Source organism: Dermacentor variabilis, chromosome 5 (assembly GCF_050947875.1).
Source record: "Dermacentor variabilis isolate Ectoservices chromosome 5, ASM5094787v1, whole genome shotgun sequence".
Lineage (NCBI taxonomy): Eukaryota > Metazoa > Arthropoda > Arachnida > Ixodida > Ixodidae > Dermacentor > Dermacentor variabilis.
Genome location: NC_134572.1, coordinates 164295149 through 164439327, shown reverse-complemented (window position 1 = coordinate 164439327; position 144179 = coordinate 164295149). Strand labels below are relative to the sequence as shown.

Genomic DNA, 144179 nt, shown 5'->3' with positions numbered 1-144179 from the left:
GGACCGGCAATGGCGACTCGCTCGGTCGCCGGACATTTTGGAATGTGCTTCGTTGTGTTTTCTGCTTTTGGGGTCCTCGTCTCGTTTCCATTATTATCTACGTTATCTGTAGATGCCGAACGTTTCTTCGTAGCGTCTTCAGTCATTTCTTTCACCAGGGGTTGGAGGCCCATCTTGAAGAGACAGCGCTTTGCCAATGCGTGATGGAGCTCATTCTTCGAGCCACGTGCAACTGCCTGTCCTGGTGGTACGGACTGACTGGCATTGTCTAATAGAAGATCATTGCCTCTCATTCATATACTTCTCTCGTGCTAACACGAAATTGCTCTTTCAGACTATCGCCATGTGTTGATTATGGTGATCATTTCTATGCTGTGGCAGATACCCAACGCGGGTAATTGTCCAAGAAGCTGGGCGGTACATATCGTGCCAATGCGACTAGTTCTTCAGGTTGATCACCGCGGGTGGTTGAGCATGATTTCCATACTAATACGCATACCCACCACAGAAGGTCAGCCATGTGTTGATTATGATGATGAGTTTCATGCTATGGAACATACCTACAACGGATGATAGGCACATAGCGGGCGGTACACTTCGTGCCCACGCCTGCTAGACTGTCATTTCCACACAATGACAGATACCCACAAAGCAATCGGCCAAGATGCGTGGCGACGTATTGATTGTGATGATTATTTCTATTCTAAGGTACATAGCCTCAACGGTGGATCGGCTATGAAGTGTGTTCGCATGCTGATAATCGCGGTGATACAAAACTTTATTCCGAAGTTTTACGAGCGAGAACCACCATCTGATTATGAGGCACGTACTGTGGGGCTCACGAATAATTTCGACCATGTGCGGCGGGCTCTCTAACGTGCGCCCAATGCAAGGTAGGCGGGGGTTTTTCCATTTCTCCCCCATGGAGATGCCGCCGAGGCCAAGCTTTGATCTCGCGTACTCAAGCTTAGCAGCACAACGTCAAAGATACTACGCAACCACGACGGGTAATGGTGATTTCTATGCTGTGGCAGACGACCAAGAAGTGGGTGGTGCATGTCGTGCCACCAATTAGCTGTCTGAGGTGATCGCTGCATGTTAATGGTGGTTATTATTTCCATAATATAGCACATATCCACAACGGCGGAACGGCGAAGAAGCGCTTTGCTTGTTGATTACGATGCTGATGCTTTTCATACAATGGCGCACACGCATAAGGGGGCGTTGGCCAAGAAGCTGACGGCACATATCACGTCTATACCAGCTAGGTGATAGAGATGATCACCACGTGTGGATCATAATTGCAATTTGGATACTAGGGCACATACCCAAAGCAGGGGATTGGCCAAGTAGCACATTTATAATTAATAAGAAGAAATTGGGAAAATGCAAGTCACAATATAACCTTTGTCACATTACGTAGCACGGGTGCGCACGAGTGCAGGCGCGTCCCTATTTCTTTTATTTGAAATGCGCAAGAATGAAGCGGCCAATTTTATAGAATTTTATTCACAGCTCCACGAAAGCCTCGCTTCAAGAGATCCGAACATATACATTTAATCTGCATATTTTTTTTCTTTTCGGGATGCTGTTGTTGGGGGTGCAGCTTGTATCCGCAAAAATACGTATATTCGTTTGTTTCGAACACAAAGAAAACGTCGCGTAATGAAACACAAACCGAAGCAAATGTAGAATGACATAAAATTTGATCAAATAATCAAAAATATGAATACTCGCACAAGCTCAGGAGAAGTATTTCTCTCGGAAACGAAAAAAATGTATTGAGGGGAATGTGGGGAGCCAATATTCAAGCAACAACATTTTGAAGATATCTTGGCGCAAGGCATGATGCAATTCCGTACAAAGCAAACATTCCCAGGGTAATCAAAGGATCTGAAAACAAACAGCATAACCTATTATCGCAAAGATTGTGTGGTAATGGCCAGAGTTTGCCAGTATAGGGTGTTTCAGCTGTCCCTGGTTTTTCTAGGCAGATCATTACAATTCTGTAAACATTTGAAAATAAGGAAAAATAACGTGAGAAATGTTAAATAGACAGGCTCTCAGCATGTGGTGCCTTTCTTTTGTTTTACCGCTTAGAAATTATATACCTATGTGCAGCATACTTCCCCTTCAGTGTCACGCTTCGACTAGTTTCTGGGCGCACCGGGTAGCTGTTAAAGGCTACCACTACCTTGATCCCTTGCTCAGTTTTCTTACGACATGGGGCCTTCGATCACAATCAAGTCATACTGCGTTTAAATTTCTCGACGCTGATTCGCTTCTTTGAGCATCATGCGCAAGGGAGTCCATTGCTATTGGGAGTTTCGATCTCGCGTGACGCATAACAATACTATAGAGCGATGCATTCAATTATCGACGCAGTGAAAATTAATTGCGATTTTCGTCCGAAGGGAGTAGCATTGTCACTAATGTCAAGGTTGAGCATTGCTCTCAAATTCCTCCGATGGTGTTCCAACTATATGGCATGTTGGTACGACGCCTCACGCAAGCAACTACTGACTGGCAGAAGTAACAGTATCCCGACAGCGACCACGTCTCCCACAAAGCTGGGGTAGTGCATGTCCTATTGACCGCTAATAAAGTCGAAGAAAGGGGAACAGAACACAGAACGAAGACATGGGCGATAACTTTTAAGTGATTTATTCAAGGCAGCACGTAGCAATATATAGACAAATATGACATGCGCAGGACGCAGCAACAAGACCCGAGGTAACCACTTATCAACAAAATTTATTTCCGACTGAAACAGCCTAATGGAGGTATCACTAGCACGGTCTTGGCCTTTGTTTTTCATACCATATGCTCAATCTTTTCGCATGCAGTCTGGTTCTGGCTTCTCGCCAGAATCTTCATCTCCTGAAACGCGGTAGGCGAATTGCTCGGAGCTTCTGGCACCCTCACAAGACTACTTCAAGTTACAATATTCTGATCAATGGCCTGACTAAGTGGTTTCATCATACGCTCTCTGACATGATGGACGCCTACATTCAACCAGATTACAGAAATCAGAACGCAATTTCGCCTTTCGTCCCCTTCGCGTATAACACCGCCTTTGAATGCACAACCGGTTACTCGCAATTCTACCTTGGTTATGGTCGTTTGCCTAGTTCCTTTCCCGACTTTTCTTTCTTCTCTGCCCCTGCCGGTTCATCTCCATCTTCCTGCGAAGAATATGGCCACCTCGTCCATTGTGGCCAGCGTGCCCGTGTCAACACCGAAGCCAGACAGCAGGACCGCAAGGATCATTATGACGCATCTCGTCGCGTAGTTTTCTACCACCGTGAAGATAAAGTGCTGCTCTGGACACCAGTTCACGTTCCCGAGTTGTGTTAGAAGTTTTAATTCTGGTTTATTGGCCTATACACAGTCTTGGAAACTACTTCTCCCGCTAATCATCGTGTGAGCCTTGTTGTTTCCTCAACTGACCACCGCTTCCGCTCTACCGAAGTGGTCCACGTTGCTCGTATGAAGCCCTACACGCGGCGTTCCAGGTACCTTTAGGCTGCACCCAGCATGGCCGCTCTCGCGCGGGGAAATTAGTTTGGTTTAGTGCCTACGAATATGGTTCAACCCACTACGGGGGATCGGCTATGAATGTGGCAGCAGTAGGTAAGAAGGGAACAATACTTAAATAGAGTTTTGTAATTTAGAAATGATATTAAACGAATACTACTCGTTATTCTCAATTTTCAGGCTGTAATATTTCAAATTTGTGTTCATTTTAGGGAAAGCAAAACAATGAAATTAACATGACAGTCTCTTCGTGATGGCATTTATTGTGCACTGCATCATCTGTATATTATCATCACCATGTGTGTGCCCTTCTTCATCATGCCTGTGGATGCGTAATCAGCGTGTACTGTGCCGAAGGTCCATTGCCGTGTCTGTCGGTCTCAATAACGGTCAGCCCTTACTGTGACTTCACACGTAGCTAAAACAATATTTTAAGTTGCACTCGTGCTGATGCTTAACGTCACCATGAATTCATTCTATCTTTTTCCAATGAAAGCTTATTCTTTATATACGAAGCCTGAAGTCATAATCACAAAAAAACTCATACTGTAGAATTGTTCCTGAGAGCAAATTCCAGCCACTCCTTAAGCTGGTCATCAACGACAAATGACACTTACAAACTAAAGGAGTTGTGAATTATGACTCAGGATACTATATCAATCTGCCCATTAAGCTCTTCGTGCAACTTTTGATTTCATCCGAAAGACGTGGATGCCTCATGTAGCGCTAGGAAATTTCTCTGCTTCTTTTTCTTCACACGCATACCAAATGAGCGTGCACTTATGCCAGAGTAGCTGAATTCACAAACTTTTCGCTAGTAACTGCTGGTTACATTATTTGGCTGTCATCGTTAATAACGTGTCCATTATAAGGAATCGGCTGGCGTTACATCCTACAAGGGCAGAGGGGTAATTTTAATCTAAGAACGATTTTGAACACAGGTCAGGTTCCGGAGGCACGAACCACCAAAAACTTCAAGAGCCGTGCCAGAGCGTGTCATCAATAGCCATCTAACGGCGCGTGGCGGCGAGCAGGAGCGCAGCGGAATAATCAGAGCAGGTCTTCTTACAACGGCAAGCGAATGATATTACCTAAGGAAATGCGTTACTCCTTCACAACAAGATGCCAAACTGTGTCAAAGCGCCGTCTTATTACCTCCCGCTCTCTCGCTATCCACCGCAAATTGAGCGCTGCAGAACCATTGTGTGCCAGCGCACGCTCTCTCCCCGACCACACGATGCCTCCTTTCCTCTTCACCGGAAGTTGAAGTTACGTATCTGATTTGATTAGGCCGAGCTCATCCGAGCGCGTAAACGGGCACACCTCTCTGCCTCCACGTGCACTCTCACAATCAACTCAATGATACTCGTGCGTGGAACCGGCACAGAGTGGGTGCCATTCTTCGGTGCCCTTCTCGTTCGGAGTCAGAGCAAGTCGATATCGAGATAAACAAACCTGGCGGTAATATTGTAATGCGACAGCCCGGGGCCGGGCCTTCGCGCGCCAGGTGAAAGGCCGCAGAAGCTGTGAAAATTCCCGTGAAGAGGTGGAGACGGCATTCAACCGATGGCGGCCAATCAATGTTCTCCTTTCGCTCCGGTGCGCGCGACTGTGGACTGCGGCTGACGTCACCGGCACCGGGGCTTTCCTGCTTCTCGCGAAACATGCAACACATTGGGTCGGCCATGCTTGCGCGATCGGTTCCCGCTGCGTGGCAACGTAGGGCTTTAAATGCATGTTTGAGTGCGGGTCCTTTCCGCACCGATGCCGTCGATTGACTGGCCCGTTTCTCCGGAACGGCTATAGTGTGTAACGCATTGCAGAGAACCGTGACGCGCCATTTAATTACGGCTACGTGCTGCGGTGGCGAGAGAGTGCCCGTAGTGGATATCGGTTTTCCGCGTGGTTGGAAAGCAGTCGTTTGGGAAAAATAACAACATGGCGAAGGACTTTGCATTGCTTTTAGGAAGCCAGAAGAAACATAGCCGCTTCTCGTCCCTGTCGAAGGAGGGAACGCTGTGTGTCGGCCGTCAACATGAGACTCTGATTCGGAGCCGTGTCCGATGACACGCCTGGCGCACATATGATTACCATATGGCTAAATGGCCGTTCTCGACGACACATGGTAATTACTAGTTCTGGAGACATACACACGTCAGCATTAGAATACAGAGAAAAAACTTCGCTGACGATTACGATATTCCGTAATGCGAAATTTGAGCGCAGCTCTATAAGTGTTTTGATTTTGCGATATATTGGGTGGCGCGGACAGCCTGTGTCGTGCGACACGTTGCAAACGGAGCGAAGCGTTGCAAAACAAGTAACGCTCAAACACAACTATATCGGCGCGTAGCGATGGCAATTGCCGAAAATCTGATCTGCGGGTCAGGCGCGTCGCCTTTTATTCATGATTCGTCGAAGGTTCCAGTGTAATCGCTGGTGCGCGCGTGACCTCCAGAAAGTACTACACATTTCGTGTCCCAGATACGATCAGCTTGCAGATATGATGGCGTGATCACGGAGTCTGGCATAGCACTCTGGTTTCCTCCCCACTATTTCGCCATACTCCCCTCCTCCACTTTCTACCTCGTGCTGTCACTGTAGCCTCCTACCCCGCTTTACCCCTGGCGCTCTCTTCTTTCATCTCCCTCTGCGATCCGCATTCGCTATCGCCTTTCGCTGTGCCCGTTCGTTTGGTTACGAGAGACGACGCCGACACTCGCCGCAGGAACGGGCGCCTAATGCCCGAACAGGTGGCAGTAGCCATCGCCATGGCCACCACGAACCGTTCCATTATCTTCACAGACTCGCGAGCTGCCGTTAGAGCATTCATGATAGGCTCGGTACGAAAGGAAGCCGCTCGCGGTCTCTCTGCAGCACCTTGGACAGGTAAAAATCACTTAATCTGGTTCCCCGGTCACATGGGCAGCGATGCTCACGAAGCCGTCCCTAACGCCAACGAACTGGCTCACTCCCAGGCGCGAGATCTCACCCGCCGTGCCGGAAGTGGGCAATCGGAGGCTGGGGGATGGCAATGGCACAGGGACCCTCTCCTTACTTTTAACGAGGTCTACAAGCACTATCAACTAGGGCGTCGGAAGTTTCCACTTCCACACCCACACCTAAACAGACCACAGGCAATCACCCTACGAATGTTGCAGACGGAGACGTATTCGTCTCCAGTTATTTGCTCAAAGTTCCTAGGCGGCATCAACCCGGGCTGTCCTCGCTGTGGACATCCCAGATGCACGGTTTTAGGTCGGACTTTGACGGATGAAGACAAAATAGTCCAGCAACAGTGCGCCGCAGAGGAGGAGCGAGCTTCAGCGCGCGTCAGAGCTTCAGTCCAGTGGTTGCGTGCCCTCTTCCGACCATAGTACGACTTGGCAAAGGGCAACGAAAGACCCCTATTAAAACCCTCCAATTCTCAAGCTTGTATTATCTGACGGTATAGCATTTCGTTAATGTAAAGAAAGACAAACTTGACATGTGTAAACCAGTTACAATAGTACATGGCCTTTACACTGTGAAAATGTTTTGTAGCAATACACTCAATGTAAAGGCCTCCGGAGGCGGTGTTGATGCATCAAACAACCTAGAATAATAGAGGTGCTCCACGGGCTAGATTTGACAGAATCAAGAATCTGGGGGAAACAAGCTACAAATTACCTAAATTTTAGCTATTCTAGATGTTTGTGGAGGCACATGCTCCGGCAGTGCCTCGACTTGTGCGGGGGCTCAGGGTCTCCCTCTTCGGAGGAAGACTGGCTCCGGCTTGTCACCAGCTCCGCCAAGGAAGAGCAAATCAGGGCTGTCCAGAGAGCCCGCGATATCGCCGAGAGTCTCAACCTCCCGACTCCGTCGTGGATGCGGTCCGCAGACGCTGCCCCCTAACGGGGACACTCATTGTCTTCTCAGGACCAAAATAAAAGTTCTTTGTCTGTCTGTCTGTCTGTCTGTCTGTCTGTCTGTCTGTCTGTCTGTCTGTCTGTCTGTCTGTCTGTCTGTCTGTCTGTCCCAACCACTGGCACGCGTCGGCAAGCTTCGGCGCGCGCCGACAAGCGAACGCTTGGCTTCGCGTTGGTCGGAAGAGGGCACGCAACCACTGGACAGAAGCTCTGACGCGCGCCGAAGCTCGCTCCTCCTCTGCGGCGCACTGTTGCTGGACTATTTTGTCTTCATTCGTCAAAGTCCGACCTAAAACAGCCTGCTGTAAACTAAGCATGAAACAATAAGTTAGTGATCTGTATGCGCTTTTAGATATAAAAAAACACGTTTGAATAATGAATATACGCCTGCCGCAGCAGTTTGCTTTTACTTTTGAAGTAACAATAGTGCACAAGATATCGACATCAGCGCTCACCTTCGCGCGTCGTCTGTCTGCAAGATTGCTTTGCAAACGCCTGCACGACGATGCCATATCATATCAAAAACTCTTGTACCATTTCATGTTTTGGTAGCTCATTGCATACCCAACTATATAAGAATTAGGCGTGCAAAGTTTCACTGAAAAAATCTGTGTTGGAAATATTTTCACGTAGTAGTGACGGTAAAAGATAGTGCAGACTCAATCGCAGCGATAGCGGCAAGCAATGTCGGCAATCTTCGAAAATCTCATCTGCGGATCAAGCGCGTCTGTTTGCATACATCAGTCGTCGAAAGTTACAGCGTATTCGCTAGTGCCCGCGCGCCTTCCAGAAACTACTACACAATTAGTGACGAGTATGCAGTCAGATTAACAAGGTTCGTCGACAACAGACAGAACCACCCATAACATTCGCGAAACTTCCCATACGTTCAGGTGCATCCTGCACCGAGCGATAACGGTTAACATCTTTCAGCCGGTGAAATACGGTCACCGGATACAGATAAAGCATCCGTGTCAATATAATTATGCTTGTTGGTGCATGAAAGAAACGCGAAAAAGTGCGTTCTGAGAAAATCAGCAAAAAGAATTGAAACACCTGTGGCACTCACAAAAAACATCTAGAATAGCTAAAATATAGGTAATTTGTAGCTTGTATCCCCCAGATTCTTGAGTCTGTCAAATCTAGCCCATGGAGCACCTCTATTATTCTAGGTTGTTTGATGCATGAACACCGCCTCCGGAGGCCTTTACATTGAGCGTATTGCTACAAAACATTTTCACAGTGTAAACGCCATGTACTATTGTAACTGGTTTACACATGTCAAGTTTGTCTTTCTTTACATTAACGAAATGATATACCGTCAGATAATACAAGCTTGAGAATTGGAGGGTTTTAATAGGGGTCTTTCGTTGCCCTTTGCCAAGTCGTACTATTGAAGCGCTTATTCGAATGTATGTGAGCAGCTCATTTGCATAATATAAGAAATACATAAACAGGTTATGTTCACAATTTATACACCTCGCAAACACAAAAAATTCCAGTTTATTGTTTTCAGCCTGCTATGATGTTTTGACTGAGAAAGATATGTTCAATTTGTTCTGCGAGGCACGCAATAATTGCTGTGGCATAATATTTTATTGCACAACACTGGATACAGTAGCCAGCCATTATTAAAACTAAGAAGAAATTAATAGCACAATGCATATGATCAGGCACATAGTATATTATTATTGCACTTTCTTAATTCCTGTAGTTTTTTAATTGCACAAAAGCTACTGCACTGAAATAGTATACTAGTACATACTTAATAAGCACGTTTTTATACTACGCTAATAATCAATCATTCAAATGTTTATTGTAGTGGCCAGGAACAGCTACAGAGCCTTTGTACCGGTGCACTTAACGAGCACTATGTGAGACAAAATTTACAGAAAACATGAATATGGTAGACAATAAAAAAGGAAGATAGAGAAACAAATAGGAAAAAAAGGAAACGAGGAAACGTAAAAGGGAGTTAATCTTACGTGATTATCTACAGATAGACAAAACACAGTAAATGAACTATGAAGTATGTTCTGGGGTCAAGTCTTATATAGCATAATCTTGCAACGAGGCCAGGCAATGACTGTGGAATGCTGCATGGTATACTGTTGCGGCACGAACAAATGCATATGATCAAGAAGCTTTAGAAAATGTATAATGCCATGGACCACCCTATACAGGAACAAAAGGTGTGATTAATTAAGTCTTGAATCTAGAGGTGCGAGTTTAATTATACTTGAGAAGGCTCAACTGTGGTCGCCAGAATGGCAAATGTGTTGCTTTAGCACAGATATCAATTTTTGGTGGATGCGTTCAATGAGGTCAGAATTAGATTTGTTCGTTGTACCCCCTCCTACAGAGGCGCACTGCAGTAGTTGGAGGCACACAGAGCAGAATTTCAGAAACACAACAGGTGAGTGGAAATCATGCAAAATACGGCATATAATTCCAAGAGCGTGAAGGGCATGTTGGGTCATTATTTATGTGAAGTGAAGCTTAGTATTTTATCGAAGTACACGCCAAGATGTTTCATTTTATCGACCCTAAGGAGTGGAGCATCACGTAGGGTGTATCAACATTTCACATGGTACGTTTTCTGCATATGACTTAATGCCATAGTATTGGGAGCATTTAAGAGTACTTATTGTTTCTGCATCAGTTTGAGAGCGAAAAAATGTTTTTTGGAAGTCGATGCACTGGTGAATACTATTGACAGTCGCAAATAGATTTAAGTCGTCGGCACACAAACTCATGTTCTTCATTTATTAAAATACTCTTAGCACTAACAGAAAGCAAGGAATCCAATATCAATCCAAACACATTTGACGCACTGCAGGGGATAGATATAGGTCGGCAGTTAGTAATTGCACAACTAACACCTGATTTGCGCATGCAGTGTCCATGCTACCTGCCGAGTACCAGAAATCATGCTAGACTTTAGAGAACTATTGAAGATGCTTGTGAGAACAGGGAACAAGTATGCTTCCATATGTCTTAACCCTTTCAGACGCTACTTTATCCCGCTGATTGAAGCGTTGCTTTCGCCCCATCACTTGCATCTTCAGAATCATAGAAAGTGTAGAGCTGCAGAAAAGGTTAAAAATTCTCAATTGTTTAGCGAGTTTTGTGATGTTTACAATATTTCGACTCCATGCGAAAACTCACTACAGGAACACAAAATATGAGAACATGTAGCATTTCGTGTTTTGAAAAGCTTGAAAAGCACTTATTCAGCCACTTGAAAATTATGCCTCGTGCATGACATTGTAAAAAACAATGAAAGAAGTGAACCCGATACATACAGCATACCGACACAGAGTAAAAACACCAAGCCGTCTACCTTCCCACTCATTTTGCTAAAACACTCTGCATGTTATTCAATATTGTAGCACAGTTCCAATAATAAGTATTTCAGGATGTATGAAACACATTTTAAATACCATTACTTTCATCAGTGATTTTGCTATTGATGCGCTCTCCTGCTGTGTACAATTGTGTAGACAGCGTCTCAAAGGGTTAAGCTCTGCGGTAGAAATAGCATCAACACCACAAGAAAGGCAACGTTTAGGGCCATTCATACATTTGAAAACAAGGCTTTCATTGGCTGACAGCGTACACTGTGCCAGACGGAGAAGGAAGGTTACTTGAAGCATATTTCACACCATACAGCAAACAGAAATGTTCTGCAAAGGTATCACCAGTGTTTGAGACAACCCCACTATTTTCATCAAGAAGACATACATTTTTGGCACTCTCTTTAGAAGAGTGAGAGCGCACAAAGCTCCAGCAATATTTTGAATTATGTGTCACACTGGCTTCAACACAATCAATGTGGTCGTAGCGATGATTCTCATAATAATAATAATAATAATAATAATAATAATAATAATAATAATAATAATAATAATAATAATAATAATAATAATAATAATAATAATCTTAGAGGTAACTTGGCACTATAGACTAAACAAGGCTGATGCCTTTTTTTTAAAGGCTGAAGCTTATGTTAGAGCGTTCGATAACCAGCCATCTAGAGCAGGAATTTACAGCATGCAGAAGACACCTCCTTCCCCTCCACGTGCACACACACACACGCACACACACACACTTGCTCAGTAACACAGCACGACATACACGCACACATTCGACGGGTGCACAACACACAGCAGTGCAAATTCAGTCTGGTTACAAAGAATGAGAATCAAAATGGCCAGGGAGTTGGAGAGAAAGCTCTGTATGCCAGATATAATCATGGAGTTGTGGTGTCGGGCCATACAGGCGTGATGAGGGCTAAGGCTGTGCTGACCACTTGTTCAGACGAAGTGAAGAAAGATTAGTGCTGTCCAGAGAGCTGTCAAGCAACCTGCAGTGTAGACTAGTGCAATGTTGCGCTGGTATTGCAGGGTGTGCTACTTGAGGGGTTTGAGGCAATCTTCATGGCAATCTTCATGCAATCTTGTCGCAAGCATGAGCTTGCCACAACCGAAAAGACGGGAGTAGAGGGCGCATGTTGTCCGGCGCTCAACAAGCTTAAGTTTGTTAGCGTCGCGAGTTTGGTACGGGAACTATACTGATGAGCAGTACTCAAGTCGTGACAGAATGATAGAAGCGTAGAGTGCTCGGAAAACCTTAGGTAGTCAGGGAAGGGAGACACGGGACACAAAACCAAGAATGGGCCAATGCTTAGATACAATGCTGGTGACATAGGAGGAAAAGTTGAGAGAAGAGCTGAATGTTACACTCAGAATGGGAAGGGCCCGAACAGTCTTTATAGAGGTGCCTCCAAGGAAGTAGGTTGGACGTGCAGCAGTTTTGCTGTGGCTTATACGCATGGCAGCACTTTTTGCAGTGTAGCTACTACAAAGTTCGTAGTTTGTAGTTGTAGGCCCGGTAGTTCACCTTTACGGAATGTATTTATTGCAAGCACATATGCTGTGCACCGGCATATTGTTGTTGTTGATGTGTTAACTTGTTAATCAAACACATTCTGCGCAGATGCATTAGTAACTTGGTTTTGAGTAGATCTTTTTCCTGACTACAATTTTTTAGTATCGCAGCAAGAAACATTTTAGTAGAAGCTGTAGGGATTCCAGCAGTTTAAGCATACCGACTGCACAAAACACTGATGACACCTTTTCGCCTTCCGCAAAATGCACTCACACCATCTACACTTTCCATAAAGAAAAAGTGAGATAAAAATCTATTACAGTTTCATTGACTCCGTACTTCCTGCTTCTGAAGCAGGCATCGAAGCAATTGTGGTATACGCTGCTACATGCATAGGTCTTGCATGAGAGAGGTCCTGCTGTGCACTGCACACGTGGCACACGTTGCAAACAGATAATTTCTTCTTGCAGTGCTCAAGTATAAGGAAACACTGACTCAAACATGGCCGCATTGTCACGTATGCTTCAGTGCGTCAGTGTTCTTGATTGCTACACGAGCGATTTATCCCCAACTAGCCCAAAAGACGGATGCACTTGAAAGAAGTGAGTGAAGGAGTACAGTGAACTTGTACTGAACTGGATTCACATGCCGAATAGAAAAGCGCAGTGTCAGCTGAAATGGGCGGCATGGCTGATTATGTAATTACGTTCCATAGTTCGGCTAGTAGTGCCTTTCGCTTTAGAAAGTTCTCTTTGCCACTGAAAGCAGCGCAGAGCTTGCCCGTTAAACTTTAGTCACGCGACACCACACGAAGCACGCCGTGGTTGGCCACCCAAAGTTCCAGATGGTTCATTCACCACATCACACATCACACGAAGTCAGGAGCGCCATATTTTAAATCACTGCAGCACCAAACGGAACTGAAAATTCCTTTCCTTCGACAGAGTTTCTCAGCTGCGTTCGTTCACTCGCCAGTTACGAACTCTATGGACGCGCTAGGACTACGCGTAACGTAAATAACATCGGCGATAGCCGAGTGCTGATTACCCAGACTTCGGAGCTCGTAAACATGCTTCCATTCGTTTTGAGCACAACAAAGTACACATTCAACAAGCACAGATGTTGCGGCAATCATGATTCGGTTGGCTATGTGGCAACCAGTGGGCAGATTGGACTAGTCGGCGTCGTTCGAAGTCGCTTCAGATCGACGTCGCACAGCCACAACCCACGGTCGTCGGTCGGTCGGTCGTGTCGTTGTCGGGCCGACTGTTGCAACACTGTCTTTCAGGAACACTATCGCGCGCGTCGTGCGTCCAAAGAACTCGGACGATCGTTGGGGCCGGTGCCTTCGCATGGGTGGCCATTATAGGCATAGCAGCCGGACGGTTCGCAGCCTCCGATTGGTTAACGCCTGCGACACATCGCAGCCTCTCATTGGTGCACGCCGGCAAAGCTTCGCCTCGCGTCGGCATACTTCTAGCATCGGCAGTAGACATAATCGCTGTGCGTCGTCACGCTTCGCCATGTTCCCCACGGACGCTTTTAACGCTTTTGAAGCTTCGGCGCGTGCCGAAGCTTTCAGACGCGTGCCAGTGGTTGGGGCATAAGAGCTGTGCTCTAAAGGAGGCCTATTCTACGCCTACATTATCAACTGGAACCCATCTCGAGCTATTTTCTTAAAGAAGCAGCCTAAACTCACCCCCTTTTTACATAGCGACCTGTAGCAGTTGTGAGTCGTTGTCTGGCAACGTAAAGCACGCATTGTTAAAGCAGAATCAAAGCCGTATCCATACGAAAATGTAACTGTTGCGAAGTTTTTTTCTTTTTTTGCTTGCAATGCGTGCGCTCTTGGAATCCCCTTCATGTGTGATTTATTTCTTTTTCTTTTTTTGTCTAGCGGGCTATTATTAGAGGCCCACGGAGACACTTTTCAGCGGTGTTCAAAATACCAGTTGAAGACTTCGCCGAAGCAAACTGCAATATGGCAACTGAGCGCTAATTGAGCTTTTTTGAAATAAAGCGTGCAATATTTTGGGAAACAAAAAGGGAGAACTATTGACTGTAACCCGTGTAAAATGTCATATCGTGGGGTTCGTGTAGAGTTCCCACAGCTTGATGATGCACTTGCAAGGTTTTCGCGAAAGTTATGCGCTCTCTCTACTCAACACAACACAGTTGCAAAATAAGCTCGTTTCGATGATATTTTCATGCGTGTTTTCTCTCTATCTCTCGTTTTGTCTAAGTCAGTATAAGGGATCGATTTACATTCGTATTGGACAAATGATCTGGTTTGCAGGGTTCATAGAAATCGGTAATAAGGGAAGCTTTCCGCAATGTTTCCGCCAATGTGGAACAAACGTTACGCATACGACCAAAATGTTCGCACCATCATCATAACCATCGTCAGCCTATTTTCAATTTCACTGCAGGACGAAGGTCTCTTCCAGCGCTCTCCAATTACCCCTGTCCTGCACTGGCCGATTGCAGATTGCATATGCAATTAATTCATTTTAATTAGCTATCTAATTTTATTTAATTAATTTTAATGGAAGTTGCAACCTAATTTCCTGCCATTCTCGACTGCATTTCCCTTCCCTTGGCAGCACTCTGTAACTGTGATGAAGAACCAGCTATCTACCATACGCTTTACGTGGCCTACCAAGCTCCATTGTTTTCTCAATGTCCCCTAGATTATTCGCTATCTCAGTTTTCTCTCTGATCCACATCGCTTTCTTCTTTAGCTTAACGTTACGCCTAACATTTTTCGTTCCATCGCTATTTGCGCGGCCCTTAAATTGTTATCAAGCTTCTTTGTTAACCTCCAACTTTCTGCCCCATATGTTAGCACTGGTACAATGCAATGAATGCACTTTTCAATGACAGCGGTAAGCTCCCAGTCAGAATTTGGTAATGCTTGCCGTATGCACTCTAACCCATTTTTATTCTTCTCTGTATTTCCTTCTCATAATCAGAGTTCCCTGTGAGTAATTGACATAGGTAAATGTACTCCTGTACAGACTATAGACGCTGAGTGCCAATGCTTAATTCTTGTTGCCTTGCCTGGCTATTGAAGATTATCTTTGTCTTCTGCATATTATTATTCAAAGCCACTCCTACACTTTCTCGGTTAAGATCCTCAGTCATTTGCTTTAATTCATCCCCAGTGTTGCTGTACAGGACGATATCATCTGCAAACCGAAGGTTGCATAGATATTCGCCCTTGATCCTCGCTCCTAAGCTTTCCCATTCTAATCGCTTGAATAATGCTGAGCATGCAGTGAATAAATTGCATTCTATAAAGTGTGTCTCGCTGGTTAACCCCTTTATTGATGAGCAATTCTTTACTTGTAGATAACCAAGGTAGCTGTGGAATCTTTACAGATATTTCCCGAGACATTCACACGTGCCTCCTGTACTCCTCGATTATGCAATGGCTCCATGACTGCTGATGTCGCAACTGAATGAAATTCCTTTCATAATCTTTGAAAGTCATGCAAACAGGTTGATTCTACTTTGCAGATTCTTCAATTACCTGATTGACGACATGAATGTGATCTCTTGTAGAATATGCCTTCCTGAAGCCAACTTGTTCTCTTGGTTGATTGAAGTTAAGGTTTGCTCTGATTCTATTTCAAGTTAGCGAATATTTTATACAATTGTGAAAGCTAGTTAACACGTCCATAATTACTCAATTCTTTAGCGTCTTTCTCATTATGCATTAATATAACGTTGGCGGAAAGGGGGTTTATTCAAGCTCATTCGTGGGATCGCAAGTAGCTCTTAATGACCAGTCCTAGCTCTTGGCCGCAGCAGTTCGAGCTCGGGTCTCCCGCTGCAAAGGTGGCAGTCCGCACAGCGCCACGTGCATATTCCCCACTACAATTGCCCCCGCGGCGAAGAGGAGCCATCCTGGCGACCTAAGGTGATGACACGGTGAGGGCGTCGTGGTACGGTTTCAGGTGGCTTACGTGAACCGTCTTGAGGCCACGGCGGCACTTGTCCAAAGATGACTTCATCGGTTCGACCACCTAGCTCACAGGCGATGTACACTCGACGATCCGATACGAACCCAGATATTTCGGAGCAAGCTTTCGGCTAAGGCCTGGACATTGGAATGGCAGCCGAAGCCAGACGTGAGAGTCCACGGCGAAGGACTGCGTGGGTTGATCATTGTCGTGGCGATATTTTTGGATGCCTTGATTATCAGAAGAGGTTGAGCGAACCAGTTGACGGCCCTCTTCAGCATAACGATCAACTTCGGAGAGAGGAGTGAATTCAGAGGCATCCAGATGGTACGGTAGTATGGTGTCGACGGTAGAGGATGGATCACGTCCATAAAGAAGAAAAAATGGTGAGAAGCCTGTGGTAGCTGAAGCGGCGGTATTATACGGGTACGTCACAAAAGGGAGGACGTCGTCCCGGTGGGAACGATCAGGCATAACATATATTGTGAGCAAGTCACCAAGAATGCGGTTGAATTGTTTCGTTAGATCGTTATTCTGTGGGTGATACGTCGTAGTGGTGGGGTGAATAGTGCTCCACCCGGCTAGTACCTCATTAATAACTTCGGCAAGAAGACACATCCTTGGTCACTGAGCAGTTCTCGTGTTGCGCCCGGCCGTAAGACGAAATTCCGTAAGGTGAATGCGGCAACGTCGCGAGCAGCCGTCGAATCAAGTGCAGCAGTTTCGGCGTATTTTGTTAGATGGTTTACTGCGACACTTCTAACGATTTCTGTTAGCAATGCATGGAAGATGCCCATTAAGGTCAATGCTCACCCGGTTGAAAGGAAGTGCAGGACATGGTAAACGTCGATGAGGGCCTGTCATATAAGATGTCCTGCGTCGCTGACGGGCTGCACAAGACTGAATGTATTTGCGGAAATGAGAATACATGCCGCGCCAGTAGTACCGATGGAGGAGCGGCTCGTAGGTTTTCAGGAAGCCAGCATCAGCTTGTCGTGGGTCGGCGTGGAAATGCGTGCGTATGTCAGAACTGAAATGGCGAGGGATGACGAAAGCAATTTGCGACCGCGCGGCTCATAGTTTCGGCGGTATAGCATGGCATCCCGTAGCACGAAATGAGTGGCTTGGCGACTAAGGGCTCGAGGGCATATAGCCGTTGAAGAACTGGTGGGAATGTCAATGAGAGACGCAACCGACAGATCTTTCCTATATTCAGGCGGCATGTCAGTAACAGCAAGCGTAGCAACCGGGCACCCCATGGATAAGGGTGGCGTTGCGTCGGATGGCACGGTTATCGGGAGAGAGCACCTGCGTCAGAATGTTGACGCGCGGAGCGATAGATGACACGAATGTGAAATTCTTGGAGTCGAAGCGTTCAACGTCCCAGACAACCCGACAGGTCTTTCAGTGACGCAAGCCAGCACAGCGCGTGGTGGTCTGCCACAATGTCGAACGGATGGCCATAAAAGTAAGGGCGAAATTTGTTTAAGGCCCAAGCTATAGCGAAACATTCATGTCCTGTAATTGGTTTCCGCCTTTGTGAGGGCACGACTCACATATATAACATGTAATAACGGTAGTGGCATGTAATGACTGTGTATGTAAGTACATATTCTGGGAAGCCAAACTTGCGTTGCGCAAGTACGGCTCCAAGACAAACGTCGTTGGCGTCCGTATGAACTTCACTCGAAGCAATCCGGTCGTAGTGGCGTAGAACAGGTGGTGAGTTAAGAAGACGACGCAAAGTGGCGAATGCTTGGTCACATGCCGGAGTCCAATTGCGAAGGTCACCAAGGCCACACAGGAGCTTCGTCAGGGGTGCGTTGATAGAAGCAAAATTGCGCACAGAGCAACAAAAATAAGAGCAAGGACCAACAAACCTTCGGAGCTCTTTTACTGTAGTCTGCCGCGGAAATTCTGCGACATCACGAAGTTTGTCAGGATCGGGAAGGACGCCTTCTTTGGAAAGCACGTGGCGAAGTATGGTCAGCTGGCGTGCTCCGAAGCGGGACTTCAAGTTAAGTTGAAGGCCGGTAGGGGCAAAGCAAGTAAGAACTTCACGTAGGCGAGAGAGGTGAGTGGTGAAATCAGGGGAGAAAACTACCAGGTCGTCTAAATAACACAAACACGTCTTCGATTTGAGGCCTCACAGAATATTGTCCATCATCATTTCGAATGTCACGAGCGCATTGAATAGGCCGAATGGCATTAGCGTAAGCTGACACAAGGCGTCAGGCGAAATGAAAGCTGTCTTCGAGTAGTCGGACTCATTCATCCGGCCTTGCCAATAGTCCGATCGGAATTCCAAAAGAATAAAAGAATTGGGCACCATGTCGCTCCTCGCACCCCATACGCATAGGGTGGAGTCCTGACGTCACAGGTGGGTAAAAGCTTGGAACGGCCGGCGTGGCGACACACCTATCGCCTCCTCTACTCCATGCGTACGTGCTGCTGCCATGGAAAGACCGAAAAAAGTCCGGACTCTCGAAGAAGTGGCTTACCAGGAAGAGCACCGTACTGCTATGCGAGTAGCGATGCGTCACCGCGGAGCTGATTCAGAACACCGCGCCGAAGCTGCGGCTGAGAAGAAGCGACGCCGATTCGAAAATCTCGGGTTTCAGTCCAAGAAACACAAGAGTCGGCGCCTGAACGCTCGAAGTCGCCGACAAGGTGATCCCGGCCTGCGACTGCTCGAAAACTTCCAGCGTCAAGCCCGCCGAGACACGGGGGGTGCGAACAACTGATTCCAGCGCGAATTTTTCGGCATAGAGTTTGGCCGCAGCTGCCGCGTCTGTGACCTACAAGGAAGCTCGGCGCACGGCTCAGCGGGACTACGATCGACGGAGAGCCGATCCGGCCCATCGCGCCGATGCCGCCGCCGACAAACGCCGTCGCCGAGCCGAGGATACCGAGTTTCGCGCCAGAGACAACGAACGCTGCCGACCGAATGCTCGGCGCCGCCGGGAATCGGTTTTGGGCCTGCGCGTCAGCGAGAACTTCCAACGCCAAGCCCTCAAATTCATGGGAGGTGCGAACTGCCGCTCTGAGCACGAATTCCTCGGCATAGAGTTTGGGCAAAGCTGTGGCGTTTGTGACTGGCTCTGGTTCGACGGGAATCTCTACACGGTGAGCTCGGTGCGGAACGTTAACACAAGATTCTTGCAAGTGCTTCACGAAGCCTTCAACGACGCCACCGACCACGACGACGGTCAGACGTCGACGACAAGGACCGGATCGAGATGATGATTAATGGTACTGAATCACTACATAATAAAATGTGATGCACGTACTTTGGCTTGTATGCGTGTGACTTGCTGGGGCTTGTGTGGCTTACCAGCCTGGCAGTTTATGACCTCGTAAGAACAAATATTGGCGACACATGGTATAAACCTAGACAAGCCATGCACAACAGCGCAAAACTTAGAAAAACAGCAACTTTTAGTATGAATCTACCCGAGCCAAGTATAACTTCACAAAAGTTAGCAAAACCTAGTAATACCCAGCCTTGCACCACTAGGGCAAACTGCCGACATTTTTTTCTGATTCCTTGAATTAGCTCGCTAAGCAATAACTAAGAAATAGGCTAGCAGCCCTAATATTATACTGGTTCGGCGCTACTCAGTTTCCCGCCCATAAACATTGATTACATCCCTAACGGTGAACACTGCCAAGTCATGACGGGCTCCCTGCCACAATCCTGAAAAAAAAAAGCGTAAAATCATTCGTTTGAGAGCTTTGCGGGACAGAAACTTGGTTTAACAAAGAAGATTGTGAGTAAGACAAAGATCGTACAAGCGATGGAATGAAAAATGATAGACGTAACATTAAGAGACAGGAAGACCGGTGTTGATAAGAGAGCAAACGGACGTGGAAAATATTCTACTTGGCACGAAGAGGAAGAAATTGCGCCATTGCGTAGGATAGATAACCGGTGGTCTGGTAGAGTTACAGAATGGACGCGAAGGGAAGGAATGCACAGTCGAGGGCGGCAGAGAACTCGTTAGTGGGATGAAACGAGAAAATTTGGAGGCAAAATAAGACGACAGCTAGCGTGCAACAAAAATATTGGGAGTTGCTTGGAGATGCCATACTTCAGCGAGTTAACGTAAATATACCAAGATCATGGCGACGATGATCACTGTCTGATCATTAGAACTATAAAAGTTGCACTAAGTCATAGTCGATAGAAAGAACACGCGAGCAGCATGACCCTTGGGCGTCGTGGTCTCGCGCTGCTCAGTTTTTTTTCGGAGGTGCACGAACTCGTTCGTTTATGCTTCCAATTTCTTCTGATCTCAATCCGGAAAATGTGTTCGCCCGCGGAAATAAAATCAATATTTCAATAACACGAATAAATAATGCCAAATCCTAGATAATGCCATTCCATGATGATCAACCAACAAGCCGATATCACTACCCTCGTTAAGTAACGTTTTTTCCATCACATGCCAGCCTTGTTAAAAACAACACACACAGCTTCACTGTCACTTTAAAGTTCTGAAAAGGTAAAAATAACGTCTTTACGAAGAGTCCCTTGTAGGTTTTCGAATAATCTGAATCATACGAGGGATGTCCAAAAGTAACCGTAATTCTTCTTAAAACTGATGTGTTGCCTTATTCTTTACAAAACAACCTTATCACCTTCAAAGTACTCTCCATTGCAAGTAACACATTTGTCCAATCTACGATTCCGTTCTTCGAAACATTTTATCAAAGTTTGCCTGTTTTGATGGCCGGTAGATCCTTTCAGGTTTTTTCCTTCACCTGTTCTTTGTTCTTACGTCGTGAAAGTCGCAGTCGTTTCATGTTCTTCATTCCAGAAAACAAAGAAAGTCTCATGAAGCCAGGTCAGGTGAGTAAGGGGCGTGGGGGCAAAGGAGTCACGCTATTTTTTTACAAGAACTGGCGCACTGAGAGGGCTGCGTGAGCTTCGTGCGTTGTCCTGGTGGAAGAAAAAACCGGGGCCCTATAACGCAACACTATTCCAACATGTTTTTATTCTAATCTCCTGACGTGAAACTTGCGTAACCGCCGACGTAATCATCGAGCGGTGACCCGCAGGATTGTCTGAACAGACCAATCAAATGCTCTCCTGTTTATAGGAGGTTACTTTTGTTTGCTTCGAAAACGAATAACATTGCCTACGCTGAGCGACATTGTCTTACCTAATTGGTTGACAAGAGGCGAGGAGCACGCTCAAGTGGAGAGGAATTCGATGGGCCCGAGCCAGTGCACTGAAAATTGAGAACAGGATGAGGAGGGTGGTGCCGGCGTCTGCAATTGGTCTGCTTTCCCTTACTTGGTTTCAGGTGGCTGGTCGAATATCGCGGCGGCATGCAACGGAAGGTTGAGAATGCCGCTAAAACTGATTCTCAGCTAGGAAGGCTTGGCAGAGCGAGGTCGCAAATGTGCCGAAAGTGCTCGAAAACGTTACACAGCCACGCGAAAAGGTTTATTGTACACAAATAAACCCATGCTCTCCGACAGGTGCGATTAGCCAGTGCCTGAGCGATCGGCAACAGCCATCATTTATTCCTTTCGGAACGAGGAAGCCAGCCGCTATTCAGAAAAAAAAATCACTTTTGTTCGGCATATTATTGCATATTTAACGCGTACCCGTCACTTCGACGCAGTAAGGTTTCGTTGTTTTGTGACGTAGCGTGACACGGAGGTGAAGTGGGTGCAACCCGAAAACTTTTGACCGATAGCCGAAGGTTTATGGCTAAATGGCGTCTAATCAGAAATAACTATTCCTTTTTGGTTTGGTCCAATGATGCATAATTAGTGAGTACGCGTCATATCAGATCGGGTGAAGTGGGGGTGGTGCAAAAAAGTTTCTAACTAATCGAGAGAGGGCTGATTGCAGAATGGGAATAGAAAAGTTTGGAATAGCTTTACATTATAGGCACCCCAGTTCCGCGGCTTCCATAAATCAGGCCTTTCATTTTTGTCGCACACGGTTACGCAATCTCTTCAGTACTTCTAAATAAAAAGCTTGATTAACAGCACCGTCCTTATAAACAGTGTTTAAAACCTCAAGAGCTTGCGTGGCATTCTTTCCCGAGCAAAAAATAAAATTTACAACCGCTAGCTGCTCGCTTAAATCGGCCAAAGACGAGAACCGCGCGAAACTGGTTTCACGACAAAAAAGAAATCACTGCAAAAGGGGAAACCGTTATTGGGAGAAGAGGCCGCGTTGAATAAACTCGAAACGAGGTACGCGATGCTGCCAGCCGGACACATGCGTAATGCGGTATAGCCCCATCCAGCGCCGCACCGTTCCGGTTTCTTTTGGGTACCCCATCGTGCTCTAACCTCATGCTGTATCGAAGTGTCACGTTGTATCCGACTGAACTGTTTCGCATCTACAAGGTTCAGATACTGCCGAAAGGTGAGCATCCTGCTCTAAAAGACCTGCACGCACTATTCATTTCCTTTTCCTCCGAAAGAAAGTGCCAGGAGGAGAATAAGCTGCCGGATCCACATACGTCTGTAATTTAGGCTAGTTGTATTGGGAACAGCGATCACTTCCACAATGAACCTACTAAAATTATGTTGCATCCCGAGCTGTATATGAATTCCGAAGCAGATACGCTCTTTTCAGAATTTCTTTATTACTCTCTTGCTTCCACTGTTATACAGGGTATCCCAACTACCATGTACCGAGATATTAAAATATGAAAATGCCACGTGGATGGACAGAACCAAGTAATGTTGTTTGCCGTAAAAACAAAATATCAAAGCAACATAAAAAACTCCCGATACAGCTTTCTCTTGCTCAATATATGCTATGTAAAAGTGTTTTTAGCCGCACGACTGGCCGCTCGAGACACTTTGAATGTATTCGCGGGCTTCTTTCACGCTCGGAAAAACAATTTTATGTAGCACGTATTGAGCAACAGAAAGCTGTATCTGAAGCATTTCATGTTGACCTACAATTTTCTGATTTACACTTTTCATCTAATTATATTATTCGAGAAGAAGATTAATTATTTGTGACTAATTTTGCAATTAAGTGGAATGCAAAAAAAGAATAAGCTGAATATCTCTAAAGGACGAAATATAGCATTGCCGTGGTTCTTTCCAGCTACGTGGCGTATGCATATTTTCAGGTCTTGGTGTATGCTAGTTGGGACACCCTGCATATTCCTATGGTACAGGAAGTTGCCTGTTTTCTATATTGTTTATTTCGCTTGTCTGTTGCCTATCAGTATTAATAATTATCTTCTTTATCTGTGCCACGCAGTATTTAAAGAGTAACTTTTTGGTGCTGTCAACTGTAACATTAACTGTACGTCAACAATTAATTAGGCTGTAACGGTCCACGACTGATATATAAATAGCCAACGCGACTGACCCGCAGATCACATTTTGCCGAGTGCCTACTGTGCTCGCCGCCGTCGTTGTGCTTCGAGTGTCACTTGCTTTTGTGGGCACAGGTCCGCCCAATAAGAAGTTACTTCCGTGGATCACAGTTTCGATACTGTGCTTTCCCCATCACTAATGCAGGACAATACGTTTGTTCAGTGCCTGTGTTCCTTTGTTCAAATGTTGCTCTCTGTGTTTCGCGGGCTCCATTATAGCGTTTCGCATGGGTTTATCCTGTAAAGACGCGTTCCGCCTGCTTAGAGACGAAACTCAAACTAATATATCATACGGCCACGAGAGACTAGTCCTGGCACGTACCTCAGAGGAGCCTTCGACAGCGTCACTCACGCCGCAGTACTCGAGGAACTCGAACTCCCGAGTTGTGGCGAGCGCACATACAAGTACGATGGTGCGTTTCTTTTCAACCGCGAGGTGGGCACCTTATTATTGGTCGAATAATATCGTAAATATTTAGAATGCTTAGCAAAGTAACATCTCAAGGAGTGATATGTCCTCTGTTCTTCAACCTGACGATGTGCCGCCTCGCGCGCGATGTGGATTGGATACCCGACCCAGGTAACACGTTCTACGTGGACGACATCTCGCTGTAGATGAGCAGATGTTCCCTAAAGGGTAAAGAATATACTCTGCGAAACGCAGTATTAGCAGAGGTGAAATTTTCCCGAGGAAGCGGGCTGAAGTGCGCACCCGAAAAATCCGAGGTCATCCGGATACACGCGAAAGGCTGCAATTTCAGAGGGCCGATTCGTGGTTGCGGGCCAAACGGTCCAGGAGGTACTCATGACACGAGTCCTCGTATCGAGCGACGGGAGAGCAGCACAGATGCTCAAAACCCCTCAGATCCAGAACCCACAATATTGCCCCAAATGATGCGTCGAGTGACGTATCGAAAGGTTGGCATGAGAGAAAACGATACCCTAAGGCTCATACAGGCCTTAGTAATAAGTCGAACCGCGTGTGGGTTACCTAGCTTACCAAATCCTGAACAAGGAAGTGGAAAGGCAGGCCAACACGATAATTCGAAGCGCTTTTAAGGCAGCTCCGGGCCTGCCTAAATGTGCCTCCACGCAGAGCATGCTTGCTTTGGAAGTAGATAATACTTTCGATGAAATTACACAGGCCACTCTGATGCGGCAGAAGGAGCGACTCACCTCCACAAATACTGGTACGGCAATATTGGCTCGACTCAATATCCCAGCATACACCATTTATCTCACCGAACTTGCCGTGCCTCTCCCTCCTTCGGTGAGATGCAAAATTACCGTAGTTCCAATTGCAAAGAATTTGCCTCCCGAGTGCAACAAGTAAAGGTGCAAAGTACAGAAGAGTATAAGTTTGGGCTGGTTGGTAATACATAGTTACACCGGAAGCATAGCGCGGGAAGGACGATCGACAAAGACTAGGCAGGACAAGCGTTAAATTTCGACACAGCGTTTATTGCGGAAGAGGAGCATATATACGTAACTGATTGTGCTAACAGAAAGAAGGACATGAAAGCTTGAAAAAAACACCACATGCCATCATGCCATGAATTCAAGCTCCGTAGTTGATAATGCTGACCCAGAAACGAGACGAGACAACTGCGTTCGATGCGAACGAAATCAAGATTCTTCTTCCTTTCTATTGCTTCTTGTAGCGCGCGCGCCTCTGGAGCACACCATCTTCTTCTTTCTCGTCTTATCCGCACCCATGCGTTCAAATTCAACCGAATTCATGACTCTTTCATTTTGAGCTCACCGAATGAGCCTATTGTGAGTCTCTCTTTTCCTTTAACTTTACAGCCAAGTTTCTCAGATAGGCTTTTCAGTATGAATGATCTTTGGCTGCCAGTATATCCAGCAGAACACGACAAAAACATGACTGCCTTCTACCTTCTGCTAATGCAACTGCAGTCTGCAGAAAAACGCTTGATGAGAGGTTCATAAACTGGCAAGTAGATGTTCTCTCTTCCTGATTTTCAATTTCACCAGGAGTAGATACCGTACACTGTGCTATCAGTTCTTTGCTCCGGCACATAGACATCGCGTGCCATTTTTGACATATCTTGCACCTAATGTCTGCTTTACATAATTTAGCAGTATGGCGAGGCCTGGTACAGCGGAAACATCTGTTTGCCTCTTTGAGCTTCATTTTCTTATCTTCATAAGGCATCGGTTTCCTGCAATCGTCAGTATAATTAGTAGTATTCTCGCAAAATATGCAAAACATTGTAGCTGCACTTTCAAAATTAACAGTTCTTTTCTGCTACTTACTCTCAGTTCTGTTGCCGTAGCTTTCTCTCCTTGCTGCTGACAATTCCTCTCTGCACTCTACCTGATCTTCTATGTATTTCATCAACCGCCTAAGAATATCTTCTTGACGTAAAGCCACGCTGTGATCTTGTGCTGAGGATCTACTGATCACTTCTCTTTGTTTTAGCTGGAATCCAATGTACATATCCACTGAAAAAGCTCTTTTCAGGATCGGAAGCAACATCGATGCATAGGACTCGCTATTCAATCCTAAGGATTCCAATCCACGTATGTGCACTTTTGTGACAGCTTTCTTGCAGCTTGATACTTTATTCTAGTTAATTCTTTCATATGCATTTCTACCAGCACGTCATCTTTTCCGTACTTCTGCTTGAGTAGATCAATAGCATTCCCATAGTTACTGTCGGAAAGTTGTAGTCCCTCCACGGCAGCTGCCGCTTTTCCGCTTAGTGAAGACAGAAGGCACGTAAATTTCTGATTTTCGTTCAAGTCGGTTCTTTCATGTAAAGCTGTTTCAAATTGCCGCCAAAATCTCTGCCATTTTATTTTATCGCCGTAAAACTTCACTATTTCTAGCTCTGGTAGCTGCACTATTGTTGCTTGCTGCGGGTGTCTAGCTTCCCCATTAAAGTTGGGTTGGTCCCTCGCTGTTTCCCGCATTTCTTGTCGAAAAAGGTACGCGTTGATGCTGTGCAGAGCACTTATTATCTTTAACTCGTACTCAGTGGTTTTTGATAACCCTGAGTCTGCTGTTTCGGGTGTTATGAACTGCTCCATCTGCCCGTCTGCTTTCTTTAGCGAGTCTGCAATACCTTTGATCTGGCTGGCTATCAGCGACATCGCTGCAGGATCCTGATTTTCCTCCACTTTCTTTTCAGCATCGCTCACTAAGTTGGTTAATTACGTCCTCAGCGTTTTTCTCTTTTTCTATATCACTTCTCTGTTCATCTTGACTAACTGAGGAAACTGCTGGTCGCTTACAGATTCTAGCGGTGAGGCGTCATATGAGTCTTGGTCTCCCTCTTTGTCCGTGCCGCTCCTTGCTGTTTATGTCCCGCCTCGCTGCTGTTGGTTCGCCTTCCGGCCTCCTCTTCGTTCGTTTTCTGTGGCCAGTCCGTCATTCTGGTAGTCCGTGGCCAGTCGGAAGTGGAGTAGCCGTAATCCTTGTCACGGCACCATGTCGCAGAAATGAGACGAAACAGCTGCGTTCGATGCGAACGAAATCAAGATTCGTCTTATTTTTTATTGCTTCTTGTAGCGCGCGCGCCTTTGGGGCCCGCCGACTTCTTTCTCGTTTTGACCGCTTCCATGAGTTTCAATAAATGCCACAGACGCCCTGCTGACGCAGAGATCACCTGCCCGTGAAATCTCAGATGCTTGCTTGATTTCTCTTGTCAGGTCTTTGCGGTGCCGGCACAAAATGACCATCTTATCGACTAAGGGATGGAAATGTGGTTGTGCACCACAATTTTTACAATGGGCCACCAGATGACCGTCTACGGAAATATTGCCCGCTTTATTATTGTGCTCTTGGAGATGCCCATTGAAACATCTGCCCATTTGGCCAATGGAGTACATTCCACACGAGAGTTGAATTTTGTAGACAACCCCCTCCTGCAAGGCATGTAGGCAGCTCTGTGTTTAAGTGTGCATTCAGGCTGCCGCGTTCGAGTAGGGCCGCTCTTTTTGCAGCTTTTTTGTATGGGCCTAGAGCCAACAAGCCTCCTTTGCCGTTCAGCTCTGCTCACTGAAAGCTGGTAAAAAGAACTATTGTTCTTTCCTTTTTCTCGAAGGCGCTCTGCAAGTCATGCGAACATGCCGTCGAAGAAAGTGTAAAAAAGCAGGTAGAGCGTTTAGAGGCGGCGGGTTATCCCAAACATATCATTGTTTCCGTCGCTGAAGGTTTGCATCGCGGAAAGAAAATTACATCACGCATGAACGTCGAGCAGATAGCGGGAGAGAAAAGGAAAATGGAAGAAAGAAGAAAGAAAGACAAGGTAGCCGTCATACTTTATCTGCGTAACGTGTCTCACAGTCTAAGGAAGGTAGGGCAAGATTCTGGCGTAAAAGTGGTTTTCACGGCACCCGAAAAGCTGTTGAGTGTCTGCACAAGAGCTGCCCTACTCGAACGCGGAAGCCTGAATGCACAATTAACACAAGTGGTGCCTACATGCCTTGCAGGAGGGGGGTTGTGCACAAAATTCCACTCTCGTATGGAAGGTGCTACATTGGCCAAACGGGCAGATGTTTGAATGTGCGTCGTCAAAAGCAAAGTAATAAATTCGGCAAATTTCCACACACGGTCATCTGGCGGCCCGTTGTAGAAAGTGTGTTTCACAACCACCTTGCCATGCCTTGCTCGATAAGACGGTCTTTTTGTACCGGCACCACAAAGACCTGACAAGAGGGATCAAGGAAGCATCTGAGATTGCACGGTCAGGTGATCTATGCGTCAGCAGGGCGTCTGTGGCGTTATCAACTACAGAGCTTGAATTCATGGCATGAAGGCATGTGGTGTTTTTGTCAAGCTTTTATGCCCTTCTTTCCCTTAGCACAATGAGTTGGGTATATATGCTCCTTTTCCGCAATAAACGCTGTGTTGAAAGTTAACACTTGTGCTGTCTAGTCTTTGTCGATCGTCCTTCCCGCGCTATGCTTCCAGTGTAACTTTGCAAAGTACGCGCGCAATACATTCATTCGACTTACTCCAATAACCCTAGTTGCAATGCGTGCTATACGGACGCAGCTGGGTATGCAGAGGCGACTGCACACCACTACCAAAGAACGTACGCCCTAGCAGTCGTAAACCCGATCTGCCAGCAGCAAGTGACCACTGTCAGCGACGGCGGGATCCCCTGCCTCGGCCGAAAAGTTTGCAGTGATGATCGCCCTCGCTCACGCAGAGTGTTCGCAAAAGCCGTGGTCACGGAGTCCCGAGAGACATGTCACATGTTTCTCAAGGGGCACGTACGTGACTGCGGTTACCTTCGCGATAGTCCCCAAATCTTTCAACCACCGTCATCGCCTACTCTGGTTTCCGGGACACGTGGTGTGCAGGGTCACGAACAGTCTAACGCGTTATCTCGAGGATCTACTAACCAAGCGACGGCGTCCTCTTCTATCCCCAGCCACTTGCACTATATCTCACAAAATCCCATCAATTTAAATGCCAAATATATCATTGCCAGTCAGCGTGGAGTCCGCAGAAAATAGCCGCCCCCTCACCCACAATTTAGAACAATTTAGAACCCACAATTTGCCGATTGGCGCAAAATACAGACAGGCTATTGCACATCTAAAAATGCTAAACGCCATGTATCCCACTCACTATAGCGCCAACGGCCCTTAATGCGCCGGCATGCTTACCCCAATATGTGCAACCTGGAAGTGCGCCCGCCCACTCATAGGGCAAATAACAGTAATACGATGGAGCAGTCGGAGGTACAGTTCACCCGATCCGACTTGGCAAGTGAAAATCCCTAATTAGCCAGATTAGGCAGGCGGCAGAGGTCAGTTGGGCCCTGGACTATATACGTTTGTGCTGATTTGCCCGTCCACTTTGCGATTCTTCACTGTAATACTTGGATGTACAATAAGTAAATAAATAAATAAATAAATAAATAAATAAATAAATAAATAAATAAATAAGGCTCCTCTTTGAAAGATGTAACGCCGTTTTATCAGTCGTTATATATATAGTTCTCACAGTGTGGGAAGTTTGGCGATTCTGCATTTTCTTCTTGGCGAATTGTTATGTTAAAAGACACGATTATTAAATACATTATGACTGTACTTGCGACAGATGTCACAAAATTGCGCGACATGACCCTGAACAGCTGTTAGTGAAAGAAAATAGGTTAACAACTGTTGTTTCAGAAGCAGCCAGTACCCCAACATGTTCTATGGATAACAACTTGGAGCAGAGCGACGTAGCAGTTGTACTTCTAGTTGGGAGATCGAACCTATTTCGGCACTAACGCTCGCCTTTTAACGGCGTCAGTTAGGCGTTCAAGCACGCCAGTCAGGTGACCATCGATTCTTGAGGTGTATACGAAATGCCAAGGTCACGACTCGGCGCCTCTAAGCAGCCGTTATAAACAAGTCTTCGAGTTGCTTTTCGCTTCTGGTATCCATAGTTACCTCGGCCGGGTCAGAGTCAGCACCGGAAAAACTGTTCCTGCGATCAATATTTTGCTCATAATCTCGAATGAGATGATATGCCGCTTTCTTATAGCACTTATTTCCTAATCGTGGTGTCCCTACGCGCTCCAGTCGTGCGATTGAAAAAAATTATTACTACTGACCGTGCATGCACACGCGTAGGAACAGAATTGAAGATTTCATCGGGGACACTTGCACTTGTTTGACATGGCGGCGCACGACAATTTGCCATTGTCTGAGAGGTCGCTACCATCACTGGATTTTATTTTTTTAGACTTCTATATATTGGCAAGTGGGATATCGAGCAACTTGTGAAATGTTTCCGAGTCGGCAAAAAAAAAAAGGCAATAAAGTAAGCAAAAGAACAGCTCTGGTGTTTTATTGGTTTATTTATTGGTGTCTGCAACTTCTTTTCACATGGACGACATACGTCAGATATGATAACATACAATAAGTTTAACATAATATGAGATATCGCAAAAGTAGAAAAAGTGCTGTTGCCAAGTGCTTTGTTATGATCCATTAGCTTTCCAACGCTTTCACTAATTTTCGAGTTACCAAATTTATTCTTTAGGGGTAATAACGTTGACCCGCCATCCCAGCCGCGCGAAAGTGGATGTCAAGCGCGAAGTTGTTGAAAACCACCAATACAACTTCTCAGGCAATGTAGTGCTTTATTGCTTTACATTAATGGTAATTTATTGCAACGGCAGTATTGGGAGTGATCATAATAGCAACAAGATTGAAATCAGTTGCCAGGCTGGTTCTTTAATATACGCGCACTGAAGGCTAGGGACGTCACTCACCACGTCATAAGCTACCACGCCGACGGCAGCTTGTGCAACCGTAATCTTTACAGGCAAACGTAAGCTCTTGTTAACGTGCTTCGCATTGTTAACAAGAGCGCCTTATCATCAATTATGTGGTTCGGATTATTGTTTTATGCTTGTTCTTTATTGAAACGTATGCTGTCCTGTATGTTGTATGCGGGATTCCAAAGTATGTATGCATTGTTCGCTTCACTTTGCTGGACTACTTGTAGCGTCTGCTTTACGGGGGTGCGAGGCACTGCTGCTGGCCCCGCACTACCACCGGGATCGGCCCTCATTTTTGGTGACGGGCGCGGACAGGCAAAATGCCGACAGACTACAGGCCAACAGCTTGGCTGTAAAACACACCAGTATAAGAACCTGACACTACTACAACCACAATAGCATTTTCCTCTCTTCCTGCCATTATCAAGAGCTCATAAAAAGCTGCACATCGCTAGAAATGGTTGTTTAACTTCTGAGCAAAGAGCCGACCTGGCCACGGAATGATGGGTTTAATAAACACCATCTTTCGGTTAGAGATAATAAACAAAGAATAACTAAGTCCAACCAAACAGGTAATTTGGTTTAAATTTTCATCTAGCAAAAACAAAGTATGTCTTGGTCAACAAATACTCCTGTTTTACTCAGTCGCGTAAACTGCGTGAAAACACTGAGGATCACATACGTCAATATTTCTGCGTCTTGTTGCGTGGTGCTCTCGTTAATCCGAAAGTCAGATGAAAGAAAATAGTCGTCGCTACTTCTGCTTCATTCGTTCAGATGCAGCTTGAGAGCTGTGCAAAAGTACTGTATACACTCTTGCAAGGGCCGCACCCGTGTAAGGGCTGCACACCCAACTTGGCAGCCCAAAGTTGGAAAAAAAATTTAGGACGGAGAAGCGACTGTGTTCGTTTCCCCGATGCCGGACAAGCGATTCGGCGAATTTTCGCACTCTGCGTACTTCCCGTGCCGCTACTAGATGGCGAGAGCTGTGCATTGACCCCTGATGCAATAAATACGGGATGTGCGAAATTCGCCGGCCGCGCCGGCACCATCTTCACCAAAGTGCTCGGTATCGTGTAAGAGGCGCACCTCGACAAAATTGTGAAAAAATTACGCGGCCCTTACAAAAGTCTGTACGGTAAATGCACACAGTATTTGCTTGCAGTGCAACGCCGCCCCCTTCCCAGCGTGTGTTGGGTTCCTTAACATTGCTGCCCGCACAGCGAGCGCGAGCGACAACGACGATGCCGATGCCTGGTGCGCATGCGCGGGCAGGAGACGCAGCTCTGGAGCCCAGGCCAGAGCCTCGCCTCCGAGCCGCGGAAATTCACCTTCGACCACTGCTTCTGGTCACACGACGGGTTCATGCGGCTCGACGACGGCTACTGTGCACCCGATCCCGAGCACGAGCGCGGAGCCCAGTACGCCGACCAGGTAATTTGCATATACAAAAGAGCCAAAGGCACGGCATGTCGACGCGAATTCCCTCTCTCAGCAACACCTCTGAGATATCGAACGCAAAAAGAGAGAAGCACGAACACTGACAAGAATTGAGAACTTGTTGAAAGAGCCTTAAATATATATTCAGCGCCTTCGCTTCATTACTATAGACTGGCGAGTCAGAGTTGGAGCGCTTTAGGGGTAAGCGTTGTAGCTGTTGTTCTTGTTTCAGCCCGAATTTTCTTTTCCTTCCGTAGAACGCTGGTGTTATTGAATGATGAGGAGTATAAGCAGAAAGCAAACGTTATAAAATTTGAATAAATTATCGCTCTTAATTAGAACACCCCCGAATACTGATGGATGCTTACAATTTTCTACAACGCAATCTTTCTTTAGTATAGATCTAATCGGGTAATAAGGCGGATTCTTTGGAGCAATATCAACGAATAAGCAATACAGAGAAGCGCAAAGAAGCAAAAAAAAATAAATCAGGACGAGCACTGAACTCACGAATAATCGTAATTTGCAGCGACGTCAGGGCGTATATTTAGATGCTGTCATACGGGCTCGCTTTCTCGTTTTTGTGCGTTTTGTCTCGCAGGAACGCGTGTACAAAGACCTGGGCCGAGAAGTGGTGCGCAGCGCCTGGCAAGGCTACAACGCAGCTCTTTTAGCCTACGGCCAGTCTGGCTCGGGGAAGTCGTACTCCATGGTGGGCTACGGAGCCAACACAGGTTCGCTTTACCCGCATGCACGCAATTAATGCCCGTCTATAATCTATAGCCTAGCACATAGCACCTTACAGCGTGGGCTAAATGTTGTGTCATTTCGACTTCGTCCTATCGTAGCGCTGTTTTCTAACCATAATAAAACATCACCCGATTCACATGAGCGCCCCGTCAATGACGGTAACGAGAACGATGTGTCAGCATATGTCTGTACGGTCATGTTTTAATGCACCGATTATATCGTTTACAAGGAAGAATGAGATGCTTCCCCGTTCTACAAATTGCCGTTTCAAGTTTTGCCTTAACTTTTTTTTCAACGGGAGAAGAAAGCCACAGCAAGCTTCGTTGTAGACATCTTCGAACTCCAGAAAGTGGCAAAGCGTATCTTCTGCGGGGTCACTGGGGAAATTTAGCTAAGTGTAAGCTTTGCATCTTTGAAATGGACTCGCTTTGTCTCCGGCACAGCCACAGTGTCTCCCCTAATGGATGGTCCATTGTAAAAACGAAATACTTCAAATATAATTTTGATTAAGCATACAAGCTTCTAAACAGGAAAAGAAAAAAGGTACGTGTACCTGCTATTCCAGCTCTTTTCCTAGGATTCATGTGTAAAACTTTACCCGCATTCAAATCACATCTTGAAACAGCCCTTCCCTCCCTATCATTACGTTAGATGAGCACAGCGCCTGATGTCATGAGATAAATGCCGGGCGCTTTAATATCGCTTTTCAGCCATCCGAATATGAGCAGGAGTTGCCTAAGAGAAAGCCTATATCCGGAGGCTCGAGTAGTCACTCAAAATACACTGTTGGCATGATTTTTTGCTCAGTAATAACCTGAAAGTTGTTATTGCAATAGTAACCACGAAGCAGAGAGACGATGCTCGAACGCAGGATTTGAATGTCGAGGGTTCAAATGTTATTGGTTGGAGGAATTAGTCGGCGAATAGTAATATGTAATCAGTAAGTGTCCATCGGCCTTCCTATGAAGCGCAGAGAGGACTTTAAGGGCTCAGTGTAGCATAAATCCTGGCCTTAAGAAAAAGCTTTTGCTCGGGGGCTCATAGGTAAGTACACTAAAATAAAAAAAAATGTTTTTTTCTCGGAAATAACTGCAGTGATTCTGACTTACTCTTTACAATTCTGCTGACTGCAGTGGACGTCATTGCAGAGTGGGTAGCAAACGATTAATGCATCATGGCAAGTCTCGCAAACGGAGAGCAGTAAGAAAGAAAAAGAAAAGCGCACCACGATTACAAATTTGTAATATGTACACATAAAAAAAAGAAGAGAATGTGTACAATGACCGATCAGGTGGTAAGGAATTTTTCAAAACTTTCGATGTCGTCCGTTTCAAGTAAGAGTGGTTTGATAGACTTGAAAGTAACAAATAAAATTGTCTGACTCTGTCAAATGCATTTTTTGCATAGTCCGTTACTTGTTTTACAAAAATCGTAGCACATCGCCAAATTTATTCAATCGAAGTATCACGTTTGGAAATCTACAACCAACCACGCAGCTGAAAAAGATATCAATTTTCTAAACCGCACCTAATATTACATATTAAGCGGAGAAAATGAAAGCATTATAAACCGCTCTACTATTTATACCACTTGATTATGAGGACGTTTGCATAAGCGTCGTTTACACAACAGTACTTTCATATAAGATATAAATTTCTGTTACATATTTAGCTTGAGATGTTTCAATATACGCGGTTCACAGAATGTGATAACCATTCTGGGACAAGATTCAGGCTTCGAAACGTCACACTTCATGTTTCTTAAATATATAAATATTTCAAATTTTCGTAAAATCTTGTAGGTCTAGACCGAAATTCTGCTCCCCCGAATCACTGGCATGTAACTCCACCTCTCAAGTGGAGCATATTTTATTTAAATCTGCCAGCGGTTGTTTAATCGAATCGTTTCAGGGCTTTACCTGTGTTTTAGCAGAAAAATCTTTCTAGGATTCGAGCTCAGGCATCCTATTTGCTTTAATATCTCCAGTACATGATGGCTCAATTGCCCTCCCCTTACTATTGGCATAAATAAAAAACGTACAAAGCATTTACAGATACGCTTATCTCATTGTGCCAGACGACGATATTGAATAAGTTCTGCCCTCTCGCTCCATTTAGTTCCTGCACACTTCTTTGTAGTTTGAGATTAGGATACAGTGCGCATTTCGAAGACCTTGTGCGTTCTAGGAAAAACTGAGATTTGTTAAGGGAAACGCAACCTCATCTTTCTTCGATATTTTGTTCCGCAGGTATGGTGCCACGGCTGTGCGAGGATCTTTTTCAGGAACTGGAGAAGAAGCGAAGCGTCGGTAAACATATGGAATTTGAGGTACAACATCTTTTTTTTCTTCTAATATTCAAGTTAAGCAATACTGAAACGGGTTTTGCAGCGCTATCAGACGAGGTACCAGACGAGAAGACGATAAAAACGGGTTCTGACAGGAGAGCAGGCCGAATACGCGAGATGTATCAGCGCAAAAAAAAAAAAAAAAACATAATGAGCAAATGGTATTCAAGTAGTAGCCAACAACGACTCACCGTCAAGATTTCGTAGCATGAGAGGAAAAATGTAATACGAATATTAACTACAATGAAGGTGCTTTGGTCTCTTGTACAATAGCTTTTTCGGCGTACTTAAAAATTGTCTTAACTTATTTACATGTTTCATATTGTGTAGCCTGTACTATAGGAGCATATTGCAGATTGCCTGTCGTATTTCGTTAGTGAGTGAATTATCATATGCTGAATTTGGTAATTAAACTAGCCAAATTGAATTAGAGACAAGACTCTGACGCGATTTCGCTAGATTTCGCTAGACGAAGGAACAGATGAAATCCTGTCTGTAACGCACTTCCAAAAGTTTAATATGGACCACTTCCTCGCCCAAGCTCACGCCCTGTTGTTAATGTGGACGTACGTTTCACCGATGTGCAAACAGCGTCACGTTTTGGTATTTGATAGATGTGTGTGAATAACTTATTTACATGGTGTTACGGGGTCTGTCCTCATAAAATGTGCTTTTTCAAGTTGCATGTTCACGTTGCATGTTATGCCCACCTGCTGTGGTTTCGACGTATAGACTCGCAATATTAAAAAGAAATTAAAGTTCATCCAACGTGAGGACGAGTACTCACTGAAGTTCCGGAAAGGGCTTCGAAGAAATGCTTCCGAGTTTTCACATGATAATCCTAAAACTGGGGAAGCGCAACGTAACTCCATCTGGTGACCGGCGCAAATGAACGAGTCGCATGACGAGAGAGGGCAGCACACACGAGCCCTGCAGCAGGCTTGCTCTTCTCTCACTTGCACTGGTAATGCTCCATTCACAGGTGTGATGGTTAGGATCGTCACCTTGCAAGGCGTGTAACTCGAGGAAGATGGAGGAGACAGTGCATGATTAGAAATACACGACAATTATATTAGATGGCACGTAAACATGAATATCTTCAACTAAACCCACACATACAAGGTTGTTCGTAAACAGGAAAAAAATGTAGTCTCATGAGGTTGCAGTTGAAGTCCAGAGTATGGCGAGACGTAGAGTCCTTGAGGTGGAACACTCGCTCGTAGAGTGATGACCGGCGTGGAAGACCAGACGCAGCAGCACGGGGTCGGAAAAGGTGGACGCGTCCCACAGAGACGGGGACAGTCCACTCCGAAGTCTCGAGCAAGAAGACGGCCCAAGGTGCTCGTTTCGATGACGGACGCCCGGTCACCCGAACCTCGCGCGTAGAAGCGCGTTCCAAGATGTCAGCAGGCCGCCCTGAGGCCTCATGCAAGGCGACGACCCGAGGTGCTCCTCGTCTCGATGATGGACGCTTGCTCTCCCTAACCTCGCGCGTAGATGCGAGTTCGAGGCTGCAGCAGGTCGCTCCGAAGTCTTGTGTCGTGCAACAACCCGAGGCGTTCGCCGTCCCGAAGACGGACGACCGGTCAAGTGAACCTCAGCGGCAGATGTGGGTTCTGTAGGCCCGTTCCAGCGATCTCCGTTGCGCGAGCCCCTTCTCATGCGCTGCACGAGTCTCCCTTGTCTTTCTTTTTCTCTTGTTGAGGACGGCCGCAATATCGTCTGCTCTTGCGCTCATTACTTTGTGCGTACTTCTTCACAACAGGACAGGCCGAATAGCAGATTGAGGTCGCAAACTAGAGGCAAACGGCTGATATACTATCACGCCGCCAGCAGCTATTCAGCGATTGCCTTGTGTGCAGCGTGATTAAGTGGCACCGGGCCTTGTAAGTAGTGTAACACACACTAACACACGCCGACTCACACGCATACACAGAGAAAAAGAAGCATAGCTAGTGAATGCAACATTAGGTCTCTTGTACAACTGTATTTTCCACTTGCTTGTACTCCCCGCACTTGCCCCTCCTGGCAAAAAATTATGTCTGTATGTGACATACCTAGCCCAGCACTCCTCCACCATCACCGATCCCGTCCCCAGCGAGGTGCATAGGCACCCTTACCCTGCCCTCCCCCCCCCCCTTCCCCGTAAAACATTTTTGGCTAGGCCACTGCCCACATACAGGAAACGCGCCTCTCACACATACACACACAGGGCACCAAACATACGCACAAACCCGCATGCACACACAGAGATGAACACAAATGGTGAGAAAGAAAATCACAAAATTTGCAAACCTCTCACACGAAGCGAATAGTCACACGATTGAAACTCTCTCGATAGCCACGTTTGCTTCTGGAAAGAAGGCAAAATGTGGTCTCGTTGGCGAAGCATGAGCAAGCATTTCGTCACAAAAGGGAGAACATCGTGCTTGATGTTGATGTGAATGTAATAGTCTGAGAGAGAAGTGCACCTTGGTTAAAAGTACTTAAGGAAGTGCGCAACGACGTTGTATGTGGGCAAGGTTGAATATAAGTAAGTGAGATGCGGGAGTGTTAAAGGTTGTGGTTTTTTTACAGGCAGGTGAATTATTTAATAATAATATTTTGTGGTTTTACGTGCTAAAACCACTTTCTCATTATGAGGCACGCCGTAGTGGAGGACTCCGGAAATTTTGACCGCCTGGGGTTCTTTAACGTGCACCTAAATCTAAGCACACGGGTGCTTTCGCCCCCATCGATATGCGGCCGCCGTGGCCGGGATTCGATCCCGCGACCTCGTGCTCAGCAGTCCAACACCATAGCCACTGAGCAACCACGGCTTTTTTTTTCTTTATTGCATGGAATTATCGTTACTGTCAAACCGATGCAGTTACATTACATACGATCATACAAGAGAAACAAATCCACAGAAAGTATACAGTCCAATGACAGTTCAAAATTCTGGTAAACAAACACAAGCGTCCAGACTCGAAATCCATTCAGGGACGGGATCATATGTAGCCACTACACTCCGGACTTGAGCAGTCTCTTCTTGGAAGATAGACCTTGTCGAGCGAGGTGGTTCGGCATGTCTGTCGATCATTCGACTTCTCCATAATGAATAAAGTCCTAATAATATAAACAAATCATATGGTGTATTACTGGCTGTCTTTTTGAAAGGAAGGAACCGGATACCATAACATGTGAGAGGAAAGTCTTTTTTGATAGTTCTTTGTAAAATGTCCCAAAAAAGAAATGCGTCACGACAAAGTATAAAGCAATGTTCTATTGTCTCGGGTTGATTGCAAAGCCTACAATTTGTATTCCAGGGTACATACAGTCCTTTTTCCTGAAGCCACGTTTTAACTGGCAGTGTGGAGGTGTGCAGCTTAAAGGAAAACGTTTTCGCTGCTGGCGCAATGCACATTCTACGGACACGGCAAAGAACATCTTGACCAAATAGAGACAGATACGGCTTTCGGTACAGAGGTTCAGGGAAAAGGTTATCTATAAGTGCTGCATTTAGCGACGTGCGATTAACGGTAAACAAATATTCAAGGTTGAATCTGGCTTTTAAGAATGAAATAGTGTCGACAAGTTCCTTTAAGAAGCCCCATAACGGTAGTTCTTGAGCAAAGTTTGTCGTGACAAAAAGAAAAGGGACGTGTGACGCAAGACGTGCTCGATTAACTGCGAGAAGGAATGGATGACGGACATGTTTAAGGTAAAATAAGCGCATGAGCAATTGTCGCACAAACAAATGCACAAGACCTAGGCCTCCCTTTTCAAGCGGGAGAAAAGGGCTGTCCCTTCTCATGGCTTCCCATGATGAATGCCAAATAAAACATGCAAATATTCTATGAAATGCCTGGACATGGACACGTGAGCAGTGCAAGACCTGCAGAACATAAAGAAGCTTAGAAGCGAGAAATGTATTGCATGCCTTAGCTCTCGCAAAAATGGAGAGATCACGTCCTTGCCAGGTTGTCACCTTTCGACGGATAGTGGTTACCGTGGACGCCCAATGAGGTCCACTATTACGGAAGTTATCGAGAGGTACTCCAAGATATCGCAACGGAGACTGATTCCAATGAATATTCGCGAATGCAGAGGGAGTGAGCGCCCACATGCCTAGCCAAAAGCCTCTACTTTTATCAAAATTTACAGTAGCTCCTGCAGTCTCACAGAAACGCAGGGTAGCGTTTATTGCCTTGGTAATACTTGGCTTATCGACGCTAAAGAAGGCAATGTCACCTGCATAAGCTAGCACTTTAATTTCCTCATCGGCATACATATATCCTTTAATGCACGAGTCGCAAAGCACGCTTAAGCAAAGCGGTTCTAAGTATATGGCGAAGAGTAAAGGCGAGAGCGGACAACCTTGACGAACGGATGACTGTACTTGTATTATATCTGAGAGGGTACGGTTCACAATTAACTTTGTAGTGCAGTGTTTATAACAAAGTGTTATACCATTGTATAATACATCCGCTAACAGAAGATGTCGCAGTAGTTGGAATAAAAATTCGTGTTGAACCTTATCAAAGGCTTTGGCGAGGTCAATCTGGAGAAGAGCTACTTGATCCGTACTACCCTCTATGCACTCAAGGACTGAACGTGCGATATGAACATTTGTCTGTATAGAACGGCCTCGAATTCCGCATGTTTGATGATCACCTACTAATTTAGTAATGACTGTCTGCAATCTATTTGTCGGTATTTTTGCAAATATTTTTAATCCACGTTACATAATGATATCGGCCTATATCCGTTTACTCTCTTTATTGTTTCATCATCAGTGCTTTTTGGTATTAAGGTTGTGTGGCCCTGATAGAAAGATGGAGGAAGCTCACCATATTGATAGGCTGCCTCGAAAAGCTGCTGCAGAAAAGGACACAGGAATTCCTGAAATTTTATATAAAATTCAGCACTAAGGCCATCAGGACCAGGCGTCTTGTTCTTCTGCAGCGTTTCGACGGCAAAATTAATTTCTTCTCGAGTTATTGGCCCATCAACGCTGAGTCGATCATCTTCTTCTAAGTGTGGCATAAGCAAAATAAACTGATCAGCGTTTTCTTCGTATCCATTCTGAGGCTTAACTGCAGCGAAAAGATCTTTATAGTGAGCTTCAAATAGGCTTATTATGTGGGACGTGTCTGTGTATATAGACCCACCAGACTCAATTTCTAATATTTGCTTGGAAAGCGCGTATCGCTTCTCATCACCGAGAGCCCTTTTTGTGGGCTGTTCCTCTGTGAAGCGAGTTGTGCGTGAACGAACCATCGCTCCTTTGTACACTGCCGTCTCATATTTCTGTATTTGTGCGCGAACTGTGTTTATTTCATCGCTATACAACCCTGGTTCCTGGCTTTCGAAAGCGTGCAGCTTGTGAAGTAGATCATGAAGGTAATGCTTTTCAGCTTTTTTTCTTTGAGACAGCTCACATGAAATGGCAATCGCCTCAGTTTTTACTCTATTTTTGAACATTTCCCATCGAGCAAACAAAGGAAGCTGTTGACATTGTGATATTTCTAGCCATAATTCTTTCACTTTGTTTACAAAACTGTCCTCTCGCAAAAGTTGTGTATTAAGGTTCCACAGTTCCCAGTTTGGAGCAAACCTGCGGAATTTTCGGGGACCCCATGAAACAGCTACTAAACAGTGGTCTGTGAAAAATACAGGCTTCACGGCGTAGTTGTGAATGTTAGACCAGAGACTCGTCGAAACATACACACGATCGAGTCGAGCATGGGAGACGCCTTGAAAGTGCGTGAACCGCACCCAAGATGGTGTGTAGGCGCCCACGTCTATTAGATTGTGATCTTCCGTTAACTGATGCAGGAAAGCAGCACTTGCATCATAACGATTAGTTAGGTATGAGTGGTCTCTGGAATGACAAACACAGTTGAAGTCTCCCAACAGTACCAAATCTCTGTCAGTATGTAGGAGCGGAGCAAGTGAGAGGAAGAAAGCCTTCCTGTCACTCACCTTTGAGGGAGCATAAACGCAAATAAATCGCCAATTACGGGAATGAAAAGAGAGGCCACAGCATATAAGGCGGCCTTTCCCATCAACACGCAGCGACAATGAAGAATGATTTAACTGCTTTCTGACTAACAAAAAGCATCCAGCGGAAGCACCACATGCTTGGCTAATACACACCTCGTAATCAGGTTGAAAAGTTTGCAGCGCAAGGTAGACATCACCAGCAGACGATATCTTTGTCTCATGCACTGCACCAACATCAACATCATGCTGCCTAAGCACGTGTAGTAACTGCTGCTGACGCCTTATATTCCTCAGCCCACGTACGTTGAGTGTCGCTACACATAAGGGGAGGGTGAAGGCGGTAGCCATTTTGCTCACCTATAGCTTTTGTATTTCATTGCCCTTGGCCACAGGTAAATCTGTGGTCTTGCTCCCTTTGGACTTCTTTGTGCCACTCTCCTGACTACGCTGATATAACCGGCGGGGCACATTATCACCAGGAGAGGGAGTTTGCTGAGCACTAGGAGACACTTTCTCGAGCGCCTGTAGTGCACATTCTGTTGCTTCGTCGTTGCATGGTGCCGGACGTTTCCTGGCCTTACTGATGTCCATCGCCTCTTCCTCTTCTTCCTTGTAATCAGGGGGCTTTTCTTTAAGGCTTGCTAGGCCAGGTGGGCAAACTGAGTCATCCTCGCCGGAAGCTTCGCTAGTATTACTTGAGCTGTTATGACTGGTTGGCATTGGCTTCAAGGACTCCTGGTCCTCGTCCCTAGTGCCACCTGTAGTCTCTCCGGTGGCATCTACTACCTCTGTAGAATCCATGAGGTGATCCAGTTGTGGCTCGTCTGCGCTATATTGCCCAGAACGAAGCTTATTGGCGTAGGTGGACACGCAGGCGTCCGCTGAGTGACCAAATCGATGGCACTGTAAGCATCTCGGTGTTCTGCATTGTCGTCGAACGTGTCCCACGCGCTTGCAACGAAGGCACAGAGGAGGCCTACCGGGGATAAGTACGAGGCACTGGTGTCCATAAATGGACATAATTTGCGGTATTGAGGTTACGGTGATAGTGTCCTTGAGCACCAAGGAAACCTCCCGGTTTGTTGTCACCCACTGTTCCATGCCAGTGCATCTCCATGCTTCTCTCTCCACCGACTTCACCTGACCATAGGCCTGGAACGCCTCTTCAACGCGTCGTGGTTCAAGGTGAGGTGGAAGCCATAGTAATTTAAGCTTGATGTTTTTAGTCTCCGGATCTATCACCATGCACTTCAGCCCTTTGACACGGAGCTCACCACAGGCGACGAGAGTCTGTTTTGCCGCACTACTAGCGCAAGTAACCATCCATACATGGCTCATTTGATACTGTCCGACACCTACAATATCTGAAGTATTCACTACCTCAAGCAGAGCGTCTCGGAAGTCGGGAGCACGGTATGGTCTGCCACTCAAGTCCGCATGAAGGAAAATAGAATTAAAAACATCGTTACCGGTTGGTAGACGCGGGAGGACAACTTTGTAGCTTGCATCTTCGGTCAAAAACGGGGTCGACGATCCTCGGCCTGGGGCCGATACGCTGTTTCCAGCAGAGATCATTTTAGAGCACAGCCGTTCCACGGCGGGTGCAGGTGAATTGTTTAACGTGTATAAAGCTCCAGCGGGCTTACGGGTAACCAATCCAGTTTGTATTCTTAAAGATGTGGCATATTGATAAGGAGAAAGCTCTCCCAAAACCACATTCTGCGAACGCTTAACACTACACCTTCAAAATAATGTGATTGCGAGACATACCGAGCCGCTTATCACAGATGCACACCTTTCCGTCATCAGAAGCTTAAGGTGGAATTCTAAGCAAGCAAGAGGGAGAATTTACGTGCCGTAGTGCATTTCGATGGCGATCAGGTCTATCGCGACTGAGGTCTTTCTATTCTAACGCAAGAGACATTTGGGATTCGCTCTAATACTAGCGGAGAACTTTCTGTGGCTATGAAGAGAAAGCTAAGGAGGCAAAGCGCGCACAAGTGAGAGCGCTTCTGAAAAAAGTCCCGCGTTTTTATTCACGTGAGTTTAAGCTGGGTAAGAGAAAACTTAAACACCTTATTAGAAACAGTTAAATAAGAAAAAACACACCACCGAATGTAAAAGATGACTTATTTTTGCGGCTTTTCCCTCCCGCGTCCGGGCAAACGTGAAACCGTCGCATGGAAGCTGCGACGGTTCAGCGTCTGCTCCGAGCAACCAAAAGCACTGTCAAAAGCTGGCGGACTACTTGCCGCGGTAACACATGCACAGAAGCTCCGCCCGCGTAGCTTTCCTTTCATAACCACAGAAATATGCCCGCGAGCATAGTCTAACGCTAGTTATAAGGTTAGAGCAGATAACGCAGCGTACAGAAAAATCGGCCTTCGAAACGCCGAAACAAAGAAAACTAATTGGTGAAAAACTGAAAAGATTTTCAGGCTGTAGTTAATATTACTATCGGAGAACATCATGGCTTTATCATTTCTTTAATTCAATTATAAGTACAAGTAATTTCCCCTATGTTTTCATTGGTCTCTTTGTTTGCTGGCTTCTCATGATATGATTTATTGAATAAAAGTCGGGGCCCTCAGTTAAGCCCCTTTCTTCTCATTGTTACATAACGAGGGTCTTGAATCTGACAAAATTGAGGCCTTGCGGTAGCAAGTGCGGGTTTAGTGACCAGTTGCTTTCACAGAAAAATATCACGTACTCATGACGCCTGCGGCAGAAAGGATGTTCCACATCGGCAGCCAAGGTTTGTAAGTGCTGGCGCTTGTTAATACTCCCAAGGTTAGTTCTAGTAGTAACACATAAATACCCAAGAATATGGATGGGGAAACTCGTGGTAGCTCAATTGGTTAGGGCACCGCACGCCTAATGCTAAGACGTGGGATCGTTCCCCACGTGCGGCAAGTTGTTTTTCATCCTCTCTAATTGCCATTAATTTATCATTTATTTAACTCAGTAAGTGCAAGTAATTTCCCTCATGGTTTCCTTGGTGTCCTTGTTTGTTGGCTTCTTACGATACGATTAATAAAAATCGGGCCCCTCGGTTAACCTCCCAACCCACTTTCTTCTCGTTCTACCGGAGAAGCAATCAGACAAGGTCCAGTGGTGGCATAGCGGTAGCATCTATGATTAGTGCGTTGTGTTCTCCGGATACCGTGTCCCTTTTTTAATACGTGAGTATTTTTTTTTTTTGGTGGCACTTAGCAAAAGTCCTTTCGCGTCTTAGATCTGGCAATGGCGAATGACAGCAAGTAGCGCCGCCTCACTACCACTCGACAACCACTTCTATTGCACGCTGTTCTTATACTACATTTATTCCGCTGTTTTTACAACTGGTTTTTTACACATGGAGAATGGGTGTTTTTATTCCGATCTTGTTGCATCTGCACTCTAACTCATATAAATGGGCACTAAAGGCAAATGCTATGTCGACGTGGCCTATTAAAATACCAATCCAGAAACCTCGCAGCGTTTGTTTCGGGTCAATACTCAGTTTAGGGAAAAATTGCGTCTTTAGCGCAATTCAAGTCGCCCGCCCGCGAGCGGATAGTGGTGACGTGTACGCCATCACCAAGCTTTAGAGCGGTCGGCGAGTAAAACGGCACCCGACAGACGGCGCAACGATTTTCAGCACAAAACGCAAGTGCACGGCATGGTGAAACAAGCGAAGACAACGTCGGATTTGCCGCTGGCGCTACTCTCGGTCAAGTGGTGTGGACCGTTCCGGTATCACGCGACGTTACGTGGACGTGTCATTGCCTGCCACTTGCAGTTTTTTTTAGTTTCGCGCGCTGCAAGACCTGCGCAGCATTGTGCGACAACGAAACTACTGAAACGCGAAAGCGCGGGTGGCGCAGAGTGACGAAAGGCGAAGCTTGCCAACCGCCCCCGTCGTTGTCAAGACAACCGTCAGTAAGGTATTTTTTTCTAAAGATCAACTAGAACTGGATAAGTATCATTTACTTCCGTCGTATAACGCAATAGAATTGTCGTTTTATTAGTAGTGGTTGAGTACAGTGACGGAAGGAGTGCCTTCGTCATCGGGCTAGTACTTGAATGTTCGGAGGGAGTCTCTATTCGTGTCCTGAATTTACCTCAGTTTCTGGGTTACTCAAGCTCTGAAGTAATAGTTTTGCGGAAACCGCAAGGGGGAGAGAAGTAATTAATAAAGGGAAAATCAGACATCCACCCGTTCGTAGCAATTGCGACAAAGGAAACCCATACGGGTTCCTCAAAAGGAAAGCCTCGAAGTTGAAGAAAAATTCATCCTGGTCTGGGACTCGAACCTGCGACCACGGCCTTTACGGTGCAGCCGCTCTACCACCTGAGCTAACTAGATGGCCAGCAGATGACAGGGCGAAGTCGAATTTGTCGACAACTGGAAGACAACTAAAGCTCGAGGGCTAAAGCTCTGTTTCCGATAGCATGGCGCATTAGACCTTCTCGAGCACTAATCTATCACTTTAGCTTCACCTAATATTTGCCTTTAGCGACCCTTTAAGAACAGCTTGTCGTGTGGCGTTGTGTCTTTCGCTTTACGCTGCTTAGCACCATAGAACGGCATCGTATGCCAGCCGCGGTGGCCGCATTTCGATGCAGAAAAAATGCAAGTGCGGCCGTGTCAAGTACATTGTGTGACCGGTAAAGAACCCCAGCTGGAGAAAATTCATCCGGAGTTCCCCACTGTGACGTGCTTCCCAATCATAGAGAGGTTTTGGCACTTAAAACCCCAGAATATCATTTTAATACAGTGCTATGTAAGCCTTAACGCTTGGCCGATGGATTTGGCTGTCCAGCTACAGTAAGGACGCACTGTTTTCTGTTGTCTTACCTTGTTGTTTGTAAGTGGAGAAAAAAAGCATTTCCGCCATTCAGGTAGGCTGCCACAGATGAAAAAAAAAAACGGAAAGCAAAGAAAAAAATTATTTCACTCGCATCAAAATTAGGTACGCAGTGTAGCAATCGGAGATTTCTGCAGCGCATCGTTATCGAAACAGCCGACTGACGATCGTTTCTTTATTTGTACGTTTTGACCATCGACTGAAAACTTTGCGAAAAATTCCCCTGCATCTTTTTTGTTGATTTCGGCATTTCTGGTGGTCAATTTTTGCGCAATTCACGTATGTTTCTTTCAACGTATCTACAATGTATTCGATATGTAAAGCCACTTCTAAACGTTTATTTTGTTAGAATCGAGGCCTGAGCCTCGATGGCAGTGATTGCCAGCAAAGTGAGCTGCTGCACGTAGATTTTTGCTCACGTTTGCGCAAAACCCCACCTATAGACAATTTAAGCAGACGTATTTTAAGAATTTAAGTCTACTATCTTAAGTAGACGAAACAGTATCAAAATGCAAGTGTGTATGTATATGGCCGCAAATGCGCTTAAACGTATGAAGAAGGACGACATATCATACGGTGCACTAAATTCGTGGCACATATTTACACATCTTTATTAGTGGGATGCATAGTGATGTCAACATAGCAGTTGCCAGAGTAAGCGCCAAGAAACAACTGCTCTTGAGTGACAAAGCAAACAGTACCAGGAAGGTTACTGGCAGGGGCTGTTTGCCAACGAAAACTATAGGCGACTCAAAGAGCGGTCCGCGGTGCTAACTTCGTAGAAAAATGGCGTTTCTCTGCTTTGGTAAATAACGTTACTGTTATCAGCTGATCGCAGTTTCCACTTCGACATCTTCGTGATTGCCAAATGATGCAACACAGACGCATTTCCACCATTCACATAGGAAAATTGGTCGGAGCATAACTGCATAATTTATCTGTTTCCGTGAACCCGCCGCTGTAGCTTTGTGGCTATGGTGTTGGGCTGCTAAGCACGAGGTCGCGGGATCCGATCCCGGTGAAGGCGGCCGCATTTGGATGCGGAAGAAATGTGAAAATGCCCGTGTGCTTAGATTTAGGTGCAGGTTTGAGAACCCCAGGTGGTCCAAATCTCCCCACTACGGCGTGCCTCATAATGAGAAAGTGGTGTTGGCACGTAGAACCCCATAAATAAATAATTAATATTCACATAGGTTTTAGAACGCCACTTCCTACCGCTCTATAGCGTACGCGTTTTGTTTGTGCTCGGCTGTACTTTTCTCTCTCTCTCTCTCCAGCCCTATTTGTTTGTGAATAGACATGACAAGCACTTACTTCTGAGAGAATTTTATTTGTCAGAAGAACCATCTTCATAGTCCAGAGAGAAAGGAAGCCCATAGCCAACATCACACTCAAATAGGTCTTTTTCTCGTTGAGAGAAAGTCTATAAACGCTGATCGTTGGTAAATCGGCATGTTTGGTTGGTTGGTTGGTTGGTTGGTTGGTTTTTTTTTTGAAATAAATATTGTTCATGTTGCTATGTGCGATTGTACAAAGCTCAGAATCAAAACGATAATCAGTGAAATATACGCGCTGATCATTTTTCAAGTTTTACGGAATTTAAAATGAAGATGCGTGCTATTGATGTTGCGTGGTACTTGGCTAAGCGAATGATGCTTTTGGTACGCTGATACATTCTCTGCCTTGTCAAGTATCGCCTATCTTACGTTCATGTAACCAAAGTTCCCCCCCCATATCCAATGCCTTTCTTAATGCATTTCATGTATTCATGAATAAAATTACTAAAAGTAAATCAATGATTAAAATAACCTTACCGTAAAAAACACGCGGAACAGCGACTAGTATTTCTCTGCTCAATGTAATTACCAGTTCCTTTATTACTATTTAGGGTTATGGTAATGACTGCTTTGGTAGCAGCTGCATGTAATAATATACGAGCATATAATTGCATAATTTACTATTTTACGCTACGTGCACAATTTCTCGCTCCATCGAACCCTGAAATTGCGGCACGCAGCACGAAATAGCATGAAAACTCACACAGCACAACACATGGACTTTGCTTAATCCTCAAGGAAGCTTTCTTTAATGTTACTGCACCTTAGCTGAAACATTCTTTGTACGTTTGAGCATTTATGTGAGATTCCCTTTGAATATTCGCCCTTTGTCTTGCATACTTAATCCGGCGGGTTAGGATTCTCCGTTTGCTAAAAAATAGTCAACCCTTAATACATAGACAACAATAAAATTGTTGCTTTCTGTACTCTCACATAATTATTCTTAATTTTAGCCATGTTAGCTGATGCAAGTCAATACGCGCAACACTGTTTTCTCTTAGTAAACAGGGTTTAAAATTTCAGAATCAACGGCAACGTGACCCTCATTACAGAGCTGATGATTAAGCACAGCGTAGAATTACTGTGACGATCGTGGAACGAGAAAAGTAAGTAAGAAAACAAAAAAAGAAAGCACCAAGCAGAGCGAAGAGAAGAAATAAGATATATAACTTGTGGGGTGTACGTGCCAGAGAGATAAAACTTCGTTATGTCCTTGATGGGGTTCAGGGGGGGCGGGGGTCGGGAGACTAACCCCCAATCCCCCCTTCCTCAGACGGCGGCCAGTCCTTGCTTTCTGGCGGCGTCTTCGGCCATCCGGACGGCCCAGAGCTGCTCCTCTGGGTCCAAGCTGAGCAGCAATGTCTCCCACTGCTCGGCCGTAGTTATGCGTGTGTTAGTGTGGGAGGTGTTGGTGGGTGAGGCTTTGGGGCATTGCCAGATAATATGATCGAGGTCAGCGCGGGCCTCGCACGCTTTGCAGAGTGGAGAGTATGCATCGGGGTACATGCGGTTGTAAAGCACGGGGTTCGGAAAGGTTCGTGTCTGAAGGAGTCGCCAAGTGGTAGATTGAGACTTATTCAGTGTTTTGTGTGCTTGGGGGTAGCGTAACCGCTCCCTGCGGTAGTGCAGGAGAATTTCTCTCAACGTGACCATTCGGTCCCGCGCGTGACCGCGATGCAGAACGGAGGGCCAGAAACACGGTATAATTACGAGACACGCCATAGTGGTGGAGTGCGAAATAATTTTACCAACTGGCGTTCCCTAAGGAGCATCTAAATAAATGTAAGAACACGAGCGATTCCAGCAAGCTTCTGTGCGCGCATCGTGCTACTACGTCTTGATTCAGGCCACATCACGACGGAGAAATGCACAGACCGAAGCAAGCGCCGCAACTGTCAACTGACTCGTGCAAACTTTCGAAGCCAGCTCACGAAAGGATAAACACACTTGTACTCCGCAAATTTCGAAGTTTAGTGCGTTGCCGCCACGGGGCTAACTGCTGCGTAAAATGAATAGGCGCCAGCATTCACATCTTGCCACTCGTAGACTCGTCGTTTCAACATAATTAAGGGATCACATAGTAGGGCAAAACATCTTTCCTTTTTCCTCGCCTCATCCAAAGCGCAGCAAGAGTACAGGTGCGCTGAAAGGCTCCTCGACGAATGGAAAGCCCTCGGTTGCGAGCGCCTTCACGCAGACAAGGAGCCAGCAAAGCCCACTAATGAACGTGCACTCCTTCTGTGCCAATGGGAGGGCCGAAGCAAAACCTGCCATGGGGCAGCGAGCCGAGCGCGCGAGACGTGGGTGAGGCAGCGCCCTACAAACCGAAGAAGTTATTTCAGTGCTGTATGGACCATTGTGGCTGTCGCGAATTTTCTTGTTTAAAGCACTCCTAATACCGACGTGATTTATTGCATGTTGAAGAATGCGGCTTTGATTCTGAACGCAAAAGAAATAGACTGAAATTATCATGGCTAATAAAGCAGGTATGTACAGTACATTTTTGCTGTATGCATTTCAGGTGGAACTGAGCATGATGGAAATATATAACGAGAGTGTTTTCGACCTGCTGGTGGCGAACAAAGGACAGCGAAAGGGGCTCAAGGTTCGGGAACATCCTAAGAAGGGCTTCTTTGGTGAGTGTTGCCTTCTCGCTGTTACCACGAGATGAATACCACCGAGTGTAATTCTTAAGTGCGTGCTATATATATATATATATATATATATATATATATATATATATATATATATATATATATATATATATATATATATATATATATATATATATATATATATATATATATATATATATATATATATATATATATATATATATATGTGTGTGTGTGTATATATATATATATCGAGGGCCGAAGTTTCAACAAATTTTCTTCTCTGTTTCATTTGGCATCAAGCCGAAGGTCTTTCAAAGTGCCTAGTGACCAACTTTCGTGATGTTCTGTCACGAATAGAAGAAGGAACTACAAATAGAAGCATAGCAGCCACCAACACCAATGAAACCAGCAGGTAAGACACATTATGTTGATTACTGTACTCAACAAAAAAGAACATAAATGTTCTGTGCGTTACAGGCAAATACTTGCCGATAAAGCACGGTAGCCAACATCAACTAAGTCAACGAACATTTATTCTGGACATAGTTGACTTCTTTTTTTTTTTTTTGCTCACATGACAGCAGAAATTGTTTAGAAGTTTGCCGTATAACAAATGAACACAAAACACTGCCCTGTCTGCAGGAACTTTAGTCGCGAAAATATTTTGCAGGAGCAATCAGAGCGGAGAGGGGGAGGCACATAATTATTCTATTCTTTTTTTATTTTCACAGCTATGCCACATTTTAGTAGCGCGCGCGATCCGAATGGCACACAAATTATGTCAGTTCGCTTGATTTATGATCTTTTCTTTTACTTTGAGTTCTTAAAACAAAAGTTCTAGATATTTTACAAGTGCCGTGCCTACACCATACATTTTTTTTTTTTTTTGGTCCGTTCCTGCCAAGTTTGCGGGAAACGTTAGGTACCAGTCCTGTTTTCCGTGAACCCACCGCTGGCTTTTAATTCGAAGCATTCTTTAGTTGTTTCCTTCTTCGTGCAAATTAACTTTGATATCTAGCCTTGTTTGAGGTCGAAGTGTTACCACATGGGACAACATGAATCGTGTAACTGCACGTAGGGCCAGGCACTATTTATGTTACACGAATATGAGTTTGACGTAAACAACGAGATGATGGCGCAACGACAATGGTCTGTTCATTACGACGACGACTTTCCAAAACATTGACTCACCCAGAGTGTGTGATTTCATTAAGGTATTTTATTAGTATTGCTGTTCAAAATTCAGAATAGGGTGTTGTGGCACTCATTTTCTGCCGTAAAGATTACGCATTTGCGTTTATTTTAATAAATATAGGGCTTCGAAGGAACACTTAGTCAGTATAAAATGATTTCGCGTCCTTCTTTTGCGTCCATTTATGAGTGTTTCCGTCGCGTGAATATAAAAAAATGCGTTTGCCTAGTTTGCCTCACAGTAAAATCTAACCGCCTTCAATTAAACCGGAAATGTGATCAATGCAAAAAAAAAAAGAAAATAAACATTATATGATCATGGTTTTGCAGTTGTTCGAAATTCACCCTAGCTATTGGCGAATCCAATGTTTCCATCCCGGGCATTGTAAGACATAAACGATTACCACAATATTTCGTCCTTGTTGCTTTGTTGTCATTGTTGCTCATGTTCTCGTGTTTTCCAGCCGTGCTCATACGCTAGTAACATTGATGCTCATCCAAAGGACAAAAAGGCCTCCTGGTCCAGAAACCACAAAGACCTCCATAGTTCATCTTGTAGATCTAGCAGGAAGGCAAGTGATCTGCATCACTTTCTTACTATATTTCAGTGGGTACTTTAAAACTCTCAGAATGGAATCATAGAAGTACAGAACATCTGATTAAATGCAAGAAAGCTGCTCTTCTTTCATGATTAAATTGCGCTTAGTTTTACACTGACGATTTAAGTGATGCACAGGACGTAGACTTACGTAGCGCAATCTTCTTTGTTTCAAGTTATTGCTCGGCAGAACAGGGTATAATAACGCAATTAAATATGGAATTGTAAAGGACAGTTCGTTTGTTTTTCTGGACAGGCTGGCGATAATTGACAGCATTTGCTCATGGCAAAGAACCATCGTCAGCTTGTGCCTTTTGACATTGGCTGAGTTTATCGAATTTAATATGCGCAGTATTTAAACTTCATGTTGGGCTCAAGCTTTTATAGAGCACTTGTATTTAGTCAGTTTCCTATACTTTCATATATTTAGAGGAGTACGTAGCGACACTCGCTTAATATGGACCGCTTAAACAAAATTATGTAGCGAAGACATAAGCTTGTGGTATATAAATTATTCATTGCGCTCAAGTTTAGTAGAAATAATACGAAAATGTATGCAGACTTCTTTTTTTGACTGGGACATCCACCACTCCTTGAAAGTGAACTGCATCAAATCCATTGTTAACAATAGAACATATGTGAGAGATCCATCCCCTATAATATCGTACCACGAGGCGTAGAAACACCACCGTTGTTCGTACAATCTTTAGTCTCATATGCTTAACGCTGACACCGTTGATTTAGAAAACAAGATATAGACGTAGTAGTAGGATAAACTGCGCAAGCGCATTAAATATCGAATGGTAGGACACTCTACGAGTTTGTATTGATTCATTTTGGAAAAGGTGTGTGTAACATGCGACAAGGCGAAGAAGAAAGACACGACACATTTCTTCCTTCTTGACTTTGCCCGTAGTTATTACGCTCCTTTTGATAAACTAAATTGGGGTCGATTTAAGTAAGTTCAAGAGAACAGGCTGACGAGCTAGTTGCTATGGTAACATGTCCAGTGTAGCGCAAGCAAACCACTGGTGACGACAGTAAGACGGGGTGGGGTCATTGCAGATTCTTTACTAGTAATGTTCTGTTTTTTTTTTAAGTTCCTTCTCGCCTTCATCAGAGGCTGACATGGTGCCAGGTCTTCGCAGTCACCAGGATCAGCCACTCACTATGAGGAGTGATAACAATAAATATAATCCAATGAATGAAAAGAATCTTCACATAATGTGGGCCGTGTTATATTAGGCTTCTGTTACGTCACTCAGCTCTGTTATTAAGTTGAACAAGCTCTCCTATATCTAGGTACTATTGCATGCTGATTGTTTGAAAAATACGCGCACTAGTTAATGATGTAGATCGATGGGCTGATGCTTAAGGCGCGTAGAGCCTACGCAAAAGTTGCTTAACCCTTGAATTGTTGTGATAACTTGAGTTGAAAAAAATCTGGTCAAATGTGCAGGTTGTTTTTAGATATGCGTCATGATACCAGGAATTCGTTCAAAAGTTAAATAATTTTACGAAAAGTGTCTTACAAGTTAACTCGCGATCGGCACTAGAGGGCTCACACTGTCACTACGAGCAGGCCAGATGACAATTTGTTTCCAGCCCCTTTGAAAGGAAATGTGAATAAACATAACCCTCATTATTAGTTAAATTGTTACTGGCAAGTAATGACTTAAATTACCGCTCCCAATGATGGTGCTGCACTTATTTCAGTGGTCTGTAGTTGTGGAAGGGCTCCAACGAGAACGCTACCTTTGATTTCAGTGAGCGCCAGTCCGCAGCGCAAACGTCTGGTGACCGCCTTCGCGAGGGCATCACAATCAACCAATCACTCTCCTGCTTGGGAAACTGTATCCGTGCTCTCGCCGAGAAAGCAAAGGGGACAAACCTCAAAGGTGAGTGATCTGATCCCGTTTTGCTACGACTGAACAGTGTGTGTAGTTGATAGGACAAAATATTCGTGATTCTGTCAATATATCTAGACTTATTCTTTTTTTATTTAAGCGTCACCTCGAAGCTATGTTGCATGTTCACATAGTGACCTTAGTATATATGTTGCAACAGCGTGCTCTAGAAATTGTCAATATGGTACGTAATCGAAATGTGACCCTAATAACCAGTCATTTTTTTCTTATGTACTGGCTGTGGCTGTGGTGATTCCAAACAACAGTACATGTACTGCTAGCTCATGAAAACAGCAACCAATTGGCCTGCATCCGCATAATCCGAGGGCACCTAAGCATTTATTATGGGTTGTGATTGCGAAAGCTTTAATACCCCAGGTAAACGTCGCTGAGCAGTCCTTTAAGTTACGAACACTTCGCGGGCAAGCGAGCGCGTTGAGACTCTTGGCGTGTTTTCATTTGGCTTTACTGAAGCGCAGTTAGAGCTTAGGCTTAGGCGAGGGTTTGAGCCGACGAGGAACCCACCGCTAAAACAGGCTTGCGAGAGCGAGGGTGACGTGGCGTCGCGGCGATGTCCTCTTCCCTCGCGCAATGCCGCGGCAGCAGGCGTTTCTTTTCGACCGCTCTGCTCCACCGAGGCCCGTGCCAGCAGGTGCAACCCAGCGTCAAGGGCACTCGGGGCGCTTGTCACGTGGCCTCGCAGCCAATGGGAAATTTCGCTGCTGCAGACGCTGCCAGCTTTTCCACATATTGGGTCATTTCACGCTTTCGAATCAATATATACTTCGCCAAACCAGGTTTGATGAGAGGTAAAATTAAATAAATTGTAAGATTTGACGTGCAGAAACGGCGATCTGATTGAAGCATGCCGTAGTGGGGGACTCCGGCAACTTGCAGCACCTGGGGTTCCTTAACGAAGCCCTAAATCTAAGTACGCGGGTGTTTACGCATTTCGCTATCAACGAAATGCGGCCGCCATGGCTGGGATTTGATCGCGCGATCTCGTGCTTTGCAGCCCAACACCATAGCCACCAAGCAACCATGGAGGGTTTCACGAGAGTCATGAGAATCAACTTTATTGCAGCCTTTAATATTTTACTTATAGACGTAGCTAACATGAAGCACACTTTCTTTTCGCTAGCTCCTTTCTTTTTTCATCCCATCTGCTCGGGATCCATCGTCATTTGGGCTATTAAGGAATGCTATGACTGGCTCCCGCGCAGATTTTCTCATGGAACTACCACCAACACACGGCATTTATTAATTGGTGTCTTGCTCTGAATTGTGTCAAGTAACGTAATATTAGGTTCGCGAAAATTTTCTAACCACATAATAACAAAACCTGCTATTTTCCATAGTAATTAAGCCGATATCCTGAAGTCTAACAGCTCACCTATGCCAAACACTTTGTTTAGTTTAAGTGAGCGTGTCATTAATTACTCTACTAAGGCGCTATATTGGCATCTAATTACGGTGCTTCAAAACTTTTTACGTTTGCGAACACTTACACTTTACTTTTCACACTGTCCTTGTCTTGAGTATTATCGTCTAATTCTTTCCCGCTTGCCTATAAGGACCACAGAAAATTATCGATAAAAGCAAGACGCTATATTACCTTATAGATACGGTACTCGCACACTAATTCGGTTTTGCCGATAGTAACTTCTAATCGTACTACGGTGCATTCTGTGCGTCGTCACACCAAATTACCTATCGTCGAGCATTCATGATGTCGCGGCAACGCTTTGTCTGTTATTTATGGTGTTATTCATTATTACAAGTTTAATATTCTTACAACAAATTTCGCGCGATTACATGTGTTTAACTGACCTGTTTGTGTATGTTGCTTTTGCAGTGCCTTACAGAGAATCTACGCTCACTCGCTTGCTTATGACGGCGCTGGGTGGGAACAGCAAAACAATCATGGTGAGCATGGCTTAGAAGCTTCTTTTTCGATAGTTAAATGATTAGGCCAGTGGCCGGTGGCTTGCTGGCCGACTACCGCTTACTCTCTTTAAGCAGACAGTATTAACGAAAGTCTCCAACATATGCGGCAATTTTCGTATAGCGATTGATCATATAGCGTTGTCTGCGGTAATTTCGCGGTGCTATCATTTTTATAATGTTGCCTATGGCGCAGATAAGGCGTATGTTGTACCGGAACATTTGTGAACAATATTATTGTTTCGGCAGCAAGACCATCCAAATATATTCGGCGATCAAGCTGTTCACAATGGCAGATTCCGGCCAGTCGTCGTGTTAGTGACATAATTACTGAAGGCACGCTATGAATTGCAAACACGATTTAAGAACTAAACACTTCGTGTATTCGGCCTCAGATGCTACTCATATTGCGAAGGCATTCTAGGACTGAAACAAGAACCACTGATTTCTGTGGAATGGGTCACATGACGTATATACATATTGTCACGTTGTAGTGACAGTGAAGAACACAGTAGTTAAAACTGTGAATCACGGAAGTAACCACTTAGTAAGCTAACTTGTACCCAGAAAAAAAATAACCAACAGTCATGCACAACGATAGCGGCGAGCAGAGTCGGTCATGGTCGAAAGTCTGACCTCTGTGGGTCAAGCACGCCAGCTTTTACGCATAGATTGTCAAAGATTCCAAGGTAACCGCTGATATCCGCACGCCTTCCAGAAAGTACTGCAAATTTCTGTTGCGAATAAAATCTGATTACACAATGTTCGGGGAGGACATACAGGACAAATAGAATCAGCAATAACATTCGAGTAGGTTCGAAATCACGCAAGCGCGTCTTGCGCTGAGCGATAACTTATTAATAATGGGTGAAATGCAGTCTCCGATAAAATGATAACTACACATATCAATGGCCCCTCTGAAATAGCATCGTCCCGACACTTCAAACGCCAGATCAAAGAACTAAAGCAGACCTAGTAAATAAATAACACGCAAACAGATAAAGTCCGAGAGTTCGTTAGCAGTGGTTAAAGGGCTTAAGTCGCACATGGGCTACTTCAGGTCGCGAGCACTGACGCTGTGGTTGCGTCATGCCGTCTGGCGCGACATCACAGTCCAGTGGGCCAAAACAGCGAATGATCTTACAGCGTCCAAAATAATATCGCAAATGTTTATCACTAAGTCGTCATCGAAGTATCATAGTCCAAACCTAAACACCGTGGCCTGGCTGGTATTCCACATATCATCGTGAAAGGTTGTATTGTTCGCTATTCAACATTTGCTGGTTCTTGATGCGCAGGCTGGTGAGTTATCATGCTTTTTCGGTGCGCTGAAGATAGGCGGTGATGTCGAGATGCTCTTCGTTCGTGACGCGCAGCAGCATGGCTTCGAGTGTCATCGTAGGGTTTCTTCCGTGAACCAACTCGCACGGCATGATCTGTGTTATTTCTTGCGCAGCCTTGTTGGAAGCTAATGTTACGCACGGAAGGATGCATCCCACATCTTGTGCGTGATGTCGGCTGACATCGCGAACATATCAGTGAGCGTCTTGTTCAGACGTTCCGTTAAACTATTGGTCTGCCGCTGGTGGGTGGCTGTCCGTTGATGACTTGTCCGGCTACACTGCAGCATGGTTTTAGTAACCTCAGCTGTAAAACCGTCTGTCGTTCCATAATGAGGATTTCTGACGCACCACGTCGCCAGCAAGATGTTCTTAGCTGAGAATTTCGCTACTTCCGTCGCACTAACTTTGGGTAGGGCTTCAATTTCAGCGTGGTGGGTAAGGTCAACTCCACTTAACTAGAACAATGCCCGTTAACACCACGTCATGCAACCTTGCCTAGAATTTTCATTGCCAAAGCTGGCGTGACAAAAGCTGTGACGTCCAAATCACTACTGCTTATTCGGGAACATCCCCATTAGATTTTGTGGCAGTCGGGCCAGGTAGCATGACGTCATGGGATGCGCTGAACAGGCCTTGTGCTATCTAGGTGGTTTAGTATGGCAGTCGGTGCCCGTGACAATCCACTTGTTTCCAGATTATGATGTCGGAAAGGGACCCAGCAAATCTATCATCTGCTGAAGCAGTCGGCAAGAAGGCTTGATTGGCTGTAGCAATCCCGCTAGCCTCGTCGTCATGTCTTGCGTTGCTGACAGTCTTGACGCGTCTTGACTAATGGGGGACGTTGGCCTTCAGGCATCGGCATTAATACTTCTCGTGAGTTATCGCGTGCGTACAAGAAAATCCGATATATCCTGTCATTGGGTCATCATGAAGGGCGTGTACAACCTCTGGCCGCAGTGCTAAAGGCCCAGCCAGAAGGTAGTCGGCACGAACTAGCAAGAGGCTTTAGAGCTGAGCTCTTAGGAGCCCGTTCCTGCGTTGAGCGTAAGCCTGCTTTGGCGCCGTTTCTTGGCGTAACTGAGCGGACGAGCACAGCGAAGGATGAAAGCGAACGCGAAGCGCAGCGGGGAGATGAAAGCGAACGCGAAGAGAAAAGTGCAAGAGGAGGCTACAGTGAAAGCAGATCAGACTTTCGACGACTGCCGATTTGGCTCACCGTTATCGTTGTGAATGAGTGTAACTTGTTTCCCAACGCTTCGCTCCGTTTGCAACGTGCCACGCGAGACAGATTGTCAGCACCAGCCAATATATCAAGAAATTGAAACACGTATAGAGCTGCACTGAAGTTTTGCATAAGGCGGTATTGTAATCGACTGCGAATTTTTTTGTCACCACGAAGGCGCTGTTTTGCAATGAAAACGAGGACAATTCGAGCCTAAAAACACTTGGTATAAAGTCGGTCCTCCCTTCCAAGAAGTCGACAAGGCTTCTTAGCTCCAGGTCAGCTCCCTGTTCTTTGAAGAAATTGTGACTTATTGTCCATAGGAAAACGTCGTGGACATGGTCGTCTTGCAGCGGCAGCTCGATAGGAGCGCGGGAAAGGCAGTCGGTATCACAATGTTTTTAACCGGACTTGTATATCACGGCGATATCAAATTCTTTCAGTTGGAGGCAGCACCGTGCTAGGCGTCCTCAAGGATTCTTCAAACTTGCTCGCCAACACAGAGCGTGCTAGTCGCTTTCGACTTTGAACTGCCTGCCAAATAGCTAAGGGCCAACTTTCGTGGACGCCTAAATTAGGGCAAAGCATTTGCTTTCCTCCATTGAATAATTGGCTTCCACTTCCAACAAGAAGCCGCTAGAATAAGGTCATCACCGTCATCAGCCTATTTTAATTTCGACTGCAGGACGAAGGCCTCTCCCTGAGATCTCCAATTACCCTTGCGTTCCGCTAGCTGATTCTAGCTCGCACTTACAAAGTTTGTTAATTTCATCACCCCTCCTGGTTTTCTGCTATCCTCGACTGCGCTTCCTTTCCCTTGGCACCCATTCTCTTGCGCTATTGTCCATCGGTTATCTATCCTACGCGTTACGTGACCTGCCAAGCTGCACTCTTTTTCTACTATATTAAACAAGAATATGGCTATACCTATTTACTTTCTGGTCCACGCCACTCTCTTGGAGTCCCCCTTACATTAAGCCTGACATTACTCCTTCCATCGCTGTTTGCAGAGTCCTTAACTTGTAGCTTCCTTGTCAACCTCCAAGTTTCTGACCCATACGTTAACATCAGTACTGTGCAATTATTGTAAACTTTTCTTCTCGACGACAGGGGTGAGCTTTCAGTCAGGATGTGGCAATGGCTTCCGTATGCACTCCAACCCAGTTTTATTCCTCTTAAGTTTTTTTTTTGTGAATTGGGTCCCCTGGGTGTAATTGATTTAGGTAATCGTATTCCTGCACAGACTCTAAAGGTTGGCTGGCGATCCTGAATTCTTGTTCCCGTGCCAGGCTATTTAACACTTTCTTTCTCTGTATATAAATATAATGTTTTTAAGTTCGCGTTTTCTCTGGACTTGCACACCACCGAGACCTACGCTATTTGGCTACTTGCGTCGGTAGGCATTTTGCTATAGACGTCTTCGTCGAAGCGGGCGAGTACTAGTGGTGACTGCAGGCATCGTTTTAATTCTTGAAATGCCTCCAGTTGCGGTGTTTCCCATGTAAACGAGGTCTGATTTCACGAGAAGTCAGAGGCACCGCGATGCGAGACAAGTACTTGACAAAGCACCTATAGTAGGCAAACAGATTAAAAAAAAAAAACTTCGCAGTGATTTCTTGCAGACCGGAGGGACTCGTGACGTGCTGATGACGTGGCGCAGGAACAGAAGTTCTTCGTAAGCAAGCTGGCATTTGTCCGGCTTCAAGGCCTGCCCAGGTGACTTGATGGCCTCTAGTACTGTTGCAAGGCGCTTAAGATGATCGTCGAAGTTTGAGGCAAAGACCGTGGCGTCAGCTGGGTAGACTAAATAGGTCTGCGAGCAAGTTCCAAATCGAGCAGGCAACTGTCGCATCGAGAGCTAACCTTATGTTTGTTGTTAAGGTGTGAAATGCAGTCCTCGAGAAAGGGATAAATACGTACAGTGTCAACATGGTAGATAATTCTTCAGCAGCAGGATTGAATTCGTCGAATACCGACCGTTCTAGCCGCTTTCGTTGTAAATCAAATTGTTTTGCCTCATGTACACACGTTCACAAATTAGTCGTCACACATGCTGGTAAGCGCTCTTAACCATTGGACAGCCGGCCTCGCTAGTAACATGTCTGATATCACAAAGCTGGCCTTGCTGTTGTGAACAATCATAGAGCTAGAAAGCTTTGCGATTATACAGGCTCTGCTCCTCAGCCTCCCAGTTGGCTAGTAGATTTACGCTCAAATGACCAAACTCGGTGACGATAATCAACTTGCATGTCGTCGTCGTCGTCGTCGTCATCATCATCATCATCATCATCATCATCATCATCATCATCATCATCATCATCATCATCATCATCATCATCATCAGCCTAGTTACGCCCACTGCAGGGCAAAGGCCTCTCCCATACTTCTCCAACTACCCCGGTCATGTACTAATTGTGGCCATGTTGTCCCTGCAAACGTCTTAATGTCATCCGCCCACCTAACTTTCTGCCGCCCCCTGCTACGCATCCCTTCCCTTGGAATCCAGTCCGTAACCCTTAGTGACCATCGTATATCTTCCCTCCTCATTACATGTCCGGCCCATTCCCATTTATTTTTCTTGATTTCAACTAAGATGTCGTTTACCCGCGTTTGTTGCCTCACCCAATCTGCTCTTTTCTTATCCCTTAACGTCACACCCATCATTCTTCTTTCGATAGCTCGTTGCGTCGTCCTCAATTTCAGCAGAACCCTTTTCGTAAGCCTCCAGGTTTCTGCCCCATATGTGAGTACTGGTAACACACAGCTGTTATACACTTTGCTTTTGAGGGATAGTGGCAACCTGCTGTTCATGATTTGAGAATGCCTGCCAAACGCACCCCAGCCCATTCTTATTCTTCTGGTTATTTCAGTCTCATGATCCGGATCCGTGGTCAGTACCTGCCCTAAGTAGACGTATTCCCTTACCCCTTCCAGTGCTTCGCTACCTATCGTAAACTGCTGTTCTCTTCCGAGCCTGTTAAACAATACTTTAGTTTTCTGCAGATTAATTTTCAGACCCACCCTTCTGCTTTGTCTCTCCAGGTCAGTGAGCATGCATTGCAATTGGTCTCCTGAGTTACTAAGCAAGGCAATATCATCAGCGAATCGCAAGTTGCTAAGGTATTCTCCATCAACTTTTATCCCCAATTGTTCCCACTCCAGGCCTCTGAATACCTCCTGTAAACATGCTGTGAATAGTATTGGAGATATCCTATCTCCCTGTCTGACGCCTTTCTTTATAGGGATTTTGTTGCTTTCTTTGTGGAGGACTACGGTGGCTGTGGAGCCGCTATAGATATCTTCCAGTATCTTTGCATATGGCTCATCTACACCCTGATTCCGTAATGCCTCCATGACTGCTGAGGTTTCGACTGAATCAAACGCTTTCTCGTAATCAATGAAAGCTATATATAAGGGTTGGTTATATTCTGCACATTTCTCTATCACTTGATTGATAGTGTGAATATGGTCTATTGTTGAGTAGCCTTTACGGAATCCTGCCTGGTCCTTTGGTTGACAGAAGTCTAAGGTGTTCCTGATTCTATTTGCGATTACCATAGTAAATACTTTGTAGGCAACGGACAGTAAGCTGATCGGTCTATAATTTTTCAAGTTTTTGGCGCCCCCTTTCTTATGGATTAGGATTATGTTAGCGTTCTTCCAAGATTCCGGTACGCTCGAGGTTATGAGGCATTGCGTATACAGGGTGGCCAGTTTCTCTAGAACAATCTGACCACCATCCTTCAACAAATCTGCTGTTACCTGATCCTCCCCAGCTGCCTTCCCCCTTTGCATAGCTCCTAAGGCTTTCTTTACTTCTTCTGGCGTTACCTGTGGGATTTCTAATTCCTCTAGGCTATTCTCTCTTCCACTATCGTCGTGGGTGCCACTGGTACTGTATAAATCTCTATCGAACTCCTCAGCCACTTGAACTATCTCATCCATATTAGTAACGATATTGCCGGCTTTGTCTCTTAACGCACACATCTGATTCTTGCCTATTCCTAGTTTCTTCTTCACTGTTTTTAGGCTTCCTCCGTTCCTGAGAGCCTGTTCAATTCTATCCATATTATAGTTCCTGATGTCCGCTGTCTTACGCTTGTTGATTAACTTAGAAAGTTCTGCCAGTTCTATTCTAGCTGTAGGGTTAGAGGCTTTCATACATTGGCGTTTCTTGATCAGATCTTTCGTCTCCTGCGATAGCTTACTGGTTTCCTGTCTAACGGCGTTACCACCGACTTCTATTGCGTACTCCTTAATGGTGCCCATGAGATAGTCGTTCATTGCTTCAACACTAAGGTCCTCTTCCTGAGTTAAAGCCGAATTCCTGTTCTGTAGCTTGATCCGGAATTCCTCTAGTTTCCCTCTTACCGCTAACTCATTGATTGGCTTCTTGTGTACCAGTTTCTTCCGTTCCCTCCTCAAGTCTAGGCTAATTCGAGTTCTTACCATCCTATGATCACTGCAGCGTACCTTGCCGAACACGTCTACATCTTGTATGATGCCAGGGTTCGCGCAGAGTATGAAGTCGATTTCATTTCTAGTCTCACCATTCGGGTTCCTCCACGTCCACTTTCGACTAACCCGCTTGCGGAAAAAGGTGTTCATTATCCGCATATTATTCTGTTCTGCAAACTCTACTAATAATTCTCCTCTGCTATTCCTAGAGCCTATGCCATATTCCTCCACTGACTTGTCTCCAGCCTGCTTCTTGCCTACCCTGGCATTGAAGTCGCCCATCAGTATAGTGTATTTTGTTTTGACTTTACCCATCGCCGATTGCACGTCTTCATAAAAGCTTTCGACCTCCTGGTCATCATGACTGCATGTAGGGGCATAGACTTGTACCACCTTCAATTTGTACCTCTTATTAAGTTTCACAACAAGACCTGCCACCCTCTCGTTAATGCTATAGAATTCCTGTATGTTACCAGCTATTTCCTTATTAATCAGGAATCCGACTCCTAGTTCTTGTCTCTCCGCTAAGCCCCGGTAACACAGTACATGCCCGCTTTTTAGCACTGTATATGCTTCTTTTGTCCTCCTAACCTCACTGAGCCCTATTATATCCCATTTACTACCCTCTAATTCCTCCAATAACACTGCTAGACTCGCCTCACTAGATAGCGTTCTAACGTTAAACGTTGCCAGGTTCAGATGCCAATGGCGGCCTGTCCGGAGCCAGGTATTCTTAGCACCCTCTGCAGCGTCACAGATCTGACCGCCGCCGTGGTCAGTTGCTTCGCGGCTGCTGGGGACTGAGGGCCGGGGTTTGATTGTTGTATTCATATAGGAGGTTGTGGCCAAGTACTGCACCAGGGTGGCCAATCCTGCTCTGGTGAGAGAGTGCGTTACCGGTTCTGGTCACCGGGATCAGGCCGCACTCCAGGCCTGTTTGTGCAATTTTCTCAACACACGTTTTTTTTTGTATTTTCCGGTGGAGAATTGCGAGGCACCGGTATTTGAATCACGGTCCTCTTGCACTGGAGACGGATACTCTACCGTCTCCGCAGGAGTTAAATTAAAAATTGAATTATGGTGTTTTGCGTGACAAAACCACTTTCTGATTATGCACGCCGTAGTGGAGGACTCCGAAAATTTCGACCACCTGGGGCTCTTTATCGTGCACCTAATTCTAAGTACACGGGTGTTTTCGCATTTCGCCCCCATCGAAATGCGGCCGCCGTGGCCGGGGTCCGATCCCGCGACCTCGTGCTCAGCAGTCTAACACCATAACCACTGAGCAACCATGGCGGGTCCCGCAGGAGTTGTACGCCTCATTTAACCTACAGTGGTGACCTATTTGATCAGTCAAGGTGGACCAATCTGAGCTCGGTTATACCGCATGGATGGCACTCGGCTAGAGAACCTGGTATTTATGAACTGCACATGTGTGGCCTCACATAATTGAGGATATATAATTTTTTTTTAGGAGGGTTTCCGTACAGTGATAAAAGGAAGGAAAATACATTAAAAGAAAGAAAAAAAAGGGGGAAAAAAGGAACATAACATGTGATTTGAACTCGTGATCCTTCAATGTTGCCCGGAAAGGTAGCTCAGTCGGTTGGTTCGTCAAGCCAACGGTTACTTTCAAGCGCCAAAGCTCCTGCTCCGAGCCTCATACTTATGTGGAAAGGGACTGATGATGTCCGCGGCAGTCGATTGGAAGTGGTTGGAAGGCATAATTTCTTGTAAAAATGGCCGCCAGAGGAGCAGCGTGAACTCGAGCGGCTTTATAGACTAGGAAAACTGCCTTAAAATATTTAGACTTGAGGGGAAGCTTCGTTAACAAACTATAACACGGCAATCAGCACTCGTATACGACGAGAGAAATTATTGAGACGTGGAAAATTCCCTTGAAATAAATCTGGTTTGCGAGACAAATGCTTGTATGTATTGAATCTCTTAAAAGATGAGGGGTGAAATATGCGCTCACCGAGAGGGCATCGTCAGCACGAGACCACCACCAGGCACCTTACTGAGATGTAGAGAGTTGTCTGCGGCAACTTGCATGTAATGCAAGTTAAACGCAAGAACAGCGTTTTTCCTCCTCCTCCAAACACTGACTTAAAGCAGCTTTTACTGCGACGCTGTCAATGCGATTAGAATCACTAAACAAGGCTATATGTCAGTTTTCACAATTTTGTGGGAAAACTAAACACGTCACAAAGTTTATATTTTGAAGAAATCGGGCAATAGCCTGATTTGCTTGTGTCTGATAGGGCCGAAAAACTGTTGAACCCCTAATTATGAGGCGCTTAGAAGCGTTATAAAAATCCCTAAAAGTTTTCCCTTTTTGTTGGGAGGCTCATTAAGGTAACAAATGTCATATTTAGAGAATATAGGTGTAACTTTATACGTGATCTTGACTAAAAGTTTGATGTGTCTGCGGCAATATTATTCTTTGAAAATAGGCCCTCAATGTTCGTCGTCTCCCAATTTTATGTTCATACGCAGCACGTAGTTGTTGTTCCCCGGTTTTCTTGGTGAACTATGCGATGCGCGGTGTTCATACGTCCGCTAACAGTGGGACACCTATATTTTCTATAATTTCCGCCAACTTTCGTAGCATCCTTAACAAGCAAGGTCAGCTTACTTCCCTCATTCACGCTTGCAATGCAGATGTTATAATCGGAACGGAAAGGTGGTTAACTCCTGCAGTTAACTATTCTGAGTTACAAATTTCAAATTTATTCACGGTTTTTCGTAAAGACCGCGTGGATAGAAAAGGAGGCGGTGCTGTAACACCCTTAAGAAAGCACATAAAGGTCAAACGCATTCCTCCTGACCGCATTCTTGAAACTATTTGGGTTGCATGCTATTTGCCAGTTGTAACTTTGGTTATTCGAGCATGCTACTAGCCACCTGACCTTCTACAAGATTTTTCTGAGGAACTGCAGTCTGTATTAGGCTCCGTCGAATCCGAATATAATAGCTCTCCCATAATTTTGGCCGGCGATTTTAACCTTCCAGGCATAGACTGGTCTGCTATCAAATCCCCTGGAGCGCCAGACACGTGATTGGGCAGATTTTGTTGACCTTTTGGAATATTTTCAGTTGTGTCAATTTATCAAAAGGCTTACGTGGCACAATGCTAATCTTGATCTTCTTCTAACTGCAGACCCCGAACGTGCTACCTTGAATGTACTAGAGTATATCAGTGACCACTGTGTCATACATTGTACCTTTAAAAGGCAAACTGTGAAGAAACGGCGACAAAAAAAAGAAGGTTTATGACTATTCTAAACCGGATCCCAAAGGCTTCACTTCTGAGCTTATTGAATTTTACCTGTCATTCATGGAAACGATGAAAACTTCGTTGCCAGATAACTAGATTCGTTTTTGTGACTGGTTGTTAAGACTGCGGGAGAGATATATTCCAAAAAGGTGGATCTATGAAACAGCAGACAAGTCATGGTTTACTCGAGAGATTAATTAAGCGATATTAAAATAAAAAGAAACGTTTGTTTCAAAAACAACAAGCGCAAAATCTGTTGAAGCTCAGTAAGGGTATTTATAGTTTTCTAAAGAATGTGCATTACATATTGAGGGTGCCAAATTTAAGTTTTTCAACCAGGATATTTCGCAATTTCTAAAAACAGATCGAAAAAATTTTTGGTGGTCATTTGTCCCGCACTTACAATATAGCTGCCTGTTTTTGACACTGAGTCTGGTGCTGCAATTGATAGCATGGACGTTGCTTATCGGTTTAATTTGTTCTTTTGTAGTGTATTTATTGGCGTAAATCCGCTACATATGTCAACACAGCTGTCTGATAGTTCTCCATGTATGGAATGTATTACTCTCAGAAGTGACGATATTGTGAAAGCTTTTGAGCGTTTGTCATCGTTTTCTAGTCATGGTCCTGACGGTATTTGTAATAAGCTACTAAATATGACATAGCACAATTCTGCTATTATACATGCACTATTGTTTCAACAGTCTCTCGGCACCATCGAAATTGGGTGGATGAGTGGATTGTGTGGATTACGATTGAGTGCATGTCGTATTTTCCCTTAATTAACAACTATCCAGCTTGCAGGTTTCCGCAGAACTATTTCGGCAAACTTTTGCCTTTGCTTCGAGTTGTTGACAAATTCGACTTCGCTTCGCCATCTGCTAGCCGCCTGGTTAGCTCAGATGGTAGAGCGGCTGCCCTGAAAGACGGTGGTCCCGGGTTCGAGTCCCGGACCACGACGAATTTATCTTCAACTGCGAGGCTTTTCTTTCGTAGTATCCGTATGGGTTTCCTTTGTAGGAATTGCTACGATTGGGTGGATGTCATATTTTCCCATAATTAACAGCTCTCCACCTTGCGGGTTTCCGCAGAATTGTTTCGTCTTATTTTCATGTGTCATACAAGGTACATGAATTGTTTCTCCGGTTCCCTCGGTAAGCTAGACAAGGCATTTTGTCTATATTTCATGAAAATAAGGTGAAAACACGGGGAAGGCGGGAGATGGAAATTCAAGACGATGAGCAAAACGAGAACAAGCTGAAAACACCTGCGTTGACCTTGTTCTTGTTTTGCTCATCGTCATGAAAATAAGGTGCAGCTTATGATCATTGTGTATGGAAACTTCGAAAGACCTGGATTGATGGTGGCATTTGCAATGAATTACACATGGATGTGCTCCGCAGTGTTATGAGTTCGTTTTACGAGTGGTGCAAAAGTGTGCACGCAGCCGTGGCATGACTAGAAATGCCAAACATCAACGGGCGACCACTATGGCAAATCTATGTGAGAAGTTGAATTTGTGGGGATCAAATGTAGCTCTTCGAAAACGTTTCTAGACCAAGTGTTCTGTAGGGTCACGCTGCCTTTATCAGGTACGTTTCGCGATGTCTCCAATGAACTCAACATTGGACAGTCTTTAGATATAACATAAATTAAGCACATCTTGAGTGCATGGTGTGTCTGAACTTTTTACATTACTGGCCTAATTAAGAGCTTTACCAATAATTATTGAACCTCTATCTTTTCTGTATTTTGGTGCATTGTACGACGCTCACATGGTGTCCTCGGTGAACTAAACGAACCATCTTTTTTATGTATAATGAAAGTAAGGACCAAATAATAGGCCATGTGCAGGCAAACTTCGAAATTGGTGCACTTATTGCGGTTTTTGTAATAAATTACATACGCGAGCGCCCCTTAGCGTTATGAACGCTTTACGAGCGTGCATAATCTACTCCGTTTTTCTGGTAGAACATATCTCTCAAGAATAAATTCAGTAAAAATGAGGCGAAGGCAATGCAAATATGTGTGCGAGCATCAATATGTATGATAAAAAAGAAACTTCTTTTGCAAACAGTTTAAGCAAAAGCTGGAAAGTATCATACCGGCGTTATCAGCTGTGCTTTTCAATAAGTAGATAAATTAATGTTAGTGGATAGGGGGTGATATTTACTGCAGCGTTTGACGAAATTTTATACTTACATGGCTGATTTGAAGCGTTATAGGACGCTGCCTTATGTTTTATGTTTATACTAGATTTATAGTTGATTTATCTAGTGTCTTGGATGAACTACAAGAACGCCTTGTCTATATATATGCTTTTTAATTTCGATGCAATGTCGTAATTAATCTGTAAACGAAGTAGAAAGTATGTGGACAAAGTACTGCCTCACTAGTAACTAATCTAGTTACTAATAATTAACTAGTCTTGTACACAGACTATCCGGCACGGTAAAAGTGTGCTTTAGGAACGAGGTAGCATATAAGCTTTCGTTTTGGCGGTCTGTAAATGCCAGCAATATCATACTTAGTGAAAATGGGAGACTGTTCTCGCAAAGCACAACACGTATGGATTAGTTACTGCATTTATAAAATTTCTTTACCAAAGGCCCGAAATCGTTATATGCCTGCAAGGTTTGAAACGTACTAGTCATATAAAAAGAACGTTCTAAAGTGTGTGATTTGATTACAGGCAAGCAAAATATTTGTTGGGATTGCTTGAAAGAAACAGCATTGCTAGAAATGTTGTGATTCTGAGAGGTCAAACAAGTCGGCTGCTTTCTTTTTTTTTGCTTTTTTTTTTTACTGTGATAACCCGAGCTGGTGGTGCACGCAGCTCCCCAGGTTCATGTTTAAAAACGTGCATTTAACTGAAATGAGAAATACCATAGCGTAACTTCTTGCCGTTTATTTTCCCCTCCTTAATCTCAACTTTTGTTCCTTTTCAGCTAGCCACCATCAGTCCTTCGGACGTGAACTATGAAGAAACTCTCTCAACACTGCGTTATGGTTCGTGAACTTCTTTTCAAATCAGCGAATGATTTTATCTACTACTTACTGTTTCTGCAGAGAAAGCTTGAGCCACATCAGGAATTCTCTTTTTTACAGTTTCCTATGCTAAGTCAATTATTGCTTTGTGCACGGTAATACTTGTATATTGTGTTTTCGAAACAGCATTTCATTAATTGTATTGAAAGTACCAAGGGCTGTGCATTTTCTACATAAGGATATTGAAGCTTTACAAAAGCACATTCTCGAAAACTCTGATTGCCTAGTAAGGTTAGCTCGCTTCGACGTTGTAGTAGCAGGGCGTGCTTGATATGAGTGGGTGCCTACCTATTCCCCTCATGTCCCTCTCTCTTCACCAGCTAACTTCTATCCTCCATTTTCTTAATAAATGAATTCATGACCCAAAAAGAATTTCGCTGTCTTTCAAGATCAAATGGCTGTGGGAACGTTACTTTCACAAATTTCCTGTGGAGCTTAGTATACTAGTGTACAATATAGTTGCACTCACAAACTGTAAATTAAGTAAGCTCAATAGCCTCTTTTCAGCTTCCCAATAACACGTGTATTTAGGTGCGCAGTGATACTCGAAAGTTGAAGAAGGCAGGTACACTATAATTTCTCTGTGAGGCACGTGTTCCCATTTTATCCATTCGGTCGTTTTTCAACAGCATCGCAGCTTTGTATTTCTCAGGTTGTAAACCCAATGCAAACACACGCGTCGGAGAATTGTATCTCGTCTCGTAGTTGCAAGTAGTTACACGAGAAATAAAACTGAATTAGAGGTGTGCGAATACTGACTTTCGTGACCGAATCGAATACAGATTGAGTAGTGCCAGAAGTGGAATGGAATCGAATCAAATATCGAAGAGTTTTCGAATAATGAACAGCCGTTATCCCAATTACGATAAAACAATGTTCACTCCTTCGTACTCTTAAGTATCCAAGTATATCTCATTACGTAGTACGTTAGGAAGCGCTTATTAAAGAAACAAAGGTGGCATCAGGAACAAGCCCGAAGCTTCTTCGCAAGCACATATGGTTCTTCAGAGAGTGCGAATTATCACTCTAGAGCATGTAACGCACGACTACTCAAGTTACGTAGCCGGCCCCATCACGCAAGTTCTCGCTTTTTATTCCTGTGCTATGCCCGCAGGCGTGAAAATTTACCTTAATTTTGCTCCAATACTATGTTTAATCGAGCGCAGTACACGTGTTCATATATTAGAAAAGTATTCAAAAACTCGCATTTACGAATAGTGACCATTCAATTTAAACTGACATCCCTTACAGCAGGTACATAGAGAGAAGGACCGAAAGAACGACGAAGACAGCGCTTGTCTTCGTCGTTCTTTTGGTCCTTCTATGTACGCGCTGTAAGTGATGTTTGCAATGGGATACCAACTGGCCAATACCTAAACCCTGCTTCATTGAATTTAAAGATCGAATTGAATAAGAGACTATTCGATTCTGTCTTTGAAGGTTTCGAATATTAGCACACAACTAGAATTGGCAGCTCCACCGCGCTTTCAGGCTAGTACCCAACCAGGGACAACTTAGGCAGCTCCGCAGCGTGTTTTGCACCGGAATTCACGCATAAGGGTTCGAAACTCTGTGACAAACTTGGGGGTCGATATCCAGAACAATAAGGAATGGGTAAAAAGCCGCAGTTTTGCCCGAAAGGGGAATTCTCGCGAAGGGGAACAATTTGCTATCGCGCGCGATAGCAAATTAGTTGAAGGCTATGAGAAGTACGGATAACACGTGGGTTAGGCGTTTAAGCTCGTAAACATTCGTTTGCTAACTAAATTTATAAGCATGGTGTCACGCGCGAAGGGTTAAACAGAAACATGTCGTCCTGGATAAGCGCGGACACTCACAGTCAAAACGCAGGCGTTACGAAGAGCGGCAGCATCAGCTAGGGAATTGTCCCTCGTGGGGCCCGTCGCTTTAACGCGAACTAAGCAGCAAGAACGCAGAGCACACGAAGCTACGAGACCTCGTCGCGCCGAAGACCACTTTAAAGGGGTGGAGACATCAAAATTTTTGTTCATGCGCTTGTTGATTCAAACGTTGCGTCATGCTTCAGGGAGCACGATACACACAGCGGGATTCATATATAGCCGATAAATGATTTAATAATAGCATTCTTATACCGAGTGATTTCGGTTTCGGTTTCTGGGCTCTGGGGGGATGATATGACGTCACAGAGGAGCAAACGCAACATGGCGTGGTCCCGTGGGCCACAAAACATAGTGACGTAAAACTATGCTGCGTCGTCTGCTCGCGCATACGCGTGATCTGCCAGCAGAGGTCAACAACTGGCTATTCCAAGTGCATGTCGCGATTATTATAATTATTGCGAAGAGCGACAACAACGGTAAGAAAATATTGGGGCTTGTGAGAGTCGGTGATTCATTCCGATGCGCCGTAAGCTTTAGCTTTGAAGTGAACCGGAAAACGCCTAGCGACGATATCGGCGGCGCCGAACGATCAGAGGCGGTGAAACTGCCGTCGGTGCCAGAGTGACCACTCCTCGGTCGCTGATTGGCCGCTTCGCCGTTCGGCTGCTGCACAAATGGATCCTGGGCCCGTCCTCCCTACGGCAAGGAAATCTCGCCGTTCGCGAGCAAAACCGCCGTCGCACGGGGGCCCGCGAACGGCAAACGGCGTGCGGCGAGTTTCCGTGCCGGTACGTGGACGGGCCCTCACATTGAGGCCAAGCGAACGAGAGACCGCTCCGAGCTGCCGAACTACGCGATTATGCGAGGAGAGAAGCGGACAACACGAACGCCGCATATCCTGATCCCTTTCGGAGTCGGCCGGCTAGTGTTACACTGAAACGTGTAAAGGCCGACCCGTCCGCACGGCAACTCGCCGCACGCTGTTTGCCGTTCGCGGGCCGCCGTGCGGCGTTCGTGTTGTCCACTTCTCTTCTCTTGTGTCCGTATCTGCATGCCTTACCCCTTCTTTGCATTAAGAAAGGATTTCTATATGCCTGTAGCTCGGTCATAGTGGAGGCTATGCTCGGTCGCTCGGCTCAGCAGGCTCCGTAGTCGGCATTTTATCGCTACTCATCATACGTCACGTTTTTGTGCTAGTGTGCATCAGTATTTTCGTTCCTCCTCTGAGACGTAGTAACTGCCGCACTAGCGATGGGTCTCGACTACGAGAAGGAGTTTTTAATGACTTTTTGGAGCTGAATTAAAATTATTTTGAAATGTTTGAAGCGTCCAATACCTCGTTCTGGGTGTCCTTGCATACGGAAGCAGCCTACAACATGCTTTTTATAGCTTCAAAATTTGGTGTCCCAACCCCTTTAAATATAGGGCTCGCGCCAACGCGTTCAGCAATGTCATACGTAGCTGCTGCCCGAGTAAAACGCCTCCCCCATCGCCCCCCCCCCCTTGGTTCTTTGTGCGTGGTGGAAGTAGGCACGCTTCCTTCCCGCCTTGCTCACTTACGCGCGCGAAATTAAGCAACCGTCGAGGCTCACCCTCGCACACTTTTACTCGCGCATACAGCACACGACGCGCGGCCACCGTGTTATCGCACTTGTGCTTTACACGGTACATCACGGCAACGACGATGGCGGATATGCGCCGGGAGTGAGCATATAATTTACATCGCAGTAATAACTAGGATGAGCATTGTGAAACACGATTGAAGCCGAACGCGTTGACGCAGCACCTGATCGTCAGATCAGGGCACGCGGTAGGTTTTAGTGCTGCTGTTGTTCGGGCAAAACCATGGCAGGGCAGCCTTACAAGTGCGCATCGATTAAAATCTACCCGGAGCCAGCACGCTCGACTAATACGCTGAGTTTCAGAGGTGACTTGTTGGACCAACTTCTCAAAAGAAAAAGCGAAGGGAATGGCTTCCCGAAAAGTTGGTTTGACGAGGTTGGCTGCGTGATGTAATTCTCTCTCCTATAGTTTAGTTATCTCCTCCATGATATTCAAGCACTCTCGCTTCTGAGGCCCCCTACCCTCCGCGATCTATTAGAGAATGCTTAATCCCTTATGCCGAACAGCTGAAGCTGTATTATACAACGGCGTTAGGACGTCTTTTGCCTGCAGCACTCGAAACATACGTCGAACTCCACGAATTTGTTTATATTTATTTTTGATATTCTAATGTTCGAAAATTCACCGGATGTTTGCGATAGATGTTTGGCTATAGCGGTCAAAAGAAAGCTGAACGCTTATCTGCAAAGAAACAATCTATCCCGGAGCAGAGATCAAGGCAGTACAGTCTGTAGCGACCATCCGTCCAGGCATTGTCCCCGCTTGTCGGATAGCCGGTTGCCCTCGTCTTAGGGCTTATTAGCCCTTGCTCTTTCTTGGATCCGAAGCAGTTCCTCCATGGCGGATGCCTACACTGCCACCCGGCAAGCATGCTTTTGCTATTCAATAAAGCCAGTCGACTCTACGTTCTCAAGCTGTGAAAGGCTCTATTACTTGCCTCCGCCAAACCGAGCTCCCATCAAGTCCTTCAGATAAGGGGCTGTAAGCTGACTTTCTAGCCGTAAATTGCTCGGTTAGCTGTCTTCAGTGTGTGGTGCCTGCTATTCGTCCCATGCCGTTAGTATCAGTCCTGAATGAGCAGTCAATTGGTTTGGCTTAATCCAAAGTGTGACATGATTCCCACTCAGGCACTTGTGCCTTTAGCCAGGTCCGCCAAGAATCTCTATGCAAACTGCCTTAAATACACTCCCCAATAGCCTCCTTGGAGAGCGTTGAGGCACACGTACTTATTCAGCTCAATTAACTCTCAGCCTGCCATGTAACGGAAAACGTGGTGCTTTTCGGGTGGGCACAAGGCACTACCGATGCGCCTTCTAAGTTAATTGGCAGAAGATACCCTCAAGCAAATTAGATGAATATACTACCAAGAGACTTGTTCACAAAAAGAACCTTCCAATTTTGCCGGCCCGACACATGGGCTATATCAATTGAGTGCGCAGCTGAAGAAAATTTCGACGTGGTCTGTAAGGTATTTTTCTTTAGCTGCGGGCCTTTTCTTTCGAGGAACGCGTATGGATTTCCTCTGTAGCACTTAGCTACGTTTAGGTGGATGTCTCATTTTCCCTTTATCAATCAAGAGGAGTTCCCCGGGGATCTGTCCTTTCTCCTATTTTGTTTAACGTTCGCTCAATTTCATCGTGCGATACTGTACAAGTATATGTCTATGCAGATGACATAGCATTTTCTGCGTCTGCGAGTGAGATTCACTCATTACGAAGAACACTGCAGTCATAGTTAGGAACGATTTAAGCTTGGTTTGCAAATATTCGAATGTCGCTTAATTCCCACAAAAGTATCTTGATTGTGTTTCCATTGAATATACCGGTTAATATCTCTCTAAAATACCGTCAGGAAATAATTCCACAGGGTGACTTTATCAAATACCCTTTCATATACGACGCACAACCGAGCTGGTCGAATTACATTGATCATGGTAAATCTAGGGCAGCAAATCTTGGCATGTCTAGCAAACTTGGTCAACATCAGGCTAGACTACGCAGGGAAACTCTAATAATGATTTCGCGCATGTACGTTCGACTGACACTGGAATTTGTGTGCGTGCTATTATTCTCTGGTGGGCCAGCATACAGATTTACCCCCTGGTTCTTCTAGAGCTGGAGGCTCTTCGGAATTGTCTTGGTTTATCAAAATTTGTAGCTAACCAACTTTTATATCTAGAAGCACGACTGCCTACTTTTCCCTGCCGATTCCACTTTATAACGGTGAAACCCTATTTAAACATTTATGAATCTTCCTTGAGGCGCTCACAATTTGTACTTATTAGTGAAATGAGGGCATTTTTCGATGAGCATGGGTCTCGCTTACATAGGCCTTAGGTTTTCTTGTACAAGCTGAGATAAATCCCCTAAATCTTAATAGACACGAGATCATTCGCCTAGAGAAGCCCTTGCTTAATATAAAGATAGAATCAGATGATGTATTTCCATCAAACGCCAAACTCCTGCCCGCTACATATTTAAATGACATGCTACAAGCTTATTTAACGCAACTGCGAATAGATCATGTGATCGTGACTGATGCGTTATTGAGTTAGGCGAAAGAGGGTGTGGGCATTTTCTCCAAGTCTCTATCTTGCTATATCTCTCTGTCTTGTCTATATCTATCTATCTTGTCTAGGTAAAACACTCGAGCACGTCATCCTCAACCGACTCAGTAAATACATGGAGGACAACAATCTTTATCCATCAGAAATGGTAGGCTTTCGAAAATCACTCTCATGCCAAGATATCATGCTTCAAATAAAGCATGACATCATTAAACCCAATAGCAGTCTAGATACGCAAGCAATTCTGAGTCTGGACCTCCACGGAGCCTTCAATAACGTTTCACATTCCGCCATCCTCCGAGAGCTTAATCTCATTGGGGTTGGCGGAAAGACATATGACTATATATGTACCTTCTTATCCAACCGTACCGCAACGATACACATAGGCACAGAGCAATCCATCTTATACGCTTTAGGTAGCTACGGCACGCCCCAAGGCTCAGTGCTGTCCCCTTTTCTTTTAAATCTTTCTATGATGCCGATGGCGCAAGCATTGCGGTCTATTCCCGATCTCAAGTTTTCACTCTACGCCGATGAAATCACTCTTTGGACGACTGGCGGCTCCGATGGAGAGATTCAAGACACTCTACAGGCCGCAGCAGACGCCGTGGTGGCTCATGCCGGGGCTATGAATCTCACATGCTCCCCTAAAAAATCCGAGCTACTTCTTCTGCCATCCCACCAGGGGGCCGGAAAACACATGTCTAGTATAGAGGTAATCCTAAACCACATCCCCGTTACTAGAGTGGACCGGCTCCGGGTGCTCGGTTTACACATTCAAAGCAACCGGCTCAACACATACACCCTACATACATTCCACACCACAGTCGATCACACCCTGTGTCTTCTAGGGCGAGTCTCCAATAAATATGGCGGACTAAAGGAGGCCGAACTTCTCCGCTTGATTCAGGCCTTCGTTATCAGTAAGATTACATTCGCAAGCCATATCTACATTTACTTAAATCAGAATCAGAGAAGATCGACACTCTTTTACGCAAACTATATATATTCGCTCTGGGGGTCCCCATACGTACCTCCACTGAAAGGCTAATGCTTACTGGAACTTTCAACACACTTACTGCACTCACAGAAGCCCACCTCACATCCCAATATAGCAGACTTTCTAACACCGCAACAGGTCGACACATTCTACAAACTCTTTCTATCACTCCGGCACCCATCATCAAGACTAAATACACCATTCCACATCACATACATGAGAACCTCTGCATCCCCCCACTTCCTAAAAACATGCACCCTGTGCATCACAAACAGCGCAGGAGGCAGCGAGCAAACGCTCTCCAAAAACAATTCTCCACCTCTTAAGACGTGCTCTATGTTGATGCCGCCGAATATGGGAATAGAAATCATTACGCAATATCAGTCATTAACTCTCACGGCTATGTCGCTGCGGCCGCCTCCATTCCTGGCTCTTCCTCGGAGGAGGCGGAGGAAGCGGCCATAGCCGTGGCCCTCACAATTCCAAATTCATCAGTTATCGTTAGCGACTCCAAAGCAGCGATACATAACTTCGGAGCGGGTAGGGTCTCTCAGCTAGCCCTTTCTCTCCTCTTGGCCCATCCTTTCCATCAAACTGTGGCATTAATCTGGACTCCCGCGCATGCGGGCCTTGCCGGAAACGAGGCGGCTCATGCCAGTGCCCGAGGATTTACAGTCCGGGCTCAGGCATCAGATGTGTCGGACCTCGCTACGGAGGAGGCGCCGTTTACAGCGCGTGATCGACTTATTACTTACCACGACATCTGCACACACTACCGATTAGACCGCTTAACCTTTCCGCCACTCATGGGCAAATCCCCGCGTAGGTGTCAAGTTCTATGGCGACAGCTGCAGACTCGCACCTTTCTGTCCCCTTACCTCCTCCACCGCACTCATCCCGCCATTTACCATTCTCCCTCTTGTAAATTCTGTATCTCTCCCAGAGCAGACTTAAACCATATCATGTGGGGGTGCCCTAAGCACCCCCTTCCCACTTTCCTCAAGCAATTAATATCTAGTGAGGAGCAGTGGGAGGCTGCCTTGCGCAGCTCCAGGCCCGATCTTCAGGAGGCCATCCTGGAGTGGGCTGAGAGGATAAAGGAGGCCTAGTTCAAGTAGTTCCTCCTCCTACCCTCTATTCCATTGCCCCCTTCCCTTTAAAGAGGGATAAAGTTTTTCATCATCATCTATCTTGCTTATATTCATTAAGTCTTCCGGATTTCACACGCATATTTCTGGCTTAACTATTAGCCGTTATCTTAGCGCTTAGAGAACTTCCTTCAAATTATTCAACAGCGGTTATAGTGACTTATTGACTGTCAGTATGCATGTCACTCACTTCATCTTCAGACACTACTGTAACCAATAAATTTAAATAATTTATCCCCTCAATTTTAAGCCTAGTCTGGTTGGTATGTGTTCCAGGTCATCGAGATATATTCCTAAATGAAATGGCAAAATACTTGCGTGGATGTCCCTTGATGGAACAGCTGTGTCTGTTATTACTACACAGGCTTATGTCGCTGTGATTAGGTTAAAAAAATATATCTTTTTCAAGGTTCTACAAAAGCAAAAATCTACATGTCGGAATTTATTCATTTCTCCTTTTCATGAGATAAAAAATGGAGTACCACACGTAAATTAGAAATATCCATAACAATATTAGGACGCGGGGATCCCTCCAATCAATTTCTACCTACACAAGTCTGGTCTGGTACCGTCCACTCTGTGTCCTACCTGCTAGGAACTCGAAAACATTGATCACTTTCTAATGGCATGCCGTCCATTTACAACTCAGAGGTAGAAATTAGAATTTTCATTCCGAACATTAGGTATTCCTTTAACTACTCAAAATATCCTCTCATTCAGGGCTTCTTCGTTGGGCTTTAGCAACAGGAACACATGTGTGGTCATATGCGACAATCTCTATGACACAAGAAGGCTACCATGTTAATTATCGAAATCAATAATTGGATAGATCATTATATTGCTGATTGTCCGTTCGACTATACTTTGATACCATCCAAGAACAAACACGAAAATTGCTCTTTATATATAATTATAAACAATTTTAATTGTGTATCTGCCGCGTAAATCTATTACTTAACATGAACGTTATATTTCAGCCTCATTTACTTTTCTCTTAAGGTGTTTCTCTCTGCCCTTCCTTCTAACCTTTAACCGCCGTCTTCTCGGCCAGTGAATGAGTAAGAACTTTAGTTAGGTCCTGAGGAGAAAGAGTTAAATCAATCCAGTGGCTCCACCCAGGACGGCGCCGGTATACAGAGTCCTTCCGCGACGGCCCGGGCTCTCTGGACATCCTTGAGCTGAGCGATGAGCTCTGTGGTTCTGAGGGCTGAGTGCCAGGAGAACTGGTCGGGAAAGTCTGTGCCCGCGTCGGCAGGGCACAGCCAGAGCATGTGTTCGAAGTTGTACTCGTGGCCGCAGTGATCCTGATCCATTGATCCTGCTTATTGTCATTGGTGTGATGTATGTTCCAGTCTGCAACTGTCTGTAAGTGATGGCCTGCGATTTTTTAGCTTTGGATGAGAAGGAGGAAACATTCTTCGCCCTAGCCTATGATTTGATGTGATTTTGTGGTCTGACACGAGCGGGTCTTTGTTGTCTAGGTCTCTCCAGGCTGGGTCGAAGCGAGGGGGCGGACCACAGACGCGGAATTCGAGTTCTCGCGCTAGTTGGTGTGCCCACTCGTTCGGATCACAGTCAGAACGTCCAGAAATGTTGCCCATGTGGGCCGGCAATCATGTGATGTGTGGGAACATGAGGTTGTAATGTTACGTTTCTTGCTAGAAGATTTTGTTAACAACCGTAGCTGCTTTCTAAGAGACGAGGGCCACCGAGAAGGTTCTGATGGCTGTTTTTCAGACCCAGTAAATGACGGCGGCTCCTTTGCAGCTTCGAAGGGCCACCACGATGGCCATTTCTTCTGCTTCATGAGTGAAGTCGCAAGTACTGTGGCTGCATTGACGAGCGAACCATGGGCATCCACAACGGAGACCGCGTAGGCGCCTTTATTCCAATATCTGGCCGCGTCAACAAAGAGGACTTGCGTTTCCTTACGTTTGATGTTGTCGAGGCCCTTGGCTCTCGCTTTTCCCCGCTTTTCGTCTTGGGTCGAGTGTATCTTTCTTGGGAGTGGATCAACTGTTATTGCCCTCTTGGCATTTGTGCGTAGTGGCGACTTATCTGGTGGCATGAAGAGGGATGTATGCCTACTTCTAGTAAGATCTCGGTGCCCGCCCTTATGAGTGAGAGCCAGCTAATTTGGGCGTTTCGCTGTGCCTCAGAGAGTTCGGTTGCCGTGTTGTGAAGCCCCAGTTCAAGAAGTTGTTCCGTGCTAGTGTTACTAGAGAGGCTTAGGACCTTTTTTAATCCTGTTCGGATTAGTGTGTCGGTTTTGTTCAGCTCCGTGTTCTTCCAGTTATGGAAGGGGGCTGCGTAAGTTGATGAGGAAGGCGCGAAATGCTTTCATGAGGTTGTCCTCTTTTAGTCCGTTCCTTGCGCTGGCGACTCCTGATATGACCCTGGTGAAGTTGAGGGTGCTCTTTCCGATCACTTTCAGTGCCTCCGCGTTGTCATTGCTGTAAGCCCCAATGACCATGCCCAGGACCTTGATTGTGTTACAGCTGGGGATGTTTGCTCTGTCCCTGGTGTGTAGGTGAACAGGTAGGGAGCTAAGAGCTGTCTCTCCCTGGGGCTTGTTCGCGCTCGCGGACCAAATGGTGATGTCGTCCGCGTAAATCGCGTGCCATACTCCCGAGACTTTCGAGAGTTTGTAGGAGAGATGGTGCATTGAGTTGTTGAAAAGGAGCGGCGAAATCACTGATTCTTGCGGGGTCCCGATGTTGCCTAGCCTGTACTTTCTGCTTCTCATTTGTCCGGGGTTTATGGTGGCCATTTGGTTAGCCAAAAACGATCTCACATAGTTGTGGAAATTTAAATTGGAGATTTCGTTGAGGATGTGCTCATGCCTGACCGTGTCGAAGGCCTTGGTTAAGTCGCGCGCCAGGATGCCTTTTACATCCCTGGATTTGTTGTCTATGACGGCGCTCCTGGTGAGCAGTATGACGTTTTGCGTGGATAGTAACTTTCTCAAGCATATGCGATTGTGGCGGAATACGCCGTTTTCTTCAATGTGCTCCCCGGTTCTATTGTCGAAGGCATGTTCCGCGACTTTCCCGAGAAACCACGTAAGGGAGATGGGTCTCAGATTCTCTGCATGGAGCGGTTTTCCGGCTTTCGGGATGAGTACTACATTGGCAGTTCGCCATTCGACAGGCACCAGACCTTCAGCTCATACTTCATTAATTTTGCTCGTAATGATTTGTACGGCTTTGTCATCTAGATTTCTGAGTAGTTTCTTAGCGAGTTTATCTGGGCCAGGGGCCGAGCGTCCGTTTAGGTCATGAAGGGCGTGTGCAATCTGCAAGACCTTGAAAGGATGATCCAGCGAGAGTTGACGTGTCCCCTGGTACTCGCGTGTCGGGTCGTCCCCCGGGAGAAACTTGTGCGCTACCTGAATGTAGATGTATGCCAGGGCCAATCCCCCGTAGAGGGTAAGCGCGACGAGTGAGGAGCATGCGAGCAAGCAAGCTGCTTCAGCTCCTGCCATCGGTAGAAACGGTTCTCAGGCCTTTCGCTCGCTTACTAACAAATTTTTGTAGCGGGTCCTAACCTCGATCTTTACAATGTGGTGACCCGGACTTGAGTGCACGGCGAGCACCACGTCATGAAGGAGACCACGACCGAGAGACCGAAGACCCAAGGAGCAGCGCCGAGCGCCTCGCCATAGTGCCAATTCACTCACCGTCCTTTTGGTTACGAAATCTTGCAGCCTGGTTTACTCAGGCGGAGGCCATCTTCGACCTTCGGTACATTACCTCGCAACACGCGAGAGTCCTCTACGTTGTCTCGGCACTCCTAGAGTGGTGGTTTAGAAGTTCCAAGATACTGTGGACGCCCTCTAGGACACCGCCGCCAATGACCAGTTAAAAGCGATGGTGCTGCAATCCAAATTTGTGTCTGTGCGCAGGCGCCTCCCTATGACGGCCATCTTAATGTACTCAAGCGACAGAAAAACTGTTTCCATCAACCTCAACTGACGTAAAGAACTCGTGTTGATAAGGTCGAACCAGCCTACCTAGTGACCTCTTCATCTACACACGCTTTGAACCATTTTACGACCGCTGAACCGACAGATCAACCCGATTGCCCGGCATCAAAGGCTCTTTTTGGGCGCCGTTTTTTTGAGCAGCTGTCGCTGCTCTTCTATTAGATAGGGGGCTGGGGAGCCGTCTAGCAGCCATCGTCATACTCCCCGGCCGCATTTTATATGGCGCGCTGCGATGCGTGTGTCTCGTGGCTCGTGCTTAAAGCTGCGAGGTCAGAAGACCAATAAATAAAGAGCTGCTTCGGCACTTGCCATATGTCCGAATGGTTCTCAGGCGTTTCGCTCCCTGACTCACATATTGTTGTAGCGGACCTAAGGTCGATGCATATTGTACTATTCACTTCACTCTGCTACTTCGCTTAGCTTGGATGAGATAGATATTTATGAGTCTGCCTGCCGTTTATTTTTTGTTTTCGTTCACTAATATTTTTCTTGGTACTACGCGTTCTTGGAGGCAGTTTCTTAACGCCAGTGCAGTTTTAAGCTCATATGTTAAATTGCGATTGGCGCGCCACCGCATAGAAATATACGAGGTGATACTATGCTTAAGTTTTCGTCTATTCCTTGTGTACATTGCTCCTTACGCTGAAAAACAATGTGTACACAATATGACATTTTTATACACATTTTCATGTAGTTACCGTATTACTCTTACCTTCTTCCGGCTCCGACATGAATTCTCCTGTTTGCTGTTCAATTGCTTTCCTTTTGATTTTATCTAAATCGTAATAATTGTTGTCAAGATGGAGTGTAGATGGAAACGGGATTTGCTCCTGCAGAAACTCCTGTAGATCTATCCCCGCCAATGTGTTTTATATTGTTTGGACAGCAACAAAACCAACGTCGACCACCCACATCGATCAGTGAATCGAAACATCTCTCATCAGTCACTCATATCGCTCTGCTTACACACCATTCGACATGGGGCGACGTGGGGCCTTCGAGAGGCAGTTCTCCCATTTTCGTCGTCGCTGCTGCGGCTGACCCAAGCTGCGCGGTCGCAGCGGCCTCCCGCTTAATCGTTCTCCCCCTGCTTGCTTCTGGCGATTCACAGCATTCCGGCTATAAGCACAGGCAACGCAAGACCCGTAAGGCAAAATAGCAGAATTAGCCCACACTGCTTGCCTACCAAACGGGTGCCGCCACCTGCCGACTAAACACAGAAGCAGAAGTTCCACCCGCGACCGCTCTTCGTGAGCGCCCTTATGGTTGCTTAATGCAGGGGTGCTTCCATCTGCCGAAGGAAGCCAGAATGAGGTCTTCGACGAGCGACGGCTTTTGGTTGTCATCGAAATTCGCTTTACTGTTTTTACTTCGAGCCGTCAGATGGTGACTCCAGAGAGCTGAGTGCCGGGAGGTTTCCTACCGTGGTCATCTCACGAAAAAGATAAACTGTGCTCCTTGTTATCTTTATCAAAGAAAAATATAGAAACTGAACTCCTCCCCCAGTTTGACAACCTTCCTTGATGTTGGCAATGAAGTTTAAGAATCGGCGTTTTTTCTTGTATGGTGATGTAGCCTACCACATTCACAACATAATGTTGAAGCAGTCTGACTCAATAACGTGTAAGTGCGGAAAAATGCCACTTAGAATGAACAATTGTTTCTGTCAGTGAGCTGAGTTAACAAATCTTGCTTAGATACGGTTCAAAAGTTTGATGGAGCTATTATCCTTCCATATCGAATAGCATGACCAAATTCGCAAGGAAACAGTTTCAAAGAAACTTGTTCCCCTTTGTAACAAAAAATACGTCAAACGAAATAGCCTAACATTCCACTCAACAACAAATGTTGACGTGTACTGTAATAATCCTGCAGCTACTGATGTACCACAAGCGATTTCGTGCGCTCAGTGATGGATTTCAAGGGACACCCGTCGGCATTCATGAGTCGCCTGCTTACTTAAAGAGTCTGGGCGCTTCTAATACAATTTGAATCATTTTTTATACCTATAAAGTTGAGGCTTTCTTTGCTTCCGGTATTTTTACGTGGATACATTTTCATTTTTCTCATTACTCCAGCGTTCAAGTAAGGTTCACGTAGACAGAAATACAGAATGAAGCTACTTTAAATGACGCATACGTTTCTTTGCGTTTCCTTGTATTGTATTGTATTGTATTGTATTGTATTGAATTGTATTGTGAAAGTTGTGCCACCTTAACTACGAGGGATCTATGCCGGCAATTCAAACACCATTACCGATATTATGATAAATAGCCGCAGCAGTCTGGATTTTCAATTCCTTGCAATCGAAGAAAGTGTATTGCACTTTACCAAGGCTAGCGGGTGCTTTTCATCAGTAGTAGTGTTGCTGTATTATTTAATATGTGCATTATTATGAGGGTGACTTAATCGTTCTGAACAAGTGACTCGCTTACAGCGGAGCGCACGAAGGAAATAAAGAACCTAGTGCGCATAAATGAGGATCCCACGGACAAATTGATTCGGGAGCTGCGGCAGGAAAACGAAGCCCTGAAGAAAAAACTTGCGAAAGGAAACGTTGACAACGTTCTCAGCGCCGGCCTCAGCGACGAGGGTGAGCTTTACTCCGCTGCATTTATTATCCAAAGGACGTTATGTAGATTATTAGATAAAAAAAAAACATTCCACATTCTTGCACTTCCTTCAGCATGAGCAATTCGTAAATAGTTTCACTTCAAAGCTTTCTCTTGCTGTACATTTCCTGTGTATCTCAAACCAGTGTTTTTGCTAATAAACCAAGAAAAGCAGGCTTGTCGCAAAAAACCCTGCTCAGCCAAGTCTAGTTCATTTGCACAGAAAAACATTGCGCAGTCACGTGTGTTGTTATAGCCCATGTTAGGTGGTCTCATTTCTGCCATTTTGATTTCTCATAGACCGCAAATTTGTGCATAGCTTTGAATAAGCTACCCATGAGTGACACGTCATAGTCTGCCTCGATGACACTTTTATCTGCACAGAATTGAACCAAATGAAACGGAAATGGGAGGAGGACATGCAAGCCGTCATCAAGGAGAACGAGGCCCAGATGCTCATCATGAAGCAGTCGTACGAAGAGAAACTCAAAAGCTCTGCAAGAAAAGAGGTCATTAGCCTTGTGGCGCTATTTTCTGCAACATTGTTTACACAATGACTAGCGCTCTTGCGATTTAACGTAATCGGGTGATTACGTTAAATCAATGTGCAAATAGAGGCAATCTAGGGCAAAAGGTCAAGTACGTAAGCGTTTACGAGAGCTTTACGAGAGCGTGGGTTGGTTGTCATTTCGACGTAATCACGCCACCGTCTTCACACCGTCAACATCACTTTGCCATCGCCATGCCATCGTCTTTGTTGAGCTGTCGTCCTACAGTCGTGGTCATGCTTCTGTGACCACAACATCGCCGTCAAGACGTTGTGTTCGTAGCATCATCTTCATTTTAGCTTTGTCTTTCCATTGTGACCATGCCGTCATTACCATAACGTCTTCGTCATTATGGCGTCGTCACAGCATTGTCGCCATGCTGTCGCCTTTACACCGCCGGCGACGATGGAATGTCGTGGACGGTATGACGAAAGTTCACAAAAGGCAAACGCTTTAAAGGTATTCGATACGTATGAATAGTGTCGGTTTCGCAATCGACAGTCAATAAAGGACAGTGACAATTTAGTGTGCCATCAGGACACGTATCTCAACGTCACCGCTTTTCTTGTCGCGGTGCAGGACACACAAAAGCTGATAACGGAGGAGGAGAAGAAAGCCCTGCCGCACCTCAGCAATCTGAACCTGGACCCACTACTTTCGGGACGAATCGTGCACATTCTTCAGAAAGGAACATCGACTGTTGGGAAAGCTGACGCAGACATCGTCATGCTGGGTGTAGGGTATGCACGCACTTTGTATTGAAGTTTCAAGGCAGTTTTATTGACACATATAGATAAAGTAATTCAGATGTTGTTGGACCGTGCTACATCCTGGCCCAATATAAAATAAACTTTACTTAGCCTAGAAAAAGACTTATAGTACTTGCACATTGCAGTATCAGCAATGACGCATCATTGTGAACGAAAAATTAGATTACCTGTGATAACGACGCTTCTTCATGGACGCTGCAAGAAGCACATGACATTTGAAAGTTTTCCTAGTTATTAACTGCAGCACTAATCGTGCTGGAGCGTATGACAAAGGCCGAAGGTTAAGCCTACACGTGATACTTAGTTATCGAAATAACGTTTTCTTAACACAAAAGTGTTTCATTCCGGGGCTTCACAGAAAATCGGCGTGCTGCAGGTGCGTGGCGCTATCATCATCACACCAGTTTCCTGGCATCCCTACGAGCTGGCGCCATTTTGCGGTTTTGTAAGACGGTGGTACCTCGAAGAGGGCCATCCGAAGAAACGTTCACAGGATGACGAGAGGGAGGTGCACCTGGGAAAGGGGGTAGAGGTGATTTCTAGGAGCGGCTGTAATGACGAGGCCGGTCGCCCGCTTTTCATCGCAAACTCCTTTTGAGCGCATAGAGCGACCAACTTGAACAAATGCATCCACGGGCGCGCGCAATTCGGCCTGGGCTCGAACGCATAGTTCCGCCGAATACGCGTTCAGCGTGGCGTCGGATAAACCTTTGGTGCCTAGTAGCCTCTCAAGTTTTGCTTATGCTTCGCAGCAGCACATTCCTCCCGCGCTTGCTATCGATTTCATTACTGCGCCCCTTTGCAACATTATTTAATGAAAGACTTTGCATAATTATGAACTTGAAGTTGTAAGTGGGCCAGAAAGCTGCCACTATTCCCCAGAATATGCGTGTCTCTCTCGTGTCATGACCGATACCGCTGAAAAAGTAGTAAGCCGATTTTTTTGTAAACTGATAACATGTTTAATCTAATTTGACTGATATGGCAGGAGCTATTACGTTAGTTACTCCATTGAACAAGCCTAACGTAGCTGCTTTCGACTGAATTTGATGCTTTTGTCGAAACGTAGGACTTCATTTTCCAATAAAACAGCGCCAAAGTCGAAATGGAGGAATTACCATACACGAGCGCCCACTGGCAAATGAAATATTAATTTGAATCATTAGTTATTTTTGTTTTCTGCTTGCTATGCTAGGCAGTGATAGAGATTCGGAGACATCCTAAAGTGCACGGCATGGGAGTAAAGAAGGATATCCTGGACTGCAAGGAGCTACACATGTGTGTCTGCGTACATGGCTTTCCCGCTGAAATTATAATTCACGGCCGCGCTGGGGTCCAGTGCATATGACACTTTGCTGCGAGGGGCACGAGGTCGCGAGTTAGCTTCACTGTTGCGGCGGCAGTGCATTCCGTGGGGGCGTAATGCATAAACGCCGCCGTAGTGTACTTCGGAGAGAACTGCTTTTGGAGCACCGCGCGCTCAGAAGTAGAACGTCGTTGTTGCTGAGCCTCGAAATCGCGTTGCTCCCAGCATTTGGGAAATGCTTCCGTTTATCAGAATGCGTTCGTGTGCGAAATTTGCACCTTGTTTTTTGGGTGTCCTTAGGATTCAAGACAAACATGCCATTATTCAGAGGACAGATTCTGAAGTTACTGTGGACAGGGCATGTCCCGAGGCAAAACTTCTCGTGAACGGCTCGCCTGTAACGTCTTCAGTGACGCTTCGCCACAATGACAGGTTAGTTCCTTGTTTTGTCCGAATCGCCTTATTGAATTCTTTTGAATTAAGAGTGTCTTTCCGTTGGAAATTTACTTCAAAATGGTCATTTGATTGCTGCAGTTTTTTGAGCCATTTTTTTTCTACGTCATTTATATATATTTTGAACGCAGTAACAAGTCGGTCACTTTCAAATAACTACGTATGGGAAAGCGCGAGCTTTCTTCTTTACGTTGGTGTTGCCACGAATGCTGAGACAGTACCCATGAAGGGTGCACAGCTACACTTTTAAGCTCAGAAATGTGTTATTGCCTTCGCCATGCGTCATTCTTTTGCCTTTTTCACTCGGGGCAGGATAGTCTTCGGCCAAACTCAGCTGTTCCTCTTTGTGAACCCGAGGCAGCATGACCGGCACGACTTGTCGAAGTATCCAGAGGTCACTTACGAGATGGCGCAAGAAGAAATCGCTCTCAGGGCGGGGATTAAACTGCAAGATGACGACTCAATAGGTGAGAAGGAAGTGGCTGATTTCACTGACTAAATACCGAGAGAAGGAGGGTACGATTGGTTACGATTGAACTGCCATTCATGAAAACTTTTAACAGTAATTATCTTGTGAGTGTGGCGTAACAGTACATGTAGTGATTTGTTATAGAGCTCTATGTGATAGAATACTTACTATGGTTTGCAGAAACGGCGCTACTGAATCGAGATATGATAGAAGTTTTGCCAAAAATTGACGAAGCCAATGCAATGAGCGCAGAACTTGACAGGGGTGTTCATTTTGAGATCTTGCTTGTATCGCCCCAGCTACTGGGAAAGCAACTTGGTCGCACAGAGGTAAGTGAAATACTTATGTCTGCTTAAAGTAGTGGAGATTAGACCCTGTCTCACTGACGGTATTGACGATAGCGGCAGTTCAGACTGTTCGTGTTTTCTATCAAAGTTTATTACGAGATATTGTGGGATGGACTTACGTGCTCAAGGATAAGCTTTGCTTGCCTTAATTTATAGTGCATTGATTGACAAATAAAGGCTACCTGATAAATTTTCATAGTCCTCGTCACACTCTTAGCAAGTTAAGACATCGGGTGATTAGACGGCATGAAAAGATGTCGTGGGAAACGTAAAAAAACGCCTTTCTCAGCAGCGCATTGTTCGCGCAAGTGAAATTCAGGAACTGTGTAAAAATCGTCAAAAGCAATAAAAATTGAAATGCACTCGGTAATTTAGAAGCTAATAAGTATGCTTAGTGTTACAGAGTTGGAGCCAGAAACCGTTATTCTATTATAATTATTCGTAAGGCTTGTTTTACCTTCAAAATGTGCAACCTGATTAATGTTGTTTATAATTTGCAAACGCCCGGTACGTTGACATTTCAAGCAAACTTTTCTTGGAATGTGTTAGGAAGTACCTTAAGTTCAAGAAACTGATATGCGCAACATCTGGGGCCGTATAACGTGAAACTATTCCAATATGTTTTTATTCCAATCTCCAGACGTCAAATTTGCGTAACCGCTGACGCAAGCATCGGGCGGTCACCCGCAGGGTTGTCTGAAGAAACCAATCAAATGCTCCCATCGTTCATAGGAGGTCACTTTTGTTTGCTTGAAAAACGAATACCATTGCCTGCACTGAGTGGCTTGTCTTATCTAATTGGCTCACAAGAGGCGAGCAGCATATTCAAGTGGAGAGGGATTCGACGGGGCCGAGCCACTGCACTGAATATCGATAATCGGATGAAGAGGGTGGTGCCGGCGTCTGCGACTGGTCTGCTTTCTCTGACTTAGCTTGCGGTGGCTCATCGGCAATCGCGGCTGCATGCAACGGAAGCTTAAGAATGACGCTAAAATGGATCCTCAGCAACGAAGAGTGGGCAGACCGAGGTCGTAAACAAGCCGAAAGTTCTCGAAAACGTTACACAGCCACGCAAAAAGATTTATTACACACAAATAAACCCATGCTCTCCGGCAGGGGCGAGTAGCCAGTGCCGGAGCGATCGGCGGCAGCCATCTTTTAGTCGTTTCGGAAAGGGGCAGCCTGCGGCTATTCAGAAGAAAATTCAGTTTTGTTCGGCATATTAATGCATCTTTAAACCCTACGCGTCACTTTGACGTGGTAAGTTCTTGCGGTTTTGTGACGTCGCGTGAGAGGCAGGTGAAGTGAGTGGAGCTCGAAAACTTTTGATCATTAGCCAAGGGCTAATAGCAAAAAGGTGTCGAATCAGAAATAACTAATTTTGTTTTGTAAGGTCAAATTATGCATAATCAGTGTGTACACGTCACATCAGATGGGGAGCTATCGCGGTTTTCGTGACGTTGCGTGGCAGACAGGTGAAAGGGGGGAGGGGGTCAAAAAAGTTTTTGACCAATCGCAGTGCGCTGATTGCAGAATTGGAATAGAAAAGTTTGCAATAGTTTTACGTTATAGCGCCCCTGGGTTACAAATTGTGCGCTTGTTTTCCGAGCAAACAATAAAACAATAATAGTACGTATGTTTGTATGACTGGCGTTAGAATTATATGCTTTACCGCCTTACATCCAAAAGGATACATTAAATGTACAATAAGAGCAACATGTCTGTGCTGGTGGCAACAACGAAAAAATGTAAACGTAAAGATGTAAATTTAAGAGAAGATTGAGGAGGAAAAGCAAGAATGAATAATGCATTACAGGACAGGTTAATTCATGTATTCAACATACAATAAAGAGAACTTGTTTTTGCTGATCAAGTAGGTGCACTAATGTCCTAATGCTAAAGCATGTATATGACCACACCGTTCTTTCCTGAACAAATGCCTGTTAATTTTTCTTTTGGTGCGTAAGAGTTGGGAGAGGCCTCCGTCCTGCAGTGGACATAAAATGCACTGATGATGATGATTTGGATATTGCATACGTTTATGTTTTTGAATTGCAAAGTATGTCTAGTTCCTGTTATAAAACATCTAAAGACCTTTTTGATTATTATATGTTCACTTAACATATGTTACTAAATAGCCCGAGCAACCTTGTTAATCACCAAGCGAGAAGAGCTTTGTTACGCCCTCTCGTAGACATTTATCGCACCGTTGTCGTGTGGGAAGTAAGGAGCTTGAGGTTAGTTTTGTTTATTTTTACGCTGAAAGCTTATGGACAGGGAAGCTTCCAATTTTAGTGTTGCTGCGGTCCCATACCTAGTGGCATCATATCACTTAGAAAGACTGTACAACTCATCTACAGCAAAGATCTATGTGCCAGAAGTAAACAAAACTTGTTAGAGAACCGGGTATAATAGCTTCACAAAAGCAAGCTATAAGTCACGCTTTGCTAGATGGTATCAAAAATAAATAGCCATCACGTTTTGCATTATGCAAGATTATTGTTCATGTTGTACACTATCATAGCGCTAAGGTCGTTCAGGTGAAACTAATATTTCATTTTTATATTGCCCTAGGTATACGTAAAGGCTAGATACCTGAAAGCTGAACAAGAATTTGATTGGACAAAAGAGAAATTTCTGAGCCGCGTGTTTGCCATGAAGGAAATGTACAGCAAGTACGAGAACGGTGAGCAGTGGGAAGTGGACGAGGTAGGCGACACAACACCGTCACTTATTCATTCGCGTGTCCGAGCAATGACTTCTTGAGAGCCTTGCAACTATATGTATTAACTTCGCACCTGCAGGAACGAGACCCTTTTTTAGAGGATCCCAACACGGAAGTCAGGATAGGGACTGTGCAAGTGTACTTACAGCCGCTTGCCTACATGGTAGGTAATTGTATATTATAGTTCTGCATGTGCAGTGAAAGAATCTCATTCTCCAGAACTAAATTATACTTATTTTGTACAGGTTGATCTGAGAGAACAACTGGAGATCATTAACTTCAAAGGAGAAGAAGTTGGAATTCTCAACGTAAGAAGAAAATACACAATATATTTGCTATCCATACCTCGCTTTACTGATTTCCTCTCAGCAGCATCTTTATTTTGCAGTGTGATGGTTCGGCCAGGATTTTTGGAAACAAGAATATGATCATTGAATATTTTTTTGTAACTGTACAATCGGCAAGAGCACACTTGGCGAAGACAGCTAATTTCAATCTAGATTGCGTGTATTTAAATGGCAGAACCTATTCGTTAGGGAAGTTGGCAGTTTTCTAAAAAAGGCACAAAGCTAATGGAGAACGAGCTTACGCAGGTTTCTGAGAAATAATGTTTCTCGGGAGAAGAAAATGTGTCTGGGTTAGGTGAGTTAATTCGGTATAATATCGCAACAGACTGTTATTCTGTTACCTTATGAGTAACAGAATATAAAGGGCGGCAAATTTGTTGATACTCCGATAGGTCAAAAACGTATTAACCCTTTAAGACACCACTTTATCCCGTTGATTGAAAAGTTGCTTTTACCACATCTCTTGCATCTTCAGAATCGTAGAAAGTGTACAGCTGCAGCAAATATTAAGAATTTTCAATTGTTTAGCGAGTTTTGTCAAGTTTACAAAATTTCGACTGCATGCGAAAACTCACTACAGGAACGCAAAATATGAGAACATGTACTATTTCGTGTTTTGAAAAGCTTGAAAAGCATTTATCCAGCCCCTTGAAAATTATGCCTGGTGCACGACATTGTAAAAAACAATGAAAGAAGTGAACCCGCTACATACAACATACTGACACAGAGTAAAAATACCCAACCGTCTACCTTCCCACTCATTTTGTTAAAACATTCTGCATGTTATTCAAAATTGCAGCACAGTTCCAATAATAAGTGTTTCAAGATGTATGAAACACATCTTAAATACCATTACTTTCATCAGTGCTTTTGCTATTGATGTACCCTCCTGCTGTGCACAATTGTGTAGACAGCGTCTCAAAGGGTTACCCAAAAGGGTTGCGCCTATAAAATGAAGAACTAAAAAGACACCTCAAAACAGGGCTGAAAGCATTTATGGTTCTGTAAAATAATTTATTTGCAAGAAATTCTTCAGAATAATTTGCAGCCTTGCCTGCAAGGACGAAATGAAAGATAGAACACGGGCGGCCGTATTATAGCTCCAGCAGATATTCAGGTTTAAGACTATTTTGCAGTCTCTGATAGAAAAGGTGTCATGTGTTAATGAAGACAGCAACGTTAAGCTGAAGTAATAGGGCCTGTTTGCTAACCTGCCCTAAAGGAATAGTGTGGAGATGTTCTAAATTTTAGGAGAACTTCAATTCTTCTTTTTTTTTCAGGTTGAGATGATACCATGCTCAGAGTCTGGCCGGGAATACACTGAACAAGACAACGTTTTCCTGGACAGCCCCGGAGAGCTCGTTGGCCGAGATCTCAACTTTGTTGTCCGCATCCTACACTGCCGTTCATTGCCGAAACGGTTTACAGTAAGTGCAGCGTTCTAAGGAGCATACGGCGCTACACGAACTAATCTCTGATCAAACAGGCTGCTCATACTTGCCATAGACGAACTTCTTCAACACAGCGCAGTACTTATCTGCTTTTCCTTATTCTTTCCTCAGCGAAGGTGATTTGAACGATATTTCTAGTAGCTTTATACTCAGAAAGTGGTTTCGCAAGGCAATAAAAACTTCAAAGTGCAGAAAATAATCTATGGGTGCAGGAAACAAATATATGTTCTGCTATACGGAGGTTATATTTAAAGCTTATAAAATGCTGCACAGAATAACATGGTAATATGTCGCCTTAAGCCGCCATCAAAGCGCAATTTGTTCCACATAGCAAGGCCTAAATCGAAATGGATTTGTTGTTGTTAGAGAACTGTTCATGAAAGGGAACGTAGGCTAATCTACGAACATGTGCGCACACACGAGCGTCTTTTAGTTCTCTTTGAACTAAAAGCAACTTAAGTAGATTTCGCAAGAACCTACTGCTCAAGACAAAGAGAACGAGGCAAAGGCAAAGTAAAAAAAAGCAGGAAGGCTAGCCACATGATATATCCAGCTGCCTAACTTTTACTTTGGAAGCGGAAACGGGGTATACAAGATAAGCGAAAAAGGGGAACGAATGAACACTATAGATATGTCTGTAGGGGCGTTGTGAAACAGTCTGTGAAGGCACGACATAGTCGTGTACAGTGTCAAACCCGCACCAACACTGAGACACACAATACAACAAAACGCCCGGTCACAGTTTCTCAAACAATCCGGCGTTCCTTAGGAAACAAGTCTAAGCGTACAAGTTAGATCAACAAGAAAACACTTAGGACTGTCAAAAGACATTTTTTGTTTAGCTGACGCTAACTACAAACCAAGTATTTTGGTTGCAAGAAGGTCACATCTGTCCAATTCAGTCAACTTCCTGCGCAACTTGACTTTGTGTTATGTTACGGACATTGCATAACAAATCTCTTTAGAGGAAGTTTTAGCTCAGGAGTTCGTATGTAAATATATGCAACAAGAAAAATTATTAGTCTGAACAACTACTCAGCCCATCTTGATCGAGGTCTGTATCATTTAAAAGAAGAAGTAAATATCTAGTGACTGAAGGAAGCAGACTGTTTACTTAAGAAGACATAAAAAAATAACTACTCTTGAAATTTCGAAAATTGCAATATTCTAATTTATCAAGTACAGTGCCATGTAATTGAGCAATAAAAATGACCTAGCAGCTCATCAGATTGCAGCTAATATTACACCTAAAGGGACCAAATTTGATATATATTACATCGCCTCTAACACATAGCACTAATTTCTCCGACTGTGATGCCAAGAGGACGGTCATGCCTATGGGCCTCATATGTCACCATGGTCATTAGTGACGCTAGATAACACCCCTCCGGGTATATGTACAAATACATAAATTCTGAAGAATGTGCTAGTGGCAACGGCGCAGCAGTAGCCCAAATGGTAGTGTAACGCACTAATAATGCGGAGGTTGTGGATACGATGCCTAAGGGTGGAACGTATTTTTTTCTTCTACCGCTTTATTTCCCCCCTAGCTCACCATTTCTACACTTCAAATAAAAGTACTAATACGTGGTTTCTTCAACAAAGACCCAGAAATCCTTACTTTTGAAAATTATTCGCTGGCAATTTTATTCCTTTCTACATGCTCCCCAGTTGGTGAAATGCGCACGTCCTGTCTTTTCTAGCGAGCTTAGATAACAGGACTCAAACAATTTATTCGCACCTACTTCAATATCGCTTCCAATATGTTAAACATGCCATGCTTTATGCCAAATTAATGTGCCGTTTTTTCAACGCGAGGTACACACCTGAGTCCACGAGAGTCGCATCTGGGCTGGGTGTTAAACTGGTAAGTGCATGGCTCCGATGCTTCAGGGAACGGTGAAAAAAGACATTGCTTTGACATGGAACAAGATATGAAATCAAGCGCAGACATCCATTGGAGGTCATTTTCAAGTACATGCAGCAACTTATAATCAAATGCAACATGCGCTTAAAATTGGAGCAATTAAATATTAAATTAGTGGTTTTACGTGCCAAAACCACTTTCTGATTATGAGGCATGCCTTAGTGGAGGACTCCGGAAATTTTGACCACCTGGGGATTTTGACGTGCACCTAAATCTAAGTACTTGGGTGTTTTCGCATTTCGCCGCCAAGGAAATGCGGCCGCCAAGGCCGGGATGCCATCCCGCGACCTCGTGCTCAGCAGCCTAACACCATAGCCACTGAGCAACCACCGCGGGTGCAATTAAATATGACTGACTGAGCCAGTCAAAAGTGCATGCAATTCAGAGTTGAACGTTTTGGTTTTTATTGACATTTTATGTAGTGACATGACTCGGAGCAAAGGGAACTTGTGAAATTACATTACCAATTTTTATTCAATGCTTTAATTTGCATATATGAAGCGAACATAGGTGCCATGATGTCCCAATTACCGCTTAATTTGTAGCTCTTCTCCAGTCCCTTAATGGAGAAGCTATCTTACAACCAGGAACTATCGCGAAAAGTTACTCAATGTGTCTTTCTTCTGAATCTTTCTACTGCGATCGGTGGTACAAAATTTCGAAAAAAGGGGTTACTTATATGTACATCGATCTCATAGTAACGCACATGAAAACTCGACTAGTAATAAAGTTTGCGCACGATTCGATCAGCTGCTCTTTAAAGTCAATCAAACAGATCGATATCGATTTTTTATCTATTGTAGTCCTGACAGTAAACAAGGACAAAGCAAACTGTGATCACAACGCGTAGCTCAAATAACACGAACTCAAGCCCACGCATCATTCCATGTATTTCATCGGTAGCACAAACACTAGTGGCATGAGGGATCAACCCAGTGGTTCTGCACTCATGTCACGCAGTCTCGCGCCGAAACTTAGTGCCGCTTCAACACTCTGGCACGTATGCAAAATTAGTGCCTGCTGAGAACATCAGAAAAAGACTTGTGCTTACTTGCAGCATTAGTAAATGGGAAGAACTTGGCAGAACATGACATTGTGGTGTTTGAATGCCGCAGACCCCCACAGGTTCATCTTCTGGATGGTTGGCTTGCTTTTCTGTGTCTTCCGTTGTTGGACGCCCGTCAATGTGTCTTCCTCAGTATCGTAGTTAGCGCGACACCTGTCGCTGTGGTGTAGTGGCTCTGGCGTTGCGCTGCTAAGCCCGAGGAAGTGGGATCGAATCCCTGACGCGGAGCCCGCATTTAGATTGAGGTGAAATGCAAGAACTCCTGTATTGGGCGCTCATTAAAGAATCCGAGGTTGTCAAAATTAACCGGGAGTGCCTTCACTTCTGCGTGCCTCATAATGAAATTGTGGTTTCGGCACGAGAAACTCCAGACTTCTTTTTTAATTTGCCCTACAACCGAGGCAGCTGACGGGCGCGCGCCGAGCTGCGGTATCGGTGAGCAGCCGGAGAGAGTGAGTTGAGGCATGGGCGACGGGCGCACACCGTCAGCCAATTGCCGCGCTGGGCCCGATTTGCAGTTCACAATAACAGCGCTAGAAAAATGAGTATACGGAAACGATTGATCCTTGCCGTTAGTCAATTTTACTTCTTTCCAAAACTATTGCTTGTCACCAACACCGCAGAAGCCACATCTGTTTTATTTCATCCCACTAAACCTTAGGCTGCCCGGCAAACGTTGTTAGGGGCGTGCATGTTTCTTGAAGCCCAATCTAGCGCTCGCTTTTCATGGGCTGGCAACACTACCCATCCAACAACATATTTCGTGAATGTATATGCAAACGCTCTTGCACATGGACAGAATGAACACATTAATACAGAAGAGCCGATAACAATCTATTGGTGGAAGCATTGCATGTGCGCTCTCGATGGACAATCCTTCTCCCGCTATTAAGCATAAAGTGATTTTAGCTGCCGTTGTCGGCGGCCTTCAAGTGACCTTGAGTCAAAAGCCAGAGCTATTATCAGGGCATCGTTGCTAGAACAACACAAGATCATCCAGGCATGCAGCCAGTCAAAACATAAGAAAATGCAGTCTCTCGCCCCCAACCCTTCGTACTGGACCACACTGCATACGCTAGTTACAACCCAAAGAAGTTACAAAAACTATTGCATCAGAGTTACCTAATGTTGTTTCCCAATATGACTCAAGCCGTAGCTTCTAGTACACTAAAGTTTTATTTGTCATTCCCAATAGCGACATTCAAAGGCAGGTACAGTGCACCATGCACCTCGTCACCTTTTCGCGCTTAGACAGGGTTGCCTGTGCTCTTTCCAATGCCAGCGGTCCGTGAGTTCACGGCGCGGGTTTTGGGATGCCTACTTCGAGAGATGGCGCCATGCTGCGTGACAAGGCCGGCAGCGTCCGGCGCACCGGTGATGGTTGCGAATAACCGTCGTAATTACTCCAAGCAATCTGCATTGCCGATTGCCATTTCATGCTTACATCTGCTCTCGGTTACAGGAGAGTCAGCATTTTTCCAGTTATTAAGGGCTAGTTCCTCCAGGATCGTGTCCGTGCGTAGAAACAAAACTTCCCATACGTGGGCCGATGCCGAACATAGTGCAATACCGGGCCGACCCGAGACGGAGATGACGCAGACGTTAAGCATTCCCTATACATGGGCAGATCCCCAAGATAGCGTAATGCAGGGCCAATCTGCAGCGGTGGTGGGCCAATCTGCAACTGAACGCAGATTTGCTGGTCATCCTTCTTCACCGCGTGGACAGGCACTGATTATTTTTTTTTAAAAATGCTCAGTCTTTTCCTCGAATGCGTAATGCACTTCCCGCCACCGTCGACACCTAAAGAGCAACGCTAAGCAGCCTGTTTCACGAGGTTTTACTGATTGCCCGTCTGGTTCAAGGCAGTAACTTCGCAAATGATCAGCATGCACGTATCGCCCGCAGCTTCGGAAAGCGACTGAATATGTAGGTCCACGGTTACTGAGAACACGCGAGCGCGTGGCTCATTCTTAGCGCTAAATTCATGCATGCAACCGCCAAGGGGCGGCGCAAGCCGCGCGTCACCTGCTACCAAACCACTCCACACCTTTGCTCATGTGCCGCCAACCTGCTGTGTGATCACACGTCTCGGGTTCCGCGTTTCAAGGAGAAGCATTGAATTTCATTCACTACCACCTGTGAGACTTAGAAAGCACATAAGTGCGCTCACTTCTACTAGAAGACTAATAAGCAGCGCCGTAACTATGTTTCGGAGAACGGTATTCTTGGACACGCCAAATAACGTCGCTGCGCTGCGTCTCGAGCGAGCATTCCGCGGACGAAAGCATATTCACAACACTGTTGGCAACTGTAAATTATTCTGCCTCTATTTCCGTATGTACTCTACTACTGCTCCCTTATTGGAATTTCGGACTACATACCCACCTGTGCATGGCAATTTAACCCTCGTTAGTTAGCCGCGTAACCATTCCTTAACTTCACCTCGCCCTTACTGCACCTAAAATCAAGAACCGAGAGTAAATGACCACGACCCACCCCGGCGCTTATACGCTGACACTATTGCTTTCATAGCTTTGTCAAGCAGTTCACTCCGAACATTCGGTTGAAGCAATGACAGCTGAGTTCTCAGTTTGAGTCGCAAAATAGTTCAGCTCGTGCCTTTTCCGTGAAGATATGGAGCATTGCATGGTACTTAGTTTACACTCTTTGCAGCATATCTTGTCCCACAACGATTGTCCACTTCGTCATCTACCACGCTTGCGTTTCCTTTCTTGAAAGCTCAGCGCTCCCTACATTCCTGTAGAGAATGCTGTGTCACGCTGATAACGCGCAAGCCGAACGCGACATGGAAGTACCGGCTTCGCAGCGTCAAAGAAGGGAAATGCGGGCAAGAAAGACGTCCAGTATCCTTGTGGGAAAAGATACCACCCAAACGCTGTAAACTCTTTTAAGAGAGTATGCGAGGATAAATTTAACAATTCTGTGCTGCACCGATCGGATTTGCCTCTTTCGGTCATGTTCCAGTAACTGCTTAGGAGCTTTGTTGGCACTATGCAGCCCTGATTTGAACGCACCGTTAGACTGTAGATGGTAGGCCGGCGTCAGCGTATGCTGACGCCACCGCAATGAACTCAGGCCCGTTATCAGTAACTATTTCAGGGGTGAGACCGTGCGATGCGAACGCAGAAGGTACAGTTTCGCAGTTTTTGTGGCTGTTGTGGTAGGCAGTATTTTTAATTCAGCGCATTAGCAAAATGTGTCAATGGCAATCGGGAACGTATCCCCTTCTTTTGATGCAAAATCTAAGTGCTCTATTTCGCATGGGCTGCCAATCACTCGTCAGTGAAATAAAGGTGCTGGCTCTGTAGAAGTAAGAATAGATTTATTGTTTTGTACTTGCGTACGGCTTGTTCTACAGCAACGTCGATTACAGGCCACTAGATAATTGAACGTGCCACCGCTTTTTCGAGAAGTTCACCTGTCGAAACCTTGTTCTCGTTTCGCTGATCGCTTTTATTTTAGTTATACTCAAACGTACGTGAGAAAGGGCTAAAACCACTTTTCTCAAGTTTTCAGGCACCGCAACCCTCTTTGTCCAAACACTTAAATCATTGTCAACGGTAAGCTCTAAGCGGAGCATTCTAAATGGCTGCAGCTCACTTGGAACACAATTTCACCAACCATACCAGATCACGTTTCTTATGGTCGCTAGGAACCTATGACGGTCTGTTTTCCGTTCAATGTCTTTGGCTTTGAGCGGCGACTCAGCGATGGCGGAAAAATAGTTGAATGTCTTTGTGCACATTGCACAAATCGAGAGCTCTTTCATTAGTCATCAGTATCTTGCACGTATGGCGCGTATACACATTGAGCGGAGGACCACATTGACGTGACAAGTGCCGTTTCTTCACTTTCCGTAGCAAGTGATGTAGTGGCTCTAACACCATTGCCAGGATTGGAAGGAACTTGGAAAAAGAACTTAACGAGCCTAAAAACGTTTTTGTTGTGTCCCGCTGACTGACTTGTGCACGTTCTTTATGGCCAACACTTTGTCTTCAGTCGAATGCAGACTGTGCTTCTGAATTTGGTGTCCCAAATATGCTACCCTTTGTTGAAACAGGTTGCACTTTCTGGCTACCGTCTACTCAGGCTTAAGAGCACTTTCTAGACTCTTTCCCCGCGCTACTCGTATGTTTCGCCAGTTATGACATCGTCCAAAAAGCAGGCAGTTCGCGCCAAGCCGCCCAGGATTTGGCCACTTAGTGCTTGGAATGCGGCAGGCCCGCATGCTATGCAATAAAGCGAACGCTTGAGCGTAAAAAAGGCCGAACTGCGTGTTTTCAGTCAGCACTTGTTCTTGCTCACATAATTCAGGCTGCAGATAGCTTTTGAAAGCTGAGTGGCTGAGAAGGCGGTTCGACCTTACAATGCAGTTAAAATATTCTGGTGTAAGGTCAGATGGTATTCCATTCCCACCTTCCACCTTCCGTTTCCGGATTGACAGCGACACGACAGTCACCACACAGCCATAGCGGTTTATCTTTTTTTCAGGCACAATAACGAGTTATGCCACTCAAGCTATGTGCCTTACTCGGTAAACTCCTTGCTCTTCCATATTATCTAAATTGTGCTCCGCCTGCTCGAGAGGAGCATATGGCACTGGTCACACCTCACAAAGACAGGGCTGAACAATTCTTTGAGCTTAATACCGGCTGTAAAGCCTTTGATACCGTTATAAAGAGGTTAAACACCTCATAGTATTTTTTGCTTAGCGGTGCTTCCTTGTGCAGAGACTTCATACCTTCGTGCCGCCAAACCTTGATTTTGTTCAGCCAGTCCCGACCAAGCATTATTGGCACCCTTGTGCCTTCGGTATTATATGCTATACTAGCGGCAACGAATTGTTTCATCATAATATAGAACAACAGCAAATATAATCCCATTCATGGCGACAGGCATGCCATTGTAAGTTTACATTTACTTCTCTGAAGGTAACATTGGGGATGTGCTTTACACGCTCAGCTTCGAACGCAACTGAGCATGGCAGCACCAGTATCCAACTTCATGGTTACTTATTTTCTATTTCACTTTAACGTATCCACATAAGCAAGTACGCTCAAACTTCTGTCGGTGTAACATAACGTCAGTAATTTATTTTCCACGCCATATTGATAAGCTGAATAACTACATCGCTTTTACACATTTTAGCTTACAGCCCTTTCTTCCGACATTTGTAGAAAGTGAAGGTTCGTGGACCCAGAGACTCATATACCCATAGGCAAGACATGGACAGGACAAACATTATCAACTACAGATAGCACTGAACTATTTGTATAGTGGCCGACGCAGCCCACTGCTCATGTGAGTTGCTACAACGCGTGCCCTCACTAACGATACCATGAGTTTTTTAAGGTGGTCACTCACCGTACTTGGTGACGAGGTCGGAAGAATCGGCGCTTGCAAAGTTCCAGCGCACTTTATACGACGAAATCGTACAGGCGGCCAGCGCACTAGCAGACCCGGAAGTGCTCGCGCGACAGCACGGCAGGCCCACACTGACACCAACGCGCCACCGCAGCCACGACCCCTGTATGCGGGTTGTTCCGGACCCTTTCATGCGGCTGGCCCGAACATCGCACTCTCGACCAGGGTCCCCTGCTACCATCGGGCTAGAACGCTCGTTCACTGCAGGAGGAGCATCGGCCCATTCTGTCTGGTCCACACCTTATCTCAGGCCAGGAACACTGGTTCATCGCAGGACACGGCAGTCGCGTCTCGGCTGGTCTGGTAGCTCTGGCTCGGACCATCTTTGGCCTCAGGCTGAACGCGTACAGGTCATGGCTAGCCGGGAAGCGCTAGCTCAGCCGGGTTCTGTTCAGAGAGCCGCGAGTTTCCATGCAAGTTTGTCTCCAGCGCACGCATCCACTTCTTCATGGCTTTTGTTGGCTCCTTCCATGTTGCCGCACTAGTTTCTTACTAAAGAAGGTACTAATCACGAATAGACATCTTACTGGCACATGGTTTCCTGCAATGACACAGAGCTTCAGCCTTAGGCCACGCTCCTTTTAGAGTCTTCACTCTTACGTACTTGCCAGTACTTGACTTTTGAGGCTGCGCTGTTACCTATTTTTGCCAGTGAATGCCGGAGAAGTCAGCTGCAACAACAGCTCTAATCCTCGAAGCCATTTGCTCCTACCTTTAGTGGCTGTTACCATTGCCACCACGGTCATGCCAATGCACTCTTAGGTCAGTTTGATGTCTGGCGTGGCTAGCTATCGGCAGATTATGGCATCGGCCTGAAGAACAGAAATTAGTTGGTCACGAAGAGCTTCCTCTAGAAATAAACGGAAATTGCACGGCGCTGCCATTTTCCTTGAGAGCCACGATGATGCCTTCCACGCTTTCATGCTGCTCTTGTTTTGCTTTGGTGAAAGTTATAACTTTCCGTTACAATGGAGCTCCTAGGAGTGTAATGTATTTGCTGTGCGCCCACTTCATCCTTGAAGGCACGTTGCTGGACATACTCAGCAGAAGCAAGCTCCGGAGTGCCACGTACGGCTTTTCGTCAAAGGGTGTTAAGAACACCAACAGCTTCTTTTCTTCGGAAATGTCGTTGGCGGCGATGAAACACCCAAATCAATTGATGTTTACTTCGAAGTCTCCAGTGTCTCAAATAAACGGCTGAATCTTGCCAAGAGTAGTACCAGACGTAGCTGTCTTGATTGTGTCTGGGCGGGTTCCGTGCTCATCGCGAATATGTTATGGCGTTATGGATGTCAGTGGATGTCAATGGATGTTAATGCATGTCACAACATTCTTCCAGAAGGGCTTTATTTTCTCAGCAGCAAGCTGCCAACATCAAAGCAACACTACCCATTCGACAACGTATGGCAGGAATATATATGCAAAAGAAACAGTATTGCAAATGCGCAGAACGAACATTTCAATACAGAAGCATTGATTACCTTCTCTTGGCGCGAGCATTGTTTGCGCGCTATTGATGCAACAAACATGTGAACAGCCGTCAAGGTGGAAGCAGCGCGGAAGTCCTGGAGGTGTTTTTGAGGCTGCTAGCAATTATTATAGTGATGATGAGAGCGCGAAGGCGTCGCATATTGGTCCCGACCTATCACTAAGATTAGCTTGTGGCGGCGTTCTCGAAAAAGCATCCTCCGTGATTTATCGCCCCCTTTCGGCCACCAAGATTTACACAATACGTTTTTAATTTTTATATCATAAATGTACATAGAAAATATGAATTCATATTTAACGAAATAATTTATGGTGTTATTTATTCCTTTCAGGATATAAGGTGTAAATATCGTATGTTCAAAGACCAAGAGGACACAGCCACGGAGGCGGTCTCCGGTACTTCGGACCCAGATTTCAACCACACGAAAAGCTTTGCCTACCGGCCAGCTACTGTGGAGGTATAAATAGGGACATTGCAAACCACGAGCGCATCTTTGTTTTTTCTCAGCGAATCTCTTAAGTGGCTTTGTGTGCTCTTACATTTGCTCTGCAGTGAATTGGTATGTGCCTTTAAATTAGCAACCCTTGGTTCATTAATGAACCTCAAACTTTTGCAATTTTTAAATGTTTATTCACGGAACTATGCCCGTCGTCGGTCATCTCATACAAGAAATAATGAAGCAGCTTGACAGGACCTAGCCCACAAATGCAAGACAGTACAGTCAGATCCTCCCCGCTGACATTTACTATGAGAGCTTCAACAGTGGCAACGTAGTAAAAAAAAGAAACACGTTAATTAACAGTGAATAAACGGATATAACTATTCAATATATTGCAATATACCTAATTTGTAGTTGCATGGAACACTGCAGACAATAAATTCTACGCTAATAAGAACAATTTCACAAGAGAGGAGAATGCAAATAAATTACCATAGCATTTTTTCCTAACAGTTTGCTTATGTATGTTCAGTATGATAATAACATCGCAACCAAATGTTTTCTAATTGTAGACGTTTGAACCTTCCTAATTCTGTTCATAAGATGAGCGCACACCCGAAAGAATCAAATAAATCCTTCATTCAGGTGGCACAACCTTTACAGCTCCTTGGAATTATGCTGAACAAAAAATTATTATCTTGTAAGTGGTGGCTTCTAGACTACTTCAATCTGTCGGCGATATTCAATGCAAGAATAAGTATTTCCCCGCCATTTGGTCACTCAGTAGCACTTTCCCTCTTTTTTTCATACACTCTGCCCTTGGCATGAACAGCTGGTGGAGTACCTCTCGGATTCGTACGTGGCCATTTCAGTTTGGGGAATCCAGACGACACCGGTACCAGCTGAAGGCATCCGTCCCAAAGGAAGGGCACTCAAGAAGAACTTTCAAGAGGACCTCATCAACCAGACCAACGTGCTTATGAATGGGTTCCGTATCAACGGCAGGGTAAGCACGCCAAGTGAACAGACTCAAGAAATACTATCGTAGTACATGAGTCATCCAAAACACGGGCGCCCTAAGTGCTTAGGCTATATTAAAAATGCTTCTCATTCTAGAATTAAAAGTAAACGCAATAATGCTCCTAGCTCCGCGCCCAACTATTGCTCCTGTATGGTGACGCGTTCGCAGCAAGACTTTCGCAGTTTACTAAATGATGAGCGAGTCGGAACGGATTCTTTTTATGAAAAAGGAGAAGAAATTGAAGCGAGGATGCAACGAGGAGCTATGGACAATTATGAGTTGAGAGAGTCGTGCGCTATGTCTTTGCCCTTTCTTGCTTCCATTCCTTCGGCTTCTTGAATAAGTTCCGCCCTTAGAATAGATATTTTTCGTGTTCAGCCTAGCCGTAAAACGGTTTTGCATTGAAGGACTCAGTCGCTGAAAGACCGCACAAAAGCTTGCAGGGAAGAGGCGAACAGAAGTGAGGTCTACAAAGAATGAACGGTTTACTGGAAGAATTATGTTCAGGGCCGCTAAATGTAGCATCCTGCCCTAGCAGACCTTTGCAGGAAATTATTACACCTCTTATACCGTTTACTATCCTCTTCTCTGATGTACATATGGGAACGTTTTGCCTTTACGGCGGAGGACGCAGTTTGTTGGTTGAATGTCCCACAATTCCAGCTGCGTTAACTTCAGGACGCTGTTGAAGAAAGCATTTGCAGTATCTGATCGTAACGGTAAAAAGAAAGACCAAAGACTGGCGGGATTCCTAGCGCAGCCGAGAACGGCTATCGCTTTATCGACATTATACCTTAACTGCACATAGAAACGCGTATACAGACAGTGATGGACCCCGTGTGTGGCTGGCTGGCTGGCTACGCGTACTTGGTAATCCTTATGAAAATGGGACGGGTGGTGGGTGCCACCCAGCTCACTGTTTTCACCGGTCCCCTAGGCCTCTCACCACCCCTTAACATTCCTGTTCTGTTCAACACAGCCACTGAATCTACCATTAATTTACACATTTACACATTTACACACGAACGCGTAGCATGAATACAGTGTGAAGAAAAGTAAATAAACAATGCCGTCTGCTAAGAAGAGATGTCAACCACTTTCATTTCTAGTCACTGTACAAATTCTGCCAATAAATACATTAATAAATAAAATGCAATAGTTGTGCAACAGCTAGGATTTACATGTTAGGGGCAAACAGAATTTAGTGTACACGTTGCAGAACTTTCTCAACACATCAGGCTAATATGACATAGTCAGGAAACTCCTTCCTTTCCTATCAGTAGTACTTCCAGAAACAATACTGTTCTGAAAAACTCATTTGTCATTTGAGATGGTTCAATATACTTGGCTATGAGCTATGTGTGGATGTTTAATTTGTTTACATATTGAAATACTTGCGTTTATAAACAAGCAAGTGTCCAATAATAATGAAGCAAGCATATTTCAGTCGCTAACACCTAGTACGCAACTTTGCACACAAGGCATGAGTCTTAAAATAATTTCCGCTTTTAGAATAATGCAGATTTCACTCTGTGTCGCTCTTCTAAGTCAGCCCTCCTCCAGTGGCATTCTGCTTTTCTCTGTCACACGTTCAATCCGTTTCTTCAATTATCTTTAGACGTGAATGACTTGGGTAGGGCAACTATGCATTCATCTATTTATGCATAGTGACTGGAACGTGTTAATAAAACATGTATAGTAGTTTGTGTTATATAAACACCCCGTATGAATGAATAACAACGATAGCCGTATTTATTCGGAAAAATTTGCTTCCTCAGATACCGTCTCCTAGATCTTAACAACAAAACCTGGCTATTTGTGGTAACCTAAGACATTGTTCTTTTTATTTCATTGTTTGACGATCAAATATAGTTTCCTAACTGGCTTCCTACCCACACATCTGACATGTGCGCTCTTTCTCCGCCTTTCACTTTACATTGAAGAAACTTTTCTCTACCGCTGCCCACGCCATTAACATAATCCTCAAACAATAATTTTTCACACTCTTTCTAGGAACAGCCCAATGTATTAACTATAAGCCAACCGCATTCCGGCCATGCATTTATTTGGAAGTTGTCTTTATGTTCATAGACCCCTTGCCCCAGGGCCGAGAAGCCAAGCGGAACTATCACTGGCTAACCCCTCTGTCTTTCTATACACCCCTTCTCTCTCTCTCTACCACCATGTGAAACTTACTCAATGAGCTATTCAAAAACGTGTCTTGACGCACAGCAGTTCGGCGACCTTTCTAAGTTGAGGGCAGCTTTACTTTTAGACTGAAGTAGGTCCTGCCCTTTAACAGTGCTCTAGAATTCCGGTGACACGTGGTTGCTCGTGTGGCGCGAGTGCCACTCTCGTGACCAGGTCCTATAGGGATGTGCACCCTGTGTGATCGTACTGGTTGCGCTGGACGTTGAAACTCGCTCTGACGATGGCTTCAGAGCATCGTGCACTGCGCGTAACGTCTTCTACAAGAAATGGTTCCTGCGCTCGCTTGACTATGTTGGTTGGCGCTGCTGTGAGCAAGAAAAGCTTTAGCGTATGGTGGCTGTGGAGCATACGAGTATCCCAGCAACATGAAGGCGCCTATCAAGCGTGACATTTATTCGCGAAAAGCAACGTATGAAGGCTAAATTATCTGCTTGCGTGGAACAATGCATCAGACAAAATGGTAACATTATATACGGTTCCTACGCTATGTATTCGTCTTGTAGGTAACACTTGTCGTAACATGGTCGCCTATAAGTACAGCACCTCAGATTACGTGTACCAGACAGACAGAAATGACTTAGAGAAAAATCATAGACGTCGCACTTAGCTAGTATGCTCTCAACTGATATTCTGCCAAGGGAGAAAAAGGCAAGGGGTCAACAAACTGATGCAAGACGATGACGAGGAGAGGAGCATGGGATTCACATATACCATAGACCTTTATCACAATGGTTTATTTAAAGTCTGGAGCCCAGTTGGGTTTTGTTGGAATGCTTTAAAATAGCTCCTGAAGCTGTTGCTACTGAGCGGCCACACATTGCGGAGAGAAGAATGCTTTCCGACACTGTTTTCTTGCCAATGCCTGCTAGCGTAGAAGCCATGAACTTTCGCTGGGACATGTAGAGAAGGCTGCAGCGAAACAGATGTTCTACAGTCGCGGGCACTCAGCAGCGTTCAGAGCACAGGCTGTGCGCGGTGCCGACAGGATGTGCATAGCCTTGAGCGAAGGCGACATATACTTGCTCGGTTTCGCTTGACTTTAACCACGAGACCAGAAGTCGTGCCAAAATCAATTTCCCGCAAGCAGCTCGGCCACTTGCCTGCTTGAACCCAGTAATTTACTATGCAGTATCACATAAGCCAAGTCATAATACGAACCCAATTGTTTATGCCATTTCGCCAGTACGATATCTTTAAAAGCATATTTAGCGCCAGCAAACAAGGACGGAAGGGAGACGACAACACAATGCGCTATGTCGTCGCAATGTCGTCTCCCTTCCGTCCTTGTTTACTGGCGCTAAATATGCTTTTAATTTACCAACACGCCGAACAAATGGCAATGATATCTTTAAGTCGACAGCTTTTGAAACCGCACTACAGCTAACATCAGCTTCCGCACCAGCTACCTTGTGGTGGGCTGAGTCTTAGGGTCCAGGTCTACATTGCAAAGTAATTGAGTGACCGTTCTACTGCGCAAGATTGTATACCTGTGCAACGTCTAACGCTAACACCTAATAATGACCTCTTCTATAGGTTGAGCGAATCAAAGGCTCGCAGTGCTGATTTTGTCTCAGAGTGTGCAGGCCATGTATGGGGTGTCAGGCAGCAGTCAAAGTGGCTTGTACAAGACATACAATTGTGAATAATGTTGTTCACAGATGGACCTGAAATATTATTTCTGGCATTTATTTTTCATTTCACAGAATGTCGATCCAAACAAGCAAAGCATCATCGTTGAGTTGCTACTCATGAAGAAGCAACAGGCCCGGCAAAACCAAAAACTGGTATGTGAAACATATTCTTACAAGACTCACTTGTGCGGTGTTTATCTGCTTATACATTGTGCAGTGAGAAATGTGAGCAAAACAAGCTAGGAATGTGGGTGTGATATAAGGAGCAAAAGCGGTAAATGAAGCCTTGGGCCCTCTGCTTTGTGGGTCCAATTTCACATCTCATACGTAGCTTGACCACAAGCGTTGGCTGTTAGCCAACGCTTGTGGCTAGTTTGGCACGGCTAGTACAACGCGCGCACAATAGCATTCACCCACTGTGGCTTGTTTAAGGTGCTCTTATAGATTTCATTTTAGGTTCATCGGTATGCTATCATATTGGATTTTTATACCAACTATGTTTCGATGCGATAGAAACGGTCTGGATCGAAAGAAATTTGGGCGAACATCAAGTCCTTATTGGTTCTATTTACAGGGCTCCTAACTCACCCGTAGATGTTATTTTGCAATTAAGAAAATTTATGGAGTCTAACATGCCTCAAGGCAATAACATTATACTTTTAGGTGATTTTAGCTTGGCCGGCATTGATTGGCCGACACTTTCACCGGGACAGACTGAGGTTTCAAGTTGTGACCAGCTTTTGGGGCTAGCTTTCTCTTTAGGCTTAACCCAGGTTGTGACAGATTATACAAGAATCTGTGAGACTAAGTCATCAATACTTTATTTAATTTTTCTGTCAAATTCTCTAATCCCATATCTAGACATATGTAAAACGGAAGATGGCCTTTCGGACCATAAAATGGTGCTAGCATTTCTAAGCTTAGGACCTAAACCATACCTATGTGCTCTTCATAAAACATTTTTGAAGTTTTCCTCTGCTGATGAAGTTGGTGTGTTAGACTTTTTAGAGCGTTCTTTCGACCATTTTGTTCATCTCTTTGAGTCAAATACTAGTACAGATAATTTATGGGACTACTACTTTGTAACGGTCATGGATTGCATTAAAAACTACATACCAAAGTACTATAAAAGAATTAAAAAGAAAAATCATTGGATTACAAGGGAAGTTATAGATCTAAAGAGAAGATTAAGGCGAAAACGTGGGGACTGTTCGAGGAATACAGCCCCCGATAAAATCTCAACACATGAACCATGACCTGAAATGCCTTATAAAAGAATCTAAAGACAAGTTTTATAATGTGACACTTACGAAGTTCCTTAAAGAGGTGCCGCAGAAGTTCTGGCAGTATGTCAACCCATCCACAAACCCGGTATCCTCAGAATCCTGCAGTACTACTGCAATGCAAGCTGATAATTTTAACGCTTACTTTTCATCCGTTTTTACTAAAGATAATGGTCATGCACCTCATGTAGCCTACACAGCTGCTAGACCACCCATTGCAGACATTGAAGTCAATGAACAAGGTGTTTTAAATCTTTTGCTGAATATTGATGTTAAGAAGAGCCCTGGTCCTGACGGCACTCCAAATGAGTTTTTACGTAGATATGCAGAATGGAACTCTAAATACCAAACTAAAATTTTTCAGTCCTCTGTTGATAATGGTTGCTTTCCGGTAGCATGGAAACGCGCAAAAATCATACCTATACACAGAAGTGGCAGTATTGCAGAAGTGGCAAATTATAGACCAATTTCTCTAAAGGCCAAAAGAGGCATATACAGTGCTAAAAAGCGGGCACGTCCTGTGCTACCGGGGCTTAGCGGAGAGAAGAGAACTAGGCGTCGGATTCCTGATTATTAAGAATATAGCTGGTAACATACAAGAATTCTGTAGCATTAACGAGAGGGTGGCAGGTCTTGTGGTGAAACTTTATAAGAGGAACATAATGAAGATTGTACAGGTCTACGCCCCTACATCCAGTCATGATGACCAGGAAGTCGAAAGACTCTATGAAGACGTGGAATCGGCGATGGGTAGAGTGAAAACTAAATACACTATACTAATGGACGACTTTAATGCCAAGGTAGGCAAGAAGCAGGCTGGAGACAAGGCAGTGGGGGAATATGGCATAGGCACTAGGAATATCAGGGGAGAGTTATTAGTAGAGTTTGCGGAACAGAATAATATGAGGATAATGAATACCTTCTTCCGCAAGCGGGATAGCCGAAAGTGGACGTGGAGGAGCCCGAACGGCGAGACTAGAAATGAAATAGACTTCATACTCTGCGCTAACCCTGGCATCATACAAGATGTGGACGTGCTCGGCAAGGTGCGCTGCAGTGACCACAGTATGGTAAGAACTCGAATTAGCCTAGACCTGAGAAGGGAACGGAAGAAACTGGTACATAAGAAGCCGATCAATGAGTTAGCGGTAAGAGGGAAAATAGAGGAATTCCAGATCAAGCTACAGAACAGGTATTCGGCTTTAACTCAGGAAGAGGACCTTAGTGTTGAAGCAATGAATGACTATCTTGTGGGCATCATTAAGGAGTGTGCAATGGAAGTCGGTGGTAACTCCGTTAGGCAGGATACCAGTAAACTATCGCAGGAGACGAAAGATCTGATCAAGAAACGCCAATGTATGAAAGCTTCTAACCCTACAGCTAGAATAGAACTGGCAGAACTTTCGAAGTTAATCAACAAGCGCAAGACAGCAGACATAAGGAAGTATAATATGGATAGAATTGAACATGCTCTCAGGAACGGAGGAAGCCTAAAAACAGTGAAGAAGAAACTAGGAATTGGCAAGAATCAGATGTATGCGTTACGAGACAAAACCGGCAATATCATCACTAATATGGATGAGATAGTTCAAGTGGCTGAGGAGTTCTATAGAGATTTATACAGTACCAATGGCACCCACGACGATAATGGAAGAGAAAATAGTCTAGAGGAACTCAAAATCCCACAGGTAACGCCGGAAGAAGTAAAGAAAGCCTTGGGAGATATGCAAAAGGGGAAGGCAGCTGAGTAGGATCAGGTAACAGCACATTTGTTGAAAGATGGTGGGCAGATTGTTCTAGACAAACTGGCCACCCTGTATACGCAATGCCTCATGACGTCGAGCGTACCGGAATCTTGAAAAAACGCTAACATAATCCTAATCCATAAGAAAGGGGATGCCAAAGACTTGAAAAATTATAGACCGATCAGCTCACTGTCCGTTGCCTACAAACTATTTACTATGGTAATCGCAATGGAATCAGGAACACCTTAGACTTCTGCCAAGCAAAGGACCAGGCAGGATTCCGTAAACGCTACTCAACAATAGATCATATTCACACTATCAATCAGGTGATAGAGAAATGTGCGGAATATAACCAACCCTTATATATAGCTTTCATTGATTACGAGAAAGCATTTGATTCTGTCGAAACCTCAGCAGTCATGGAGGCATTACGGAATCAGGGTGTAGACGAGCCGTATGTAAAAATACTGAAAGATATCTATAGCGGCTCCACAGCCACCATAGTCCTCCATAAAGAAAGCAACAAAATCCCAATAAAGAAAGGCGTCAGGCAGGGAGATACGATCTCTCCAATGCTATTCACAGCATGTTTACAGGAGGTATTCAGAGACCTGGATTGGGAAGAAATGGGGATAAAAGTTAATGGAGAATACCTTAGTAACTTGCGATTCGCTGATGATATTGCCTTACTTAGTAACTCAGGGGACCAACTGCAATGCATGCTCACTGACCTGGAGAGGCAAAGCAGAAGAGTGGGTCTAAAAATTAATCTGCAGAAATCTAAAGTAATGTTTAACAGTCTCGGAAGAGAACAGCAATTTACAATAGGCAGCGAGGCACTGGAAGTCGTAAGGGAATACATCTACTTAGGGCAGGTAGTGACTGCGGATCCGGATCATGAGACGGAAATAATCAGAAGAATAAGAATGGGCTGGGCTGCGTTTGGCAGGCATTCTCAGATCATGAACAGCAAGTTGCCATTATCCCTCAAGAGAAAAGTGTATAATAGCTGTGTCTTACCAGTACTCACCTACGGGGCAGAAACATGGAGGCTTACGAAAAGGGTTCTACTCAAATTGAGGACGACGCAACGAGCTATGGAAAAAAAAAATGATAGGTGTAACGTTAAGGGATAAGAAAAGAGCAGATTGGGTGAGGGAACAAACGCGAGTTAATGACATCTTAGTTGAAATCAAGAAAAAGAAATGGGCATGGGCAGGACATGTAATGAGGAGGGAAGATAACCGATGGTCATTAAGGGTTACGGACTGGATTCCAAGGGAAGGGAAGCCTAGCAGGGGGCGGCAGAAAGTTAGGTGGGCGGATGAGATTAAGAAGTTTGCAGGGACGGCATGGCCACAATTAGTACATGACCGGGGCGGTTTGAGAAATATGGGAGAGGCCTTTGCCCTGCAGTGGGTGTAACCAGGCTGATGATGATGATTATCTTACAAGCGCGTGTTCTAAGCTCCTCCCGCACATTATTTATAAACAATTAGTTTCTCACTTGGACAAATACAACTTGATTTTTCCTGGGCAGCATGGTTTCCGAAAACAGCTCTCAACAACCACCCAACTCATTGAAATTGTACAAGACCTCTCTGAAATGTTAAACTCCCGTGGTCAAACAGACATAATTTTCCTCGACTTTGCGAAAGCATTGGACAAAGTGTCCCAACCGAAGTTAATCATGAAAATTAATTATGTATTTCAGAGCCCCGCAATCACCCAGTGGTTTTCATCTTACCTTTCTTCTAGCGAACAATACGTTGATTTCGGGGGGTGCACATCACGCCCTTCCCGTGTTGTGTCGCGAGTTCCGCAAGGAAGTGTCCTAGGTCCTGTTTTATTTCTGATCGTTATAAATGACTTGCCCAGTAATATTAGTGTCCTCGTCAGACTGTTTGCTGATGATTGTGTGATGTGTAATAAAATTCGAGATAGTAATGATCAGGCCAATTTACAGTCTAGTCTGCCAATAATTAAAAATGGTGTGACGCCTGGCAGATGGAACTAAACGCAGCTAAGTCTGTTGTTATGTCCATAACGAGAAAGAAAAATTTTTTTGCTTTACCCTTACAATATAAATAGTATAACTATTAGCAGAGTCGATGAACATAAGTATCTAGGAATAACGTTCACTTCTGACCTCAGATGGAATCAACACATTGATGCTGTATGTGGTAAGGCCAGCAAAGCGCTCTGGAGCCTAAGACGGAATATAAGTTCGTCGACATCTGAGGTAAAAATTTTAGCCTATAAATCCTTAATACGTCCTATCATGGAGTATGCTAAAGCTATATGGGGATCCCTACACTAAATCCAACCAACAAAAGATTGATAGAATCCAGAGGTTAGCATCAAGTTTCATATTTAACAAGTATCGCTACTGCCAATCCCCCACTGAACTTTGTAAGCTTGCCGACTTACCTCCGCTAGATTTGCGTACCAGGTATGAGCGACTGAAACTAATTTACTTTATCATTAATGGTCACTTGCTTGTCGACAAACACAAGTTCTTCAAAATCTCGACAAATGAAATATCCAGACATCGTCATAGCCAGTACATCACACCCCCTCAAGTCAGAAATCATTCTTTTAAGTACAACTTTGTCCCGAGAGGTATTACGGAATGGAATGCGCTCCCCGACTCTGTCGTGTCGGCCTCATGCGTTGAGGAATTTTTACAATGTGTACACGTTATTCTTCTTGCCGCTAACTAATATGTATATCATAACTTTGCCAAAGGTGTATCTGTTTATTTTGTTTCTTATTTTTGGGGGGAAGTCGTAAGGTGCATAGAATTTAAACTGATTCGCGTCCCTGCTGAAATGTCTGCAGTTGTTCATTTACTTGCTTTTTGTTGTCATAGTGTATCCTTGTATGTGTTTGTATCTTCCACTCCTGTAATGGCCCTTCATGGGCTGGCAGTATTATTACATATTAAATAATAATAAAAAAACTGTGTGCAGTGACGTCGTGATCACGGTCAGAATACATAAAATACGTTTCGAGCAATTTCAGCTGCTTGCGCATTTCCCATATAGGACTAAGCATTGGTTGTTATAGTTAGAAAGCGCGCATCACTACCGCAAAATACTGCTACTCGATGTAATGCAGACTGCTACGCTGTCTGTGGATCCGATTCACTACCGCGGAGGCCACACTTCTATAAAGCTGAACGCAAAGAACCTTGAATGTCTCGTTTAGCTACTCCTTAGAAGACGACTTGAACACCTCATAAGTATTATCTTATCCTGTCACTTCACCAACACGGCATCTATAATAGCGAAGTTGTGTCATTGGGAAACTAATCCGATAAATTACCATGACAACGAGCGTCCCTATCAACTTTTTATTGTGTTGCTTATGTTCTCAGGCATTCTGGAAAATGGCTGGAGAAAAGCATTAAACCGTAAAGACCTTGTGGTGCAGGTGAGCTTTGAACTACGCATCTCCACACGATCCTTCCACGTATACACCCTAAATATAACAAAATTTTGGGAGGTACTTATATCCGCGTTACGCCGTCCGGCGTTAGGGCACCCAAATGTATGGCAGCAAAATTCATACGGACTCGACCCGTCGACCTCTGGTGGCAGTTGGATCCGCTACGTGTGGTGCTAATTAAGGCGAATTTATTGACCCATAGCTTTTGGTGGGAGTCGAACCGTCGATATCTGGTGGGAGTTGAATCCACGAGCTTTAGCGTTAATTAAGGTGAATTAGGCCGTCAACCTATAAGAACGCGTGAAGCCGAAGCGAAGAAGCGTCAGCACAACTTGTCGTGTTAATTAAAGTAACCTTCATTCGGGCACAGTTACTCAGGTTAGTAATAATATAGGCACTGTAGCGCACGACATTTGGGGGGAGTTGAACCCACTTGGAGATATGGGCGGACCGGCCGTATCTCTAAGTTGGATTCCAAATGCCATTGCCAACGTCGAGAGTTGAACCCATGACCTTTGGTGGGAGTCGAACCGAATTAGAGCTATGGCGAAGCAGCAAAATTTGCAAGTTGGATTTTAAGTGACATCGTGAATGTCGAGAGTCTAACCCACGACATCTAGTGGGAGTCAAGCTCTCGACGTTTGGTTGGAGTCAAATCCATGACCTGTAGGGTGAATTAAGACAAAAGAAATTAAGGCACAGTTAGTTAAGATATAGATAATTAAGGCACTCGCATCCACGACCTCTGGTGGAAGTGAAACCCTCTCCTTTTTGTGGGAGTGAACCCCCATGAAGATATAACAGGCCATAAAGGTCAAAAATCAAGCTGACTACCTTTGGTGTTAATTAAGGCTAAGTAAATTAAGGTAGAAGTGAGATAGAGTTCGTTAAGGCACTCGAACTCATGACCTTTGCTGGAAGTCAAACCCTCTACCTTTGGTGGGAGTCGAACCCACTTGGAGATTTGGGCAACATGGAGATATCTCCAAGTTGTATTCCACTCTACATCGTGAAGGTCGACAGTCAAACTCATGACCTTGGGAGGGAATCGAACTCTTGTCCTCTGGTGGTAGTCGAATCCACTTCCTTAATTGTTAATTAAGGCGAAGTTGATTAAGGCACTCAAACCCACGACCAATCTTCGTGGTAGGGACGAACTGGCTATACCTTCATGTTGGATCAATTGACATGATGAAGGACGACAGTCGAACTCACTACCGTTGGTGTTAATTAACCTGAAAGTAATTAAGCCACGTCTAAAAAAATTTAGTTGATTTGGGCAGTAGAACCCCAGATCATTGTTAGGAGTCAAACCTGCGTCCTTTGGCGTTAATTACGGCCAAGTTAATTATGGCAAGGCTACCTAATGCATACATTATTAATTTACTCTAAACCACGACGCATGCTGGGAGAAAGCAGTAATAGGACGTTACAACACATAAGAATGAAAATGCCAAGTAGTGTAGTGAATGTCTCGTGAACTTGTAGATTTTGGCCTTCATCCTGTTCATCGTATGGTAAGGTGACTGCCAAGTTTTTTTTTCTCCTGATTACTCAAGGTCTTTTAAGTGTTTTTACTTTCCATAATTATATAGCCTTAACATTAGCCTTAGGCATCGTGGTGTGCAATGTGTAATATATTGCCTGGCGAGCGGTTACTATTGTTCGTTGAGATGGCGGGTATGATGTATACCAGGCAGCCATGAAATCAGAACAAACAATGCACGCAAACATGGAATGTTTGTATTTACTCTCGGCAATATGTAAACGGAGATCGTTGGTACTTTGTTAGCCTTATTCCTCCGCAGAAGCTTTAGCGGCCCAACATGCAGCGAAACCACAACGCAATTTCAATATCCGAGCTCGATTACCCTGCATGCTCGTAAAATGTTTTCCGGTTAGTCTTTCCCACCCTTTAAAGCAGCGCACTGACTTTAGAGAGTTTCAGACATGTGTACAGAGCCAGATATCTCTGCTTTTCATTCTTTGGGTTTTATGTATACAGCCAGTCTGAGGCTGCCAAGAGCGCGGAAACACTGTGCACTGGCGCGCGTGCGCACCATCTAGCTTCGAATACAATGCTTGGAGGTATAACGCACATAGCGCATAGCTTCAGCATAGCATAGCGCATAGCTTCCGGACATGTGCTATAAAGCAGCCACCTCATCTCTGCTTACGCGTCTCACTTTGTGTTACGCTCGGCAACAGCAGCTTATCTCTGCCCCGCCCCATGCGCCAAGGTAGTCTGATATCGACAGGTAAATAAACAAAGCGGGTTCTTTGTTGTAGCTTCTTACAGCAGCTGCTCCTTGCGTTCTTGTCTACAATGCATGAATAAGCAATGACCTTTGGTCGCTTTGCACGAATGACCAGATAATACATCAATGGCCAATTGTCCTTCGAGATTGAAAATGTTCATAATATGAGCAATATTGCGACTTCCACGGAGCGCATGTTATCTATCAGTGTGTGGCGCTAAAAACGTTCTCGGTATACAGGTAAGAATCCGCCTGGGCTAATCCACAAACTATTTCCGATATGATGTAGATCTTAAACGTTACATAATATTTAGGGGTCTTAAGCGCCAACTGTGAAGCTATTTAAGAGACGATTAAAACAGAAGCTTAAAAGTTTGAGCTGCTGCATAAAATTGACTACTTCCAGCACATTGGATAGCGGTACGATAGCTGGGCACATACCCTGGCTCCACATACATCTGGCAACGCTTGAGTCTGATTCACAGAGGTTTCTCTTCGAAGTAATCGTATTTAAAGGGCAGAATAGTCAATATATGTCTAATTTCTCATAGAAATTTACATGGGGACGCTTGCAACTTCTGGCGAAGTACTCATGCGTTGTCACTTCGGAAATTTGCTCACAACAAGATGTGTTATGTTGGTGATGGTGCTGCTGACGCTTAATGAGGTGAAGTAAGCCTGGCATGCATCACCATGTCATTTTCTCGACCTGAGTATCTCAGACGTTGGTGAAACAGCCTTCCGTGAAACATGCATGAATTCGGTTTTTTTTTTAGAATAAGGCAATCATCAAGCTTATCACGGCCGTTTATGAACACTACGTCATGGAAGCTCCTGTGGAGGGATCGGGAGCAACCTCTTTTTCTTCTCACGAAACCTCTGGCATATGCAGACTGTGTTACATGCCACGCATTTCATCCTATAAGGCGCAAATCTTTAAATCATTAAACCGCCTTTTTCTTTTGCTGTGTCTTAAGTTAGCGTACGCGGCTATTACGAATGTTTATTACAAAGCTTGGGTAACTGCGGAACAACCTTGAAACTGATGACACTAGGTCAACTTCCCTGCGGCTATGTCCCTTGAGTTAACTTCTCTGCGAATCTGTTCCTTAGGAACACAAGGTACACATGGAGCCTTGTGTAGCTTTCGAAATCTGATGCAATTATTGGCGCTCCTAGTTCTTGCAAATACGCTAAGTTCACGCGAAGCTTAGGCGTATATATAGTAATTCAGGCGCTTCAGTCAGGAAGTCTTTTGATTGAGACTTCTGTTTACGATTGACGAGCAACATTCACAAATAATAGGACTTACAACATGACAGTCCTGCTAACTGAAGAAAGGCTTCTGCATAAGAAGGTTCTCACTTACAGCCAGCTCTGCAATGTATGGATAACGTTCTGCTTTTCTTATTTATATAGATGAGCTAATGGCGCAGAAAGCTCTCATCTCTCCTTTATCAGGAGCGGAGCACCGTAAACGTTTAACGTTACCAGAGAGTGTGGGTGTTTTGTCGGATTTCACTAGCAGCAAACGCTTCGTCTAGCAGAACGCTTTGCTTTACTAGGCACGAGTGACCAACTATTACATCCGGTGAATTTAGCACTTTAAAACGTGTGCAAACTGCTGCATTGGCCAATGTATGCAGGACTTAGTTTAGAAATAAACGCAGAAGACCATTTACCGCAGCTTGTAAACCAACATGCGTTAGTGTTAGTTCATAACTGAACAATTATTAGCGCACTTCTAAAGCACACATAAAAGCTTAAGAACGCATTGCATATGCTTGCTGTTTGCACATTAGTGAGTGATGTAGAAGGTTCTACTACTCCCCAGCAGCTATAAAGTATAATCGGGTTCACAACTAGCAACAAGTTTAACGAATGGCTCATCAATGCCTGCCATAATATATATTATACAACACGGCACACCACGTACAGCTGCGTACAGCTGCGTACTGCATACAGCTGTAGATCTGCGTACAGGTGCGACGACAAAGTAAATTGCCAGCGTTGTCACAAGCGTGCCAACCATAAGATTAGCGCATCTATTGCCAGGTAGAAAAACGAAATCGCGAAGGCTTGCCGCCAAACAGGCCTCTCGTGCCATACAGCTTCACGTGCAGTATAATTCTAACACAGACGTAGTCGCAGGTCTTGGCTTGTAGTTGCTCACTAACGCACGCTAATGATGAATTTGAGGGGACTTCTCAAGACATGATATATGGCATTTGTTCTTCTGTTTATATTCACAGATTATTGTGGTCGTTTTATAAAGGCCTGTATAAAGAAAGAATGCATTTAGCCGACAGAGCTTTCGGTTGTCCACTCTAGGGGAGGATAGGAAAGGAGGAAGTGCGAATAAAAAAAAATAAGAGGAAAGAAGTGTCACTGCACACATACGAGTAATTGCCCACGCTTGATCTGTACCAGTGCCCACTCTTTCAACCCCTCTCTCCGACCGTTTTTCAACCGGCCCGCCTTTTTTTTGGTGGGAGGCAATGCTCCTGTTTGACCTATGGCTCATAATCCCTTTTACGAAACGCTTCTCCACTTCCAATGAAGTGGTTAATTGAAGGAGTTAGCAGTACGGCATACGCTGTAGGTGTTCGTGTCGATACAATAAATTACCCACAATGTAACTTTCTACAATTTTATGAACTTAGTCAATCCGTACATAGTACAAGCAGGATTTTACGATAGGTGTGTACCTTCCAGTCTTGATGCTGGAACACGGAAACCGTGGTTTGTCAAACTCAATTTACACGATCTGCCTAATTCCGCAGAGGAGAATAACATCACTGAGCCACAACCGATTGCACAGCCAGCAGCTTATCGGTTTCGTTCTGTTTATGCGGCGCGATTGGGCGGCACGGAGGTACCTAAGGGTCGTCCGCTGAATTGGTTCGTCGTGTGAATGGCGCTTTAGCGCGCAAAGCCCGAAAGCGCTTTTGCGTTTTTATCAAATTAGTGGTACTCGGTAATAGGTTCGTTGACATTTTGGGCGTATTCACTTTGTTTTTTATGCAACGAAACAGTGTTTATGCAGCCTCTTGGGGCGAAATTTGAGCAGGCCATTGTCGAAAAACTTTTATATTTGTGATTTGGCGATTGTCCGCCGTAACGGAGTGGGTTATTGACCATTCCGTAGAGAAACGATTGAAACTGAGGCTTTGAGATACTGTGCACTGTGTATTCCTGCACGTGTCTGCATCTGGAGCCGACACTGTGTGTACCTAAGGAGTACCAGCACAAACTAGGACAGTACCCCCACAAATATTCTTATATTGCCCGTTCTTTCCTTATTTTTTTCTCTGTCATCTTTCACGTGCAATAACACTTTCCCAGTACACGTTAGCGAAGCGGTACAAACCTCTCCTCAACCATCCTGTTTATTTTTTTACTTTTAGCTCGTTCTGTTTATCTTATCACACCGCGATGGCTTCATGGAAATGTTACAATATGTAGCGCTGCTGCTTCAATTGTTCTTTGATATTTGTCTACCACACAGAGATATTAGAAAACCTTTGAAGTTGGGGACGAATGCTGTGGAAAATATGATTAACACAATTCAACAGTGATGCCGTTATGCGAGTGACGGTTGGCTCCACGCAGGAAAACCTGAGGCGATTGGTTGAGTCAGCGGAATCGCAGCACCAGAAACGAGTTCCCGTCAGTGTTGTGAAAGATCTACTTCTGGTGTCTTCGGCAGAGGCGGCTGAACAGCTGCTGTCTAAGCTCGAAGGTGTGTAAAATTACCTTATTCTCACCTACAGTGCGCAGCTATATAATATAGATTGCTACAATCCGTTCTCCGTTTTCTTGCTCTACAATGGAATTATCGTATATCGCTTTCAACAACAGGAAAGTAATCTTCACGTCAGTTCTCTCAATCTTTATTTTGTCTGCATTTTAAATGCTTCGCTAAAATATCGGGGAATGCATTCCGTTACTGCAAGACACCTAATTCCTGGTCCACGTACTACAGTATTTCAGATGCTTCTTTATCTGCTTCATAAGCCATTTTATCAAAAAATATCTTGACCAATTTAAATTTGCTATCAACAGCTCAATACTGGGTTCTCACTTCAGAGTTGAAGCTTCTACGTAAGTTTTTTTGCCGTACATGAAGTCAGTGCGTTTTGTGCTAGCTTGAAAGCTCATCCAATGTCTGATGAGCATTTCCAAAGTATAGGTACAATAATGGTGTACACCAAGGCGTGGCTTTTCTCAGCAGCAAACAGATACATTCAACTGCCCCATTAAGGTATTGTCCGTATTTCTAATGTAACGGTAAATGTGTTGTTTAGTAGAATCATATTGTCACTTATTAGCAGAACGATCATCTTACTTTTCGTTGTATTATGCTTCTCAGGGGATCCACCTGACAGTCTTGAATTTCGGCACCTCTTCCTGTATTAGTCTAGCACTTAATAACGTAATGTCATGCCCGGCAGGAAAAAAAAGAGACAAGAAAATAGTGCACCATGTACAAATTAGTCAGTCTAAGCCATTTTGTTGCGCCAAATTTTGAATGCATTTCAAATTTATAGGCACCTGGAACCACCTAGCAATAGACAGTGTCGAGCATGACATAAACGCGTTAACGCATAAGTTGAAATCTTCAAAGGGGAAAAAGGATAATGAAAGGATTCGTGAAAGTGCGTGAGTAGATTTAGCGTTCAGCTTCAGTTTGTTTATATATTAGTATTGGGCGCATCCATCTTTCGCATGTAATTAGGCACTTTAATGCGAATGGAAATATTTCCTATGGCGGATATGTAATTGGTGAGATGTTTTTCATGCTATGAAGATTATTATAATTATGATAACTGCAATAACGAAAGCGAGAGCGTTGTGACATATATCGGTACACAGTGTTTCGTCAAAGAGCTCAACATATACAATCTCTTCATGCTGCTCTTGACAGATCTTCTCTGTATATATATATATATATATATATATATATATATATATATATATATTTCGATACACCTATGTGTACGTTCACTTCAAAAAGACGTGTCTGTTCGTTTCACGGACCAACCCAGATATTTTCGATGATTTTTCATAATTGAAGAGTGGCACATATTCCGTGACTATATCCTAATGACCAAAGTTGGCACCGAAGAGGCCCATTAACGGGTGGCAGTTATCTAGTGCCCATACCAATTGACTCAAGTTGATCCGACGATTGGTTATGAAGTCGATTTGCTCAACACAAAAGTTCGATGCTGTGCGCATTAGACCATGAACTACCAAGTGACGGAACTTTGCGTGGGAGAGGCTAAGCAAGAAAAGGTTGACACACCGTAAACGGCGTGAAGTTCACAATAAATGATAATCACATTAAAGCATGAACAAAGTAAAATATTAGCCAGCTGGAATAGCTACGACGCTTGATGATTTCTATAAAAAAATTTTGTTTAGAGGAACTTGCCCTGTGACATATGTGTATTTAAATAAAAGCGTTGAGGCCTTTCTCATGTGGAAACTGCAGTAGTGATGTAGCGAACCTATGACAGTTGCAGTTTTTAGTTCTGTTAAAATACATGTTTTGTTTACCAGAATACTTTTGTATTGACCTTATTCGCTGTTCTGCAGGTTTTGGTGACACTGAACGAGTGAAGGGATCCTCGACGTGCACACTTTCGTGACCTGTGTCCCAGTGCATTATCTGCACTCGGTAATTATTTGCAAAGCAGGACGCTCGTGTGCCTACGGTAGGTGTGGCGTTCCTTGCTCCTGCGACAAAGAAGCCACGGAAGGAAGTCGGGACAACCATCGTCACTTTGGCGTTTTTATATTTCATTTTGAGAATGTGCCGAAATTCTACGCAGGTACGGTATACAATGCTTCAACTCTTTCCCGCAACGACGTTCATATGAGAAAAGGTGCGGAACTTGGGCGTACATGCCGCAGTTAAAAGAAAGACACACTCCTTTGTCTTCATGAGGAAACATTTAAATATATTGTCTCGATGAGAAGGAGAAAAAATACTTCATCATTTTTTTTGTTCTTTTCATTTTTTCAGCTGTAACAGCTAGAGAGGCCCAAAGCATTATTTCTCCTGGTTTCAATGCATTTAGAATTGGCATCAGTTTACGGTAAAGAAAACAATACTGCTGTGTTTTGCACTTTTCTTAGTGAGGTGAGGGGTGGGGGAGTTCTAACACACGCATACACGGAATTGATGAAAGTACCTTCACTGAAGAAAATCTTGCACTTCGCTAGCCGAACATCCCCATGACTTCAGTTAAAGTCAACTCCAAAATTTTGCAAGGTTGGCACTCGTACAATAGGTACTTTGTCATCAGTGTGCGCCCTGTCATGAATTCGGACAGGTATGATTGGGTAGGCAGCATTCACGTGGTCCAGAGGTGGCGTCGGTCCCATATTTTTGCGCAGTGTAGGCGCTGCCTCGGCCAAGCTAGGTAACGAGCACCTGCACATACCCAAAGAAGGATGCAGAAATGTCGTGCCACTTGCTCGGCATGCAGCGTTGGCGCTGTAACGTAAAGCTATTACAAACTTTTCTATTCCAATTCTGCAATCAGCCCTCCACAATAAGCACAAAATTTTCGAGCCACCCCACTTCACCTGTCTGTCACGAAAAGTAACGAAAACCGCCACAGCTCCCCATCTGATATGACGTGCGCACGTTGATTATGCATGATTAGGTCGAACAAAAGAAAAATTATTATTTTTGATTCAACTTTTTTTTTGCCATTGGACCTCTGCTAGTGCTATCAAGTTTTTGGCTTCGCCTGTCTTTCAGGCGACGTAACAAATCCGCGAAAACTCACCGCATCAAAGCAATGTGCACTCGTTAAAGATACATTATTACGCTAAACAAAACAGCATTTTTATCTGAATAGCCGCAGGCTGCCCTCTTCCGAAAGGAATAAAAGATGACTGCCCGCCGATTGCTCGGGTACTGGCTACTCGCACCTGCCGGATTTATTTGGGTATCAGCAAACTTTTTGCGTGGCAGTATAACGTTGTAGAGTCCTTTCGGTACGTATGCGACATCGCTCTACTAATTATTCTTTGCTGAGGATTGTTCTCGCGGCATTCTTAACCTTCCTTTGCGCGCCGCCGCGATTTTCGACCAGCCACCGCAAATTCAGTGATGGGTAGCGGTCCAATCGTAGAAACCGGAGGCACCCTCCTCACCCGGTTATCTATATTCACTGCGCTGTCTCGTCGCCATCGAAACCCTCTCTATTTGAGCGTGCTCCTCGCCTCTTGTCAGCCAAATTGAATAAGAAAAACTGCCCAGTTCAGGAGATGTTATTTGTTCTCAAAGCAAACAAAACTGACCTCTTATAAACGGAGAGAGCGTTTGATTCTGCTGTTCAGACAACGCTGCGGGTCCACGCCCAAAGCTTGCGTTGGCGGCAAAGTAAATTTGACCTCAGGACATTGAATTAAAACAAAATGGAATAGTTTTACGTTATGGGTCCCCATGTCTGCCAGTCTTCCTTCAAACATTTGACCCTGTTTTTTCAGGCATTGCTTATGACAAATTAGTTGCATTTGTTGAATTGACGCACTAAGCTTAATAATGAGGAACGTCTGTCTTACGTTTCTACAAATCACCGTCGCCTTATCTTTTATTCAAACAATTATCAGGATATTTCTTGGTCCCAGTCGCTGAATAAAATCCCTGGTCTTTTTGATTTATTGGTTCCTTGGCGCCTCAAGCAGCCAACAGACACTGACAAGAGTAACCGTTTTGCCAGCAGGGGCCCTGTAACCTACAGCGGTTCCAATGAGCGTTTATTCAAATCTCCAGACATCAAAGTTGCGCAACCACTGACGCAAGCATCGGGCGGTGACCCGTAGTGTTTCCTGAACAGCCCAATCACACGCACTCTTACTTTATAGGAAGTCACTTTTCTTTGCTGTTCGAAGAGAATAACATTGTCTAGATTGAGTGGTTTTTCATTTATAACTGTCTGCCAGGAGGCGAGGAGCACGATCAAGTGCAAAGGGTTTCGATGACGACGAGCCAACGCACTGAATATAGATCATTGGATGAAGAGGGCGGTGCTAGCCTCTGCGAGTGGTCCGCTTTCCCTTACTTAGCTTGTAGTGGCTGGTCGAAAATCGCGATGGCGTGCAAAGGGAGCTTAAGAATTCCGTTAAAACGAATTATCAGCAAGAAACAGTTGACAGAGCGAGGTCGTAAACGTGCCGAAAGTGCTTGAAAACGTGGCACGTCCACGCAGAAAGTTTTATTATACGCAAATAACCTCATGCTCTCCGGCATGTGCGAGTAGCCAGTGCCCGAACGATCGGCAGCAGCCATCTTTTATTTCTTACGGAACAGGGCAGTCTGCGGCGCATTGAGAAAAAAATTCGATATTGTTTGGCTAATTAGCACATCCTGACGCGTGCAGGTCACTTTGAAGCGGTGATTTTTCGTGGTTTTTTGACGTCGCGTGACAGGCAGGTGAAGTGGGCGAGCCTGATAACTTTTGACCAGTAGCCGTGGGCTGATGGTGAAAAGGCGTCGAATGAAAAATAACGATTTTTCTTTCTTCAATCCAATCATGCGTAATCAGCGTGTACACGTGATATCAGATGGAGAGCTGTCATGGTTTCCGTTACGTCGCGTGACAAAGCGGCGAAGTGAGGGAGTGAGGGTGGTCCAAAAAAATGCTTGACCAATCTTGGAGGGCTCATTGCCAAACTGGAGTCGAAAAGTTTGGAATAGCTTTACGTTATAGCGCCCCAGCCTACTTCATTCATAGTAAATTGTGTATATGAGGGCAGGCTTACTTTTCTATTATGCTGTTTTATTTTGTACAAAGGAATCGGCTTTGTATGGAAGATGGTATATTGTAGAATACTGTGACACATGGTCTTCATGAGAATTTGAGGAAAGACAAGGTAAAGCCGAAAGAAGAAATGAATTCGTTGACTGATTGAGGCATTATTTATGACTTCTTACCATACATTCTCTGGCTGCCACAATAAGCCAAACAGTGCCACAACTGTTAAGTTGCCAAGACATTTCGCGTGAATTCTCAAGGCATGCCTCATTACCCAGAGTATTTTTTTAACCACCTGTTCCTAAACATGACCTCTAAACGCCAGACATACCTGTATATACATTGTTCTTGCATGGCACCTCCTATAATACGCACATTGCTTGTGGGCGTGACGCAGTACTTGGCTGTGTGATTTTGAGAGCTCCAGTAGTCTTGTATGTATGTTGTCTTCACGTCCAACACGCACTGTTTCAAATGCGTCCCTTCTGGTGAGCCTAAGGCGCTAAACCGGTTGTATCATAGGCCAGTGTTTTTACTTTTATATTCGGAGTACAAACTATGATCCTTTCTCTGTACGTTAAAATGAGTGAATGTAAGTTTGTTACAAATAAAAATTGGCCCTGCTAACACCCTGAGTATAGAGTGATTTGTGTCGCTTAATTTTCTTTGAAGCACATCGATCTTGTTTTCGTTCTCGCTATTTAATTAACATCTAGGTACAAATAAAAGAATATCAAGTTAGTCTCAAGTCTCAATTAGCGGTAACAAAAAAAGATCTTTACCACAGACGCATGCTTGTTAAATCACAAATACCAAACGGCAAAAGCCGAAAGTTGATGCCTTCTTCTGGTTTTATTCCTAGCTGTCGATACGGCACTTGCATTAAACACGCCTTTTTTTACACTTTGTGTCATTGGTAAGTCGCGTAAATCAATATTTCCTGCGTTATAATTTTTTTTACAATTTTGGTTTCACTTATTTACTGCAATAATTACTATTTACGTATATTTACGCACAAAAGCGCTATTGTAGGCACTTGCTTCTTCTGTTTTATGAATATTGCTTTTTTCTGCACTGTTACTATTTTTATGAGATTGTTACATTGAGCATCGTATCATTTTGGCGGTGAATGTGAGTTTGCGGGGGGGCAGACACCATGTCTGGCTTTTTCGCCCTTCCGCTGGTTTCCTAGGCGCCTGTTCAATTGAGGTTTCCTGAATAGTAGGGAATAGCACGCAGAGGACGGGACAGTAAAATTCCTAACTTCGAACAAATTTTATTTTTCGCATACAACACTTTCATGCCCCAGAAGAAGGACCTATCGCTTATACAACGGGTATCGGCGTCTTAGAAACGTTAGCACTTTTTCGCAGAGGAAAATAGAAGGTGTGCTCATACATGTGTGTTCTGCTCTGTTTAACTTTTCAGCTTCAATTCTTGAGTTACCCTGTTTTTTTCTCCTTCCTATGGCAACACATTTATCAAGGAACGGCTTGCCCGTTTTTGACTCGCAAGAGAGAATGCGATCAACAAGTGTTCCCCCTCGCCCATAGTTGATATTACGAGCATCTTCCATAAGGCGCTCGTTCTAGCACCTAGCGGTTTGTCCGACATAGTGGTTTCCGCATAACAAGGGAATTCGGTACACAACACCATCGCAAGTGACGTAAGGTTTCTGATGCCTGCCGATGCATCCTCGCACTTTGTTGTTGTCAGCCTTTCCTATCTTGCACAATGTGCCAAGTTTCTTCGGGGCCGAGAACATGACGGTTGCATTCGCCCGTTAACCAATTCTTTTCAGATTGTGGAAAATCTTATGCATGTAAGGCAATACAGCAAAATGCTTCCGTTCACCAAGCACCAGATTCGGATGACATTGTATTTCTGATTTTAGTTTCCTGAAAAGCTTCTAGGCTACAGACACCTGAACATGCGTGGGGTAACCAGCATTAGTCAGCCTCTTCGACTTCTGTTTAAAATTGTCACTCATCATGTGTGCGCACGATTTTCGGAGAAAATTTTGGAAACACGCGCGGACAATAGCGCTTGTATTGCAAGTTTTGAGTGCGCAGAATTATGTGGCCGCACAGTTTAGTTACTTCGTGGCTGGTAGGCCCAGCAAATGCGATTAACGTGAAAGGTGAAGTTCAGGTCTAAAAATTTGACGGAATCATTGATGGCCAATTCACTTGTTAGAACAAGCGGACTAAACACTCCTACATGATGGGTAAAATACTTAGAGCCTCGGCTTTAGCAAGGTTAACAAGCATTAAAAAGTCATCTACAAATCTAAAGACTTTGATTATGTCTATGTTTTCTAGGCGACTGACAAAAATTTTGTCAATTTTAGCTAAAAACAGGTTACTTAGAATTGGGGCAGTGCACGATTCAATACACATTCCTTCCTTCTTGAGGTAAGGATTTGCATTCCAGTTAATGAACGTTGAGCGCAAGCCCATCGCTAAACTCTAAAAAATGGCTCGCTGGAACACTTGCTGCGTTCTGGAAAGACACACATCCCCACTGATCAAACCACTCCTTTACGCAGCGTAGTACCTTGTCAATCGGCAAGGAATAGTACAGACCTTTAATATCTACTGAAAACCCAACTATCCTTTCACCAGGCTGGGTTCAGACAAATTCTAACAAGGTCTTTAGAGTTCATTAGACTAAAAGGATCGCCGAACTTTATAAAGTTCAGCTTGCCTTGTAAGTACTTGGAAATAACTTTTTGCCATGTGCCAGTTTCCGATACGATAATCCAGAACGGCTGTTCCAGTTTATGGGTTTTTGACGCTGAAAGAAACGTCCACAAAGTCATTTTTCGCGTTACCTATTTCGTTAGCCAGCTTGCTAAGATTCAATTTGTTGCACAGTTTCCTTGCTTTAGCTTTCTCTTTCGACATGGCCATTTTTTCCGGACATTCAAAAACGTGGGCCCCAGCTTCATCAGCCTTAGACTTGTATAGTTTAGAGGAGGACGCAGCAAAACCACCATCCTTGGCTGCAGGAATTATCTTGTTCCTTGATGAAGATCTCGATCGGCTTGAGAGGTCACCTGGAACATCCTGGCTTTGAGCCGTGCAACACGTCGGCTCATTCTGATATGCAGTTGTCATTTTCCAAATGGGTTACAGGCTGTAACATTTTTCGCACCATCAAAAGCAGTTGAGGTGGTGACGCTCTAAGGTGTGGACAGGGCTCCGCGCTCTCTTAGGCTTCTTTGAAAGTTCGTCCCGTAGTTGTATCAGATGCTGAGTCCAAATGAATTCCGTACTTTGAGCCGAGATCCACTTGTATTCTAGACGAGTACGCCAGGTGGCCTGACTTCCACACCATTGGAGAGAATTTGCGCCTCGAGTCTGTAGAGCCGAGCCTGCCTGTACCACACCGCCTTTGCGAGATTGCAAGCCCTCGTGCTGTGTCCAGCTGACGGCACGAATCCTCCAAACAACCTTCTCACATCTTCTGGGAACAACATATTGCGATTGCAGAACGACATTGAGCGAGCACAAATAGCAAGAGCAATCATTGCAGCTGCAGTACTGGGATTCTGGCAAAAAAAAAATGAAAGGGCCCGTTGTAGTATAAATGCAATTCAGCAGTGTCTGTGTGTATCCCAATTTTACTTTATTTATTGCTATTCAAACCACGCACCTACAAGCCCAAAATGCTACGCTGCTGACTTTTCCTGGTTGCCTTAAACTTCAACTTGAACTTTAAGGCCTGTCATTGCAAGTAGTCAGGTATTTCTCGATGAACGAAACCAATGTTGCATTCTATACAGTACATAAATGATGTGGCACATTTGTACGAAAGGCAGCGCATTTGGCCTACCGTGGTAGCAATAGTAGTATGTTTATTTGGCCATATTATATACAATATGCCCTCGAGGTGAGGCTAAAGGAGGTAGACCGAAGCATACCTCCTGACAAGGCCTACACCCCGATCACACATCATGGAAACGGGGGCCGAATGGACAAAAGAAAAAAAAGAAAAAAAAACAATGAGCAAACATGATCACAATAGAAAAATAGTTAATGATAGACAATAATAAATATCAATTAACAATAAACAAAACATTATACAGAATTATACAGAACAAAACAAGTATACAGAATTAGCTGAAATTTAACCGGGGGGAAAAAGAATCGTCAGTTTTTTCTTAAATACAGACACACTATAACTTTCTAAAGCAATCTGAGTAAGAGACTGGTAGGCATTACACAATGTTATAATTTGATAATCGGTTGTTTGTTTACCATAATTTGTTCTGGGTCTTGCAGTAGATAGGGCAACGGAACGTAGACCATACGCAACGTTTCTTGAATTATAAGTATTAGAAAAACAGTTAAAGTCATGCTTGATTTTATAAAGAATGTGAAGAGCCAAACTAAAATTGTATAAATGAAAGAAATTGCGAACATGAAATGTTTCGAAAAAATTTGCTTCAACAGATGAACTTGAACTTAATAAACGTAGAGCTCTTTTTTGGAGAGAAAGCAATTTGTGTGAATCAGTTTTGTTGCATGTACCCCACACTAGGTTGCAATACACCAGGTGAGACTGAACAAGGGCAAAATATAACTGTTTTTTAACTTGTAGTGGGAGGAGATGTCTAACACGATAAATAACATAAATAGATCTGGCCATTTTTAGTCTAATGTAGTTTATATGATCACTCCAACCCAAATCGCTACGAAAAAACACACCAAGGAACCGGCAACTATGAACTTGCTCGATGTTAAAGTCATTAAAAAATAGTTTGATGTGATGATCTAATGGTTTGTTTTTTGGATGGAAGAGCATAAACTTTGTTTTGTTTACGTTTAATTGAAGTTGATTAACATAGAGCCAAACCGCTAACTCCTCAAGCCAGGTATTACATTGGTGTTCAATTACTTGGAGACTGGAGCCGGAAAAAAAGACATTAGTATCGTCAGCATACATCATGATATTAGGAGTTAATGGAATAGTTACAATGTCATTAATATAGAGAATAAAAAAAGTGGTCCCAGAATTGAACCCTGAGGGACACCGAATTTTATCATACCAAAACTGGATTTTACATCATGAATCTGAGTGTACTGTATCCGTGCAGTTAGATAACTTTCCAAAAGTGAATTTGCCACTCCACGGATCCTGTAAGTCTTTAATTTGTGGAGCAGTATTGTATGTTGCACAGAATCGAAAGCTTTGCGCAGGTCGAGAAAAATTCCAACAGAAAAAAGCTTAGTTTCAAAATTGTTAATTATAGAGTTTTTAATATCTAACAGAGCAGATTCTGTTGATTTACCGGCCTGAAAGCCATACTGTTGGGGGCAGATAAGATGTTTAGCTTGTAAGAAATTGTTTAGTCGCCTATAGAGTATACGCTCAGCTAACTTCGAAAACAGAGGCAATACCGAAATAGGACGGTAATTATTTGGGTCATTTTTGTTGCCTCCTTTGAATAAAACGGTAACGCGCGCGATTTTCAATTTGCTAGGGAATACACCAGAAAGAAGCATTCTGTTACAAATATGCGTAAGAGGGCCAGCAATAATATTTACAGCACATTTGATAGGAAAAGCAGCAACTTCGTCATCTCCAGGTGAGCAGGTGTTCCTGAATGAATTAATGATGGAAATAACTTCATCCACTGAAGTAGGGGACAAAAATATAGATTCAGTACTGCAAGAGGGTAAGTATGAGTCAATAGACCGAGCTGAATGACAGCTAGCAGAGGGTCGGTATGCTCCGGCAACTAAAAAGTGTTCATTCAGCATATTGGCAAGTGAAATTCCAGCATAATTCACCCCATTGACTTTCAGCTCGGAGGGAAGACAGTTCTTCCTGTTCCCTATAATAATGTTAATACCTTGCCAAAGTAATTTAGGATTGTGTAAGATTGACGAAAACTTATTAATATAGAAACAAGATTTAGCTTTCTTTAGATCTGAGTTTAATTTATTTCGAAACTTCTTAAACTTAACTAAATCATCCGGGCATCGCGTTTCCAAAAAACGAGAGAACATTTTGTTCTTTTCTTTAATTTGTTTCAAAAGTGCTCCTGTCATCCATTCTTTTCTAGCCTTTCTATGTTTTTTTATAGTTTGAGTTGGGAACGCAGCGTAATAGCATTCAAGCAGCTTCTGAATAAATACGAGTCATTTTCACCATATACATCTACCCAATTAATTGTAGACAACAAGTGACAAAATCTGGAGATGCTCTTTTCATCATTAACTCTACGAGCGTGAACGCGTTTATTCAATTTGGTCGTATCAGGAAAAAGTGAAAAGAAAGGCAAGTGATCACTAATTCCAGAAGAAAAAACACCGGATATGCAACTCTGAGGTGGGAAATTAGTGAAGCACAAATCAATTAATGTTTCAGAGTGCAAGGATATGCGAGTAGGCAATTTAATAGTATTGTCACAACCATTAGACAACATTATTTCATTTAAGGTAATCTTCAGAGCGTTATCCTCCAAAACGTTAATATTGAAGTCACCTAGCACAATGATACGCCAGTTGTTTTGGTTAGCAAACTGCAGAAAACAATCAATTAAGCGAAAAAAATTGTCAGAATTCCCTTGAGGGGGGCGATACACAACCATAATAGCAACTCTATGAAAAGCAATGCAGACAGTTTCAAAATCAGTACAAACAATTGAATAATCCGACAAGACCTCAAAGCACAAATAATTTTGCACATATAAAGACACACCACCACCACGCTTTCCATCTCGAAATACTGAAAAGGGTTTGTAACCAGGAAACTCGCTGACATCTGCATTTGAGGTAAACCATGTTTCAGTGAAGGCAATAAGGTCAAAATTAAAGTTCAGTTTAGTTAATTCAGCTTCTACTTCTTCTGATTTATTTTTTAGGCTTTGACAGTTCAAGTGGTAAAGAGATAGTGTGTTGCGAGGATTGTAAGCACCATCCTTTAGAAAGTCGGTGAATGACTCGGCAGTAAAATAAGCCATTGTTGAGCAGGTGTACTGCGCAGTCTCGCAGCAACAGTGATTAAACCATCTTATCAATGTCCTCCTCACAAGCGATCCTGATGGCTCGTGCACCAGGTTGCTTTCGAGCGTAGATCTTTCCTTCCTTTGACCAGACGAAAGCGTACTTCATTTCCTTAGCCTTCATTTTAGCGAGCCACAGTAAATTCCTCCTAGAAGCCGTCAGGTTATCAAAGAATCGAATGTCATCTTCGCATTCTTTGCGCTTTGAAATCCAGTCTGTTTTTGTGGATCGCTTGGCAAAACGGATCAAAACCACAGGCACCTTGTCTGGTTGAGATGGAAGGCGGTGTAGCCCTTCAATGTCATTTGCTACAAGTGTGGGCAAGTCAAGCTTCACAGCAAGGCTGTTTACTTTGCTCAGTAAATCTTCACCACCTGTCACAGGCATTTTATGTATTTCCATGTTTAGCCGCCTACTGTACTGGCTCAGGTCGTTCAATTCCTGACGCAGTTTTCGAATTTGCTGCCCGTCCTGGTTTGCCTCAATGTCGTCAACTCTCTTACGCAGGAGCTCAATTTCCTTGTCATGCCTATTAGATACTTCGAGCAATTTGTCATACGTGTCAGACATAGGTTGTACAGACTTTTCAATGCTTGAAACGGTTTCCTTCAAAGATGTCAGATCATCCACTTTGGCCGTGAGATTTGCCAATGACTTACTAATCTCAGCATGCCGTTTGCATAGGACAGCAGAAGATGCATCACTGTTGCTATCCTGATTGCGAGACGCCGAAGATCGACATGTCAAGCATTTCAAGGCTTTTCTTAATTCAGCATTTTTTGCTTTGAAACTCCGCTCCCCAACCCCTGCACACTTCCCTATATGAAACCTTTGACAGCAATCTGCACAAGTCATAAATTCTTCACCATCTATAATGTCTTCGTAGCATGCAGAACAAGGATCAAAATTTTCAAATGACATTGCAAGCAAGACACTAAACCATGGGCAGCAGTGGCAGCAGTGGCGGCAGTATGCACTGGCAGCTTAACAACAGTAAGAAAAGACAACTAACCTGCAAAATTCAAAACAGTTGTTTGAGCACTCTTGTGCAGCAACGTGCCACCGCCACCGCTGCCGCTGCCCGATGTGTGAAGGCTCTCGTCGACTTGCGCAGCTTTATAGCCAGAAGGAAGGGGCGTATCTTCGCGTGATGACAGCACGTAGGCAGCCACACACGGTGCGTCAATGAAGCCAGCAGAATGCAGATCGCGCTTGATACGGAAATTCTTGCAGACGGACAGCAGCGAAGGAACTACAAAATTCAAAACAGTTGTTTGAGCACTCTTGTGCAGCAACGTGCCACCGCCACCGCTGCCGCTGCCCGATGTGTGAAGGCTCTCGTCGACTTGCGCAGCTTTATAGCCAGAAGGAAGGGGTCCCCACACAAGGTCGTTGAGTGGTCCCCACACAAGGCTCGAGGTTGCGCGTTTCATTCCGGGCATGGCGCCCGCATCAAGATTGGGGGCAGAATGCAAAAATTGTGTGTAGGGAGGGAGGGGGGGCAGGGGCAGAACCCATTTCCCGAATCGTTCGTTTCCGTTAACGAATAGGACATTGAAGCAAATGATTGACAAATCGAATGACCAATGCCAAAACGTGTATGTAGTCCAGCGCTTGCCACTGCACGCGCTGGACCCTTTAGTTGCGACGCCGCAAAGTCCGCGCATGGCGCGGGTAGGAACTGAAAAACTTGTGAAGTATATTCTTTAAAGCGATAGCATGTTAGGGTACTTGACGCACTGTCAGCGGGCCAACTCTCTATGCTTGTCTCTATGCTTGTTTTTATCTAACCGTTTTCCCACCTGCCTGGTCACTACGTAATCCGTGGTCTAATCAGTAGTGCATCTGGCTGAGGGAACAGAACTGGAAACGAACTATCGGACTAACTTGCGTCACTGAGTATGCAACCATGTGTACATAGGTGCCTGCCTTCACCAGACCTCTTTCACGCCGACATGGGTCCCTGTGGATGACGGACAGGGTAGGTGTCGCTGCTCAAAAGAACTCTTTGACGCATTATTTGGAGCACTAAGTATGTGCCGTTGGGTCTATGTTGGTCTTCAGTGAACATCTTTGATGTCAGCTTGGGTCACTGGGCATGTACAGGTTAGCGTAGGCCGCTCTTCAGCGAACGTCTTTGATGCCAACATGGATAACTGTGTATGTGCCACTGGAAGTGTACTACGTTCCGATCACAAAATGATTCCTTAAATTTGTCCGATGCTGATCGAATCGAACCCACCCCACAAGTGTTCCGCAAGCACAGCAACCCGACGCTTTAGGAGGCTGCGCCACAAGAATAACTATGTACAGCTTTTCAATGAACGCCTCTTACACAACGCTTTTTGGAGGTGAGCAATGAATGCGCTGCGTGTGTGAGTCTCATCAATAAACCTTTCACAAAGATAGGTCATTAAGTGAGTGAGCGAAAACAAAGCAACAACTCTTAGCTTTCGCAAGCACCGGTGCGCCATGCTTTTCGTGCCCGAAACCACGCGTGGGCTTTTCCACCGTGCCACTAGATGGCGCAGCTTGTCCACAAAGAAACGCAAGAGGGAAGCCCAGTTATCGTATCACATGTTTTGTCAGCGTTCGCACCCACTGGCTTGCCATGAATCCCAGAGACAACGCGTAGGCTTCGCGGCGGCGGCGATAGATGGCTCCGTGTGTTCTCAGTGAAGCGCTAAAGAGGAATCTGCCGAACACGCCTCATAGATAACTCATTTTGACAGTGGCATTGCGTTGTCTCGCTATATTGAAGGAATGCTAAAACACATTACCGTCGAAAGCCATCATGATATAAATTCGGCTGGATATTTTGGAACTGAAGTGAATCCTGTAGGCAGTGGCACATACCCAGTGCCACCTACTTAGCGAAACAAGTTGGTGCGACAGTTCTTTTCGAAACCTGTTCTATCAGTACAGCTGCGCATACCAGTTAGAATGAAGACTACGCACTCCCAGTGGCCAATGGTGGTGGGGAATCGGTTAGTAGATAGATAGATAGATAGATAGATAGATAGATAGATAGATAGATAGATAGATAGATAGATAGATAGATAGATAGATAGATAGATAGATAGATAGATAGATAGATAGATAGGTTACATGATACCTCCGCGGAAACAGCGTTAAATATTCTAAGAAAACTAAACCCAATTAAACTATCGTGCACTTCGTTATTGCTGAGTTCCCTCTACACCATCTTGAAATCAGACGGCGGTTTTGTAATGTAAAACCCAATAATGTTTTATTACCCCATTTAAAGCCATAGCAATCAGAGTCTCGTGTGGTGCTGGTGAACACTGTGGCAACTACGTCCTGAAGGCCGCGATTCCACTCCATTGGCGCGGGCTACGAATATTATCGGGATAGCATTGCGCGCCCCGTCTCGCAGAAAATCCGGCGTTGGTGTCTGTGTAACAAAAATCGTCCTAAAGAACGTATCCCCATCCACACAGACCCTCCGTGTTGCGCGTAGGCACAAGTGAATTGAATTTCTCGAAGTAAAATGCGTCAGAAAATCCAGTATATTACGGCTGATACACAACCAATAGACATGATAGCGTCGCATTTCAGTTTCAGTTTATTTCTTTATTGAGTGGATACATGCTTACATAAGTGTACAAAAGGAGGTCCCGGTGCATGTGGCTGAAAGGGGACGTCCTGTCCTAAAATATATACATTAGCTCAAATATACAGCATTAAACAGCAAATATAGCAGTCTATAAGTGAAAGTGAATATGCGAGGAAACATTAATTCTGCTACTCGGAATCTCAGAAACCCCATTTCCAGCTGTTGTTTGGGGTCTGTCTTAGCAGGAGTGGTGCGGCCCATTCGGTTCATGGAACACAATCCAGATGGCGCTCGCCACCGCGCATCGGCGGCAGTGGCAGCACCCGCCATGGGGTGAAAACAAACAAACACAAACAAAAAACCGAAAAGCTTACCTACGTGCAGAGCGTTTGCCGCCAGCGTTACATAAGCTGTAGTTGCCGGGAAGTGTGAGGAGCAGTTATATATCTTTGAAAGCTATCGCGTTCCACTTTTAAAGGCGAAGCCAGTCCTAATTTTCTTGCACTCATTCAAAACTCGTAGAACACAAAATATCAACGCATTGCTTCAATAAGTGTCCATTAAGTCCTGTGACCACAAGTGGAAAACAGTTTCAGCGATCATGCCAAGCGCCTGGCAGATTATGGTTACCCGATGCGTATATACCTCAGTCGCGTGGGCACGAACAGGAAGCATAAAAAACTGGCTAAGGTTGTACTCATGTGAACCTAGTTATCACCAGCGAAAGGTCTCTTATGCTTGGTTTTGTTTCTCCCATTTTTCTCCCAGAGTTTCTCCCACACGTTACTCATGCTGCCGATGGGCTTGTCCGTGAAGTCGCGGTGAAACATCGGAGTTGCAGCCGAGCTTGCTGCTAGCCGAAGGGTGTGGCTTGTCAAGCGTTCTTTGTGGGTGCCATTGCTTGTGTCGACGGATTCTTCTCGTTGTTATTTGTGTTGCTGAACGATGGTGGTGGTTGCAGTAGCTTCGATCTCAGTACACTGCCGCGTTGGTAAGCTTTTCAATGATGTGCTACGCTGGCCTCCCTTTGCTCCAGTGTTTCAGCAGGCAATGTTGCCGTTGCTTGAGACTACGGGCGCGTTTTTCGTCCGACGTTTTCCGCACGCGGGCGAGGGTCGTTCGACGCCGGGCGCATCGGGACGCATTGGCCGCGTCCGGTTAAGTTGGCTGCGCCAGTGGGTCGAACTACCGGTCGAACTATTGACGCTGCTCTTCTCGCCAACGTGATGTAACATGAACGCGCGCTCACGCTATGTCGTACTATATTTAGCCCTTAGACCCTCGACTAGTCACGTGGTAAGGCAGCGGCGAGTGTCCGAGTGAGCGGAGCGGCGACATCCGCTAAACTCACCGCAACGGACCACGTGGCCTGATGTCATACCTTCCACACTTGTGCTCCAGCGGCTCAAGGTCATTGCCATGCGATGAATGGACTTGGTAGACATGGCGTAGTAGAGCTCTCGCTATAGAAACGCATGGAAGTGAAGCAGTAGCACTGCTAGAGCAAAGAAAGCTGGTGCGGTACCACACATTTATTGTATTTTCCATAATCTCAGAAAGATAGCGGCTAAGTCGGGGTTGCCCCTGAACGTCTACAAAAGCTATGCAAACAGGTTAATTCAGAGAACAACAAAAGGAACGCAGGTTCTAATCAACATCGCGAACAATTTGTAAGGTGCACTCATAATATGGTCTATGCCATTCCGCTTTCGTACTAAAGAACGCATGATGGTCAAACTGGCAGAGGCATCAATCATAGCCTAAAAGAGCGTCAATATCACGTCACTTGAGTAACCTCACGCGATATGGGCATTCGTTCCCGAGATTGTCCCGGCAAACCCATGTTTGAAAATGTTTCAAATTTTTTAGACGCCCAGCTAACACAAAAGAGGTATCTTTTTTATTCTTGGATGTTTGGTCCTGACCGTCAAAGATCTAGAGTGGAGAAGTCAACAAGTCAACACACAGACGAATTCAATGAAGCTAGAAAATCTTCGTTTCAGGCGGATTTTAGAAGATAATTCAGATCGCCCGTTAAAGAAGCCTAAAATTAATTCTCTTTTGTTGTAAATTTTCGGGGGAATTAAGGAACCTGGATTTTTGTTTTTAACCAAGGCGCGGGTGTTTGCATTGCACTGCAAGGTCAGCCGCTAGCTCTTTTTGTTCGTAATAAACTCAACAGCAAAAAAAAAAAACAAGAAAAGTTACGCTGATCTTTCGGACCATCAGAAGAGGCGTCGAATTGATGTCGAACTGATGGTATTTGCGAGCCCTGTTGCCATGAGTACAACTATATACGTGTTATACATTCGTAGGCACCTATGGCTAAGTTATGAATTGTGCATGTTAAAAGGACGATATGATTTGTACTGCGATGAACAGATATTAAAATATTATTAACTTAGTAGATAATTACGTTGGGCGAACGTCGCACTGTTTCTAGCTAGCGTTACGTGCTACGAGCAAAGTGCTGGTGAAAGTCGCCCGGTCCAGCAGATGGTGCAGTCTGACGTGGCTCCTCCAAGCGCGAGCTCCTTACAAGGAAAGAAGGCGAGAAAGCGGTACGCGGCGCATGCGCCGAGTGTTTCAGATAGCTTGCTGCATTTAGAAACAGAGTGCAATGCTTGCTTCAGCGAGCATTAAAGAAGTACTTTTCACTACATCTTATGGCATAAGATTTCTGGCCGTTGGCAGCGACGATGGAGTACCACACGACTTGGTAATGCTGACTGAGTGGCGTGCACTGTGTATGGGGCGCCCGCATGGCGCTGTTTCTGTGACCCGGGAGCGCGACACGACCGGTTGTTGTTGTGCGAGTGCATGACATTTTCGGCAGGAATGCAAACACTGCAAGAGTCTGTTTCTCAGTGGCTGTCGAGGTTACAACCCTCGACAGCGCTCGGAGAATTTTAAACGACACTAACAGCCCAGCTCGACTGACGGTACAAGCGGCAAATGGTTTGAAGTTTGGCGTACAATTTTCGTTTTATCTTTTTGGTTCACCCTATGTTGACGAGTGTTACCTACAGGCAACATACTAAAAAATATTTTTTTTCTTGCCGAATGTTAGTGTTGTGCACGTAGTTTCTGGCTGTCTTCGGCCAAAACGGAATGGCAGTCATGAAGCACCATTTGTTGGCTTAGAGCAGGAACGCTGGACGCGGAAGAAGTTTGGTACGCCACTGACGGTCTTGTGAAAGCAAGGTCAGAGAAGCCCGACCGATGCGACATATCCCAGGGCAGTTGCGTCGCACATATGATGTAAAGCAAATGATACGTACACCCACGTTCTCGTATGATGAGTGCTGTCTATACAAATTAGGTATGATGCCCTACGTGGTATAGGGTCAAGCCTACTTCCAGTTTCCTGTCTGGCATTTTCCTCCTATTGCTGAAAAATATTTATGTCTTTTTGCTGATTGTTCTTATTCTTGATGTGTTTTGCTTATTTAGATGGAAGATAAACAATTTTTCAGGGTATTTATATAGGCCGTCATTAAAGGGTTAACGTCTGTTTCACTGCGACCGACAATAAGAAAAGCGATCGTGGGTTATTTATTAGAGCACCACGCTACGCGTTCCGCTGCAGAAGCTCGATTCCCCATAGGTATCACACTATTTTCTGTTTATTAAAGCCAGACACGAACCTATACCAACTTACCACGTAATGTCAAGAATGATACAAAGAATGCTTCGTATTGATGTAAAAAGAAAAGCATGGTGGCCTAATTCTTAGAGCCCTCGGCTTCTGTTCTCGGCGGTAAATGTTCGATTTCCACATCGATCACACTTTATTCATGCGAAAGCACTACATAGCTCATGAAGCGGAAAATTCGGCGGTTAGGCGGGAGATCGTACAAAAAGTCACGTGGTCACAGAGACGCGTTCGTGCACGAGTGGCATCATGCAATTCATCATGCCAGTGTTCTCATACAGCCCCTGCCTCTGCAAGGTGCCGACAGCACTGGCGCACTGCCTGTCGGAGCGGTGATCTGGGTGAGTTCTGTCGTGCACTCCGATGGAAGAATCTTCGACTTCTATTTCTCGGCCAGTAACTGCGCCCGGCACATTTGGACATCCATGCAAATGCGCGAACGAGGCCGGGGCACGTGAAATATTCAAAGAAAACGTGAAAACAATACCATTACGTTTCGTAAACCGATTCATCGTTGATACCTGGAGCGGGATGAGTTTGGACCGTTGCCACCTTCATGCGGCGGCGCCACGAATCTAATAGCATGTGACAGCCGGGACGAGTTTGGCAGGCGCTGCCGCCAACTACGTTCATTTAATATGTTCCGTCGTTTTCTTTCTCTTTTGCATTACCGGAATACCATGTTAAACGACATCTTACCGAACATGTGGAGTTTTTTATGCGCCCGAACACTTACTGAAGCATGAGTGTAGTTGCTAAGGTCATTCACTTGAATCGTTTCTAATTGTGGTCTTACCCGATGAAACGGCGGAAAGACTGTATGCGTGCGGTCTGTAGGCAACAGTACGCACACTGCTCAGCAATTCAAACGCGATGCTTGAAGAGCATGGTAACCGACGCTTTTCGCACCGACTGTAAGCGCTGCACTGTAAGCGCTGGGGACAGTGAGCTGATGCATTGTCGTATATAGTGATCGTCCCACGTCGATCACGTAGAGTTGAACTGTGGCGCACAAAAAAAGAAGGCAGTTGTACTTGCGTTATATGAGTGTTGTGCTTCTTTCTATCACTGAGAACTGTACGTTTCCGACGCTGCTTTGCTATGGTCTAGTAGCTCTAACATTAACAGAGAAGTCGTTCGTACACAAGGGCTTCGTGTCCCACTGGATTTGTCTGTCTTCGCCTCCGCCATAGTAACCACTCCGGAGCTGGAGCTACGAAAACGAACTCAGATTTGTAGTCGCTATTTTGCCGTCTAATCAGTCCACCAGTCTTCCTTTTAGGGTATATTTTCTTTCTTAGCGCTATATTTCTTTCTTTATTGGTTGCGTCCGGCCCATCACTGTTTGCTGTGCACTGGCGGTGAAAGAAACACACCGGCGTGTTTACACTTGCCGCCACCGAGAACTTTTGTCCCGCTTAGCAGTGTGAAATGGTACCCATGACTGAATATTGGGCTAGCTTATAAAACATTATAGCCTCATACACACAGGTGACTGGCAGGGGTCGCGCGACCAGTGCCAAGTTGTCTCAAATAGTCGCTTTTCCTGAAAAGCCACCATTTCGGGTCAGTAACTCGCAGCTAGAATATTCAGTCGCTCGAACGTTGTCGCAAAATCGGTAGCCCTATCAACGGTACGCCGAAAGTGATGTCAGTTCTGTTTTAGCACACTCTAGTTATGTTGTCACATGTCTTCATCCGGCGTCCTCCTGCGTTGCGTCACATACAAAGTACACGCCACCATGGCAGCTAGACTGCAGGCCTTTAACTGGTGCCTCGCCTTGTGATGCTGAGGCACAGCAGTTCCAGCACCGTGTCGAGTAGGCGCGACGCACTATCGCAGGGACCTAAACAGCAGCCAGCAAAAGAAAGCACAAAAATTATGCGCAGATTCCCCTGCTACGCGAACGGGAAATTACAATTTACTCTCTATAATACTCCTCGGCATGCGCTCGAACTTCGGGCAAGAGGCAGCTAGCGTGGCCGGCCACTTATAGGGAGCGGATGCATGGGCGCACGTTCTAGCGTCGCTTTTTCTTCCGAGTCTTCCGCGCTGCCACATCTGACACGACTGCAGAGCACATCAGCTCAATGACGATCATCTTCTTTTACGCTCAAACCAAAATTCATGGATGTTTCCCGAACGCAAAACCAGAGTAGTGCACCCGAACTGCATAGATCCCTATAGTTATCGCTGAGAAATAGGTTCCGCTAACCCGGGCTCTGTGATCGTCGGTCGGCTTCAGTCGCTTTTTGGTCGTCAGTCGCAAATGTTCGCGCGACATCCTCAATCACCGGTGTATTCAACTTTAAAACGAAGAAGCATTGCAAAGATAAAAATAATGTCAACGAAACGAGAACGCCAACTTACCGACACATGTGCTATCCTTGAAGCAGCTGAAGTCCATAATTTTAGAGCGCAGCTTTCAGGCGCCCTTTCCTTCGGAGTAACCAAGCGAACGAGTACAGCGAAGGATGAAAGACCGAGAGCGGAGCACAGCGGCGCATGAACGACAGCGTTAGCGAAGAGAGCGCGAGGAGGAAAGTGATGGAGGTGAGTGAAGCTCAACCTTGAGGCGGAAAGCGGAGGAGGCAGGTATGGTGAAGGCGTGACAAGATAAGCGTCGTGTCGCACAAGACAGGCTCGGCGGGGATGACCGCTATTCGAGATGGCGCCAGGGTAGCGCACTGTCGTCTATTTACCGTTGGCATGCGGAGAGCCCGCCCGCCGGTACCTATTATAGAAACGAAGCTATGCATGATCGGAGGTCTGTCTGCGGCGGCTGCTGCGAGTCGGGCCCATGAGTCACACACGCGCTGCCTCTCGTAATCTCCCTATTAGCCAGGCAGTCGCGCCACACTTCGCTCCGTTTGCTATGTGCCGCACGAGACAAATTGACAAATCTTGAGAAATGCAAACACATATACAATTTGCTTTAGGGAGTATCGTAATCGTCCGTGAATATTTTACTCCCGAAAGAAACGGTACAGGCACAGCCGAACCCGAAGGCGCTACAGTGACACGCAGCGGCTTCGTAACGTCCTTCTACGAGGGAATGACTGGGGAACGAGGGCCGACCCGAAGGTGGCGGTGCCGCTCAGCACACCGTCCCAAAGCGTTGGCTACCTCAAGGAGAATTGGACAAACCGGAACGCTCCAAATCATGACGCATAGAAGAAAGTAATTAATTCAAGTGGCCGAATGGAAGCTAGAGCGCACAAAAGTTATGTAGCCCTAGCTATGCGGGACATGACGTATGCATGCCCGCCTTTACAACGTTGTGCTTGGGGCCTCCGTAATCTCTGATTGTACAGGTCACTTGATTATAATGGTCGCGCAGCGCACAGATCAGGCAAAAAACAGGGACAGAGTTATTTCTTAGTTATGCATGTCATTACGTTCTAGAGGCGTTCTTCGTACCGGTGCTCGACTGCAGTTGGCGCCTGCAATAAAGAAGCATGCACACGGTTTCAACATCGCGCGGCGGCGCCTTGGGTTTCTGCAACGATGTATGCCTTTGTGTTTACGATGTGTTTACGAGACGATTTTGCGGCCAACTCTCACCGCCATTGGAGCCGAAGAAAGAACGCGCAAGCCTACATGTTATCGCTCGTAACCACTGCAGTAACTCCGGGAATTTTTGCAATCTTCTGATAAATCCTTCGTCATTGTATGATTGACGAGGAAATCAGAAAAGTTTGATGAACCCCTTCGGAAGCAGCAAGAGCCTCTTAGCTCAATATTTCTAATGCATAGCTCTTAAAGTGCACAAACGCGATGTTGAAGGTCATATTTGGCAAGAACGCGCTTTTTGAGCGTCGAAAAACCGGAACGTCGACGTACAACTTCACTTCCATGAAAAGTCGCATTACTGTGTGTACCATATAGGTGTCATGTTGGAAGCATCAAAGGCGTTAGCATTTCTATGCCTACCCTATAAGTAAACCTGCCACTCACGAAAGGCTAATCATTGTAAAGAAAATATTGTATAAGGTACTGTTTCTATGAAAGCCCTGTTGAAAATTATTGCGATGGTGAAATAAAAGCCATCTCTAGGACCACATTGAGAGCCGATTTTGGTGCATTGTAGAAATCAGGAAAATTCTGATATTGAGAAAATTTTTCGCAAACACGCCACTTCTCCGATGCGTTTCGATGGTCGCGGGATGCGCCTTCCATCGGGGCGTTCCTTCACCAACCAATATGTCACCGATCTGTGAGGGCTCATGCGCTTCACGTCGCGCAACACAGACGGATGATCAATCGATGTCTTGATAAGGAGTGAGGATCCATCCTTCATGCTTCGGATCTAGTCACATAATATTGATATTTACTGATGAGGGTTGACAAGCTTTACACTGGTTTGAACAAATTTTATAACGTTGATTATGATACCGTGCTGCACGGAGATGAGCAAGTGGCATAATGCTTACGCAGCCTTTGTCAACTCCCGGAGGAGTTTCTGCGTGAACTTGTTTTGTGCTCTTCCCCTATTTACATCATCAGGTACGCGACAAAGTTACCGTGTACAGCACAAAAAAAAAGAACACATCTGGAATAAAAATGCTGGTGCTCCACGTCTTAGCTTACCGGGGTACGCTCTCCTGGCGAGGTGCACTTCCATCGCAATTTGCACTAATTTTCTATTTTCTATATTACTTGGTGCGACGAATGTGGCCTGCTTTGTGCAAGTGGGACCATCCTCAAAGGCGGGCACAAGAAAATGCATTTTCCGG

The 144179-nt window shown here is 44.9% G+C and overlaps 1 protein-coding gene across 1 annotated transcript; it reads left to right on the top strand.

Annotated features, from left to right (window-relative positions):
• The first annotated feature begins 32180 nt into the window (after positions 1-32180).
• LOC142583693 (kinesin-like protein KIF28) lies at positions 32181-122071 on the top strand. The gene is made up of 24 exons (XM_075694180.1): positions 32181-32351; positions 32959-33091; positions 35356-35435; positions 50150-50264; positions 50547-50658; positions 51902-52009; positions 53803-53933; positions 55798-55868; positions 69138-69198; positions 83859-84014; positions 84418-84542; positions 85161-85321; positions 86958-87089; positions 87423-87577; positions 87760-87908; positions 90501-90635; positions 90731-90814; positions 90897-90959; positions 92279-92425; positions 102711-102836; positions 103651-103824; positions 107754-107834; positions 120030-120159; positions 122019-122071. Exons 1-24 carry the CDS (start codon positions 32181-32183, stop codon positions 122069-122071), a joined length of 2853 nt encoding a protein of 950 aa, XP_075550295.1.
• Positions 122072-144179: the final 22108 nt, after the last annotated feature.

Bases quoted from the DNA above. Each gene is read 5' to 3' on its own strand.
- LOC142583693 (XM_075694180.1), top strand. From the start codon at position 32,181: ATGCGCGGGCAGGAGACGCAGCTCTGGAGCCCAGGCCAGAGCCTCGCC. The intron at 50,265-50,546 runs GTGAGTGTTGCC...TTTGGCATCAAG, and splicing joins TCCTAAGAAGGGCTTCTTTG to CCGAAGGTCTTTCAAAGTGC. The intron at 102,837-103,650 runs GTATAAATAGGG...TGGCATGAACAG, and splicing joins ACCGGCCAGCTACTGTGGAG to CTGGTGGAGTACCTCTCGGA.